We start from the raw sequence: 124,490 nt of genomic DNA, 5'->3' as shown, positions 1-124,490 counted from the left end.
GCTGGTTTCGCTCGGTGGATAGAGCATTGCCCTGCGGATTGAAGGGTCCCAGGTTCTATTGGAGTCAAGGGCACATGCCCGGGTTGTAGGCTCCATCCCCAGTAGGGGGCGTGCAGGAGGCAACCAATCAATGATTCTTTATCATCATTGATGTTTCTATATCTCTCCCTTCCTCTCTGAAATCAATAATATATATATATTAGAAATTAGAAATTCGTGCAAGGGCCTTGCCCCCCCGCCCCCCCCCCCACTCCACAGGGCCAGAGGCCTCTGCTGCGGCGCCCCCCCTCCCCCGCTTTGGCTTTGTCCGGAAGGACCTCCGGTTTAATTAGCATATTATGCCATATATATATATATATATATATATATATATATATATATGTGTGTGTGTGTGTGTGTGTGTGTGTGTACACACATATATATATTTTTTTATTTTTTTAAGATGGAGGGGAGGGCAGTGGGTGGGCAGAGGCTTGCCTTCCTTGCTCGATGTATTTTATTTTGAAGTCCGGTTGAGCTCTTCTGCGAAACTGATATCCTCCGTGTCGGAGACCTGGAGCGGGCATAGGAAGGGTGGCGCCGTGGTTTCATCGAGGACTGGTTGGAGGGAGGGTTCATGGCCCAGAAACAGGAGACTTTGGGGAAATATTGGAGGAGAAGGTGAGGTCCCGTGCGCTGGCTGATTGTTGTACCACTTGGTCACCTGCATGTAAGGCTTTCTCCATCCCAAAGAATGGGTGCCCACAGGTCCCCAGAGATGACTCATGCAAACTCTTCCATTTTACATATGAGACGCGCCCGAGGGGCAACCTCGTACTGAGACAGTGCTGAGATCCAAGGCCAAGTTCACTCTGTCTAGGCCTGCTCTTTCCCTAGGTTCGCGCCGCGGCTGTGACCCAGAGGAGGAACCCCCCGGGGCTGTGCGGATCACGTCCCAGCTGCGGCGGGCGGCGCGGCCGGGCTGGGCCCAGACACCCACGAAACCTGCGCCGCAGGACACGGCTCACTGGCGGGTCTCGGGAAGAAGCGATCTCCATAACCGAAGGTGGCCCGGCCCTCCGCCCCCACCCAGCGCTCAGGCCGCCGAGCTTCCTGCCAGGTCCCTTCGTCAACCCAGGCTTTCCCGAGTGGTCTTTGCAGACCAGAACCCTGGCAGCCTGGCCCTTCCGTTGCTGGAAAGGGAGGCAATGACCCTTCCCTTAAATTCCCTCGGTTTGTGCAGACAGGATCCAGGCCAAAAGACGTTGTGCGCGTTTTAAAATTTGTATTACATTCTCTCACAGCGGCTGAGACCAGTGTGTCCTGTCAGCGAGCAAGTGTGGGGGAGCGGGATATTTATATTTCCTGTGCAGGTCAGAGTGACCGGTCAGAGCAGGTGCCAGGTGACAGCGGGAGGCTGGGTGTAGGCAGTCCACTGCAAACTGGGAGAGGCGGCTTACTGGAAACTGGAAGCCATTCGTCATGTCTTGCAAAATCTGAAATGAAAATAATGGGAAAATCGCGAAATCCCCAAGCAGTGGGTAATGGAAAAGTACTGAGCGCAGGGGAAAGGTAGAGAATATGGCTAACATCCCCCCGCCCCCGCCAGAGAATGGCAAACTGTTGGTGAAATACTATGTTTTTGTTTTTATTTTTTATTTTGTATTTATTTGTTTTGAATCTTTTTCCATATCCCTTCTTTCTCTGTCCTTCGACATGGAAGAACAGGAAGGTCATAAGGGAAAACCTGCCCCACACACTCTTCCTTGACGGGCCTGCGACGCGATCTCTGGATAATCCACGGACAAAAAATAGGTCAGCCGAGGGAGCCGGCCTGCAAGCCGCGCGGGAGTGTGGATCTCTCTCTCCCCTTGGGAAGCTTTCCCCACCCCCACCCCACCCGCCTCGAGCTGGCCGCCTCCCCTTCCCAGTTGGAGGCCGCCTCTTTTGTGAACTAATGACTGTAATTATTACCTCCCAGAGCTCTTTTGTTATCTCCAACCCCAAGCCCAGTAAGGGGGGTGGGGTGTGGGCTCTTTTGTGAAATGCGTCTGTATAAAGCAAATTGCCGTCTAGGCGGGACGGCGTTAAGAAAGGACAAATCAGATCCCGAGTGCTTCTGAAGTAGGGTGTTACATTAAACATGCACATACTACCCTTGGATTCAAAGTACTCCGGAGCTGCGGATTTAATGGAGCAGAATTTCAAGCCACCGTGTTCTAAAAATCCGTGAAATCCAGGTGTGATTTCTACCTTCCTCATGTTTTAATCCTCTTCGTCCTTCGGGGATTTTTGTGTGTGTGTTAAATGCTCGTTTTAAAGAACTTTCTGTTTTCGACCAATCGTCCATAGTAGAAAAGTTCTGCCACCCCAGCCTGCTGGCTTGAAGGGAAACATTTGCAGGATTTGGTGTGAATTTAAACAAAGAACCGGGGTCTCGGGCGCGGATTTGCACGGCTGAAGCGAGAACCTCGAAGCCGCCCTTCGCCCCAGAAGGCGGAACCACCACATTATGACACCCCCCAAGTTGTGAGTGACCTGGCTTCACTGGAGCGTTGGAGCCGGAAGCCACAATGAGGTGCCACAATGAGGCCTGCGTTGGCGCGCACCTCGCGCCCGCAGCCTGGTGCAGGCTACTGAGCACAGCCCGCTCTGCGCCCTTCCCTGCGCCCACTACCAGAGTGGGCCCGGCGGCCGTGGGACCGATGGCAGGGCTCCTTCGGGATCGGGCACGTGGCAAGAAGACAAAGCTTAGTAGAGACAACTGACCAGGCTTCCTCGTGCCTCGTGACACTGGAGTTGAATTTGCAGGCGGCCATGCTAGCCCCACGATGCCCTTTCTCAGGCTGGGTCGAGGGGTGGTGCCCGAGACGAGGATCCGTGGATCTCTGCTTTGGCAGCAGCTTTGGTGACTTGGTTAGGAGGTCAGAGAAAGAGAGGTTGGAACACAATGGAAATGAGAAGCGTTTGCCCAAGGGGAGCAGTACGCCAGGAATGAACGCCTCTGCGGGAGGCCGAAGGCAGCCCTTTCCCACCCCGTTCGTCCTCCTCACCCCTCTCTCCACCAGCTTGGTGTGCGGGAGGGTCGCTAGATGGTTAAAGGAAAGCAATGCGAACTCGGCGGGCTTTGAATTCTCAGGGCGCCCTCCCTTTGTTTAACAGCTTTTAGAGAAAGGAGGAAATTGTAAGAGAGGAGAGACTTTAACTTCCTCAGAAGAGGAGAAACCCCTTTTCCACAGGCCACAGATATAGCCAATTACTCCTTCTTCTCCCCCCATCCTCCCCCCCTCCCCCCCACACACATTCTATCCGAGAGATTCTCAGAGGGAGAGGTGGTCATTGGTTTGAGGCCCGCTCAAAAGAGGGCCCAGCAGGAGATGCCTTCTTTCCGCCTCCGATTTGGAAAGCTCAGATTGTACAGGAGTTTCTGTGCACGCCTCCCACGCACCCACCGATTTCTGTCACATGTAAGAAACGGCCCTTCCGCGCCTCCAAGGTCACAAATGACCCGATCCCATCCCCCATCAACTGTCAATCCAGCCAATCCTAGCTGCTCTCCCTCTCTGCTCTTCCTCACACCCCTTCCAAGAAGTTCCCATTTGTTTTATTTTTTCTCCAGCCCGAGGTCCTCGGTGATAGACTACGGTAGACTCCAGCAAGGGTTTTAATTGCCTCAATTGGCAGTCTTTCTCCCCATCCATCAGTCAGAAGCTGGACGGTGGGTGGGTCGGGCGACAGCGCGCTCAAAAGCCCAGGACTGGGCGCCGCCGGGGATCTCGCGGCTCAGTAGGCAGGCATTAGGCGCTACTAAGAAGCTGAAATGAGCCCATTAACGCGTAGGCGCCCTTCCCCCACCATCCACTCACGGAGCTCCAGAACCGATCGGGATTCTGGCTCTGTCGCTAGGCTCTCGAGGTCACAGCGACCCTAGCACTCACTTAAAGGAAGGCGGGGCGGGAACCGCGTCCCCTCCTCCGCAGCGGGAGCCAGACCTCAAACAAAACGCTAATCCCAGAAATGGTAAAACTGCTTCCCGCCACGCTTCCCACCTCGCCAAAGTCTCTCTGGTCCAGCCGCGTTAGCACCCTGGACAGCGCACCCGGGCAGGGAGGCGAAGCCGGCTCCCTCCGCCTTGCCCTCTTCGGGAGCTCGCCTGCACACCTCCCACCCACTCACTCCGACTCCAGCTCCTGAGCACTGTCAGTCTCATCCTGATTCAGCGCACTCCCGCCGCCCGCTCATCCATCCGTTTCGGGTTCCCTCGCCTTCAAAATCACTCAGTCGCTCTGCGCTTTCCCCTCTCCTGGCTCTGAGAACCCTCCCGTCCCCTACCCTACTTAACATTCTAGGCTTTCAGAGCGTGGCCGCCACCTCTCAAAGCCCTAACTCCAACACACACACACACACACACACACACACACACACACACACACACACACGCCCACGCAGACACGCACGTTTCCTGTCCCTAAGTGAAACCTACCCGCGGCCGCGCGGGTCCCCGCGCGTTGCCCTCCTCTTTTCACACACACGCACACACACGCACGCGCGCGCAGGACCCAGCCGAGGGCAGCTCGCCCACACTTCGCACTCGGAGGCGATCTGCTCCAGTCTCGCAGCGCCGATGGCATCTCCCGGCTCCAGCTTTTGGTCTTTCGGGTCTGAAGATGGCTCCGGGGATCCCGAGAACCCCGGCACAGGTAGGAAAATCAGGACCTGCAGCAGGCGAGCTTTGAGGGTGGACTGGGGTTTGCGGAGCTAGGGAAGAGGAAGGAGGTTTTCCACCTGCAATAGGAAACTTCAGCGGCTTCGTCCTCCTCTCGGGGTAGGTTCCTGGTGGCCCGAGAGACCAAAACCCCGCAGGTCCTTATCCCCTAAGAAGACGCCCCAAGAATCCTGGGTCCGCTCCGCCGAAGTCAGGGCGAGCCTTCTCATCAGAAGCGTTTCCTCGACCCTCAATTCTTCAGGCCTGGGACACTGCCACCATCTTGGTGTTTGGATCCTGGAGAGGGGCAGAGTTGCAGTGGGGAAAGGGTAAATTGGAAAGGGGAGAGAATTATTGGTTTGAAAGGAGAGCCTGCGAGGAAAGGGACAAGCTCGGTGTCTAGGAAAACTCTCCCGAGCGAGGCAGGAAGGGGAAGGAGTTTGCCTGAGCCGACTGGCCCCTAGAAGCCGCGGTGTGGGCTTCACCTTGGGGAAAGAATCAGAAAACTGAGGGCCGGGCGGGATCGCCAGACTCCCGCTCACTTCCCGCACCTGCCCGCGGTGCCAAACCCGGGGCGGCCCCTTCCTAGACGCCAGGTTTATTGACACTGTTTACAAAGAACGAAATTTAGCGCGTCCGTCTGTCTGCTCTTCTCTTTCTGCCTCGCCGACCTCGTGCCTGTCTTTCCTTACAGCGAGAGCCTGGTGTCAGGTGGCCCAGAAGTTCACTGGAGGCATCGGAAACAAGCTGTGCGGTGAGTGCGGGTACCCCGGGGCGGGAGGCGAACAGGGCTGGGCGGCTCGGGGGCCCGGCGCAAAGCCACCTTCTCAGCTCTGCATCCTCAGCAGCGGAGTCGGGGTTACTCGGTGCGGGATGGGCGAGGGCGAAGGAGCAGGGCCCAGAAGGCGGCTGACCGAAATCCGCGCTCGGTGTCTTTGCCCAGCTCTGCTCTACGGAGACGCCGAGAAGCCAACGGAGAGTGGCGGCAGCGAGCCCCCGCGGGCCACCTCCCGGAAGGCCGCTTGTACTTGCAACCAGAAGCCCTGCAGCTGTCCCAAAGCGGATGTCAACTATGCATTTCTACACGCAACAGGTAAAGGCGCCTCGCTGGGCCCCTGGAGCCAGTGCCCGAGGCTCTGCCCGTGCGCAATCCGGCGCCGCGAGCCCGACCCCCGGCTTCCAGGTGGAGGGCGGAGGATGACTTTAGGAGAAGCTTCAGCTGAAAGTGAGACACGCAGAGCCTGCCCCGGGTCCGAGACCCGACCCCAGCCTCTGCGCGGTGCGGGGCGCCCGCGTTGGAAGGGGCTGCGGTGGCCGAGGTGTCCTCGCGCGGGGAGCTCCTGGTCGGCTTCTTGGTGCTGGTGAGGCCTCGGGAGGGACTCGGTTTCCAGGTCAGAAGTGCAAAGACTTTTTGTCTTTAGATCGCAAGAATAATTTGTAGCTGCGATTTCACAGGAGAACGATTCTATTCACGTGAGAACTGCAAGCGGTTTTGCTCCCTTGCATTTACATACCTAGTCATCCAAACAAGCGCGCGTGACACACACACACACACACACACACACACACACACACACACACACACACTGACCTCGGAAACAGCGGGCCTTCCTACTGGGTCCGAGTTCCTAACTTCGCATGTTCCGCTTTGCCTGGTTTGCTCAAAGGCGTTGGTTCCTCAAACACTTCTGACGTGGACAATTTCCATAATCGTGTCGGATGATTTACTGAGAAATAATGTTTCCGAAGAACCCCTGTGAAGAGGCACACTCTGTTTTAAAAAGAAAGCAATGAAGTTTAGAATTGAAATGCAAGAATTCATTTGGAGTGCGGGGTGGGGAGAAATACTAATTTCTCTCATTCTTTCCTCTTTGAAAAGTGCCTCCCTTTGAAAGAAAATGCTCTGCGTTTCCAGAAGAATTTTTTAAACATACAATTGCCAGTTCATAGAGAAATTTCTGGATCAGATCTTGCCTGGGTATTTTCATAGTAAATTAAAATGTGGCATGTTGATGACAGTATTCTGGACATATTGGGTTAAATAATATACTATATTATTAAAATTAATTTTACCTTTTAAAAAAGAAAATAAAATGTGGCATTTTGATTTCATTCCTTAGACCTGCTGCCAGCCTGTGATGGAGAAAGACCCACCTTGGCATTCCTGCAGGATGTTATGGATATTTTGCTTCAGTATGTGGTGAAAAGTTTTGATAGATCAACCAAAGTGATTGATTTCCATTACCCTAATGAGCTTCTTCAAGAATATAATTGGGAATTGGCAGACCAACCACAAAATTTGGAGGAAATTTTGATGCATTGCCAAACAACTCTAAAATATGCAATTAAAACAGGTATTGTCCCATCAGAAATAATAAAGCTCTTTTTTCTTTCACAATCTTTATTTTTTCTATAAAATATTTTCTGTTTTTTGGAGTTACTGATATTTTCAAATTTACAAAAATTTTCGTAATTTAAAAGATAGACATTATTAGAATGATCCTAATCAAAAGCACCCTTTACTATTAGTGTTAATGATTCTGAAGTTGATAATGTCAAAACATTATCTAATTATAAATTGTCATATTTTACATTGCACATATTTGGTCAAAGAGATTAACCACCAATATAGAAACAAGCATTTGTCAGCAGAGGCCAGTAGCAGTGACCCAAAATGCAGAGAGGAAAAAAAGGGAGGAATATGAAATGAATGCTCAAAAAATATGGTCTAAACAAAAGCCCAAATGCTAATGTAGTGCTGGTAATTACTTTGGCATAGGAAGGGTGAGGATTTGGACAAACCATCCTATGTAATTATTGATCCAGAGGGATAATATTTTGGCATTGTCTCAAATGGCCAACACTTTAGATTTGAACTCCAGTTTGTCTCTATTTTCAAAGAAATGTACACAAAAGAAAACACAATTCAAACTATCTTAACAATTTAGCCATATTATACAAAATGTGCACTTCATAGTCACTCTGTATATAAGATAAGGGGGGGGTGGATTGGGATGAGGGAAATCAGATATCCTTAGGAGCAAATTTATTGCTTTTTCACAGTACTCTTCACCCTCTATCCATTTTATAGTGCCAGGTGTACCATTTGTTTGGGTGCTTCTAAGTTTTAATTTTGTCTACACAAAATCAGCTATTCATCTCCCAGGTCACGATTACCCCTTTCTTTTCTACATCATCTCTAATCATCCTGATACTTCATTAGAGCAATAAAAATGACTGAATTTTCAGGGGGAAAGAGAGAACTTGTGGATCTAAATTGATTTGTGGCTAATTGATTTGGAGCTAAATTTTATCCATATCATTCTAATCAACAACAAACATTTTAAGAATATCTGCTGTGTGATTTTAGCTCTTTGTGTGTGTGAGTGTGCATGTGTATGTGTGTGTGGTGTGGGGGGGGTGTTCTTTGTACATTCTTTAAACCAACAGAGAAGAAAGGTATGCATAGAAGAAACCTTAGGAAATTAATTTACTGAATCATTGGTATGCACTTTTGTGAGACTATAGACTTAGGACTAGATATATAGGGAAAGGAATTTAGTTTGGTGATTTCTATCAAATTCCATCTGTGCAGTATGATTTTGAAGGCTTATTGGATATCATTCTCAGTTATGTTCATAGAGAATCCACATGATTTATATACTAGGCATCAAAGATGTTTCTTTCTCCCAGCTTTTCATGGAGCTGTAAGTACAAACCTGAACAATGCTTTTAATTCATTTTTTGTTTAACCCATTCCCTTAACTTAATATTTAAATGTTAATAGTAAAATGCTACCTAATTTTTTTTTTTTTTTTTGCTACCAAACCAAAAAGAATCTATACAAATGTTTCACATCTTTGTCCTTAAAATCTGGTGGTGTCTGAAATACAATTTAAAGACAAGATAATGGGAAATGCAAGTCAATGAAAGTAACTCTGTCTGTCAATGTTCCATTTAGTGTCAGGAAAACATGGATCAATTCAATTCTTTGATTTTTACCATAATGTTTTTACATCTTTTGGGCAAGTATAGCTCTCATGTGTGTTATTTAAAGTTCAGGAAAAAATATGATTGATTAAGTTGGATTTTTAAGCAAGGCATATTGATATTAATTCAATATCAATATTATTCATAACATATATAGTCTTCCCCCTTACCCTCAAATAGCATTTCAAAGAATTAACAACAGTCATCTTCTCTATAGCATAAACTCCTATAACCTTGTTAGTTATAGGAGTTTATGCTATAACTTGACAAGATAGGAGTTTATGCTATAACTTGACAAAAAGTATTATTTAGGGTCTGTAAAGTAGTTACTACCCTGCTACATTAAGCATTTTAATGCTTCTCAGGAGATTGTTTTTTTTAAATGCATCTTATCACCTGCTTTCTATTGAGAGCCATTAACCTAAATTTCCACTTGGGATTCAAGCTTTGAGTGGAGTGAGGGGCAGTGGGGAAATAATGCCTTCATGTTTTGATAAAATTACCTCTGTAAGAAATATTAGGACCTAAAACTGCCCAAAATGATAAGAATCCTGGAATAATTAGCATTTGTGGGGGTCCTTAGATTTGGTGGTGGTGGTGGTGGTGGTGGTGGTTGGGTGATGGAAGGGTTAAATGTTGTCTTGAATCTTTTAACTAAACCATCAGTCAAAGGAATTGAATGGTTAGTAAGTGAGACTTCCTTCAGTGCATGTTACCAGTACAAAGAGAACAGTTTGGACGACTTTAGGCCCCGCCCCAACTGATTCTAGACAAGCAGTCTGTGCATCCTTCCTGTCTCATTTGCTAATCTGTGGGGAGCATTCTAGAGCCTGGAGCAGCTCTAATCTCACCTTTCAAACTCACTGTATCACTGGCTGCTCAGGCTATCCTGGCCACCTGATTCCTGGCGTAGAGCCTGGCAACACAGGGCCCGGTGGGGGCAGCAGCAGCAGCAGCAGCAGCAGCAGCTGGATGCCAGGGCTGCCAGGACAGCTCGCAAGCTCCAAGGCAGGTCTCTCACTCTTCTTCTCTCAGAGAGCCCTGCCTGGATTACCTGCAGCTTGTAGGGGTCATTTGAAGGGAGCAAAATAATATTTCTGCAGAATATTTCTGCAGAAATCAAAAGGTCATGTTGTTCTGATCTGTCAAACTATCTCCCTCTATATTTTCACATCATTATCAGTAAATGAAAATTTTGAGGGAAAAGAGATTCAGGGAAAATGGGCAACCAAGGCCAAAAAGAAATACAGAAGGGAGTATTTTGAAGTATCAACTTTGTTCCCACCATTTCCCAAAGGCAGTCATCAGGGGCGACTGGTCTTCTGACATTCTGGACCACAACACAAGCCTTGGAATCCCTCTTAATTTTATGCCAAGGTTTTCATGCCAAAATTTCCATAGAGTTAAATAGTGTGTGCTAGCAAACACCAGGTTCCTGGAGAAAATGTCTATGAATTGGTATGGTGGATGAACAGATAGATTTGCTAATCCTTATTAATTTCCTCGCTTTAAAGAAATGGCTTAAAGAAAAGGAAATGCAGGGGCACCAGGTGGGAGCAGAGGACTGTGGTTTCAGCTGCTGTGAGCTCTAATGAAATGGGGAGTCAATGAGGCAGAGAGGAGTGGAGGGTTGTTTCAGAGGGCAGTGGTGGAACCCAAAGAAAGCATTTTCACTTTCCATGGATGCACAAACTGACAGGGTCAGCATCACAGGGCCTGGAAAAGAGCAAAAAAAGATAGAGGGGCACTGTGCAAGGCCAAAGGGAGGTAAAACAATGGTGGAGGTGGGGTAGAGAGCTGCACAAAACCCAATCTCTTTCAAATGTGCTCTTTTCTTTCCTGGCTCCTATCTTTTCTCAGCATCTAATTGTCTAGCCACATGCCGGCGGCTGATAAGAAAGCACTCCAGTCCTAGAGATAGCATCCCTGCTTTCGGCATTGCCTTTTTAAATCGTGTTTTGCCCATGCTGGCATGAGAGACTATCACATCCCCAGGCTTCAGACAGGTGTCCAGTAAGTGGCAGGTGCCTTTTTATCAGATGCTATTTCCATAACTGTTCATCTTCCAAAATTTTTGCTGCTAAGCAAATCACAGATTTATAGATAGGTTTTATAGGGCAAGACACAGAAGTGGAATTCTAATGAGATACTTACCATCACATTTAAAATAATGGCCTCAGGAGTATTTGGATGTCAACCCCCTTTAGAGAGTCTATGAGAAACCCAGAAATTAATTAGATAAGCCTTGCTAATGGACTGATCGGTCCATTGACTATATCTTCATGTATCTTGTTGACAAGACAGTGATGTGACTGTATTCCTCTTTATTTTAAATCACAGCTATGAATGAGTTCTGTTGTTTATAATTAAATATTTGGACAGAAAAGAATTGACAAGAATTAGGTTTCTCCATGCCATCTTTAGACAATCATCACCTTTTGAATCAAGGGAAAATCATTCAACAGAATGTCCTATTTTCTCATTTTTGCCTTGTCTTTTGTAATCATCAGCCATTTGTCACTGATATTCATTATGAATGTTGGCATGGCTGGCGGATGTCATGGTATTACTGATTCCAGAACAGCTTCAACAAAAAAAGGATTTTTAGTAGCACCAGTGTAAACAAGAAAAGTCTGTCTTTGAATAGCTTTGGATTGCACAAGCACTATAGTTTACAAATCTACTGAAAAAAGGCTACATTTTTCCACTTTGCAGACCACATTTGTTATTTTAATAGAAAATATTTAAGGACCATATTTAGAAATACCAAAAATCCAAAATTATCTCTCTTGTTAGAGGAAATGTTCCTTTGGGGTGTGTGTGCATGCATGCATATTGGGCTTCTGAATATGGATTTCCTACTTCTATAGGATCTTTCAAGGTTCTTTAGGAAGAGAAATTGTGTGTTTGAGAGGCATTAATTTTCATTGGATGCAGTCCTGATTCTGGGCATCCATTTTATTCAGGGCATCCCAGATATTTCAATCAACTCTCCACTGGACTGGATATGGTTGGATTAGCAGCAGACTGGCTGACATCAACAGCAAACACTAACATGTAAGTAGGTAAATGTGTTTTTGTGTAATCAAGGATAATTACTAGTGAAGTTTAATAGTCTTTATTCTACTTCTCATGTGAAAATCTCTTTTATTAAGTAGCCCCTAAATAGTGATACGGATGTCAGACATACATTGCTGTTCACTCTAACTTAATAGAATATAGTGTTGATATAACTTTCATGCAAAGTTATACAACATTTTTTAAACACAAAAAGAGACCTTTTTGAATTTTGGATTTATAATAATGTATACTGTAAAAGACAAATGAGATTAGATGTTATCTTCTAAATAGTGTTACTCAGCAATGTTCTTTATTTATTCAGTACTAGAGGCCCGGTGCACAGATTCCAGCACCAGTGGAGTCCCTCTGCTTGGCCTGCATGGATCCAGCTAAAACTGGCAGTCTGACATCCCCCAGGGGTTCTGGATTGTAAGAGGTGCAGGACAGGCCGAAGGACCCCACTGGTGCACTAATCTGTGCACTGGGTCTCTAGTATGCATATAAGTTCTACGGTTAATCTCCTCCTTCCCTCTCCCCTACCCCCTTCCCTCTGAGATTCATCAGTCTGTTCCATGTTTCCATGCCTGTGCATTGAGTGTCTGCCCCCTGGTAGTCAGTGTATGTCATAGCTACCAGTCGAACAATTAAATGGTCACTTAGGCTGTTATATATATAGATGATAAATGACCATTGTGCACTAAACCAATAATTGAAGCTCTTAACTTCATGAACATAGAAAAATGAGCAAACCTTTTAGAAGACATATTTTTTTCTCTACTTCATGTATAATCATAACATTTGTGAATGCAGGGTTTGAAAAAAGGAAATAGTTCTGTAGATACTATAGTGGTGAGTTATTTATTTGAGTTACATAAATAAAATGTGGCCATTACTGCATTTCAGGTTCACCTATGAAATTGCTCCAGTATTTGTGCTTTTGGAATATGTCACCCTAAAGAAAATGAGAGAAATCATTGGCTGGCCAGGTGGCTCTGGCGATGGGATATTTTCTCCTGGTATATGATATTTCAACTTTTCTTTGTGTTTCTTTCTTCTGGTATGCAATGCCCTATTATGAACCTGGGAAATCTTAAATACCATGTTTGTATTTCTGCTTAAGTTCAATAGTCTGTATATTGATAAAAAGAATGAGTGTCATTAAGTACACTTAACCATTGGCCATGCCTCTAAGCCAGTGGTCGGCAAACTCATTAGTCAACAGAGCCGCGGTTTGCCGACCACTGCTCTAAGCCAACTATCCGATGCTTGAACATTAGTTATTTGTGTTCAAAAAGAGCATAAACAAATATTATATTTACTCAGGACTTCTATTGGGCTCCCACACACAGGATGTATGCATCATGTGGAACAAAAGAATAAAGATGCCTAATAAGAGAATTCACTCTCTGATGCTCTTCCCAGAATTAGAGAAAGGAAAAAGGCAGCCTCGTTTAATAAAGCATTCTCTGTTTGAGAATGCATGACAGGCAGATACTTAATAGATCCCAAGAACCCTGTTCCTCTCAAGCAACAAGCAGAGAAGCTGATTTACACTAATTTCAAGGAGGGTGGAGAGTGCCAACGAGGCAGTTTGTTAGAACTAAAGGAGAGGGTGACGATTTCTTCAGGAATTTTCTCCTTCCTTCTCTTCTTTATCAAGCCATTCAATCTCTCTCATCCTGCCTTTTATCACCCTCCATTGCATTCTAAGCTCCAGTTATTTACACCTCTTTCAGCCAAGAGAATCAACCTGAAACAAAGGCCTGCGCTTGCTTCCCAGTGTGTGTGTGTGTGTTTGGTGCCCGCGTGTGTGTGACCTTGGTTTGATGCAGAGAAGAAACAGAAGTTAGGAGGGCAGTGGGAAAAAAGAGTCAATGACCCATGGAAAAGAAACCCGGTGTGCAGATCATCAACTAATCAGTGCAAGAAGGAGGTCATCATAATGGGTGGGCGCCCCCCCAGAGGAGCCAGCTCCACGCCTGCCATTGTGCCAGGCCTAGCAAAGGCCACATTGTGATCTCTCCCCAGCAAATCTACAAAGACAAGGGGATAATGAGGGAGGAAGAAAATAAAAAACAGATGAAAAAAATGATAAATGAGCAACAGTAGGCTTAAAATCAAGCAGCTTTACCTATAAGCTCAGATCTGCTATTTTATTTTATGTTTTTAAAGCTATAGCACTTTTTTTTTTTCAGGTGCTGAAGGAAAACCTGTTAGTTAAATTGTAGGGAAAATTAGCCTTTTCTTTATAAGTCATTGAATGCCAGCTGTGAAGAATTTTTAGCTAGCTTTTATTTGTAGAAAAGTTAGTACTTAGGTTTTTTCTATGGGAAACCATCCCCTATTGAGGGAACTTCGTCATCACTGCCTGGAACTGATGCTCTTAAGTTCTTAAGGCTCTTAAGGCTTAAGGTATTTTTCATGAGCAATTAGATAGGGTTCAGAGATCAATATCACTTCTACCTTTATTCTTTCTCCTATTATAAGGTTAGTTGCATGATTGAGTTGTCCCTGAGGGAGCCAAGAGCATCCCAGGATCTATTTTAATGGTTCTCAGGAAGACAGAGTGAACATGTGCTAACAGCTGCTCATGTGGACCCTAAAAAGTTGACTAAAGGGGCTTGAGACAGGCCTAATTTACCTGGCTGGTCTTGAAACCCACCTGTCCCAGAGAAAGCATTGTCTCTGGCAGTCGTGCTAAGCCAGATATAGACTTAGGGCTTCCCCAACACCCTCACCAATGACACCAAATGATCAAGAAAAGGGATTAGACAAGACTTAATCTTGATCCTGGGGCTCCTCCCTTGGCCCCAAAGACCTAAAATAGAAGCCATTGATGTCATGTTACAATGTAATGTAGACATTGCAAAGTAGGGAGGGTACAGAAGAAAAGCCACTGGCAACCTGTTTCTTCTCTTCTCTCTGTAGACATTACAGAGGAAAGGTTGATAGCATCCTGAGTCACTAATACATGTCTTTCTAGGTAGCAGTCAGCCTTATTCCTGCAGTAAAGGGTCTTACAATTTAAGGGGCGAGGAAAGGGGGAAATCACACATATTACCTGCCTGAGATCTGAAAGTCCTGTTGTCTGGGACTAAACATGAAGAGTTAGGTCTGTGGCTGAATATATAGCTCAGCTGTTTGCCTTATGCCTCCATCTATAATGTCCAGAGGCTTCGTGTTTCACGGAAAGTCCTTTGGGACTTCTAGAAGAAATCCACTTATGTTATGTCACCTGTGCCTGACAACCAGAGACCCGAGCACTTGTCACTGCTCAACAAGTCATGAAGGACTGAGGGGGAAAGGGGAAAGGCTTGGCTTACTCACACACCTTCCCTATCTATAGGGTTTTCAGAATGATTCAGGGCTTGCTTTTGCATCCTTTCTCTTGAAGATTCATGGGCAATAAGAGCATGCAGGACTCGTGCATCTGTCCTCCTACCTGTACTGCACAATGCAGTCTGCTCTGTGCAGAGGCCCAGAAGCCTTTTCATTCCTCTCCGGGATGCTGAACATGACAGAGAATGACTGAGGTGCAAACAGAAGAGTGGGAAGCGGAGCTAGAAGCCCCTTGGACAAGTGTCCTGTGAAAAGAACTTTCTTTTTTTAAAAAAAATATATTTTATTGATTTTTTTACAGAGAAGAAGGGAGAGGGATGGAGAGGTAGAAACATCAATGAGGGAGAAACATCGATCAGCTGCCTCCTGCACACCCCCTACTGGGGATGTGCCTGCAACCAAGGTACATGCCCTTGACTGAAATTGAACCTGGGACTCTTCAGTCCGCAGGGCCGACTCTCTATTTGTTTTCCGCTCTCCTTTCTCCGTGGCCTGTCTGAGAAGAATGAGGGCAGCAGTTCTCAATGGGAGAATTTTGCCCCCAGTGTTTTCCCTCAGGGGACACTTGGCAATGTCTGGAGACATTTTTTGGTTGTCACTTTGGGGGAGCACAGTGCTGCTGGCATCCGGTGGATAGAGCCAGGGATACTGCTAAACACCATGCAATGTACAGGACAGGCCCCCATAAGTAATTATCCAGCCAAAACTATCATTACGCACCAGAATTAAGAAACCATAGCTAGAGTGCAAGTTTCTTTAAAAGCTGCTCCATTTTCCAACAGCATCCTACACAGTCAGACTTTTAGAAAGGGTGTCTGCTCAGAGCAGGTCTGACCTAGATTCTGCTTGTCCCATGTCTCTGGGGCCCAGAAGTAGGAATCGTCCTCAATTTGACTGATGACAAAGCCAGGATCTTGTTGACTGCTGTGTGTCAGGCTGCCTGCTTGTGTCAGAGCCCAGGGCTCATGGGGCAAAGATCGTGCCCTGTGTAGGCCATTCAACTAAATACAGAGAGCTCTTTTGCTCTTCAGCCATGTGAAGGGAAGGGAACTCAAAGTACTCACATAATGATAGGGCTTGGGCGTGCCCCCCTTTGGGTGAGGGAGAGATAGTACCTTTGCTCTGCCTCATGATCTTGATCTCACAGTTTCCATGCCCGCATATTTATTTTCATGCAGAAGAATCTGTCTTTTTTTCTGGATAGCAAAAATCCTAACCTTTCCAACCATCCTGGGGAAAAGTTCACTCTTCTTTGTACATCAGATAAAACTCTACTAATTTATTAGATACAAATTTTATTGTATGAAATTCTTGACAGTCTGAGGATGACACAGAAAAATAATTCAATATGAACTTAAAATTCCCTTAGTTGCATGTCATCCCATAACTATAAAATACGATTTTGTAAACTATTACAATTATATTTAATAATATCTTTAAGAAGGAAGAACAATTTAGGGGAAATTAACAAATGAGTATGATGAGATGGGCTTGGATGTATATTCTCATTCTGTAAGAATTGTTGATTAACAGCAACTGATTTGTAGCAGTTCAAGTGCAAGGCATTTGTATGAGCTGAAATGAAAAGAAATGTCTTCTACATGAGGATATAAGTAAGATTTTCCTAGCCTCATGCAGAATGACTGCACTCACAAGCTGGGAAAGAAGGTGACAGTTTCTTAGTTCTTAAATTCTGCTTCAAAGAACAGAATCAATTGCAGTTCCTCTTAGTGACAGAGATGGGTGTGGAGGGAGAACATCTGTCCCATGGTTGGGCCCAATGCTCCTTCTCTGAATCCTCTTAGCTAGTTAGTGCCTGAGTCTGAGTATTCAGTTCAAGGATAGCCAATAAAAAGTTCTTCTCCTGTGTCCAAGGAGGACTCTGGGTCACTGGAAATAGGAATGTGGCTTGCATGTGAAATGATGTTGATAATGACTAGAAAAGGTAACTATGTGTTGCTGTGCACCTTAGGTGGCGCCATATCTAACATGTATGCCATGCTGATTGCACGCTTTAAGATGTTCCCAGAAGTCAAGGAGAAAGGGATGGCCGCTGTTCCCAGGCTCATTGCCTTCACGTCTGAGCATGTACGTGTTTCTGTTCTTTCCAAGTTTAAGGTTCTATTTTGTTAAGCCTGGGTTTATAAAATGATATTTAGAAATGCTTTATCCCCAGAGGTTCTCTTTCCAAAAGATACTTTTTGGAAAAGAATTAGGGGAGAGAAGAGCTGAGTGGTACAATGGGTTGAATTTCTCTTTGAAATTCAGGAAAACTCAAAGAGAAATCAGGATGTTTTACCTGCAGTTCCTACACTTCACTTTTTAGTAATAATGTTGTGTGTTGGGGAAGGGTAGGAGGAGAGAAAGAAGACTGACTATGAACTCATTTGGACTATGGATATTACTGCACCTACATAACTCTAAAGTAACCTGTTGATATAGTCTTTGTGTTTAAAACTTCTGACCAGATAGCCTACCCTCATGGTACCTTGAACCACTTTAATGTTAACTTAACCAGAGGTTCTATCACTGTAGAGAAATGGCATAGTGATCTGTCATATCTGATCTCTCAGCCAAGCACAGGCTCCTACCTACCACCAGGCTGCTGGCCAGGCAGGATGCTGGGAGCTTGGGATTCCCATCTTGAATTCCAGGAAGTAGTATTTCATATTCCTTCCAGGGCCTTCAAAGAGCTAATGCCACCAAGGTATTGCATCAACTGCCCTTCCTGTTCACGTAAATTGAATTATCAGCTCTGCTAGGCTGCCTGCTTCCTCTCACATACCTAAGACTGCTCCATCACAACCTTTCCTCAAAGTAGCCCAAGGTCTGGAAAACAACTGCCTCAAAGATCAAGTAGCCCTTTGATGGTAGGGAAAATGGAAAATGGGGAGGGCAGAGAGGGGTTTATAGGGAAACTAGAAGTTCCTGAAAGAGACGTCAGGCAGGAGAAGCAGGGAATCATAGTGGGGCCTCAGCTCTGCTACAGAACTTTTCTTTTTATGTTTTAAGGGGTGTGTGTGTGTGTGTGTGTGTGTGTGTGTGTGTGTGTGTGTGTTATAACAAGGAAATAAAGGGCAAGTACAGGTTGGAAGCCAGTGAGTACAATTCATAACCACAGCAGTAGCCATAGAATCAAGAGAAACTGATTTATGTTAACAAATTATCTTTAGCCATTGTTTTTAGTCATGTTTACCATAAACATAGGCTTAAGACAACATGACTTCATTGGAGGTCAGAATGGAATGTGGGTGAGCAGGGCTGGGTTCCTTCTGGAGGTGGCAGGGGAGCACCTGTTTCCTCTGCTCGCTCTGACTTCTGTTTCTGTCACCACACCTCCTTCTCTGGTTCTGACCCTCCCATCCGCTCTTTCCCTTGTTAGGACCCTTATGATTCCTTGGGTCTACCCAGATAACCCAGGTAATCTCCCATCTCAAGACCCTTAACTTAATCACATTTGAAAGATCCCTTTTGCCATGTAAGGCAACATATTCCCAGGTTTCAGGAATTGGGATATGGACATCCTTGGGGAGGAAGACATTGTTCATTCAACTAGGCCTATTTCCCCCATCATCAGTTAATTTTCATTTCTCAGCTTTTCCAAAGGTAGAAAAACCCGGTGCAATATTTTCTAATTACTGTTTCCCTGCAGTGGATTTGGACCCCTACATAGGTAAATGTTACTATATTCTCAGTCTCAAAAATCCCAGATGATATATTGGGTATCTTTTTCTTTTGGTTTCTGTGCCGATTACACAACCTGAAATGAGGTTGATTAACCAACAAGCTGCCCTATGCCCTCTGGTTTCTGAATCAGTTTCTTGAGCTCAAGCTTCATGCAAATTGGCTTAACCTTACCCGGAAAGCTTGGGTTATATAGCCTGGGAATGATTTTGCTATGCCTCATTTTCCTGATATCGCAAACTTGGAGTCTAATTCTTCATTTCTAAGGAAAGAAAGGTAATTCAGTACTACAACAACCATTTGATTCTCCCTTCTCTTTTTGGGATCTCTATCCACTCACATAATTATGAAATAACATTTGAATTATAAACCTGCCCAAAAAAACCAACTGGTTCTAACTGAAGGCTTATTTTTGACAAACGAACTGTTTTTCTGATGTATAACACCTTATATCTGGTAACTATTTGACTGTTTCCAACACACTTCCAATTACATTAGCTCATTTGATTCTCACAACAATCTTGTGCAACAGACAGAACAGAGATTATTATCAGTATTTTACAAATGGAGAGGCTGCAGTTAGCTACATAGACAGAGATAGGATTAAATGGGTTTCCTGAATCGCAGACCAGTGAGGTCCCTGCCTCGACTACCAATGTAGAAACCAGATTAAAAGTTTCAGCAACAAAGTTTTATACACCACAGTTCATCAACTGATTTAACATTTTCTACCTTCCCAAATCAAATTTCTACCAAGAGATTTTTCTTAATGTGAAGGTGATGGTACATTGTTACCTCCCCCAAAGAAAACACCTCCTCATTATCTCATAGGGCTGAGCTGGAGGGGGTTTTACAAATTTATTGAAAGTACTCCTGTGTCTCCTTGAACAGTTGATCCAAATCATTCTGGACAGGTGAGACAATAATTTGGTCAAAGCCAAGGAAGGGTAAGATGGGGGAGGGTGGAGGTAGTCCAATTCAACAAATATTTATTAACTATATGCTACAATAAAATTTTTCCCTCATACAGCTTATGTTTTATTAGGGTATTGACAATGGGTAAACTAATAAATATTTAATGCCACATGGTGACAAGAGAATGGGGTGGTAGTGGGCTATTCTACAAGATGGTCATAAAGGTCTCTGTAAAAATGAAACATAGCAGAGACCTACCTCGAATGAGGGAGGGAGCTATATACATAGCTGAGGAAGGATTTTTCAAGAAATGAAACAAAATACAAAGGCGTAGAGGCAGAACAAATTGAGTAAGCTCACAGAAAACCAGAAAAGCCAGTAGAGAGAGTGTGAGGTGGGGAGGTGGGACACAATGTAGGGAAGGGTTGGGGGTAAAGTTAGCTAGGTACTGAGAGCTGTCTTTACATATATATATTATTGACTTCAGAGAGGAAGGGAGAGGGAGAGAGATGGAAACATCGATGATGAGAGAGAATTATTGATTGGCTGCCTCTTGCATGCCCCCCACTGGAGATCCAGCCCGCAACTGGGGCATGTGCCCTGACTGGGAATGCAACTGTGACCTGCCTGGTTCATAGGTTGACACTCAACCACTGAGCCATGCTGGCTGGGCATGAGTGCTGTCTTAATAATCTTTGTGTTCCCTGAGCCCAGAGGAGGATTTCCCTGAAGCCCTGTTGTCCACTAGGCACTGAATCTGAGTCTCAGTTAAATATCTGGATGTGACTAACAATGGCTTGAAAGAATTAATGCAACTTTCCAAACTGCTTATCTAAATTGTAAAGAGGAAGAGAAACCAGCATGTCAAAATACTGACCTGGTTTCTTTCAGAACTTTCCACCATTCTCCTTACTCTCCCACCATCCCTAAAGACAGGTAAGACTTACTGCACCAGGGCTGCATACAATGATGGAGCTCATGCCTGTGGGCTCTCATCCTCATTCATTCTCACTTTGGACAATCTCAACACACTCAAACCCTGCTTACTTTTCACTTACAATTATTTCATAACTATAAAATCCCATACTTATTTGCACATTTTAAATGTCAACTGAAACATATATCCTGTGTCTAGATTAATTAATGCTATTTTATTAAAAGATACCAGTAAATTAATCTTTATTTAGTATAAATTAAAAACATATAGGTTTTAACATCTATTACCCTTGAATTGAAATATGATTTTGTTCTAAATAAGCACTAGATTTATCAGGGGGCCTATTGTTATTTTTTCCAAAATCAGGGAGGCGGGGGGCCAGAGGGGTATTCATTAGCTCATTCCCCAGCTATTCCATTGATGAACTGATTATAACAACAGTCTTGATGATCTGAGGGACACAACTGAATCCTTATAGCTTCCAATTTTTGTTCTGCTTTCTGAAGCCACCCAGAGCAGTCAGGCTATTCCTCTACTCGTGCTTTGGCATAGCCCTTCAGATATAAAGGCCGCACATATGCCACATGTCCCTCTTTATCTCTGCTTATGACCAAGTGTTCTCTGAGACGTCTCTAGATACTTGGTTTCCAGGCTCCTCAGCATCCAGGTTGCTGTTGTGTTCTGGGTCCTCAACAAGTGGTTCCAAACGATGTGGTGCTAAGGATTACAAATGATTCTCCATCAGCACAGAGAGATGGGCCATTTAAGCTGGCTTCACTGTTTCTTCCTCATTAGGCAGTGTCTTTTTTTTTTTTTGTCTCTCAAGTCCCTTCCTCTTTATGGGTCCCTTGCTATTTGTGGACAACATCTAGCTATTTCCCTGCTCCCTTTCCTGAAATATAAACGCGTTCGGTATCTAATTTTCTTTTTCATGCCTCATATCACCTTTGTTCCCCATCTTCAAGCTTTCTATTTGGGCATGTGTTTGTCTTTAAGTGTGTGGTATTTGGTACAGTGATCAATTATCCTGGTTAATTGCTCCTCATTTGAGGATCCTTACCCTTTCTCATTAAATACCAGATGAGACGACTTCCTCTCATTGACCAGGTGCATCAGATCTCTTACTTATCCCCAATTTGCCACTAGGCAGTTTAGTGCTTACAAGCTCATTCGCTGAGGGGCCTAATTTAAGGCTTGTGTTTGCTCACTGGGGCAGCTGTTTCCTCTGTTCTGTGCCCTCCTGGCAGGGAGACTTAGTGCTGTTTCGCCCTTTCCTGGATGGCTTAGGGATCTGCTAAGCAAGAGAGACCACTATGTTTTTAGTGAGGGAGACATGCATCTTTACAAACCCAATTAAGCTTTCTCTCCTAGTTCCCAGGTATCTTGGTAACAAATGTCCACTTTGTCTTTTCGAGGTTGTAAAATGAGGCTAATGGCCCTTTCTCATTACTTCTCGGTGACACTGGGCTTTTAAAACGTCTCTGTTCAGTGCCCTGTTAACTGGTTTGCATTATTTGCTACTGTTTTACATGTGATTTCCTCCTGTTTATGAGACACACCCCTAGAAGTATAGCAGTTCCTATGCTGCATATTTAAGAATTCAAATAAGTCAAAAGTGGGCCTTTGAAAAGAGAGCCCACTCAGGAACCGTAACTTAAAATTCCAGCCAGCAGCCCTTTGGAGATGTAAATTGAGGCATTGGCTCCCCTCTTGGACAGCTTAATGATCTGTAGTTAATAGTAGGAGGCTGCTGAGCAGATGCAGTACAGCTGGGCTTAGGTTAGCCTCTCAGCTTTCCGCATTGCACAGTGCTACAGTCATTAAAAAAAAAAAAAAAAGATTCAGCTTCCTATCCGGAATCAATAACCAAGACCACAAAGATGTGGCAGTGCCTTGTCAGTGTGGCCTTTTCCACGCAGCGTTCTGCCCAAGCCAGGAACCAATGCCTCCTTCCGGAGCCCAGCCCCGGCTGGGCCGTCACCTGCACAACAAATAGCCCCTCCAACAATTCTGGGACCTAAAGTGCTGAATTTAAAGCCAATCACTCCTCTTACTTGATGCACACAATTTCACTGAACTTTGAGAGAAACTTGAGTGTGATCTCTTGGTAGCAAAATATAAGTTTGGGAGCCATACATACACAGTTGCTGGAGGCAGTCGATGTGCTCTTACCCCTTGTATATAAATTGGCTTGGATTACTGTGTGTTTACAATTTCCAGGGTCTTAGTATTTCACTTAAAGTCCAAGTGAACTCAACAACAATAGCAACAAACAAACAAGCAAACAAACAAAACATCTATTCAAGAGTTGTCAAAGGACTTGTATAGACATTTCTTCAAAGAAGATGTACAAATGGCCAATAAGCACATGAAAATATGCTCAGTATCACTAATAACTGGGGAAATGCAAAGCAAATCCATAATGAGGTATCACTCCACACCATTAGAATGACTATTCTCACAACAAACAAAAAAACACACAAAATAATTGTTGACAGGATGTGTAGACACTGGAACCATTGGAGCAATGCTGGTGGGAGTGGAAAATGGTACAGCTGATGTGGAAAGCAGTATGAGACAATTCCTCAAAAATAGAATTACCACATGATCCAGCAATTCACTTCTGAGTATACTCCAAAGAATTTAAAAGTATGGCTCAAAGAGAAATCTGCACACCCATGCTCATACTACATTATCCATAAGGACAAAAGGTAGTAGCCATCCAAATGTCCATGGACGGATGAATGGAAAACAAAATGTGATGTATATATACAATGAATATGATTTAGCATTGAAAATGAGGGGAATTCTGATATAAGCTACGACATGGATGAATCGTGAAGACCTTATGCTCCGTGAAACAAGCCACTCACAAAGGATAAATAGCCCATGGTTCCGCTTACATGAGGTTCCTAGGATAGCCAGATTCATAGAGACCGAAAGTAGAATGGTGGTCTCCAAGGCTGTGGAGAGCGGGGAATGAGGAGCTGTTGTTTCATGGGTACAGAGTTTCTGTTTTGCAAGATGGAAAGAGTTCTGGAGAAGGATGGTAGTGTTGGGTGCACAACAACATTAATGTACTTAAGGCCACTGAATTGTGCATTTCTAAATGGTGAAGATGGTCAATTTTATGTTATCTAGATTTCACTACAATTTTTTAAGCCCAAGTGAAGGATGCCTTCTTCTCTCAGCAATCCAGGCTTTGGAGGGACAGGTTAGAAATAGGAGAAATGAAAAAAAAAATAGCTAAGGGATTGGATTTTAACTTTTTATGCAACTAATTACTAATATGCTCTTTTTACAGAGTCATTTTTCTCTCAAGAAGGGAGCTGCAGCCTTGGGTATTGGAACAGACAGCGTGATTCTAATTAAGTGTGATGAGAGGTGAGCATGAATATGCAACGCTTTTTGGTTAGGAATTTGCAAATTCCACACATATGTATACCTCTTAGTCTGAAAACAGGTGATGACCATAGGGGCAGAAAACCTGCCTCCATCCTGGCCACCGCCATTCACTTTCTTTTTCACACAGGCTCTTGCCTGGAGTTGTGGGATGGTGTCCCTCCATGCCATGGAGCCTTCCATGGCCCTTGACTGAATCAGAACGTTTGTTAAATCTATCAAAAAATTCTGCACCAAGATGGTGCACAAGGACATTCATCAACACCAACAACTTGATCACTGATTTATGGTGATGTCATCATTCTAGGCACCCTGGATGGTGTGCACTTGATTGAATAATTACAGAAGTGGGGGTGGGGGGCATTTTAGCCAGTAGGGAATAAATAACGTCTCAGCAACTCATCAGCTTTATACTGGAGCCAAAGACGAATCCATGTTTTAATTGACACCCATACCTTCATAGGCACGCTGTGAATAGGTGGGAGGGAGGGGAGGAAGGGAAAGAAAGATTAAATAGCATTTTCAAGATATTCATGTAAATTATCATTGGCCTGGCCCTAGCTGGTTTGGCTCGGTGGATAAGAGTTTTGGCCTGCGTACTGAAGGGTCCCAGGTTTGGTTCTGGTCAAGGGCACATGCCTAGGTTGTGGGATTGATCCCCAGTGGGGGGTGTGCAGGAGGCAGCCTATCGATGAGTCTCTCTCATCATTGATGTTTCTATCTCTCTATCCCTCTCCCTTCCTCTCTAAAATCAATAAAAATATATTTTAAAAAATTATCATTGGCCTGTAGCTTGGAACCTATAAAAAATAAATTAATCACTTATTTATTGGTATGAATTTATGGGACACACATTTATGATTGTCCACCATACCACTAAGCTCTAGAAAAAGATGAGGCATAATCCCAGTGCCCTGACAGAATATGATCTAAGTGGAGAGATGGAGAGACATTGATATGGTTGAATTGTGTGGCCCAGAGTACACATTGTATACATTGGTAAGGTTGAAAGGCTTCATGCAGCAGTGAGGGCTTGAGCTGGATTTTAAAAATTGGAGATGAGTTGGAAACGAGGGTGGGAGGGCGACAAGAACAGAAGATTGAGTACCACCAGCAAAGCCACAGAAGCAGCAATGAGCTTGTGGGGCTCCAGGAGGGGAAGGGGACAGCCATAGCAAACATGTCTGGCCATATGGGATTTTGAAAACTCAAAAAACCAAACTGATTAACAGCCATATCTCCCTCTGGAAGATAAAATTACAATAGCCTGCCATGTTCTTGTTCACACCTTTGTATATTGTCAGAATTTGTTTGCAAGGAGTGCACATTACCTCTACAGTGAGAAAAAAACAGTGATGTTTTATTTTTTATTTTTGGGGATAAAAAGCTAAACTTAGCATTTGAACTTGATGAGGCTGGAGACCAGGTAACTTGCAAGTATTTTTATCTGTGAAGGGCATGAGTGAAACACCCTCAGGGAGCAAGGAAGAGGAGAGACTGGTCAGTGACTCTAGCAGTAAGATGGGCGTGAAATGATAGAGGAATGGAGTGAGGTCAACACATTCTGAAAAAGGAACTGCTTTATACTTTTAATGCTGCCAGTGTTCCTCACTATCAGGTACTTGAGGAGAAAATTGGCACAGACACAAAATTTGCTAACTGGGGATAAAGATTTAAATAACAAAACATTTCCTTAATCTGTAGCCAAACAGTTATAAGTAATGAGCCTGGAATCCAGGGAAGAATTGTCTGACAGGCCATGTTTTTTTCAATCTAGTCAGTTTTCCTTCTTAGCTTAATTTTTAGGTGCGTTTTTAAAAATATATATATATTTTTTTTATTGATTTCACAGAGGAAGGGAGAGGGAATAAGAGATAGAAACATCAATGATGAGAGAGAATTATTGATCAGCTGCCTCCTGCACGCCCCCTACTGGGGATCAAGCCCACAACCTAGGCATGTGCCCTTGACCGGAATCAAACCTGGGACACTTCAGTCCACAGGCCAATTCTATCCACTGAGCCAAACCAGCTATGGCTTCGTAGGTGCTCTTGAGTTGAATCCCAGTGGGAGGATAGATGATCTGGGAGAACAGAGGGGGCTCTTGACTCCACTCCTTATGGCACCAATATTGCTTCTACTGTGAAAATCAGGCTGTGACCATGGAAATAGCCTTGGAAGGAGTCCACTAAGCCTGCCCGTCAGGTATTTATAAGAGCAAAAGGCTGACCTGAGGACATCTGACTGTCTGGAGGCAGCATCATGCTCCATAGAGAAGTGCAGGGCTACTAGTAGAAGAAGGAAAAGCGAAGTGTTGCAGGGAAAGAAACCACTGACAGGGCAGCTGGGACAGAGGCCAAAGGTATCTGTCATTCACCACCAGTAGGGCCAAGGGGCTTTGTCTCCTTCTGCTCAGGGGCCTTGTGAGATGAGGAGGGGAGGAACGGAGCAACACAGGAGAAAGAAGAAAGAGAAAAGGAAAGAGGAAAAAAAGCATATGAAATAAAATGTGGGAGAAATAAGGACTAGAAGAAAAATCTTGTGGTGCCTGTATGAAGCGAAGCAAGAAAGAAGGAAGTAGAGGGAAATGGGAGTGGCAGCAGAAAACATTTTTAACATTTAAAAAGCAATATATGCTCACTTTAAAAAACGTAGAAAATAGCAGGGAAAAATCATAATTCTCCCACCCAAAGATTGTACTACATTGCTGTCTCAACCTTTGAGTCTCTTTTTAAGCATAGAGGTTTATTCTTTTTTCCCCTCTCTTTTGAATAATATTTACATTTGTGATCATGTTTCTTTTTCTAACTAAACATGATAACATAAATATATTTCTACATTATTACAAATACAACACACTTTACATAATTTTTGAGGTGTGGCTGTGGGAAAACATGATGGTATGCTGTTTAAATAAATCTCCACTCCAGCACTAGCCGGGACAAATGCCTGTTTCCCCAGCTAAGGAAAGGAGAAAGTAATGGCACCTGCTTCAGAGGGTTGTTGTGCAGATTACATGCATTGACAAATGTAAAATGCTAAAAATGACAGCTAAAACAGAGCAAGCACAAAATATTAGTCCCCTACTGTTTATTTCCCCATTTCTGGTGTTGCTCTTGTAAACAACCTTTACATCCTTCAGGGAACATTCTTACGTGCCCAGGGCTTCTCCATCTGTGGTTATTTCTTTGTATAATTGCTAACCTAAACTCTATGAACATTCATAAGGAAAGTGACACATCAGGCCATATCACCTTTCAACAGGTTTCATGAATTTACTCCTAGCAGTATTGTATGAGAACATTTTGGAAAAGAAAATTAAAGCTATGTTGGTAGCTACAGATAGTCTTTGATTCTAATAATTCACACCATCTGTATAGCATGAGTTTAAGATTGAGAGCCTGGTCTTGATGGATTAAGTAAAATTTTCATGTTTGGAGCCAGGAACCAGGAGGAGGCCTTGAGCAGTCATCTGCAGCCACAGTTCCCACTGGAATATGCTCAAACCCTCCTGGTGGCCATGTTGTTCTTATTATCTATCAAGTCCCCTTGAAAATCAGGCGTGCAGTTCAGAAATCACCTGAGACTGACAAACTTTCTCCTAATGTACTTTACAAAGTTCATCCAGACTTTGCAAAACATGAACCTGGACCTGCTCTCTAAGGCTTTTCCTTCTTACAGTTACTTTTTCTGACTCTGCTCATCAGTCTATCGGTGACTGGGTGACAGATTTTGTCTTGTTCTGCAGATAGTTGACTTAGTAAGAAGCTCACAATTGAAGGCAAATATCCTAGTGAAAGATGAGAATAATCTGTGACCTTCTAAAAAGCTCATAGCCACATGTAGAAACACATCCCAAGAGATACTATCCCTTAATTAGCAATTAAAGGGGCTCAATTTGGTGACCCATTTAAAGTGAAACATGATTTTCAGTTAAAACAGTTCTTAGACAGGTATAGTAAATCATTTGTTTGAAATAGGTTCTCTAAGAGTTGCAAATAAAAAAACATTTTAATGTTATTATGTATACTGTAAAAGGTAAAATAAGATAGGGTAATGGAAAGCCTCAGTTTCCCATGCTTTACATTTTAATGGAAGTATCATAAGTAAAAAGAGTATTATATTTTGTAAAAATTAATTATTAAGTTCAAAAGAGGAAAGTGTGTTAAATGAATCCTTAATTTCCTAAGTTTTAATTTAAGAGTTCCCTTTCCTTGTCAGCAAAAAGTTGAATATTCCCAGTGATGGGATTACTGAACTTTTATTCAAGTGTCATTGGGTCTGATATTTGCAAAATTTGAATTAGTGGAATCTAAAATATGATGCAATGATGTGCTTAAGGATAGAGAAGAAAATATGAATTAGTATCTAGAGGAAAATAAGTATTTGTAGAAGAATTGAGTGATATTTCAGAATTGGATTAGGCCACTAACCAAAAAGGTAATTTCCAGAAGTTCAGACAGGGGATGAGGAGAGAAAACTTCTATTTTATAGATGATAATTTGGAAGAATAGGGAGTTGCCCTCTGATGGAAGTGAGAGCCCTGTGGGCTACTTCTTCTGGCTGTAGGCAGGGGCCTTGGTTAGGAACACAGTGGGAGACAAGATAGACATAGACACAGACTCTGCAAAACTTAGTCTGGTGTGCAGAAGGCAGACTTTGAAACAAGAAGAGGCCCTGGCGAGCTCTAAGCCATGGATGTGAGAGAAGTTGGCTTGTCCCAGGAGGGGAAGTGGTCAGAATCTGATAGCTCAACAATAGGATAGCGATAGCTCAGGTTTTACAGTTGATCGATGGCATGTGTTAATAGAAACTTGATTTTTCATCCAGTTATTATCTGATGTATACACCTATGCATACAAAATGTCAAGAAACTTTTTCCTTTTGTTTTGAACAGGTTTTCTTCAAAATGTGTAATGGGATGAATAGTGAGCTCAAATTGAAACTTTAAATCGTATGTGTACATGAGAATGTAGGATTTATATGCATCTTTTATTGGAGAAAGAGTTTCTTCAGAAGACCACAGAATTCTTAGTGTTGGCTAGCATAGTGGTTTACATTGGAAACAGAGCTTTGCTTCCTGTTGCTTAACAGATTTGAGATCTTGCCAAAAGCTGGAGTGAAAGTGGCAGTTTTTACTTTGTCTGGTTTGTAACCGGATAGAATTTTCTTCCCTTACCAGGACTAACTAATAAAGCATGTTCAGAAATAAAGAAGAAGAAAAATACAGATCTTTACCAAAGGGCGCAAAAAAAAAAAAAAATTGGGGTCCTAACTGTACCATGAGCTGGTTAGTTCATGGGTCACTCTCCTCAGAGTCACCACAAACACTAAGTGTGGCAATCAAAGGCAATGGTCTCTTTATGGATTACTACTGATTCATCAGGAGGTGCCAATAGGGAGTCTTTGAATATTTGTCAGCCTGCACCATCTCCTGTACATTACTTATTTTGAAAACATTATTTATTGACAGTCCAGACTCCTACTTGTCAGGGTCAGTTTGCTGAGATCTTGCTAAAATTAAAATGTTTTCCGAATAGTTATTCAAGCCAGTTTCAACACTGTCAGAATCAATAATGGCAAAATATTTCTCTGCATAATTTTTTAACAGTTTGGTAGCACAGACCTGGGAAAACTCTCTGTTTGCCCATGCATGCTGAATGCTAGTAACTGCCTTGGGTAGGTATCTGCCTTCCATCTGACTGTACCTGTGCCAGATGTAACTGCAAAGTAGTTCTTCTGCCATTCACCCGGGTGCATAGTCCAAGAACCCGAGGCCTGCATTTTAGAGATTCAAGTCTGAGGTTTAAGTCAGGTCTCCAAGAAAAAGTAGATGGATGACCTTAAACAAGCCTCCAGTTTTATCTGGAGCCTCCCAAAAGTGTGCATACCGATGTGTGCCTGCCTGTATTTTCCTTCTTATAGATTAGTTTCAGTTTACTCACTTATAGTTTCAGATATTAATTATCATCTTACCTCCACGCCATTCTTTGCATTCTTGCAACACATCCTATTTAGTTCCATGTTAATCCTTCATTTCCTTCTGGATTATATTTTCTAATATTATATTTGAGATTTTTGTAGCTATACTCTAAGATGTATCTATAGATTTGGGGGGCTATATTTGACAGATTTTGCTTTCACAGTTAGCTAATTTCAGGAAATAAATTCAAAGCTTTCCATTGTCTTCTCTATAAAAGCTAAAAGAGCATCATCTGCCAATAATAGACTTGTTAATATTCACTACCAGAACATCAGGGCCTGGCATTTTGAGGAACAATTTTTTGGAAACTTTTTCCCACTTATTATTTGTTTTTGTTTTCAAATTTTCTGTATATTCTTGAATCAATTCTTTTAATTTACATGTTCCTGGGGGAAATTATCTATTTCCCCAAATTTTAAGATTAGCCTAAGGTGCTCCATAGAATTCTCTTATAATATTAAATACACACACACAGCTTCCTACCCAATCTATACATGCACCCATGTAGCTGAATGTAGCAGAAATTCGTGCACAGGTAGGGTCCCTAGGCCTGGCCAGCGATCAGGGCCAATCAGGGCCTTCAGGCTGCCAGCTGGGGCCTTCCTTCATTCCATGCCTCCCCCTGGTGGTCAGCACAGGTCATAGCAAGCGAGCAAACTCCCAGTCTCCCAAACTCCTGAAGAGACATTTTGCATATTAGCCTTTTATATATATAGATATCCATACCTCCTTTCTCATTTCAAATGTTACATTTTCTCTCTTTTCTTTAATTGGACTAGTCATATAATTGTATATTCATTGATCTTTTCAGTGTTCCATCTTTTGAATTTAAATGTATTTATAGTTTCTAATTCATTAAAACATTCATTCTTTCTGCCTACATTGTTGTTGGATTAAATATTCAGTTTAGTTGCCTTTATTCTTTGTTATTTAATTACAGAAGCATTTCAGGCTATTCATTTTCCTCTGAGGATGATTTAGGATGCCTCTCATATTTTTATCTGTTGTATTCCCATATCATTAATTTTTAAGGTTCTGTAATGGCAGTTTTTATTTTCTCCTGGTTACAAAGTTATTTACAGTAGCCAAGCATGGTTTCTTACATGATAAATTGGACAATTTATCATAATCCTTTTCTTCTCTCTACCAAAAAGTTCACAGAAGAGGGATGTTAGTTTGAGGACTAGGAGAAGTGATGAGAGATTGTCAGCACACCTTCTAGCACACACAGACATTTCCCCTTATTGATAGAGCAATGTGTTTTAGTAGGAGTTATATGTTTTCCTTATTTTACTAATCAGTGCTAATAGCAATAAGAATTGGGACCAAGGAACTACTCAATTTAAGGGGCTTCCAAACAATCATAGTGAAAATGTTACCTACATCATTACAATTCTAGAACTCAACCTGAACAGTCTCATGTTAATCAAGGTAATAGGTATTTTTGTTTAAACCCCATAAATGCTTCGAAAAGACAGTTGTTGTATAGTGCTAAGAACTTGGGTTATGACGTCACACAGCTCTTAAGTTAAACACCTGCCTCCCACCACCTGTGTGACATCCTGCAAGTCACATGAGGCTAGTACTATTACTGTTACTAATGAGATTATCTAACATGTATTGAGTGGGTGCTATATGGTAGGCAGAGTTTTATACTTAGTGCCCTATAGTGTTTTATATTTACTATTTCATTGGGTCCTCATGTAAACCTTGTGAGGCAGGTGAGTACAAGGAAGAACTAAGGGCTTCAAGTACACACAATTAGCATAAGGTCTGGAGCAGGAGCCCAGTTATTCTGTCTCCACATTTCAAATGTTTAGCCACATTCAGCTGCTTCTCGGAGCCTTATCTAAAGCATAGTGCAGTGACTCTTCCTAAAACTGGTAAGTCATTATCACTGCTGTTGTGTTGCTATTAACAGTGATTGTAACATTAGTCACTTTCTAACAGGAAGGACTCACACATCCTTTCTTCTTTGCGCTGGTGTCTCTGTGAACAGAGCCAAGCTCTCCTCACTTAGGAAAGGCTGGTAGAATTACTACAAGTTCAGCAGGTCAATGAGCAGGTCACCAATGACTCAAGCACCCCTTATGTGCCCATTTGAATGCCTGCCTGGAGGTACACACTCTCCAGGAACGTGCTTCTTTAGGTAGGATCAGTAGCTTTCTCCTTCAGAGCCATGAATCTGAGTCAAAAATCCACACATGATGTAATCCATGTTTTTTGCCCTTCCCACAAGAAGATTTTTCCTGCTGGCAGCTCTAGCTGGCATTGTGGGATTTTCCCCAGGCAACTTTATGCAGTTGGCTGACCCTATAGCATCATGTGAATTTTCAAAGGCTACTGTTAATTGGGAATTTAATGCAAAACAACAACATTCAAAGCAGTAGTCTGATTCAAGAGGCATCACTTCAATGTTTCTTTCTTAAACACCAACAACTAACAGAGAGCAGCATTACAAAGAGTCAGTCACCACTTACCTGTGAGCCTAAAGGTTGAATGTGTAAACATTAAAGAAATACTTTAGAACAGACAGAGGATGTGACAGCTGCCATCCAAAGCTCCCCTGCACCAAGAGATGCTGGGCTGGAAAAGCCAGGACTGGCCAGACAGCTCCTAATCCTCAGAAGAGCCTGCTGGTCATCACCCAACGTACTCACCCACAGCACCCGGACAGGCAGGGCCGCATAGGGCCACATTGGGGAGCTCCTTCTGCTCAATGGCCTAAGCCATGCTGGCTCAAAACCATGGGTCACATGAAAGTACTTGGCGAGTATGTTATCCAGTTATTGAAGTGCCTACCAGGTTAAATGTTCCATTTCTAAAACAATATTTCTTGGAGCTAGGTCTACTTGCTTCAGCATCACCCTGGGTGCTTATTAGAAATGCAAATTCTTTTGCATGTTTGTCTACTAATTACGTTATTATGTATCTCCCTTATTGGCATGTAAGCCCTGGAGTGTAGAAACTGGTCTGTTTACCCTGGTCCCCAGTGTTTAGCGCATTGTAAGTGCTCAATAAATACTTGTGGGATTCATCAATTCCTGGGTCTTATAACTGACTGACTGAATCAAAATCCCTAACAGCGGGGCCAAAGAATCTGCATTTTAAAGGCACACACAGCCCTAACCAGTTTAGAATAGAGTGTTGGCCCCTGAACTGAAGGGTCCCGTGCTCCATTCTGGTCAGGGGCACATACCTCAGTTGCAGGCTCCATCTCTGCTCTGGTTGGGGTGCGTGTGGGAGGCAATCGGTCGATGTGTCTCTCTTACATCGATATGGTGGTTTTTTTTTCCTCTCTCTCTCCCTCCCTTCCACACTCGCTAAAAATCAATGGAAAAATATCCTCAGATGAGAATTAACAAAAATAAATATTAAAAATAAATAAAGGTGCACACAGGTGATTTTTATGTGCACTAAAATTTAAGAACCATTGTTCTAAAGTCAGCCAATTCTAAGATAAATGGAAAGATGAAAATTTTTGTCTCCAGAGGCCCCCACACTAGCTGTCTGGTCAAAGAATAAAGTAAACATAGTAATATCATCCTTGAGTTAAACTTTTGCATTCTAGTCACACACCTCCAACGAATGTTGAGCTGCCACCTGCAGTGTGCCAGGCTCTGGGTTCTGAAGTGGACAAAACAAATATGGGAGTGGAAGACAGAGTGCCTTTATTTTGCTTAATAATAGCCCCAACGTGTAAGAGTAGTAATGTTGACAATTCAGATACCAAAGAGAAGCCATAAAGTGCTTTCTTTAAGTGGAAAGGTGAATACAGACAATAAGCTGTTTTCAGAGAGAGAGAGACCACATTTACTTAACTTTTATTGCAGTATATTGCTTAATTGTTCTATGTTATTATTAGTTGTTTATCTCTTACTGTGCCTAATTTATAAATTAAGCTCTCTCATAGGCATGTATGTATAAGAAGAAAACATAGTATATATAGTGTTTGGTTCTATCCACCGGAGGTCTTGGAATGCATCCCCATGGCTAAAGGGGGCATATTGCATTTGACAAGCCTGCCCCTTCCTGCTGCCCCACAGCTCACTGATACAGAAATGAAACAACTGTATGTTCATCACTGCTTTCCTGGAAGACTTGAATGACACCTCTGATCCATAAAATTCAAATATTATCTTAAAGGGTTTATCTTATCCTGAAAGACTCCAATCTTCCCAAATAGGTTCCCTATATGTTTGGCCCTTCGAGTTTGTGCCGGAAGCTGCTCATTTTATTTCTAGTGACAACCAGCCTTTTATCAGCTTTTGATCTTGGGCAGTCACATTGCCTCTCTTGGACTGTTTTTTCATTTGTAAAAGGAGACAATTAAACTAGAATCAGGTTTGAGCTCCTTCCAATTCTAATGTGCTCTAATCTGTGACACCTTACTGCCTAAACTTATCAGAACCACATAGCAGTGATTAGATGAGGAGATAGCGATTGTCAAGCTAGTCCACCTCAAACTCTGCAAGGCAGACAGGTGATTGGTTTTAGTAGACCAGGTAAAATTTGGGATTTGTAAACAATTTCTGGGAATTCTCTCAATTTTCACATACTACAAAGGCAATACAGTACATGTAATGTGCTTAGAACTTTATATAAAAGATAAATATCTGCATTTCCTCTGAAAGGTGAACATTTTGCTTATAGCAGGGCTGAAGTGAGGTGTTCTGGCAGTCTGGCTAGGAGAGGTGAAAATCACTCCTTTGAGGTTGTTCCCAGGCTAAGCTGTGAAGTGAAGAGAGAAACACAGGGAGTGAGATGCCCTCCCCACCTTTGCACTCCCTCTGTCCCTCCTCCTGTCCCCGTTGCACAGAAGTTCCCCAAAGGTGGCTGCTCTGAGTTGGAGTGGACCCTTTGTACCAAATGCACATTCAATGCCTTTGTTCGCTACCCCCCTGACTGACTAATCACTGTTAACTTGTCCATAACCATCACCAGGTAATTGCCTTTTAACTGCTTTTCTTTGGCAAACAGCTTCACATAAATCAGTGGTTCTCAATGCCTTCAGGCCTAATGTCTGCTTTATATTCCAACTATTTGCAACACCTCCTTTATTAGCCTGAAATGAAAATTGTAGAACATATAACTTACCTGCTCACTATATAATGCACAAATTATGTTTTTAAATGGAGAAATGGTAGCACAATAACAATAAAATAACATTTCAATATGCAAAACCTTAGGCATGATCACACTAGGAGATGTAATGAAGCAGCCCAATTCTTGTGCTGTATCTGGAGTCACAGGGACAGCCACGGATGGGCTATTGAGCTAGTGACAAATACTGATACCCCACTTGCTGCTCACTAAATGCTAGCAGCATCCTCTCATCATTTATTGCTACAACCTCCTCATCATAATTTATTTCTCCAAATTGCTTTAAAAACACACACACCTAGATCAAGGACCTTGCTGTGAAAAGTTTATCCGGTCTAGCAACCTCAAGAGAGCTGTGTTGGTTGAAAGAATATTTCACTCCTCCGGTGCTCTGTACCTACTCTGTCTGCCCTTTGCCTGTGCTTCCCCAAACATCTTAGATAGGAATGTCACAATAAATAACAACAGTCCCAACAACAAAAGCTAACATTTATTGAATGCATCCCATATGTCAAGCACTTTTAAAATACTTGGCATTTATTAACTCATTAAATCCTCATAACTCTATGAGTGATATTATTACCGCTATGTTAGGGTTAGTAATAATAATACACACAGGGAAATTAAGAAACTTGACTAAGATCACACATCTAGCTACATCTGGCTTCTAGGAGAAATCAACTCCTCTGGTTGTTATAATAGTGGGGTTTTATAGCAAGCAAAGCACTATTTGTGTTTTTATTTTAGGAAAGAAGCATTGTGGGGATGAAAGGATGTTTTCTTCCAATTCCTGTTTGAAATTTGAGTTCTTGGCCTGCTTCATGATTTTAGCACTTACTATGTAATTAGGTAGCTTTTTGGCTTAATATTTCATTCAAAGGCTTCAGAATGGATTTTCTTGTCATGGTATTTTGTCTGTATGTGAAGTTGCAGGTCCATTCATTAGAAGATTTGAAATACAAGCCTTTTTCTGCACTCTCCCTCCATTGCCAAATGTCTTGCTCCAAAGCAGCCTTGTTTTAATGGAATTAAGGGGATAACCTAAAAAGCAGGGTTTGTGCCGAGTGCACAGTGGTAGGAGGAAGTCCCCGGAACTTGCCAGAAATTGTAGTCTTGCATCATTCAGGGAGGAAATGCATTTCTTTCTGAAAAGAGATGAGAGTTGTTTAAACTGATTATTATTATCAACGGTTTAGGGCTGGATTTTTACCCTCATGTTGCTGCTTGTCAAAGACAAAAAAGTAAATTATTCAAAGCAAATCTGTACAGTAATCTATTTTTCCTTTCAGAGGAAAAATGATCCCATCTGACCTTGAAAGAAGGATCCTTGAAGCCAAACAAAAAGTAAGTTTTTGTAGGGAGCTTTATCTAGCCCATAACAAGCCAAGGGTACAAATTTGTAGTCCTATCCAGTGGAGAACACACTTTGGTTTTATTTTTTAAAAGAGGACCCAGACCTCAACCTCCCAGCTTTAATGAGAATATGGAATTTTGCATCTACTCATTACTTATTTCTCTGGGTTGTAGGTTATTTTCTAAAGGTCTAAGTTGCTGAATAGATAACATCCACAATAATATTGTAGGAGTTTCCAAAGCATTTGTCTTCTTGTGTGAAGAGGCTTGGCATCAAGCAGACACATTTGAAAGATCAGAAAGTGGAAAATATCAGAATGCTAATGCAGCGTGTCAATTACTGCTGTGAGGTTATTGGAAAGGGGCCATTTTTTCTTGCCTGTACACATACTGGTATGCCTGGCTCTCCAAACGCCTTCTTTTTCAGAAACCATTTAGAACTCTTTTTAGAAGTAACAAGTTCTAGAGACCTGCTACAGATTCCCACAAAGCTCTGGAAAGTCATGTACATCCCTGGATGGTTCGCAAGCCAGAGAGCTTATTTCTAGAATTCTCTTAATTTAATGTCCACTGAATATAACCTACAGCTCCTAGTTCAACACTGTAACACCTTTTGGTTATTATGAACTCAGGAATAATTATTTCTATTTATATGCCCCCCCCCCCCCCATAAATTGGCAGCAGGAGGTTTCCCTTGTTCTTGTACTAGAACTTCTTGTAATGTAAATCACAGATTAGGCCTTTGCTGCCACCTACAGACTGACTCTGTAACATCATGTTGTAGCATGTGGAGTAACATGTTCATCTATTTGAGTCATTCTTCTGCCGTCCTTCAGCAGCCATCTCTTATTTCAATCACTTTCATTTAGCCAGGGCCAGACTGAGAACTACTAACACGCATAAAAGCCAGGGGTTATTGTTTAGCTCCACATGAATCCTCTTCTCTAAGACTTTAAATAAGTTACCTGAGGATTTTCCAAGTTACCTGAGGATTTTCCAAATAGGAGTAATGAGCTGATTGGAGTTCCTTCTCATTGTTCTCTTTTCTGCTTATTTATTAAATTCCGAGGTCCTTTTATGAACAAGAAAGACTGGAAATTAAGCAAAGGGTAGGAGGAAAGGCCAGAAAACCTCCCTAGAAAATATAAATTACTGTGAGCACCACAAAGCATATTCCCCTCTGGGTCCAGTGTAGCCTCTTCTGAGAATCAGAATGTCTTCTGTTCTGGAGGAATGGCCTGGAGAACTCCAGTCCTGGAGCGTGAACATTGTTCCTACCAGGCTCTGAGGTTTCAATGGCCTTTCTGATGGCTCCAAAATTGCACCTGTATGAGAGGGGGGATTTCTTTGCTTTTGCCGGCTATTTTAAAGAATCTTTGAACCCCTGTTTTACATGTCTTGGGGCTTTCTCATTTGCATAGGGATTTGTCCCTTTCCTTGTGAGTGCCACAGCTGGGACCACCGTGTATGGAGCATTTGATCCCCTCTTAGCTGTCGCTGACATTTGCAAAAAGTATAAAATCTGGATGCATGTGGATGTAAGTATCCCATACGCCTGCCACTAAAATGTCCTTGCGCATTTTCACCTGGGGCCCTCTCTCTCTCTCTCTCTCTCTCTCTCTCTCTCTCTCTCTCTCACCTTATTTTCAAATGGAGATAGTTCAGCTTTTAATAACTGCAACGACAAAATAGCTCACAATTGACAAAATATACAAATTCACTGGAAGCAGTCTGAGGTTGATTATGCCTTAATGTTCCCGACATGATAATATTCTTATTTCTTTGGCCAGTACCTGAGCTGAGCACTTAGTTCTTAATCCATTGAGCCACAATGTCCTTTGTACACACACACACACACACAGCACACACATGCAGAGCTTACTGCCCTGCAAGAACGCTCAAATGGATAAACAGGAATTGCATTTATATAGGAAACCCAAAGGCTCAAAAAACTCAAATCAAGTATTTGTATATACTGAGTGGAAAGCAGACTTGACAGCTTGCTAAGAAATATCTGCCACCACATTTCCAATTTCTTAGCTTGATCAGCTAAGAAGATAAACTAGATGCGAGAATTTTGACTCTAGGTTTAGTCACACTAAAAAAAATGCCCACGAAAAGATTTTCAGATGAAAAACGGTCAATTTTTAGAAGGACAAATTGCAGGGATTTACATTTAGGCCAGTATTTTTTAAAATGTGGCTCAAGATTAGCTGCTATCTGCAAACTGTTAATGATCCAGGATGAGATAAGGAGTTGGTGTCAAAATATCGCTAAGCACAGTATTTGGTAAAGCTGACATTTTTATTATTATTATTATTGTGTGGTTTTCTCAGTGAAGGAAGCATAAGCTGATTCTCGTGCAAGAATGTTGGTGAGTAGCACTGACTTTAGGCCATCCTGGCTTTATGATAAGTATTCAGAGCAAATTATTTCCCCTCTCTTTAGGAACAGAAAACATTCAAAGGCTAAGCTAGATAAATTTCTATTATCCCAGAGGTATAGTCTGCATAGTAATTACCAAACTTCTTTTCCTTCCCTGAATCACAATGTGGTTGTGCATTAGGCTACCAGAGACCCCTTTGTTTTTACACGTGAAGACATTGAGAAAAGGTTGAACAACTTGAGTACCTTCGGTGACCTGGTTTCGGAACTGGGAGTCTGTTAAACCTTGCTAGCCGATTCAGGAAGACAATTACCCTGACTGCTTTAAAAATAGCAATGTCCGTGTGTCCTAAGCTAGCGATGCTGTGGTCTCTCTTTTAGGATTATAATTACAACAGAGCTGGGAGGTCTTTTAACCAATTGTATTAGCTTTCTTTGAAACATATCAAGTTTACTACTTCTTCTCTTTAATTTTTATACATTCTACAATTAAGCTAAAGAATCTTTAAAAATTACACATTTGGAAAATTGGGTAATTTTTGAAAGTGTAATAGAACTGAAATTACAACAAAGCAGGGGGAGCAATTATACCCTAACAGTGGCGTTTTTTTTTTTCCTTTAAAATAATCCGAGGAATATTTTTTACCCACAAAGGTTAATATCTTCCAATGAATCTCTATCTTGACATCCTATTTTTAAAGATTACTCTACCAATTCAAATCTTAAAACTTGAGAAAAAAATTTAAGGGCCATGTTCTAATTGCTCAATTAATTGACTGGTACAAATCTCTCCTGCTTGCTTTTTTGGTGGTAGGTTTTTTGTTTGTTTGTTTTGCTTTTGACAGAGAAATTAGTTTATCCAAAATTACACAGCAGTGAAATTAGATTGTGAAGCCGCGTCCTCCCTCTGGATTCATTCGGAATTGACAAAAGAGTTTTCCTTGAAACTTGGAAGATGTTTAAAGGGTCCACAGCCCATGTTCTCGACTCTACACTGTATAAGTAATAGGTTTTTCTCTCTCTGAGATGAGGAGTTTCACTAGGACTGAGTGCTGGTGATGGGCTGTGGGGAGAATCTGTCTCTTTCTCTTGCAGACTGAGGTAAGGTGGCCCCAATGTGGCTCCTTACCCCATATAAATGCGGGATGGAGTCTGAGACCTTAGAATAGCCCCTAATTTAAACTTCAAAAATCTAGTGCTAGAAGGTGGCCAACCCCTAAGTTGCCTGGGGTCAAGGAGACGCTCACTGTTCTGAAAGACACCAAACTATAGAAATTTAAGCAATGAAAAACTTCTACCTTTTTCCTTGTATGATCTTCCTTTTTCAGGCCGCTTGGGGTGGGGGATTGCTGATGTCCCAAAAACACAAGTGGAAACTGAGCGGCGTGGAGAGGTACACACATTTTTCTTGTTCACAATGTTAAGTGTGAAAGCTAAATGTTGAAAGCAAGTTACACGCGGTTTCTAAGAGCTGTGGTATACAGGTGAGCTCATTCTGTGCAGTCCTTGTGTGCCTTGCCCTGTGTGGTCATATATGTCTAAACACTGTGTGTAATCAACAGAAAGAAACCAGAGCCCATATCTAATGACGCAGGGGGAATATCTCTCAGACACACAGATTCCCAACTGGGGCCCACGGTTCACCAGAGAAATCAGGAATGACCTTCCTAGGATCTCTGAACCAACCACCAAAATTGTTTAAAACTTTCCTAGGGAGATTTATGGCTTTTGGGTTCCATAAAGAATAACATCCACTGCTTTAAAGAAACCAGTAAATAATTTAGCAAAGCAAACAAACACCTTGTAATTTATGACGTGTTTGGGCTTCAATGGCCACTTTGCTTAAAGTGGAATATGCTTTTATTCCCATGATATTTTTTTTTTCTGATATAACTCTGAGGGATGCTGCAAAGCACCTTAATTCAGAAACTAAGCAGTAAGTCATTGAGAAAAAGCTATAAAACACAGAAGAGGTATTATTTGATTAGTGTAAAGCATATTTGGATCCATAGCAAAAAGGAAACAAAAATCATAGAATGGAAAACCAGCCTTGGGCTCTGTGTTGTGGAGCAAGTGTGAGTGAACGACCACTGGAGTCCAGACCAAATTAAAATTTAGGGAGCCTTTAATAGCCGGCCGGGGACTGCTCTGCCTTTCTCCACGCAGGGAGTCCAGAGAGCAGCCCCGACCCTTTGTGCAGGACCACTTTAAAGCACATTAACCACATCCTGTTTTTGCAGAGCAAGTAACCCAAGACAAAACAGTTTTTCCTAAGCAACGTCAGGATCATGCCATTGACAACCATGTCATTTACAGGGTCATCCTGATCTTCAGAAAGCTGACAGTGTTCTATCTTGCAAGGCCTACGTGCTGGGAAGGGACCATGAGACTGTATCTCAAGGCTTGGCCAGGTGTCAGCACTGACAACTCTGTCTGGGGCATAGTCCACGGCCTCTCTGGAATGGTAGTAGTAAGCATGCTCAAAAATTCCCACTCTCCAACACTCTGGACCACGTGCAGAGGGAGCTCAGAGTTCCCTGTTCTCCCATCATGACACCGCAGGTCAACTGCAGTGGTGAGCTCTGACACTCCAGGCAACTGAGCAGGCCTGAATTCACTAGAGGCTGCCAAATTCCCAGCGTGCCCTGTCAAGTAGCCAGATGCCACCCAGGAAAAGCTTTCCACTGGCTCTGCCCCCAGACAGCTTGGCACAATTTCTGTTCCAGGATGAGGAGACAGGCTGATGGCACTCGGGAGCATCTGTCAGCACTGGTCCTGCAGAGCAGCCAGGCCAGACCAATACCTAGGGAATCTAGGAGTAGAAAGAGGAGTGGGGTTGCTGAGGCAGAGTCAGGGGCACCCTGCCTACGTAGTGAAGAGAAGAATGGGGAGACTCGAGATAGACCAGCAGGGTCGCTGTCCTGAGTTGCCACCCTTGCTCTGATTGTAGGTGCCTGTGGGTGTGGGTGGATGAGGACAGGCCCGTGCCTTCCTACAATGTGCCACTTTTAGTCTCTGCTTCTGGTCCTTCAGGGCTCTCACAGGCCTCATTCCTTTTGTCATGAAGATCTGCTCAAAACCCAAAGCTTTAGGAGGAGGCAATGAACAAAAGGGAACAATTGGGGAGGTGCCTGTTTAAATGATTAGAACAGGAATTAAATTCATGTGATTTCGACAGAAGTGCCCTGTACACAGTACCTTCTCTTTTCTGAGTTTCTTTGTGTGACCGGCACAAAAAGTGAGCATCTGTTATTCTACCTTTAATGCCACCTGGGACTCTAAGTGCTAAAAGCAATGCAGCATCCTACGCTAAATTACCTTCCCTGAGCCTGGGAAAAACACACCCACACACCTTTGCACTAAAGACTGTTATTTGAGAGGAAAGCTTAAAACACTCACAATGGAACAGAGTCCTCTGCCACGGCTGCAGTTCTTGTAACTGTATTGTAATGAACTCTACTCAGTGGAACAGCCAGACATGAAGTCCTAAAAACAAGGGACTGATGGTGTTTTGCTTTGATCAGAATCCCTTCAGTTCCCTCCATTTATCTGAGATGATCCAGCTTGCTGAGTTATCATCAGCCAAAAGCACACTTTTGATGGTGAATAAGGTTGCAGGGCCCATGGAAACCCCTGGGCCTAATGTGCATGGGCACAAATTTAAGGAAAGAAATTGGCCTCACTTGGAGTATCATGTTTTCCCAAGCATTAGGACTCACGCTAAAGTGGAGGAAATCGATAGTTGATTTTTGTCCCCAAATCCAGAGGTTTCCTCGTGCTCACAGGGGTCCCAGCTGCTGTCCTCAGCACAGAATGGTACAAGCTCCCAGAGCCCTGCCTGGCATCCCCTTCAAGAACCAACCCAATCCTCAGAAAGCAGTCTTCTTCCTCGCTAGCACTGTGCAGATGGCTAGAGATGGTGTCACTGAGAGTGCGTGCCAAGAACCCCAAGGCTCCAAAGTCTGTTTCTGTGCACTGTAAACAAACCACTTTTTTTTTAAAAAAAAATACACCTCCATTGACTTCAGAGAGGAAGGGAGAGGGAGAGAGCAATAGAAAGATCAATGTTGAGAGAGAATCACTGATCAGCTGCCTCTCGCACGCCCCCCTACTGGAGATTGAGCCCACAACCCGGGAATGTGCCCTGAACCATGACCTCCTGGTTCATAGGTTGAAGCTCAACCACTGAGCCAAGCCAGCTAGGTGTAAACTGACTTTAACCCTCTCCCAGCAGGCTGCTGCGCACTTACATGAATCCACTGCTGTTGTCTGCTCTCAAGGCTCTCTGGCCTAGCTGAAAGTTCCGGCGCAACTTTGCCCTGTTACCAGTTTTGCCCTCACTTCCCTCCAAAAGTCAGAGGTTCCAAAATTCAACTCACTAGTTGCAGAACCTCCGCCATATGCAAGCCTCGCACTAGGCTCCATGAGAGCACAAGGATGAATATGATAGGAAGTCTGTCTTCAGGGGGCTGAGACTCCATCAGGGAAGACTGACAATCAACAATGGATTAAAATTCAAGGCAGAGAAAGTAAAGGCCCAACACACAGACAAGTGAGCTGTGTGGAGGGAACAGGAAGGAAAGATTCCTCCTGAACAGGGGTGGGCATGGGAGCTTTATCAGGCAGAAATGGAAGAAGTACAGCAAGATGATGAGCAGGGACTTGCAGGCTTGAAAGGGTCCTTGGAGAAAGTTCAGATGAGTTTGCTTGGAGACTGTGATGGAGTCCTGGCAGTGCCTAGGAAGCTGGTAGAGTGTCTGCAAGTCCTGTCCAGTGTGCCTGCCCACAGAGCCAAGTCAGGCTCAACCCCTGAGCCTCTATTACGCACGGAAAGCATTAGATTTCTTGGACTGGGAAGAAAGCAGTTGAACCCAGGAGGTGGGGAAAGATAACTGCAAGGGGCGCTGTCAGGGGACCAGGAAGAAGAGAATGAAACCAAAGTCTCACAGGTTTGGGAGCTGGATGCCTGGGAGGAAAATGGAGCAGGGAACAAGGCATGGACGATTAAAGGAGAAAGATGAGGTCTGGAAGGATGGGAGGAGCCAGTGAATGAGTTCCTTTGGGGTCTGCTGAGTTTGAGGTGCAAATGAGGGCACCTGGCTACGTCTGAAAACAGCCCTAGGGGACTCAGTTCTCTAAACTTGTGAAAAGTCACAGAGGCCACTTGTCGGAATCCAAGAGCAGAACATTTTGAAATAAACCCAAGGGTGTTTTTTATAAATTGCCAACATTTCTCCAATAAATTAAGGCTGCATCATTGAATCACTCTGCTCAGTTTTTTGCTGTCTTTATGAGGCAGCCCCTCTGGAACAGAGCAGGACAGTGACAAGTAGCTGTGGACTTGGGTACCTCCTAGTCTAAAAAGACGCATTGGCCACTGCATAAACACCTACAGTCAGAGAAATGGAGAACAGCTGTTTTCTTTTCCATTAGAGTCATTACTGACGGCTGAGTTTTCTCAGGAAGAGGTATATAGCTGTCCAATATTATAGAATGGCAGCATCTATGTACCCACTGTTACAAGCTCATAAATAATAAAACTGAAATCAATAGCAAAAGCCAACCTTATTTAATGCTTATGGTATGTCAGAGACAGTTCTAAGCACTTTACTGTACTATTATTCTATTTACAGACAAGGAAATCTAGGCATAGAGAGATTGACTAACTTGCTCAAGATCACATAGCTAGGAAGTGATAGAACCTATATGCAAATACAGATTGTCTCCCAAGCTGGCTCCCTTAACCACTGTTACCTACTGCTTAGAGCCCAGGTTCCTTGATTCTGGTCCTGAAGTCATTTAGCCCTCTTTCCAGGGGTAGTATCCATCTGGCCATGAACTGCCTATGCTTCTTGCCTCAATTCCAGCCAAGAAGAAGAGCTGTACTATTCACTGATCAGATAAGATCCCCAGGCCAGTAAGTGTTCTCTCTGACTGGCCACAGAGCCTGCCATTCATCCAATAGATGAGCCAGATCTTTCCCAGCTTCTCATTTCTCCTCAAGGTTTTTGCACTTCAGGGGCTGGGTGCAGGGTGAGCCCAAGTCTGTTGTTCAGCCAGGAGGGCAGCGCTCACAGCAGCTGTCATAGATGGTACTGCTACTCTCCTCCTTCTGCGAGTCTCTTTATACCAAGGTCACATGCAGCTTCTCAGAAGTTGTGCACAGGGACTGACTTGCCTGATAAGCATAGAAAGTGAGCAGTAGGAACTCACTGAGGGACAACTGCTTTTCCTGGGAACTGGAGGAGTGCCGGGGGTCTTATCCAGTGTCTAGAAGGGTTAAAGAATCTGGAGAAGGGCTGTGGTAAATTAATAAAGAGTCTAGAGACGAAACATAATTTTGGAAGGCATTTTGGGGAGCCAGAGGAGACTTAGCTAAAGAAAAGCAAGTCCTCCTGTCTCTCTGAACCCAGAGCTTTTTATTTACACAAATTGCCCTGAAGCAGATATACATATCAAAGGGTAAGATTTGGTATACAGTAAGATTATCAGATTTGGGAGAAACTGCCTTCAGCTGTTCAGGTGTTTGGCCAGCAGGAGGCAATAACATGTAGATTGAAATGCCCTCAGCTGTCTGGCAGCAAGTAATCATTTATGCATCCTTTTCAGGTTTGGGGAAATGCCCTCAGCTGTTTCCAACAGGCAATAACATGTGATTCAGCCCTGCTGAATTCCCAACTTCCATCAACCTTTTGATGAAACTTCTTGCATTTATGACATGCTGGAATCAGCTTCTGGCAGAGGAGGAGGGGTTTGGAGCAGTAAAGTTGAAGTGAGGGAGAGAAATTGAATGAAGTCCAAGAAAGATACAGAGACTTGATCCAGGCCTTAAAGAATAAGTAAAATTTAGCCAAGTGAGGCAAAGGGAGGTGCCATTCAAAGAGAAGAAATCAAATTAAGAGACCTTGGACCAGGAGCGCAGAATTTTCTGAGAAAAAAAAAATAGTCTGGTGTGATGGAAATGGGTACAAGAAAGTGAAAGGACAAGATCGAACACATTAGATGCCATGCAGGTATCATAACCATACCCTGTCACTTGAATTTGGGCTGGAGGCAAAAGGAAGTTGTCAATAATTTAGAAAGAGGAGAGGGCCATAAACAGCTAAGAGGTAACTATGGAGCTGGGTGGAGGATAAAATGGAAACCGAGAGTCAGTTAAGATACGATTGCTGTATCTAGATTAAAATAATAATAACAATTGTTATTATTAAAGGAATCTGAAACAGGACTATGGCTTAGACTTTTCAAACAGGATAAATCCCTGAGCTGAGAATCACTAATACTGATGATGGAAGAGCATTGTATTTCTCCAGTGTGTTGAAACCAAGTTGATTGAAAGCTGCTGTTGGAGCTGTAGTGTGTCTCACTTGCAGTCTGGAAGGATAACTGGATTCAAGGAGAAATGGAAGCAGGGATGAATTAGAAGCTAGTATGAAATGACACATTTGAGAAATTTGGTGATCAGTTGAATCAGAAGGAGAAACTGGGTTGGGAAAAGGTCAAAATTCAGCAGTGGAAAGAGCCATGGCTCTGAACTCCAGGCCACCACTCTGTCAGGAGCAGGGACAGGGGAGACCTGCACCATGGCAGCTCCTTCACTTGCCTGCTGCTCTGCTCCTTGGTAGCCAAAAGGGGGCCCCTGGACTGGATAATTCCAGTCATTTGAAGGGGTTCTCAGACCACCTTTGAAGTCAAATGAATGCCTCCATGGAAAAGAGAAAAGGATATAGATCTTCTGGTTCTTTTGCAAACTTAGTGTCTTCCTGGCATCTGAAAAACAGTGCCAAGAACCCCGAAGCTCTGTTTCCCAGGCACAGGGGAGCAGTCTGAGCTTGTCATGATGCCACCTCTTAACACGACTTGTTTTCCTTAGGGCCAACTCTGTGACATGGAATCCACACAAGATGATGGGCGTCCCTTTGCAGTGCTCCGCTCTCCTGGTTAGGGAAGAGGTACGTCATTCTGACTGGTAGCCCAGTCCATCTATGGGGTTTCATAAAGTAAATGTGTGCAGTGACAGAATCAGAACATAGATGATTTTACAGGCTGGAACAGTGAGTTAGATCCAAAAAGGGGAATTGTTAATGAGGATAATTGTAAGATCTGCTCTTATGCCCTAGGATAGTCTGGTTACAGTTTGACTAGACAAGACAGTCATGTGTTACACGTGGCTAAATTGTTCTACTTGTGAAAAAGCCTAGGACATCAGGTTGTAATCTGTGGGGTTAATAATGGGTCAAGAGGATTACTGTTCACAAAGCATTAATGGGATGAAAGAGTGAAGATTCAGGATGAGGGAGGTGGTAGTCCTCCACGTCTTTTGGTTAAAACACACCTGGCAGGGTTTGCTTATGTTTGTGCCAAATGGTATATGGGAACCTATCAAGCTAGAGCTTGAATAGTAGAGAACACTTGGTAAGCATGTAAAAGAAGGGTTTGAAAGAACTAAGGATGTTTAAAGGAAGGAAGGAAGGAAGGAAGGAAGGAAGGAAGGAAGGAAGGAAGGAAGGAAGGAAGGAAGGAAGGGTCTGAGAAGATAGCCTGTGTTTAAATTACTCTCACATGGAAGAGATTTTGTTTTTCTCTTGAGGTTTCAGGGAACTGGATTAGTAACACTGCTTGGTACAGATTTGGTGGCAAAATTAGAATACACCATGATTTTACATCTGAGTTGGGGGGTCAATAAAAGGAATGCTTTTCTGAAAATTAAACTGCCCAAAAAGTAATGAATGCTTTATGTAAAAATAAATGCCTCATCAGGGGAGGTGATTGAATGAAGTTGGACAATCACTTATTAGTAAGAGGATAGAAAGGATACCCTCATTGGGAAGGAATAGATTCATAGCTCCAGGATTCCTTCCAAATCTATGATGCTGTGACAGCATTACCTTTACTGGGAACCAAGGAATGATGCCATTCTACATATTCTGCGGTGAGAGAATTCTTAGTCTTCAAAAAGCTTGTGATGCATTGGGTTAAAGAGTTAAAAACAAGTTTAATTATTTCTGGGCATATCAGAGCCTTTAATATGTAAATATCTGAAAATAAGGGATTTATGATATAGAATTTCCTACACTTACTTGACCATGGGAATCTCTTTGACAGTAACTAGTTTATAGCACAACACCTATTTATGTATTTATCATAGTTTGGGACATAATAGTTTATAACTTTGTAATGGCCCAGAACCAGGATACTATCTGACTAAGGCCCTTTATGTGAAAAACAACATCACTTCTACTTATCCTTTTACACAAGGAGACTAGTGCTCTCTGACCTTTTAGAGGTCATTTGCTCTGAGTGACCTTTCCTATCCCATGAGAAGCTGGTCTGATCCATCTACCATTCCACACTCTGGGATGGCTCCCTTAGGACTGATGGAACCTTTATGCAAGCTTGTAGGGCAGAGGAAGGTTGGTGCCAAGTTTCTGTGACCATGAAACAAAACAGAACCACCTGAAGCAATTTTTTACTTTGTTGGTCAAGTGAATTTTCATTTTCAAACTTGATGTCTTTCTACTGCCCTATTTCAATTATATTGTGTAATTTCCTTTAGTCTCAAAAAATAAAAATAATTTAGTCCACTAAATATGAAGCTTAAACCACAAGGGTGAGCTCTAGTTAAGATCTTAGCTGAAATACATTTTGTTTTAGTTTGCATAATTTTTTAAAAGGGTTCTCACTACTAACTTCTACTAAATGATCACATTTTTGTCTTTTCTCTGGTCATGAGTCACAAGAGAGAAAAAATGCCAAATCTTCTATAAAATCACAGTTACGCTGTGGATGATGCAAGAGTCAAGGGATTCCTGTGGCTCATGACAAACTGAAACGTGGTGGGGTTTCTAATGAGGAGACGGTCAGTGCTATCTTAGTCAGAGAGCATGATTCATTCATCATCCTTTAGAAAAGTTCAATCACTTTGCCACCCATTTTCCATAGTAAGCTTATGGTCCCAAGGAGCTTTAATGGTCATCTACAGTGAGACTTCCCGCTATAACTCCCATACACAACTGAATATGAAAATACAGTACAGACACACTAACCACTCTTGAGAGCATGACATGACATTTGACATATTGGTTAAGAAATCTCAGAGTGATAATGTCTTTATTTCTTTTTGATTCCAGCATATAAAAATGATAGCAGTGAACTATCTTAAAAGCTATGGTTTCCAAAGAGAACTCAACCTTAACACCTAAATGATAAAGTACTTGAACTAATAGGAATGAAACTACAGAAGAACCACACTAATAATATTTTGCAGAACCAAAGAGTTCCCAAAATATTATACTTGCAACAAAGTCAGAATATCAGGATGTTCTCCCAAAGTATGAACATTACACTCTGATTGTGATTTTTTTTAATGCCTTCTCTGATTAAACTCTGGTAACATCTGACCCTGAGCCATTTATCCCACAGAGTTGACTTAGCACAGCCCGTCCTGTCCAGACATTGGTCCCACTATTTTCCATTTGATTCTTACTGGTTTTTTTCTCTAGGACAGTCAAGGTATCTCTCCTTTATTTTTCCTTAATAATTTCCATCACAGAGTTACTCTAATAGAATACCGAGAAAGTCAATACAGTTTCCTAAGTTTTCTCTCCTCTTTTAGGGATTGATGCAGAGTTGCAACCAGATGCACGCCTCCTACCTCTTCCAGCAAGATAAACACTACGACCTGTCCTATGACACTGGAGACAAGGCCTTGCAGTGCGGCCGCCACGTTGATGTCTTTAAGTTATGGCTGATGTGGAGAGCAAAGGTGAGCATGTGTAGATCTGCTGAGTGTCTACTAAAAACACAAACTGAATCTTAGTGTGATGTGTTAATAATTGATTTACAAATTGAAAAGCACTTACCCAAGAGTAAGTTTCCTTTTTTAAAAAAATATATACTGTTTAATTTCAGAGAGGAAGGGAGAGGGAGAGAGAGAGAGATAGAAACATCAATGATGAGAGAGAATCATTGATTGGCTGCCACACTGGAAATTGAGCCCACAACCCAGGCAGGTGCCCTGATCCATGACCTCCTGGTTCATGGGTTGATAATGAACCACTGAGCCATACTGGCCAAGAAGATTAAGTTTCTTTAAAGCTATATCTACATATCTGCATTCTACAATGGGTAAGAATATACTAAAATCCATTATATTTTTTTCTTTTAAGCCAGTTTGCTCTGAATGTTCATTTATCTAGAAAACAAATCCATGTTGCTTTGTATGGCACAAATCTGATATTTAAGAAGTGTTTTGTTGTTGTTTTCTCTCAACTCTTGGCTTTTACCCCTGGTCGATCACTGTGCACATTAACTGAATCTAAAAGTATATGTTTGGAGAACAAAAAAGGAAAAGGAAAAACCCATCATGATCGCTTATTTTTGACATTTTAAAGGGGTAACCTCTAGTTACAAGTCTTTTTTAAAAACTACAGAAGTACGGTTTCTCCTTTGTATGATTTTTTGGTTGACTTCAGAATTTAACTGTGGATGATGACTCCTCTCTCAGAAACACAAACTCTGTATCTAGTGATGTGCAGTACTGGCTGGACCTATCTGTAGCCTTCTCAGGGCATTGTGTATGTTTAAGTGTAAGCAGCTGGAAAAACCGAAGATTTTTTTTTTTTTCATTTTGACCAGACTCTTAACTTAAATGTCACAAATCAGTGACTTTGCATCTGGTCTCATTTATCTCCCACAGGAGGCAATGCCTAGAGCCAGCTGGACATGCTAGAAAAGCCCAACTGCTAAAAGGGTACATGAGGAAAACTTGACAAAGGAAATGGGAAGGGAAGCAATAGGAAGGAAGTCATCATGCCCAGATGTCCTATATAGATGGGAAAGGTCCCACAGATTTGGCTCTAAGCTTTCTAAGCAGCCAACACAAACATGAGATAGGTTCAATCCCATCGGAACAAGCAGATAACTAGGTCAGTGGGGGTGAGACATGCCAGGATTAGACCACAGAATGGGCTCTTTCTTGGAACTGTGTAAAGAGGTCTGAACCATCTCCACACCCACGAGTCCCTTATGCTTGTTTATAAAATTTTCAAAGTAAAATGAATTGCCGTAAACATTTAAGAGCGGAGGATGGCTAACTAAGAAAAAGAGGGAGCTTGAGAGTCAAACAATATAGTCCATCATGATTTTATAGGCTGTTCTTTAAATCCACCCTGGGAAAAAAGGCAGGTGAAATAGAAAGAAGCTTCATGCAGAAATAACACTCAGATGGTCTCCTGGGATGGCTGGACAGCATGCTCTGCAGGCAAACCTCCATAATACTATTTACCCCAGCTGAATGTTCTCTATGTGTTGCTAAGCATTGAGTAGCTACCTGGCATGAGGCCCCAGGTTAGTTTTTATCCCATTAAGGTAGTGTGATGGGTGAGCTGGGCAGGGAACCTTTTCCTCTTTTGAAAGTAGAAAGCCTGACAAGGACACATGCCTAGTCCTCATCACCCAAGATGAGACTCATTCAGTTGGCAATGACACTTTCATTTGAGAAAAACAAATAAATCAAGAATATGAATTATTGGTGTATTCTCAAGCTATCAAAAGGAGTGGGCTTTTCGTTTCATCAATTGGTGGGAATTACAAAATATCAGCCAGTAAGTTGAGGTAAGCTTGATCTCTAAATATTGTTCAGTACCATCCTTTGTGTCTCCTTTCCCGTGGCATTTTTATTAAGATGATGATCATCAGCCACGTTTACACAGAAACGTTTCTCTCATGCTTCATCAGTTCCTGCTGCCCCTCTTCCATCTGAAGCTTCCTCACCAGCATGGTGCAGCCGCTTGGTGCTTAGAGAAATAACTTGGAGGACATCAGGTGTGAATTAAACAGCAGGAATAAATGAAGCCTGAAATGAAGGCAAAGGATCCAGTTTCTAAAGTGCTGAAATGAAGGCACCAGGAGGGGGTGGGGGTAGGGAGGAAAAGAGGAAAAAGAACAATCCCAGCAGCCACATAACTTATGAACACATGATCTCTTAATTCTTTGTGTAAAACCTTAAGCATCTAGACAATTTGGCTTTCAACTAAAAAAAAAAAAAAAAAAAAAAAAAGCTGCATTTTTTTTGCAAAGTGAATTGATAATAATTATTAAAGTAATAAGTGTAGTCCTACACTCTGAATCAGAGGTGAGGATAATTGCCTTCTCACATCATAAACTGTCTAGTAATGCCAGCCACGGAAGGGGAGGTTATTTCTCCCAAGAAGATCCAGGAAAGAGTGAGCCACAATCTTCTCTCTGACATGCCCTCTTGCTCTCAGGAATGAGGATACAATCCGAAAGATCAATAATCATTAAACCCTCTGTTATGTGATACGCCTGAAGAATGCAATGTTTCAAGTGAATCCACATTTTCTCCCAAGATAAGCTACTTGAAAGATAGCATCCTATGTATAAATTTCTATTCCTTAATCTCTTAATGACTAATGTAACTAAGTGCACTGATGACAGCCATCACATTAGGTCCAAGATTACTTGATTAGACCAAATTTATTTTTTAAAAAGCCTCCTGATGTAGGATGCTGGGAGGTGCTCTAGACTGCTTCGTGGTACGTGTGTTTAGCAAGGGCACTGTGCCTGCCCTCAACTCTATTCTAATTGAGTAGAACTTTCATTTTGTCTGATGATTATTTTCCTTCTTGACAGATTTCTTCAGTGGTGAAAACTTGGTGGTAGAAAAAAATTGTTTAAAATAGTCCCCCTTTTTTGGCCTGCAGGGATGGTTTAATAAGTAACTAAGGAGTTTTCACAGTAAATCTCTGTGTCTGTATTTTTATGCCAATTGACAGGTTCCATTTTTTATATAAATATATTTTTTATTGATTTCAGAGAGGAAGGGAGAGGGAATGAGAGATAGAAACATCCATGATGAGAGAGAATCATTGATCGGCTGCCTCCTGCATGCCCCACACCGTGGATCAAGCCTGCAGCCCTGGCATGTCCCCTGACCAGAAGTCAAACCATGACCTCCTGGTTCATAGGTCGATGCTCAATCACTGAGCCACACCAGCTGGGCTTGGTGGGTTTCCTTTTAGTTTTCTGTGATTGGCCTCCCTAATTTCAACATGGATAACAAGTGGATTGGCAAATGGCTGAGGACTTCCACCCCCTTTGCAATACAATCAAACTCACTTTCAGAGCATTCATGTTATCTTATTATGCCTCTGTGTGGGAAATCACATGGGCACCGCTATTCCCACATGACCAGAGAGATTAGCCAAAGTCATACACTGGACAAGATCAGAGTCATGCTGGTCCTGCCATATCCTGGATCAGGTGTGTGCAAATTTAAATTCAGCTCTAGCCCGGTCCAAAGGATCCAGTTTAAAGAACAACTAACCTCTCTCCCTCCTACCTAGGGTCCATCCCAAGTGGACCTAAACTTCTAGGTCAGTCTAAACCACTCCTAATTTCCTTGGCACCCACAGACTCATGGAGTAGATAGCGTGGGTGTTAGTGTGAGCATTCAGGTGTCAGCCCAGTCCTTCCTTGGGCTCATCAGGAACCACTCATCCTCCTTAAATCAATCAGCTAGGGCAGCAATCTCCAGAGAAATAGATTGCTAAACCCATGAGATTTTTTAAATGCAGCTTATTCTTAAATATGTGTCATATACTAAATGTCACTGCCCATGCTGGGTCCCTCTTTTAGCTAGAATGACGGGATTGTGTGTAAACAGGAAAGTGGGTTCATTTTGTCTCCATTACAATTGCTCCCTCTAGTTTCCATGTTGGATTAGTCATTGGTGGGCCAGTTCTAAGAGCTCCTGGAATGAGTGTGAGCTGCTTTTCTAAGCTTTCCATTAGCATGCCACAAGCATTGAAGGCAAGCCATTTTGAAAAGCCTTTCCCTAGTGTGGCCTGACGTCAGTTAAACAGTCCCGGTCCAAGGCAGCTGGGCTGTTTTTCCTAAGTCCAGATCCTGGGCTTCTGGAGCTGAAAGCTGTAAGGCCTCTGTGACCTTGTTGGCCCATTACACACACATCAGCCATTGATCCCCAAAGGAGAAATCTAATAAGCTTTGCAACGTGACAGGCTAGCAAAGCATCTGCGTGCCCCTAAGATTCATTCATTCATTCATGCATTCCACAAATATTCACTGAGACTTTTCCTGTTTGTTCTACGATGGGGTACATTTTGTGAACAAAAGTGGGATCTGGAAATGACAAATTTACATGATGGGCAGGGCCTAAGCAGGCCTCCGGTGTGGGGATGGGGATGGTCTCTAATGATGCTTCTTATCCACAGGAAGCGAAGAGCCCAGCCCTCCTTTCATTAATGTCTTCCATAATTACCCCTATGAATGCAGACACAAATTTTCCCCTTGAGTAATCAAAATAATTGCCTGGGGAATGGAGGCCCTGGGAAGAAAAGGAGTCTCTGGGGAGAGCAGTAATGCCAGACGGGAAGGGAACAAAAACACCTGAGGGGGAGAACAGTAAAGGAGAAAGAATTGCCAGAAAAGCTTCCTGAAACACTCTCTTCTGTTAAGGAAGACACGGAGGTGGCAGGAAGACCATCTGTCTCGAGGGATCACTTGTCCCATAGCTCAGTCTGGGTGCTCACCACTTTTCTCGGCCTGCCTGAGGCTCTCTTCTTCTCTCACTCAGGGAACTGCTGGGTTTGAAGCACATATTGACAAGTGCTTGGAGCTGGCAGAGTATTTATACAATATCATAAAAAACCGAGAAGGATATGAAATGGTGTTTGATGGAAAGGTATGTCTTCTGAATTTGTACAATCCCAAAATGTTTAGTCAATTGCCATTCTTGTGCCTGATATATATTTTTTATGTCAATAATGTACTATCCAGGTAAGTGTATCATTACAAAGGAGAAGCAGGGATGAGGGGGCAGCTCTTCTGAGCTGGAGTAAAAATCAAACACACACAAAAAAATAACGGCAATAAGAGATATTTGTAATACTATCAACAATAAAAATATATTAATAAAAAAATTAAAAAGTAACTGAATGTGAAAGTCAGGCACTTCAAAGGTGATTACGGATTTAAAAGTAGGAATTGTATTTAGAAGTAGGTTAAAAATGTCCTTGGGATTTTCAAAATTGCCAGTTTGTGCTGAGTGTGAATCTTACTTTCCTCTATGTAGCCTCAGCATACAAATGTCTGCTTCTGGTATGTTCCTCCAAGTTTGCGTGTCCTGGAAGACAACGAAGAGAGAATGAGCCGCCTCTCAAAAGTAAGTGATACAAGCTCCTCTGATATGGCCGTTGTTGGTACATTGGGGCTTTCCCATGTATACTTTCATGACATGTTCATAGGTCTTTAGGAGAAATCCATCCTTAAGCTTGGTGCATAGACCCCCACCCCTCTGTGGGCTCCTGCAGAGCCAGGGCATGCAATGCTGGTATATCCAGACTTTTAACAACTGTATTTGCTGGCATTGACTGACCTGCCAAGTGAAACTGGTGCTCAGTTACAAGCACAGAAAAGACTTCGGGCAACAGAAATAATTGGAAAATAAAGCTGCTGCTGATCCTCCTGAGATGTCAAGGTCAAGGCTGCCCTATGGGGCCATTAGAGCTGTGGTGACTCCCAGAAGGTAACAGAGCAGGGAGCAGTAATAAGGACCACTGGGTAGTGTGTGGTGTGTCCCAGGCTCAACTTGATCTAGCATGACATCATGTCTCTCTCACGGCCACTTACTTTGGGAAGCATTGTTGTCTCTTTTCTCCACTGATGGGGAACCTAAAACACAGGGAGAAAAAGTCACTTTCCCAAAATCACACCCAAGTCTGACCCCAGAGCCTGAGAGCTTGTGCTATAAATTATACTGTGGCCAGTAAACCCCCTTTCTCTTATTCTCTCCTGCTCCCATCACTACACACAAGTGAAATCTGGGTTATTATGCCTACCAAAGAGAGCCTTACGGGGTAGGGCGGGTAAATGCAGGGGTCCATCTCCCACAGTGTTGGAGGAATGGGAAACTAGGGATGAGCCTGTATATTTGGATCTTCAAGGGTGGATGGGTTGGCTGGTTGGCTGGCTGTTTGCTTGGTTGATTAGTTGGTTAGTTTTCTATTTTCCACAAAGGAGAAGACCTCCTCCAGTCACTGCCCAGAGCAAGGCAGGCCCTCCCCTCCCATCCCACCCTCACTAAGGTGGCTGGGCTGCCTCACTGACCTTCCGGAACACCTTATTTCCTTCTGTGTTAAATGAAGAACAGGGTTTTATGTGGGGTTTAAAACCTCCAGAAAAGCTTATAAATGTTAACAGCTGCCCTTAGAGACCCAGGCAGAAGAAAACTTACACATAGTTGAGGTTCCTAAATCAAGACTTCCAGTTAGAGCTTTGGTTCACATCCATGCCTACACATTAGTGTTGTTCCCAAGCTTTATAAAATACTGGTGACCAACTCTTACCCCAAGATTTTCATCCAATTTGTTTTGAATGGGCTTGGGGATAGTTCTAAAAGTTCTCCAGGTGATTTCAATGTAAAACCCAGGCTGAGAGGCAGTGACCTAGAGGAACAATGAAGAAAGCTTCTAGAGCAGTGGTTCTCAACCTTTCTAATGCCGCGACCCTTTAATACAGTTCCTCATGTTGTGGTGACCCCCAACCATAAAATTATTTTTGTTGCTACTTCATAACTGTAATTTTGCTACTGTAATGAATCGTAATGTAAATATCTGTGTTTTCAGATGATCTTAGGCGACCCACAGGTTGAGAACCGCTGCTGTAGAGCGGTTTTAAGTAGCAAAATTACAGTTATGAAGTAGCAACGAAAATGATTTTATGGTTGGGGGTCACCACAACATGAGGAACTGTATTAAAGAGTCGCGGCATTAGAAAAGTTGAGAACCACTGTTCTAGAGCATGGGTGTGTGTGTCTGGGGTAGAGGGATGGTAGCCATGTTTGCAGGTTTAGAGAAGTTGGTTCATTGCAGGAAATCAAGCCAAGGGCATAATGGAGTAAGGATGGTCATATTGGAGAAAATTATAGGTTCTGGCAAAAATAAAAAATGGCCTGCTACTGTTTGAGAGGAAAGAATTCATTTTTTTCTGGAACTTTTATGATGGCTTCTCCATGGTATATATTATCTTAACAATAACTAATTTTATTTGACAAGTTAGTTAGAAATTAGATATTTCCATTTTCATTGGCTTTTGCTCCTTTAATTCTCTGACCAGGCAGAAAATGCATAGAGTAGTTTGGCTTATTCCATTTGTTAAATTGATAAATTATTGCTGGGCTGAGGGATGGATCAAGATGGGAATACAAAACAAAAAGGATTTTTCATCATTTTCTGAGCAAAAGTCAACTCTGAGTTCCCCAGTTAGATAAAACTTTCTTCAAATACCTCTTAGATTTAGCACATCACATAAACTGCAATGGAATGGAAATTATTTCTTGAGAACAGCCATTAGAATATTAGTAAGTTACTTTTATGCTGTAGATAAGTTAAATTTGAAAGTCTCCTGGGATTGCAAAATGAATTCTCCTAATTTCCCCCTATGCTTTGACTCCATTTTCCTAACTCTAATAAAGAGAATTCAGCAATGCAGAATTGGAAATCAAAATAGAACCACAAATATCAAGGTTAAATTTCTTTTATGTCAGTAATTTTTCAGAGTTTCAGAAAAGTTTTTCATTAAGTACAAAGCACTTAAACTATAATGTTCAGGGACCAGTAAAATTGTCACACACACACACACACACACACACACACACACACACACACACACGATCCCAGAAGGAAAAGAGCTGAGGCAGAGTAAATCATCTGCACTGTCCAATGTAGTAGTAATAGCCATATGTGGCTAATCAAATTTAAATCAATTAAAAATAATTTCAGCCAGAACTTTACTTCTTCAGTCATACTAGCCACATGTCAGGTGCTCAATTTGTGACTAGTGCTTATTATTTCCAATGATTCAGATAGAGAATATCTCCATCATTACAGAATGTTCTTTTGGTCAGTGCTGATAAAGATCCCAAATGGGGAGAAATATGGAGTCTTCAATGTGGTATATGGCAAACAAAAAAATTAAATTAGCCTTGGCCAGTGTTTCTCAGTGGTTAAAGCATCTACCCATGGCCTGATGGGTCAAGGGTTCAATTCCCAGTCAAGGGCATGTACCTGGGTTGCAGGTTCAATCCTTGGCCCTAATGGGTGTGTGTGGAAGGCAACCAATCGTTGTGTCTCTCACATTGATATTTCTCTCTCTCCATCCCTTTTACTCACTCTCTTTAAAAATAAATGGAAAAGGGTAAGAGACTAACCAAAGGGTGTGTGCATGCATATAAGCATAACCAAAGGACACAGACAGTAGGGGAGTGGGGACATGTGCTGAGGGGAGCGGCCTGGGAGAGGTCAATGGGGGAAAAAGGAGACATATGTAATACTTTCAATGATAAAGAATTTAAATTTTAAAAAAATGAAAAAAATATCCTTGGGTGAGGATTAACAATAATAAAAAAAATTAAGTTAAATTATGTGGCTAAGCATAAAATAGGCACTAAAAAGTGTTGAGCTAAAGTGCTATTTGAATCTTTCAGAATAGGGAAGGGAAACAACATGTAGGAAACCTACTAGTGAACCATAGACCTTTTCTCAGGCCACATGCTGGCTTGGGGATAATTATCTAGGTAACAACTGGTTATTACCAAAACAGGCATACATCACAGTTTCATGAGGGAGGTAAAGATGAGAATCTGGTGGGTGCATTTCCTGCTGCCCAGTCAGGACTATGACTGTGCAGGTAGCTCATTGTCATGGAGGCAGAGTGAGCATGAGGGCCTAGGGTGCTATGGAGACATGATCACTTGCCTTAAGGGACAGCACACAGACTCCAAATGCAGGAAGTTATCAGATAAGAATCCAAAGGCTGCATATTGATCATCACTTGTGTTTCTAGTTCTTCTTTATCATCATTATCTTCTTATATTTTAATTTTCATTATATTTGATCATTATCTGCATCTCTTCTATCAGCTTCTATAGTCCTACTAGAGGCCCAGCACACAAAATCATGTGTGGGTAGGGTCCCTAGGTCTAACCTGCAATCAGGGCCATCTTCTGCCCACTTGCCAGTCCCCAGTCATGCCCTGCCGCCACCCACCTCGGTTTTCTGTGGTTCCCCATTCGCCATCCTGCAATCAGAGACTGCGGGCTGGGGAGGAGGGACTGAGAGGTGGTCAATGCACCTCATAGCAACTGGTCAAGCAGTCGTTCTGGTCGTTACACCGTTATGGTCACTGGGCTTTTATTATATAGGACTAGAGGCCCAGTGCATGAAATTTGTGCATGGAGGGGAGGGTGTCCCTCAGCCCAGCCTGCACCCTCTCCAATCTGGGACCCCTCGGACATCCCTCTCACAATCCGGTACTGCTGGCTCCTAACCACTCACCTGCCTGCCTGCCTGATTGCCCCTAACCACTTCTGCCTGCCAGCCTGATGGCCCCCAACTGCCCTCCCCTGCTGGCCTGGTCACCCCCAACTGCCCTTCCCTACAGACCTCGTCGCCCCAACTACTCTCCCTACAGAACTGCCAACTGCCCTCCCCTGCCAGCCCGATTGCCCACAACTGCCCTCTCCTGTTGGCCATCTTGTGACGGCCATTTTGTGGTGGCCATCTTGTGACAACATGGGACAGCCATCTTGTGATGACGTGAGGGTGTCTCACAAGGGCGCAAGGGCCTCCTAGGCTTTTATTAGTATAGATACTGATTGGCATACTTTCAAAAGGTCAACTATGGAATTAAGAGTAAATTTGTAAAGAAGTATTTGACCTCATATTTGTTGTGACTCTTCTGTTATTAAATGTAATGGGGAGATTTAAGCATTATAAACTGTCTTATTTATGATTATTCTGCTATTTCATTTTTCAAAATTTTCACTCATACTTCCAAGATTTAAAAACAAAAAGGTTTTGTAACACACAGTGAAAAATATATTTCGTAATGCTTTAATCTGAACTCTTTTTGGAGGAACAAAAAATGTGTTCAGATTATGAAAGAGTCCTCTGGTTATTGTTTTCTAAAGGACTGGAAAACCTAATGGCACAAAGGAGAAAATAATACCCTAAAACTTTTAAGGCAGCTCCAAAGAGCTCTTGCTGATTAGGCCCTTAGTGAATTCTTCAACATGCAGTCCTCTCTTTTTTAACTGACTTTCTTAATTCAGCAAACCCAAAAATGTTACACACACATTCTAGAGATAAGTGAAAGCTCTATATAGTCATCAGAATAGTCAGAATTTTATTTTCCTTCTTGCAATTAGTGATTATGTAATGAAGTAAATGTTCCATGTTCCTGCTAATTTTAGTTCATCAGCATTTTCTGGAAACAACTAAAAGTCACATGTATTTAGACAGCTGTGATTTCTGCCATCCCAGCTAGCTTCAGGAACTGGAGGGACTCAATCTTACTTAATGCCAAAATCTGGGAGGATGGCTGTTACCATTAATCTTTTAACATTTGATTTGCATTTATCTGAAAAGTTAGAGGTGGTTGTTCTTAATAATTAGTTTCATTCCTATATGTTTTTCTTGTTTTTCCCATGGAAACTAAATCAGGGTTTAATTCACTAAATATGGTCATTGTTTTATCAGTTCTAAAGAGCAAATGTAATTGTTGCACAGATAAAACTAAGGAACAGTTATGTGATTTTTTTAAAGTTCCTACAGATACATGGACTTGGAATTCCTTTTTTTAAAAAAATCATTTCTTTTTATTCCTTTTTCATTCTCATGACATTATGCTTTTATGGGATTTTTTTCTTTTTTTTTTATAGCACTCCCAACATGCAAAATAGAACCCTTTCATTTTTAGATTTAAAAATATTTAAGCAAAATATGTAAAAAATCATTCAATTCTTTGTATAGAGAAGAAATTTTGAAATGAGTTCAAATGATAATGCACATTTTATTTTATATTTTACATATTATATATTTAATAGTGTTTTTCTTTTCTTTTCTTTATTGATTAAGGTATTACATATGTGTCCTTATTCCCCATTGGCCCCCACCCACCCCTGCTCATTCTCTTCCTAGGAGCTCATTGACTTGCTCTGCCTCCTAGAACAAAGTGGTAAATTTCATGTCCTTAGGCTAGAATATTCTAGACGATCCATTTTCAGAACTTAATCCCAGACTTGAAATATTAAATTCTTATATTTACTAGAGGCCCGGTGGATGAAATTCGTGCATGGGGCAAGGGGTGTCCCTCAGCCCGGCCTGCACACTCTCCAATCTGGGACCCCTCAGGGGACATCCCTCTCACAATCTGGGACTGCTGCCTCCTAACCACTCCCCTGCCTGCCTGCCTGATTGCCCCTAACTGCTTCTGCCTGCCAGCCTAATTGCCCCTTAACTGCTCCCCTGCTGGCCTGTTCACCCCCAGTTGTCCTCCCCTGCTGGCCATCTTGTGGCAGCCATCTTGTGATGATATGAGGGTGGCCATCTGTGGTGGCCATCTTGTGGTGGCATCTTGTGATGACATCAGGCGAGGGCATGGCACGAGGGCGTGATCCCACCTAGGCTTTTATTATATAGAATTCCCTTGGATGAGCCCAATGCTCTGGATATAGTCTTAATCCTTTGAGTTGAAAGAAGGATCAACCCAACAGAACAGAAATATCCCTCTTTATATTTCCTCCCCATGGAATAAGGAAGGGACTTAAGAATTTGTTAATATTGAATCAGAAAACTCATGCTGGAACCATCCTCCACATTTTTAGATGAGGAAATTAGGTTTAGGAAGTGAAGGTGAAATGAAGGTGAAGGTGCAGTTTGTCTTTGGTAATGAAGGATAGCAGCGTTTGCCACCCCAAAATATATCTTTTGAGATATTGGTTATTTTAAGCTGGTTATTAAGAAACAAACAATTCAGAAATAACCTTTGACCATCCCCCTTTACCTGCCTAAAGGAATTTAGATAGAGAACCTGCTCCAGGAAGGGAAATATTATCACAGATAACTATAGTTTAATATAAACTAAGTGCAATAGACAGGAAAGAACCTAGCATGGACCCTTTGATCAAAGACTTCTCTGTATCTTATTGTTAAATATGGCCCAGCAAACATTTATTTACCAAACTTTTGCTTTTTCATCTCCATGAAAATTGCCTTACTGTCCCAAATCACAACCCACCTCCTCTTTTCCTTAGCTCAAGATGGCATATAAGCCCTTAACTGTCCAATCTGTCCATGGTTCTCATTCTTATGGCACCTGTAAAATAATGTTTGGACATTTTCTCCTGTTAAACTGTGTCCATTAAATTTGATTATTAATCCATCTAGAAGAATTTAGAAGGTGGGAGGAAAATTTTTTTTATACCCCCAGTTTCTAAAAAATCACAAGGTCTGATGGGAACTACATTGATTTTGTGCATTGAGTACTTTGAAGATGAAAACCTCATTGTAAACCAATGATTATTTATGTGTTGGCATTGAAAAGTGATATGTTCCTAACAGCTTTCCATTGGAATCTAACTATCCTTCATTTCAGATAAATGATCCCCATTTGTTAACTAAGTTGTTGACTATGTATATCCAAATGAGTCTACAGTGTTCCTATCACCTACCACTCCTGGTTACACGTTTACAGCAATAAATTTAAAAGATCAGATGTTATATTTACAGACTCCAATGATAACACGTCATTGGACAGACCATACATACAGTTAGACATAATTTAAATGTATGCCTTTATAGTCAATAAGGGACTCCTCAATAGGCACCCAGTACCACCATAAACAAAAGAAGTGGAAGTCACTGTGCTTGCCAGTGAAGTACAGAGATAAAATGTATTTTCTCATAAGAGGACAATTGGAAATTAGAATATAGTCATAACCTATAGGTAAGGATCATATAGTGATGAATTAAAAGAGAGAAGATGTTAGTGGACTAGAGGAATCAGGAAGGCGTTCATAGCAGTTGTAGGACTGTGGTGTAGCCTTAGAGTGTGTGTTGAATGTGAACTGCAAGACAAAAGAGATTCTAAGCAAAGAGAACAAGTGTGACAGAACAAGTATGAAGGGATAAAAATATGTGTGGTACACTCCAAGGGTATTACATAGGTAGCTCGTGTCAGAGTTGAAGGTTTATTTTGGTGAGCACTAAGAGATGAGTCCTCAGAGCTGGGTGACAGGCCTTTATATTGAATGAAGAGTTTGACTTTAATTTCATACACAATAGAGGACAGCTGGCACTGTAGTCATCAGTCTAGCATACATGTGGACAAACCTCAGCTGTGGTCGACTTCTGTAATGTTAAGTCCTTATTGGTTCAGCCTTTTGCCTCAGCTGATTCTCCATCATTATTAAGGAACATATTTCAAAATATCTTATAAATTAAGGTAATGCAAAAGGTGAATGAAAAGGAGCTAGGAAGCTTTAGGCGCAGGGGTCCTCAAACTACATGGGGCCCGCCGAGGACATTTATCTGGCCCGCCGGGTGCCGCTGCCTGTCCTGCTTAGCAGCCAACTCATCCCGGGCCTGCAGTGCACATAGGAATTTGTTCATAGTTTTTTTTTTAAACTATAGTCCGGCCCTCCAACGGTCTGAGGGACAGTGAACTGGCCCCCTGTTTAAAAAGTTTGAGGACCCCTGCTTAGGGTCTCAAGAAAAAAATTGCTGTAGAGTCTCAAAAGTCTTCTGATTTTCATACATCACTTGATATTGAGGCTTACCTCTTGGAAACCATTCTCTGAACAATGTTTTATTTCCAATGTTTCTACATTTATTGAGGAGGGGGAAATACCCTCTCTCAAATGTTGTACTACTAAACTATTTAGCCTTGGACCAACAGCAGATTCTTCTCATTCTCCCAAAACACTGACTAGAAAGTCAAGAAAAAGGTGGCAAGTACTTAATAGCCTACTGATATGTGGAATAGCAAGCTGTGACTCTCCTCTCAGGTGCTTGTCTCACAAAATTTGAAGAATAAATTCACAGACTAAAGGATTTTAAGCAAAACTGTGGAAGTTTTTTTAAAATTAATCTTTATTGTTGAGATTATTACAGATGTCCCTCTTTTTTCCTCCCATAGCTCCCCTCTACCTGGTTCCCACCCCACCCCAGGCCCTCACCACCCTATTGTCCATGTCCATAAGTAATGCATACATGCCTATAAGATCTTTGTCTAATCTCTTCCTGCACCCCTCCACACCCCCTTCCCTCTGAGAATTGTCAGTCTGTTCCATTTCCATGCTCCTGATTCTATTCCATTCACCCGTTATTCTGTTCATCAGATTTTTTATTCATTTGATTTTTAGATTCACTTGTTGATAGATATGCATTTGTTGTCACTTTGTTGTTCATAATTTTTATCTTTACCTTTTTCTTCTTCTTCTTCCACTTCTTAAAGAATACCCTTCAGCATTTCATATAATACTAGTTTGGTGGTGATGAAGTCCTTTAGCTTTCTCTTGTCTGTGAAGTTCTTTATCTGACCTTCATATGATAGCTTTGCTGGGTAGAGTATTCTTGGTTGTAGGTTCTTGCTATTCATCACTGAATATTTCTTACCACTCCCTTCTGGCCTGTATAGTTTCTGTTGAGAAATCAGCTGACAGTCGTATGGGCACTCCCTTGTAGGTAACTAACTGGTTTTTTTTTTGCTGCTTTTAGGGTTCTCTCTTTGTCTTTTGCTCTTGGCATTTTAATTATGATGTGTCTTGGTGTGGTCCTCTTTGGATTCCTCTTGTTTGGGGTTCTCTGTACTTCCTGGACTTGTAAGTCTATTTCTTTCACCAGGGAGGGGAAGTTTTCTGTTATTATTTCTTCAAATAGGTTTTCAGTATCTTGCTCTCTCTCTTCTTCTGGCACCCCCATAATTCGTATGTTGGTACACTTGAAGTTGTCCCAGAGGCCTTTACACTATCTTCATATTTTTGGATTCTGTTTTCTTTTTGTTCTTCTGGTTGGGTGTTTTTTGCTTCCTCGTATTTCAAATCATTGATTTGATTCTCGGGATCTTCTAATCTACTGATGAATACCTGTATATTATTCTTTATTTCAGTCAGTGTATGCTTAATTTCTGATTGGTCCTTTTCCAATTTTTGGCATTCTCACTAAGATCTTGAAAGTATCACTAAGTTCCTCGGTGGTTTCTAGACAATTCTTGAGTAACCTTATAACTGTGGTTTGAACTTTATATCCAGTAGTTTACTTTCTTCCATTTCTTTCATTTGTCTCCATATTTTGACTGCTTCCTTGTGTTTGTTTCTATGATTTGGGTAGCTGCTAAGTCTCCTTGAGTTGATAGAGTGGCCTTGTGTAGTAGGTGTCTTATAGGGCCCAGTGGCTCAGCCTCCCCAATCACCTGAGGTAGACACTCTTGGTGCACCCCTTTGTGGGCTGTGTGCACAGTTTTGTTGTAGTTGAGCCTTGATTGCTGTTGGTGTCACTGGGAGGAATTGACCTCCAGGCCAATTTGTTGTGAGGACCAGCTGCAACTACAGTGGGAGAACTGCTGTGCAGGAGACACCCTTATGGACTTGCTTCAGTGGGGCTTTGGTGCTCACTGAATCCGCCCCTTGAGTGTGTCACTTATGGATGTGAAGAGTTGTAATCTGGTATGGTCTCACACTGACCACTGGTACACTGGCTCTTGGGTTTCCAGGGAGGTGCAAAGTCAGTCACTTCCTGGGGCCATCCAGCAGGAGCTACAGAGAGATCTACAGATTCCTCCTCTTTGTATTGGGTTTGAAAGTGCCCAGATGAAGCCCAGCTGTAAAGCAAGGCAGGCTGGTGCTGGTACCGGTTTGGGGGCCTTTTATTGATAGGTTTGGGGCTCCCTGACCCAGCTGCAGCTTATTTGACAGGTTTTACCCTGAGAAAGGACAGGCCATTCATATGCAAAAGCCACTGCACACAGCTTGGGTGGGGTTGTAAATTGGATAGGGTTGGTGTTTCAGGGGATCACCAGGGTGGAGCAAACAGAAATGGCTGCCAGTCAGCCCTGCCCTGTGGAGGTGCCAGCATGCGAACAATGACCACTATGAGCACCTCTGTCTGGAAGAAAGCTGACTCCGCATTCCTGCCCCAATGCCAGACAGTCTAGTTTCTCCCCATTTGTGTCTGGGTCCCCCAGAGCCTCTCCCAGCACTGGAGCTCAGAGGAAGTGGGAGCTTGTAAATTCGGTTCATGGTGCCAGCCTTTTAAGAGGAGCCGCTGGGTCTCCAGCAGCCTGTGTGTCACTCAGCCCCAATCCGCACTGGTTTTTACAGTCTGTAGTTCTTACTGCCCGTAGGGACTTCTTTCTCCAGCTCTGGAACCCTGGGCTGGGGGGCTGCTGTGGGGCTTGGGCCCCTTGCTCCTCTGGATGGCCTCCGCAGAGGCAAGGTCTCTCCTGATTACAAAAGCAGCACACCCAGGTGCCAGACCAGCCTGTTCCGTGCCTCCATACCTCCTACCATTCTCAATGTGCTTTCTTCTTTACCTCTCTATTTGTAGTACTTCCACTCAGCTAGCATTACCGAAGTTCTGGATGATAGTTGTTCTGTACTTTAGTTGTAATTTTGATGTGGTTGTGGGAGGCAGTGAGTACAGGCTCTTACCTATGCCGCCATCTTGGTTCTGGAAGTTTATTTTAAGCATATACAGACTCCCCCTGGGGCAGGGCCTCCAAATGGGAACTCCACAGGGGAGGGATCCCCAAAATGGGAAAGCCCTGCTCTCTCTAAAATGGGAAAAACCTAGTCCTGTGAGTCTCTTTGTCTATAGGTATATAAATGCGGGAAGCTTCTTTGTCTCTTCATGTCACTTCCTAATCGGACCCTTTCTTATTTTATGTCCCCCATGTTTTCCTAATTGGCCACTTCCCCTCCACCCCCAGCCCCTTATTCCTGCATGGTATTAGTTTCATAATTTCAAAGCTCACCTGGTGCCCCCCTCTTCTTCTTCCCATTATCTTGTTAGATTCTTATAAGCAATCTGGCAGCTTGGAGCTGTCTCTGCCTGTCACATATGCATTCCTCTCCCATGGATCCGCCTTCCCTAAAACCCACCTCTCCTATCTCTAAAATCCTTTCACTACCATTTATTATTCCTCTGATCATCTTTAAGATCTAAATATACAGATGCTCCAGTCCTCCAATCCCAAGGAAGCTTGGAGGCAATTCCTTCAAGGAAAAACAAATATGGTTCTAATTGTTTAGTTAAAAGTTGAAAATGCTACTTGATAGCAGATTATTTGACCACGGGGAGAGCCCCCAGGAGAAACAGTCACCATATTGGTCTGGTCTCTCACACAGGTGGCTCCAGTGATTAAAGCCAGAATGATGGAGTATGGGACCACAATGGTCAGCTACCAGCCCTTGGGAGACAAGGTCAATTTCTTCCGCATGGTCATTTCAAATCCCGCAGCAACTCACCAAGACATTGATTTCCTGATTGAAGAAATAGAACGCCTTGGACAAGATTTATAATAAACTAACTCACTAAGTTGTTTCAATTCTCTAGGTAGACAATTAAGTTATCACAACCTGTGTGAATGTATTTGTAGTCTGTTCCAAAGTAAATCTATTTCTATATTGTGATGTCAAAGTAGAAGTTCAGTGAAAAACAACAACATTGCTCCTTTAAAAAACCCTTTCTTAAGTTAGAATACCTCTCTAATAATTAGTGACAAAGGCTGTGTTCTAATCAATAAGGAAAAGCTTAGAATTGTTATAAGTACTTCCCTTACTTTTAATTGAGTATGCAAATCAAATGTTATTTTCACTTAACAGTAGTAGGATTGAATAGTGCCAAATTGCCCCTGAATCATAAAAGGTTCTTTGGGGTGCAGTAAAAAGGATAAAGTAAATATAAAATGTATGTTGACAATAAAAACTCTTGCCTTTTTCATAGTATTAGAAAAAAATTTCTAATTTACCTATAGCGACATTTCAGGTGTATTTAAATACATATAATTTTACAAAAGTAAAATATATATATTAAAAAGAAATCCTATTTTGTAACATATAGATTTTTATTTTATATGGGTTATACAAACTGCAGGGGCATATATAAAAACTAAGCCAGATTTTTTTTTCTTTTCATGGAGGCACAATAAAACACTTAGTAGTTATTTTGAAACATAGGCCCACAAAATTCTTAAGAAAGGTATGATGCCTTCTTTCTATTCATGTTATGGCTTATCACATCTCTAAAGTCAGTATTACAAAACAAACACAAAAGAATACTGCAAGTCCCTTAATACAATTGATCAGATAAACAATAAGATTCCCTTCCCACTTAAAAATGTTTTCCACTCAGTTGACCTTTTGCAGATCTGTTCAGTGATCATGACAAGCCAAGCTTCATCTTAGACTAAATTAGGGTAATCGTCTCTATTCTACTTTCCAGTTCACCCCGTTTTAAACAGAAGGTTGATGCTGGTTCTTATGGCATCTTCCCAAACCATATTCTTTTATTAGGTCATTTGGATTAATTAGAGAAAAATAAAATCTAATCAGCCTGGGTGAAGAAGAACAAAGCACACTCCAGAATGTGGTGAGCCCAGGAACTTAAAGCCAACCATGGGAGAAGGGATGTCTACTTGAGAATGATGGTGTCAGCCTGGACGCCGCTTTGCCACTGTCCAAGAAGGAGTCCTTTACCACCTGAGTGATTGCTTAGTTTCTTTTCCAACCATCTCTACCCACGAAACTCTCCCCTGCCATGTGCCCCATCATTGGGATCCCAAATAATTATTTTCAACTCCATGGGTAGCTATTTTTTGTCCCTCTGGTGAAAATAGCTCCTCATCTGGGATTGTGAGACAGCACCTTAAGACCTTCTTTTCTCTATCTCCCATCAAGATCCAACATGCCCAGCTTATGCAAAGATTAAGGTTCTTAGAATTTAAAACAATATTTGAAAGCATTCTCTGCCCCTGCAAACGTGTTGGAGAGACATGAGCTAACAAGAGGTCCCACAGAGAGTTCTGGGCCTGCTGATTCTCAGATGCTGAGTGCTGGCAGAGGGGACTGCGGACTCATATGTGAGGCTGCAGACACAAATTTAGAAACATTTCTCCTTTCTCTATGGACCAGAAATCGCTTTTACCAACAGGTGACTTTCCCCACCCCTTGCTCCTTCCAGGTCCTTCCCCAAGTTTGCTGGGAGCTCAACCATGTGTAGTGAAACCCCTACCAGCCATAGCCCAGGGAAGGAGGTAAATAGAAGACTAATAGGTCCCGGCAGTTTAATAAATATTCTTTAAAGTAGGTCTGTCACCCACTCAGGTGGGAGGGAGTGAGGAAGGGAGGTTGTTTTGAACATTAGCCAAAATTCCCAGTGCCAAAGGCTTAGGTGGAACCATTCTTTACAAATTTTAGAAAAGTTTGGTTATAGCTTTGATCAGAATTAACATGACCATTTTCATTTATACAGCAATATTGTGATTATTTTTAAATACTTGAAACAAGTGTGGTATGTCTTAATCTGAGACATATAAATCAGATTGAATTCATGTATTATCACAAGGCTGTGAGGAAAGAAAAGGAATCAGTTGTGTATGTAACTGTGTTGCCTTTATTGTATTGATAGTACTGTTTTGTCACCTCAGATTGTGGTTGTGTGCTTTAGATATGAACTTTACAGTGCTGCAAATCAACATGTGTTGCTGTAAAAGCTTGTACAATATATTATTGACATGTCTTTTTTTCTGTGTGGTAGCTGTATCAATATTCTGAGAACTGCATTCGCACTGTTCCCGTAATCTCTCTTTCCCCCTCTCTGCTAAACTATACGCCCTCCACATCAGCTCTAATACAGAACATGCCCTTGGCTAAGCACCCCACTGAGAATCTCCTTTGACAATTGTGATTTCACAAAAAGCAAGGTGAGTGCTACTTTATCTCCGAGAAAGGAGGAAACCAATATGCAATGTCACATGCTGCCAAAATTGCAGGTATTGTCCCTACTGGGGTTTGGAGTAGGTCCTACTCCCCAGAATAAGGACAAAGAAAGCACAAGTGTAAATATAGGGCAGGACAGGGAGTGAAGGACCCTAAAAGTGGAGATCACCTTGCATGTGCTGTCCTGTTCCCAAATGCTAAGTACAAACACTGTGTATTTACTAGCTACGTGTGCCAAATAGTGTTCCCAAATGGTGTTTCTGCAAGACATCGCTATCTCCCCAGCATTATTCTGTTACTAAAAGAAAAAGAGAAAAAATATAAACATGTGGCAACCTGTTCTTACCAAACATAAACTTGTGTATGATCTAAGTATTTTATGTGTCGTCTTCTCTAAACCCAAATAAATGTGTGAGTGTGGACACAGCTCAGGCTTTGTATTGTTATTTCTGACCTTGCCATGTTGTGAAGCTAAGTTTTAGTGAGTTGCCTGAATAAAAGGCCCTTCACCTGTCACAGCGCTCCATGTGTCTCTGGGTCTTTGTTGGGAAAAAGAGCTCTTACCTCTGCAGTTGCCCCCACTGTAGCTTCTGAAGCACATTGCTTACCACTCTGGTTTCTCTTTCAGTCAGATCCAATCTTTTTAAATATTTTTTTTATGGAAAGTTTTGTGTACATTCACAAGTGGAGAAAACAGTATAATAGATTCCTTCCCATGAAGGCCTCCCCCAGCTTCAACATTTGCTGATTCAGAGTCTGAATCTCATTTCATCTATTCCCCCCATCTCATATCCTCCCCAGCCCAAATTATTTTTATATGAATCTGTAAAAGAGGATTCCTTAAATAAAAAAGGCCTCGATACCATTATCACAACTAAAACTGTAATAATAAAATTTCCATAATAATTTCAAATATTCAGTGAGTGTTCTCCTTCCCCTGATTCTATAACAAATGCCCGGCCTGTGGCCTGGGAGACCCACTGAGGCCCACACACTTTTCAGGGCAGCTGGGACACATGTGAATCAGGCACGCAATACAACACTGTATATACATGGGCTATCGAGGTGCGAGCAGGTTAAAAACTAGAAAGCCATGGAAGTGAAATGGTGGAGTATATTCTGATATGCCTTGCCAGGGACTTGTGTGGCCAAATAAATACAATCAGATTTAGTCTATGTTATGAGTGCTCTAATGCCATGGGGAGGAGGTATCCTAAAGGACTGGGCTTGGTGGCCTGGAAACCGAAGCTCCTGCCAGGAGAAGTAGGATCCGTGCGCCCACGTTTTCATCCTTCCCATGAGGCAGCTACTGGAGCAGCTGCAGGAGTCAGACTGCCCGGCCTCAGGTGCCAGCTCTGCTAATTATCTGCTCTGTGACCCTCGGCAAATCACTTAACCTCTCTGAACCTCCGTGAGCTCATCTGTTAAGTGAGGACAAAAACAGCACTTACACAAGGGTGACAGTGAAGATTGAAAGAAGAAAACCCAATGCCTGCCACATAGTGGATGCTCAGCATGTGGTAGTTTTACTTGTATTCTGGGCCGCTGCCTGGAAGAGCCAGGCCTCAGACGCAAGCCCTGCATCCCCCCTAACTCATCTAGACAAGATTGGGCTGAACACAGAGAGCATGTGACCGCAGCCCCTCCCCGTAGAAAACCAGGGTATGAATTATCCCTGAGGACAGCAGGCTGGTGGTTGAGGCAGCCTCGGTCACAGCCTTGGCCTCAGCTTTAATAGAGAAGGGGAGAGACTCAGAAAGGCTGGGCAGGATAGCGGAGTGAATGGGAAGAGCGAGAGGAAGTAAGCGGTTTTAGTTGGGATGAATTATCCAGTACCTGTTCTCAACTCCTTCCCCGGGGGCACACCCTTGCCCCAGACAGGCAGCCATCAGAGTTAGAAACGAATGACATAGGACATCAGCTTTGGCTTCATTGGAACTACCAATGTTCTCACTCACCTAAGGCTGACAGCTTCCATTCACACAGTGAGACCCAATCATTGGGGCACACCAGAGAAGGAAGAGTGACTTGGTCTCCCCCAAGCCATTAAAGAGTTTCCAATGTCTCAAAAAGCAAGTAGCAAGATGCACTAAATGTTCTAAATTGAGGGTCATCCCTTCCCAGCACCTGCAGCCCTTAGTCCTGGCAAGGCAGCACGTGCTGGATAAACACAAACAAACCACAGTTTAAGTGGCTGCACAGACCCTTCTCTTCTTGGAATCCTGCTTCCCATTTTGGAGAAAACATCTGTGGTCTCTATTAGAGTGTCAGCACTGAGGCTTCTGGCTCAGGAAAGCTAATTAAAAGTGTATTACAGCTGACAAGAAAAGCACTTTCCAGAGGATTTCATCTTATTTAAACATGATAACTTGGAAAATTCCAAGAAAATTCTATTATGCAAACTTGACCAGAGGAGAGCTTCAAAGTTTCTTTCAATTTAGATTTTAGACAGTCAAAAGGAAATCTTGTTGCTAAAACTTTTGCTTTCCCTGTATTTCCTTATATGTCTGTTTTATGATTGTGGAGATCAAGAGAGTAAAGAAGAGGAATTTTCTTGCCCTAGCCATTTTTGCTCAGTGGATAGAGTGTCAACCTGTGGACTGAAGGGTCTCGAGTTCAATTCCAGTCAAGGGTACATGCCAAGGTTGCAGGCTAGATCCCCAGTAGAGGGAGAAAGAAGGCAGCTGATCAATGATTCTCTCTCATCATTGATGTTTCTCTCTCCCTCCCCCTTCCTTTCCGAAATCAATAAAAATATTTTTTTTAAAAAGAATAGGAATTTTCTTTATATTGATTTTTGTTTAAATTGTCACCTATGGGTGCATACATTCCCTCTGTCCTGTGGAGACACATTCCAGAGGGAGCACCATTGGGCTTCTCCACAGTTGGCTGAGCCCAGGCTGGTCTATGTTCAGGAAAGAGCAGATGGGTCCAATTCTTACTAAGCAGCCAAGAGGTAAAGGAAGAATTTCTTCTTTTTAAAGTGGAAAAAACAAAGCATTTGCTCACATCACTTTTTTAGAAGGGTGGATGGCATTTGAGGTAGAAGATCTATTGAGAATTAACTGTCTAAAGTTAGCCCTGGGTGGGAAATTGAATTCTAACATTGACTGATTCTCTCTGCTCCCGTCATTATGAGCTATAATAATAATTATTATTATAAGAGCTGATTTAGTTTAGAAATAAATTCAATGCATGAAGGACCCCAACCCAGTGACACTATTCATCCAACAGCTATAGCAACATTCAGTGATACTCCGTGTGGAAACGGGAAAGGGAGGAACCGGCAAAGGCCTGGCCTAATTCCTTTCCCTAATGCTCACCTTCAGCCTGAGGCAGCTATTGTGTAATGTCAGAAGCCCTTCAATAATTCCTGGACTAATGACAAACTTCCTACTCCATAGTATATTGTCTCTTCTCTTTACAGTTCTGAATGTCGTTTCCTCGTCTGCCAACTTGGCTTAGTGGTACTTATTACAGAAGGTTGTAAGGATTCAATGAAAAAACCCCTCTAAGGCCCTTGGCAATAGTAGTGACTATTCCTTTCTTTCCCCAGCTCTGTCCTGTGACTGCCCTGCCTTCCTGGTGTTAAAATCACCTCCCGATGGCTGGCTGCTGGGGAGTCAACCTACCCACACCCTCACTAGGAATGTGATCGCTGCTCTGGGTAGCTTTTTATATAAATTAAAGGGGTTTTGTTTGTTGGTTTGTTGCTTAAACAAAACATCAATGGAGACCATGCACTTCTGCAGAGTCATGGGCTTGAGCACACTGGGAGCAGGCTTATTCTGGTAAATGCATTTATAAGGACGGTATTAGATTCTATTAAGACTGGGCCCCACAAGGGCAGGCTAGATAATCACCTATTAGCTGGTGAGCAGCAGCCACCTGAGCAGACGACCCCCGGTTGAGAGATGCCACAGCAGCTACCTTTGCTGCAAAGAGATGATTGGTGGGGGCTATGGAAGGCCTTGGCACACAGGAAACAGTGCCAACAAGGCTGCATATCCCACACTCCACACCATGAGACGGGCACTTAGGAAGAATCCTATTCTCCCTTCATTCACTCTCCCACAGGCTGGGGGAAGCTGCTCTCCCTGCCTCCCCCAGGACCCTTCACAGCAGCACACTGGAGCATCCCTGCCAGCTAAGAACAGCGCTAGGTTCTGTCTGACACAGGAACCATAATTATCTCATCCTCCTGTGCCCAATGGAGGGATTCCTCTAAGAAAGAATGAAAAAGACTTTAGTCATTCCCTTCTGAGGTTAAATAACACAGTTTGCTTCAGAAATGGGGGAACCATAGGAGCCCCTAATGACATATATACATTCATATATATATATTAGAGGCCTGGTGCACGAAATTCATGCACTCAGGGGGGTATCCCTCAGCCCGGATTTCGAGAGGGCACAGGCCAGGCTGAGGGACCCCACCAGTGCAGGATCAGGACTGGGGAGATATGCGGGAGATTGCCCAGCCAGGGAGGGACCACGGGAGGGCTCCAGGGCATGTCTGGCCCATCCCACTCAGTCCCGATCTGTCAGACCCCAGCAGCAAGCTAATCTACCAGTTGTCCCCTGGTGGTCAATGCATATCATAGCGAGCAGTTAAGCTGCCTTAATATATCATTAACACTAGAGGCCCGGCGCATGAAATTCGTGCATGGGGGTGTGTAGTGAGCCCCTTTCACGTCCTGCGTGGTTCAGGGTTCAGATTCAGCGTTCAGGCTCTGGAGGAGGCCACACACAAATGAAAGAGACTAGAAAATATTAATTTGGAAATATTGGGGGCCAGGCGGGAGCCCAACTCAAGGGGAAGGACTCCGCTTTGCTCCGGCCTAGCGATCCCTTTTATTAAGACTATGGGATCCACCCATAGCTCTAGGCAGGCAATTCCAGTAATTCCAATCAGCAAGGATTTACATAACATTAAAAGGTGGAGGTTGCTTTAGCTACCATTGTCTCAACTAGACAGTGGGTGGTTGGCTCTGACCTTTCAGAGCTTCAAGGTTGACCAGCCTTCCGGATTCCTTGTCCACACCTCTCTGCTAGTGAGGGCAATGGGTGGCTTCCAACAGGGGAGGTTCCCTCATCCCAGCCTGCACCCTCTCCAATCCAGGACCCCTCAGGGGATGTCCGACTGCAATGTCTCACAATCCAGGATGGCTAGCTCCTAACTGCACACCTCTCTGCCTGACTGATTGCCCCTAATTGCCCCCCCTCCCAGCCTGATCACCCCTAACCGCCTCTGCCTGCTGGCCTGTTCACCCCCCAACTGCTCCCCTGCCGGCCTGGTCACCCCCCAACTGCCCCCCTGCCAATCTGGCCGCTCCCAACTGCTTCCCTGCCAGCCTGGTCGCCCCATGCAACCTGCTTTCAGTCATTTGGTCATCCCTCACTAACCCCCCTGCCGACCTGGTCACCCCACACAGCCTGCTGTTCAGTCATTTGGTTGTTCCTCACTAACCCCCGTCGGCCTGGTTGCCCCACGCAGCCTGCTGTTCAGTCGTTTGTTTGTTCCTCACTAACTCCCCTGCCAGCCTTGTCGCCCCACACTGTGTGCTGTTCAGTCATTTGGTCGTCCCTCACTAACCCCCCTGCCAGCCTTGTCACCCCATGCAGCCTACTGTTCAGTCATTTGGTCGTCCCTCACTAACCCCCCTACTGGCCTGGTTTCCCCCCAACTGCCCCCTGCCAGCCAGCCTTGTTGTCCCACAATTGCCCCCTTGCCAACCTGCCTGGCTGCCCCCCAACTGCCCCCCTGCTGCCCTGCTCACCCCTAACCACCTCTGCCTTGGCCCTGCCACCATGGCTTTGTCCGGAAGGACATCCGGTCTCCTGGTCTCCTGGTCTTCTGGTCTCCTGGTCTAATTAGCTTATTACCCTTTTTTAGTATAAATATTATGCTTTGATTGATTGAATGGCCGACTGGATGACCAGACACTTATCATATTCGGCTTTTATTATATAGGCTATTTCCTGTGCTCATACCTCCACTTTCCTTCTCCAGCCGCCTGCCTTCCTGGAGTCATGGCCTCGCCACTGAAAGAGTAAGGCAGCATAGCCCTGGACGGTTTGCTCAGGGGTGAGAGCATCAGCCCATGGACTGAAGGGTTCCAGGTTCCATTCCAGTCAAGGGCACATGCCTTGGTTGCAGTCTCCATCCCCGATCCAGGGTCAGGGTGCATGCAAGGACAGCCAATGGATGTGTCTCTCTCACATAGATGTTTCCCTCTATCTCACCCCCTCTTTTCCACTCTCTCTAAAGACCAATGGAAAAATATCTTTGGAGTGAGGATTAACAAAACAAACAAAAAAAGAGTAAATCAGCATAGACATGGAGTCTTTGTGATGTGTTAGCTGCAGGCAGACAAAGATGAAAGATCATAGTCTCTCTCAGGTTTCAGGAAGTTCCCAGCATGGCAGGAGAGACAGGACTAGGATGCCTCCTTAGGAGGTCAGAGAAGGCTGGGTCTTGAAGGACACTTTCCAGAAGGACAAGAGGGAGAAAGGCATTCTGGGGCTTGTGTAGAGTGTGACAGGCATGGGAGGCTCCCCTTGAGCTTCCCTCAAAGAGAGCGCAGCCCACAGCCTGCACAGTGGCTGGGAGAGCCTGCAGTGTGGCCACCAAGGAGCTCTGGTCAGAAAGAGAACTAAATGCACATTGTTGGCTAACACACATGAAAAGAATCAAACCTAAGAGTCATTGTTCTGGAAGCAGCTATGAGAAAAGGGAGTGGTCTGGAGGGTGGGAGACAAATATGCATTTAATTAGGGTGGAAGGTTTCTCCTGGAAGCTCCTGCAGCCACAGCAGAGCCAGGCCGGTCCTGGGAGAGAGCTGTCAGCCCCTCCATTCTGCCGATGCTTGAAGGCTGGATCAGAACCATGCAGAATGCACAAGGGTCAGGGAACAGCTATAAATTTATTTGCTGCTATAAATTATTGTTAGTAAAGATGACCTGTAGCATAATCGGTCCCCCAATTGTTTATGAATTATCCGAAAAAGATAAAGCCATCCTTTAATCCACCTATTAAATAAAATAAAGCATTGGTGGTAAATTCATTTTCTTGCCTTTAATAAAATGGGACAATGCTTATTCTGCCTCTATAGAAACCCAGTTAACTGAAATATCATACTTCTCAATCAGTAGATTAAAATGGTCTTGATTATACTAAACATGTATGTTAAATACATTTCATCATACAGGCAACTCATACATGAACAAAACGTATTTTCAAATCTGTCAAAATTGGGATGAAATGAAACATGACACTCTTATTTTAGGATCAAACACTTAGAGGAGGAACTTGGACAAAAATATGTTGTAGGAACATCAGACAGAAAACTCCCTTGAGAAAGGGCCTCGCCTGTGTCTGCCACAATTCATCTGGGAAAAGCTGGGAATATTTACACACCTTAATGAAATAGGAAATTTTAGAGATGAAAAAGGCAGATTTAGGGAATTTTTAAAATTAAAGGTATTTATGGAAGAAATACAGGGCTACATAGCTACAAAGGTTACATTTCCATAAGACAAGGAAGAAGGGAGCAGCAGAAGTTACATTTCCATAAGCAGGGGGGGCAGTTGGGGCGATCATGCAGGCAGGCAGGTGAGCAGTTAGGAGCCAGTGTTCCCAGATTGTGAGAGGGATGTCCGACTGCCGGTTTAGGTCCAATCCCGGCAGTCAGACATCCCCCGAGGGGTCCTGAATTGGAGAGGGTGTAGGCTGGGCTGAGGGTCCCCCCCCCCGCACGAATTTCATGCACCAGGCCTCTAGTATATAATAAAAGCCTAATATGCTAAGTGTTCGACTGTTTGACCAGTCACTATGACGCGCACTGACCACCAGGGGGCAGGCCCTCCGACCGGTAGGTTAGGTTGCTGCTGGGGTCCTGCTGATCAGGACTGGGCGAGATGGGCTGGATATGCCCTGGAGCCCTTCCGCGGTCTCTCCCCAGCCCTGATCATGCACCAGTGGGGTCCCTCGGCCTGGCCTGCGCCCTCTCGCAATCCCCGACCCCTTGGGGGATGTTGGAGAGCTGGTTTCGGCCCTATCCCAACAGGCCAGGCAGAGGGACCCTACTGGTGCATGATTCCGTGCACCAGGCCTCTAGTACTTCACATAAAAATGCTGCACTTGGAATACATGGCTACATTTTCTAAGAATTTAAAGAGGGGAGGATAAACTGACAGGGTTGGACTTTAATCACTCAGCCCATCCCAGTGGACTTACTTTACACAATGACCTTACTTTACCTAAAATGAAAAACTGAAATATTTGGGCTGCACATAAAACCAAACCAGTAGACATTTCAGGGAGATATGAACCCAACATTGAACTAGATGCCTAAATGCCTAAGTGTTCCTTTCCAATACTTTTCACCCCTTAGCCTTTCCTCCACCCCATAAACAGCTTATAAAAATTCCACATCCACCTGTAATAGTCCCAATAGCTCCCCACACACTCACCACCCTTCAATGTGTGATGAAGTCGCCTGGAGCTGACCTTTTCATCAGCATCTTTGTAGCTTATATCTGGCACCTACTTGATGCTCAGACACCAGTACCGATATTATTATCTCAGAGAACATGTTCTGGCATCTAGTATCGTACTGTCACCTCCACAGTTACAACCTGTGAAAATGGTAGTGCCAGGAAGCAGCAGTATCTTCCTCAAGGAATGCATATTGTGTTTCCTCTGTTTTCCACGTGCCTTTTAGTTCAGACAGCAGCTACACTTGCATTATTCCCCTCCAATGTTCACTTGAAAGAATGGGCTCACTTAGCGGTTTCTGATCATCCATTCTAAGGAAAGCTATGTGTTCTAGATCCTCACTTTTATTTTCTTCTGCTGCTTGCACACTGCAGGACACAAGGAACTCACTGAGCAGGTACTCTCCCGCAATAACCAGCAGTTCTGTGATCTGTCATCATCATAAAGTTCCTTCACCTCGGTTTCTAAGGACATGCAGAAATAATTATTTGGTATTATTGCCATTTTCTCATCTTTCATTTCTAATTCTCTAATGTGGTTCTTGGAAGGCAAATCTTTTGTCATTTATCTATTCTTCATATATAACTACACCCCTCGATTTCCTTTCACAAGCAGAGAGTGGAACTGAGCACAGTTAAATCAAAAGAAACTGTACTTTGATCCATGTTGTCAGCATACTGATGAATGCCATCCCTGAGGCTGGAAAATCATAATTAATAGTTCTTTTAAAAAATAAAATGATCTCCCATCTGGAGTGGCTTGGTGGTTGAGCGCTGACCTGTGAACCAAGATGTCATGGTTCGATTCCTGGTCAGGGCACATGCCTGGGTTGCAGGCTCAATTCCATGTGGAGTGTGCAGGAACATCATCATTGATGCTTCTATATCTCTCTCTCCTCTCTCTTCCTCTCTGAAATCAATAAAACTATATTTTTAAAAAATAAAATGATCTGCAATCCCTAAATACTATATATGAAGCATTATATTACTTCCCAGTGTTCAAGTCTGCAATGGGCAACCCATTGCTTCCATGAGGTTCTACTATAAGAACACCTTCCAGTCATTTACAATTAGGAAAAAATATGTACACTCATACAGGGTTGGAGTGGAGAGAGACAAAGATTGAGAGAGAGAGAGTGAGAATGAACGAGTGAGTCAATGAATAAATATATTGGACTCCACAAACCACCCAGCCATAACCATCTTCTTAATCAATCATAGGAGTGTCTTTTCATTTTATAAAAAGATTAATAAAATAATGGAAAATTGTTTTCTCATCTTATATTTGTAAACCTAGTAGAATTCAGAAGTTTCTTAGAAAACAGACCAGTAACCGCCATCCAGTTTGCAGCTAGAAAGTTGAAATATTGGAGCTGCTGGTGGAGAATGGGATGCCCAGCACAGAAGAAATCATCACATACTGGCAGAGGGGGCACATGGGATGTGGTTAGGAGCAATACCACATGATCCATGGCTACCGAAAAGGGGAGCACAATGTGGTCAGAAAGGCCTCGAACTCCTCCTCGACATAGGAAACTGATTTGTACAAAGATCTAAGCCCAAGTGAGGTGGATACTTCAATGTTTATTCACATGCTTTGTTTTCCCTTTGAAGTATCAAAGTTGTCCAAATTTAATATTTCTGCTAATGTTACTGTACATGCCTAAACAAAGGAGAAGAAGGGGGGCTTTAAAAAAAAACAGGAAAAGAGAAAAATTAAAAAATCATCAAATTAGTCATCTTAGCTCCAAATGGAACGAAATTAAAAAGAACAAAACTGGTTTCTAATAGGGTACCAACCAAAATCCAAGTATTGCTCTCTGCTCCCTACCCTAGCTCCCACTCTACACACCAATAAATGAGAAACACAGCTAAAGCCCAACGTGTTATGTTCTGCTTAAGAAATGGGCCTGACCCCAGGCTCTACAGCTGGCCACTTCTGTCCAGTGGGACACTGTGCACAGAGATGCTTTCAGCTATAGTAGGATTCCGCATGGCTGGTGGGGGTAGGAGAGGATTTTCAGAATCTTCTTGTGGCTCCTCTGTAGGCACTGCAAAGATGGCTGGTGAGGGTTCCCTTTTCTTCACATCCTCATCAGTGCTTGTTGTTTGTTGATTTATTGATGGTAGCTTTTCTGACAGGTGTGGTTTTAATTTGCATTTCACTCATGATTAGGGATGTTGAGCATCTTTTCATATGTCTATTGCCCATCTGTATATCTTCTTTGGAGAAGTGTCTATTCAGGTTTTCTGCCCATTTTTAATTGGAATATTTGATTTTTTGGTGTCAAATTTTATAAATTATCTATGCATTTTGGATATTAACTCTTATCATATGTATCTTTGATGAATATATTCTCCCATACAGTGTGTTGTCTTTTAATTATGTTGATGGTTTCCTTTGCTATGCAAAAACTCTTTAGTTTGATATAGTCCCATTTGTTTATTTTTTCTTTTGTTTTCCTTGCCAAAGGAGATATATCGGAAAAGAATATTTCTATGACAAATGTCCAATATTTTACTGCTTATGTTTTCTTCTATGATTCTTATGGTTTCAAGTCCAACATTTAAGTCTTTAATCCATTTTGAGTTTATTCTTGCGTGTAGTGTAAGAAGGCAGTCTGGTTTCATTTTTTGCGCGTATGTGTCCAATTTTTCCAGCACCATTTATTAAATAGACTATCATTGTTCCATTGTTATCTTTTTGCCTCTTTTGTCAAGTGTTAATTGACTATAAGGATGTAGACTTATTTCTGGGTTCTCTCTTCTGTTCCACTGAACTATATGTCTGTTTTATGCCAGTACCATGCTGTTTTGATTACTATGGCCTTGTAGTATATTTTGGTATCAGGTAGAGTAATTCCACCAATTTTATTCTTCTTTCTCAATAGGGGCCTGGTATAGGGAAGGGAAAGAGATACTTGGGTTTTGGTTTGTACCCTATTCAGGGTCTCTTGTGGTTCCATATAAATTTTTGGAATATATGTTCTAGTTCTGTGAAATACACCATTGGTATCTTTTTTTTTTTTTCAAATTTTTATTAAGGTATTATATGTGTACATTTCTTACCATTACCCCCCCCCACCCCACTCCCATACATGCCCTCACCCCCCAATGTTTTGCATCCGTTGGTTACTCTTATATGCATGTATACAAGTCCTTCGGTTGATCTCTTATTTCCCCCACCTCTCCCTAACCTTACCGCTGTAATTAGACAGCATATATATGTTCTAGTTCTGTGAAATACACCATTGGTATCTTGATAGGAATTTCATTGACTCTGTAGATTGCTTTGGGTAGTATGGACATTTTAATGATATTAGTTTTTCCTATCCATGAACACAGTATATGCTTCCCTTTATTTGTATCTTCCTCTATTTTTTCAGCATTTTATAATTTTCTGAATTCAAGTCTTTTACAATCTTAGCTAAATTTATTCCTAGGCATTTTATTCTTTTTGAAGCAATTGTGAATGGGGTTGTTTTTATAGTTTCCCTTTCTGATAGTTCTTTATTGGTGTATAAAAATGCAACTGATTTCTGGGTATTTATTTTGTAACCTATTATGTTACTGATTTCATTTACCAGATCTAGTAGTTTTTCTAGTAATTTTTATGGTTCTCTTTATACAATATTATGCCATCTGCAAATATGACAGTTTTACTTCTTTCTCTCCAATTTGGATGCCTTTTATTTCTTCTTCTTGTCTGATTTCTGTGGCTAGGACTTCCAGTACTATATTGAATAAGAGTAGTGAAAGTTGACATCCCTGTTTTTTTCCTGATCTTAACTGGGATGCTTGTAGCTTTTCCCCATTGAGTATGATGTTGGCTCTGGGTTTGTCATATATGGCCATGATTACATTGAGGTATGTTCTCTCTATTCGCTGAGAGTTTTTACCATAAATAGGTGCTAGATTTTATCCAATGCTTTTTCTGCATCTATTGATATGGTCATGAGGTTGTTATCCTTCAATTTGTTTATGTGGTGTATCACGTTTATTGTTCTGTGGATATTTTACCAACCTTCCATTCCCGAGATAAATCCCACTTGATCTTGGTGTATGATATTTTAAATGTATTGCTGGATTCAGTTTGATAATATTTTGTTGAGGATTTTAGCATCTATGTTCATCAGGGATATTGCCTATAATTTTTATTCTTTGTGCTGTCTTTATCTAGTTTTGGAATTAGTGTAATGTGGTCCTTGTAAAATGAGCATGAAAATCTTCTCTCCTCTTGAATTTTTGGTATAGTTTGACAAAGATAGGCATTAGTTCTTTGAATGTTTGGTAAAATTAACCTGAAAAGCCATCTAATCCTGGGATTTTGTTTGTGGGGAGTTATTTTTGTTACTGTATCAGTTTCACTAGTTTTAATCTGTCTATTCAGATTCTCTGTTTCTTCCTGATTCTCTGTTTCTTCCTGATTAGTGCTAATAGGAAAGTTGTATGCTTATAGGAATTTATCCATTTCTTCCAGATTGTCTAATTTGTTGGCATATAATTGTTCATAGTATTTTCTTACAATCTTTTGTATTTCTTTGGTGTCAGTTGTTACTTCTCTTTTGTTTCTGATTTTATTTGTGTCCTCTCTCCTTATTTCTTGGTGAGTGATGAGTCTGATTAAAGGTTGTCAATCTTGTTTATCTTTTTAAAGAACTGGCTCTTGGTTTCATTGACATTTTGTGTTGAATTTTTTAGACTCTATTTCATTTATTTCTGCTCTGATCTTTATTATTTTCTTTCTTCTATTCACTCTGATGGGTAATATCGCCCATCTCTCAGTCTTTCCCTGAAAGAGGTTTATTGGGATACTTCCAAAGCTTCTGCTGAGGGTCAGCCTCTAATTTAGCTAGCTCTGGGGACCAGAATAAAAGACTAGAAAAGCCAGAGGATACTTCTCTTGCCTTCTCCCTCTAACTCACTCCAAGTCACCAGTATCCTCCTAGAAGTTTGCACAACATCTGGAACCCCAGGTTTTTTTAGCAGCCAACTAAGGGAAAATCCTCCCAGATCACCTGGCTCTAAAACTCAACAGGAATTGCACTTGAGTCCCATAGGACTGTAGCAAACAAACAGTTCTTAATGGGTCCAGGGTCACCACCTTGAAGCTATACCCCCCGACACAGATGGAGCTGGCAAAATGCCCATCTCTAAGTTTCTCCCTGGGAGGAACTTAACTACATACTTTCCCAGCTGCTGCTTGAGGGACCAGCTTCTAATCATCCTGCACCTCAGTGATGACTGTAATCTTCCCCCTTTGGGACACTGATGTAATGATACAGCTCCTAGCTACATCTTCACCATTATTTTGTATCATCACACTGTATGATCCTGCCATATTCAATTCTATAAGTCCTTGAACAAGCAATTTTGTTTAAATTAATATGGCTATCTCTCTCCAAATGCCTCTCGGGACCCCTTCACCTAAAGGTGTTCTTTCAGGACTAATTTCAGATTGTTAGTACTTCTGGAAAGCCTCTGATTTCATAGGTATAATATTCCAGAACGTACTGCAGAAACTTTCTTCTTTGAAATAATTTGAAAACTCTATTACTTACTTCCCCAAAGTCCCACATCAATGAGTCAATAACTCAGTGGCTATCCCTCCAATAACCCCTTTAATCTGATTATATCTGTATTCCTTCATTTTTTTTTCTACCTATCTCTTCAGCTGGTTCAAAATTAGTGGATAGGTAGCAGAGAAATCATCAGAAGCCAGGTGTTAAGGAAAAATGTCCTTACCCTACTCAGCAGGTGAAGAGATGGTTCAGAACCAAGGACAGGGGCACCCAAACTTACTTGTCCCATTCATATGCTTTTAGTCATGCCATGATTGTGTTCCTTAGGCTAAGAGCTCCCCCTTGTTGCTGAATTTATCTCAGTCATAGCTGTCATCTTATATTGAAATTATTTGTTTCTTATTTATCATCCCTACCACACTTAAGGGTACCCTCCTTAGCCTTACTTAGTACAATTCCTGGGACTTAGTAGACTCAGTAAGTTATACATGAACTAATAAATGAATCAATGACTCAATAAATAAACAAATACATTTCAGGAAAAGAAACAGTAAAGTCTTAGGACACACTTAGAAAAAACAAGTATGCAAGGATTCAAAAATCATATATTTGTTATTAGTCCTTCAGACATCAGTTCTCAACCCTGGCTGTTCATCAGAATGATCTGTAGAGATTATTAAAAATGCAAAATCCGAGTTGCCTCAGAAAGGTAGAATATGAATCCTGAGCGTGGGGGTGTGGCATGTGTAAGGGAGTGGGGGACAGGTGATATCTAAGGACATGAAATAATTATTCTATATATAGCTTTAAGTGCTGCTATCCTAAAGGGGGAATTAGGCATTTTGGAGGGGAGGAAGCTCCAGCTGTGTTTCTATGAGCGACAGGCAGGACCCAATCTTTTCAGCGAGGTTAAAGGGAAATCAAGAGAAAGTATGTCTTTATGCTGACATCTGCTAATCTCCTACTCCTGCTGGTAAAGTTATTCTTTCTGGTCCTCCCCTTCCTATCTGCAACCTACAGGTACACAGTCCTCAGAACCACTTTGTTTCCCAGGTGGTGCCAGTAGCACAGGGCAGGTCCATCCTGCTTCAACTAGGGAAGCAAAGAAATGCCCAAACCAGCACGGTGGACATGAGAGAAAATCTCTTTGGGCTTTTGATTTCCTTTCCTTTATTAAACTTCACCTTTCAGGCTATCTGTAGAACTTGCTGCAAAAAGTTCTTATCAAAATGTGAGTGCTAAACATGTTTCATTAAAATTTGAAACCTCCTATAAGTAATTTGAGCTGCCAAGCATGTTTCAATTATTTCAATTAAGGCAATCTGTTGTCTTTTTATTTTTGTCCAGAAACTGTAAATTTTAACTTTAAACACTTATATAAAGGGAATTCTGCCAGATTTTCCACAGATCTGAAGGCATTTATTAACTGGACTTCATTATTCAACTCAACTCAGAAAAATCATTCCTGGGTCTCTAATTGTGCTCATCATTATAACAGTTGACCCAGTCCTTTCCTTAGGTAGCTTATGGTCTGATTAAAGTATACAGGGCTGGCCTCAAATGATGTGAATGGAGACTTCACCCATCCTCTTCATCACTCTTCTGCAAAACCTAGGAGCCTCATGACTTTTATGACATAACTATGCTGTCCAAGAACAATTTACTTGACAAATCTACAAGGCAGCTTCATTTTTTAATTGAATTTTAAAACCTTGACTTATTAACTCTGTTATTTAAAACTTGTGTTTTAATATTTCTAAATTCCATATTAATATGGTATGAGAATTGTTTCTTTGTAGGAGAATATTCAAACTCTAAAAATTATAATCAGTTTTAAAAGATAACATTTGGCCCTACCCGGTTTGGCTCAGTGGGTAGAGTGTCACCCACAGACTGAAGGGTCTCCAGTTCCATTCCAGTCAAGGGCACATACCTCAGTTGCACACTTGATCCCTGGACCCAGTTGGGGTGTATGCTGGAGAAAACCAACAATTGTCTTTCTCACATTGATGTTTCTCTTCCCGTCTCTCCCCCTCCCTTCCACTCTCTCTAAAAATCAATGGAAAAATATCCTCAGATGAGGATTAACAACAACAAGAAAGATAATATTTGATGAAAGGTTGAACTCTTCAGTGTATTTGAAACCATTTAGAAATATATAAAAACTAGAGGCACGGTGCACGAAATTTGTGCACAGGGGAGGGGGGTGTCCCTCAGCCCAGCCTGCACCCTCTCCAATCTGGGACCCCTCGAGGGATGTCCGACTGCCCGTTTTAGGGGATCGGGCTTAAACGGGCAGTCAAACATCCCTCTCACAATCCAGGACTGCTGGCTCCCAACTGCTCGCCTGCCTGCCTTCCTGATTGCCCCTAACCGCTTCTGCCTGCCAGGCTGATCACCCCCTAACCACTCCCTTGCCAGCCTGATTGATGCCTAACTGCTCCCCTGCTAGCCTGTTTTCCCCTAACTGCCCTCCCCTGCAGGCCTGTGTCCCTCCCAACTGCCTTTCCCTGCAGGCCTGGTCGCCCCCAACTTCCCTCCTCTGCCAGCTTGGTCACCCCTAACTGCCCTCCCCTGCAGGCTTGATCGCCCCCAACTGCCCTCCCTTGCAGACCTGGTCCCTCCCAACTGTCCTCCCTTGCTGGCCATCTTGTGGTGGCCATCTTGTGTCCACATGGGGGCAGGATCTTTGACCACATAGGGGCAGCCATCTTGTGTGTTGGAGTGATGGTCAATCTGCATATTACTCTTTTATTAGGATAGAGGCCTGGTGCACGGGTGGGGGCTGGCTGGCTTGCCCTGAAGGGTGTCCTGGATCAGGGTGGGGATTCCCTTGGGCTGTGGAGCGGCCTGGGCAAGGGGCCTGTGGTGGTTTGCAGGCCAGCCACGCCCCCCGATGACCCAAGCGGAGGCCCTGGTATCTGGGATTTATTTATCTTCTATAATTGAAACTTTGTAGCCTGGAGTGGAGCCAAGCCTTCTGCTTGCTCCATGGCTGCAGCCATTTCTGTTGGGATTTATTTATCTTCTATAATTGAAACTTTGTAGCCTTAAGCGGAGGCCAAGGCAGGCCAGGGCTGCAGAAGCTTGGCTTCCTCCATCGCCGGGGGCAACCCTAGCCTCCTGCTCTCTCCAGCTCCATGGCTGCCACCATTTTTGTTGGAATTTATTTATCTTCTATAATTGAAACTTTGTAGCCTTAAGCGGAGGCCAAGGCAGGCCAGGGCTGCAGAAGCTTGGCTTCCTCCATCGCCGGGGGTAACCCTAGCCTCCTGCTCTCTCCAGCTCCATGGCTGCCACCATTTTTGTTGGAATTTATTTATCTTCTATAATTGAAACTTTGTAGCCTTGAGTGGAGGCCTGGGCCGGCCAGGGTGTGTGGAAAGCTTGGCTTCCTCCATCGCCAGGGAAACCCAAGCCTCCTGCTTTCTCCGTGGCCGCAGCCATCTTGGTTGTGTTAATTTGCATACTTGGCTGGTGGGCGTGGCTTGTGGGTGTAACGAAGTCATGGTTAATTTGCATATTACTCTTTTATTAGATAGGATTACTACAGTACCTGCCACATGGCTTCTGTCTCCTGGTCTGTCAAAATAGAAGTGTTAGAAGAAAGAGATAGTGTTAAAGATACAATGAAAATGAGGAAATTATTAAAATCACTACAGATGAACATAAACTTTATAACTAAATACTCTTATGTGAATTGTCATACAGAGAAAGCTATTTAAAGCATGATTCAAAATTGTCTATTAATTTATGTTCTTAGAAGCTAAAAATGTAAGATACTACAAGCGTTGTGCATTTAAGAAATGTTTTGAAGAGTTCCAGTCAAGATGGCAGTGTAGGTAATCACCATACTTAGAACATCCAACAACTACATCAAAATTACAACTAAACTGCCTGAAACCTAGTTGAACAGAAGTTCTATCACTAAGGTTGTACAGAAGAAGCCTCATTGACACTGGTAGGAGGGTTGAAGACACAAAATGGCCTTGTCCCACACCCCCGTGTGATGAGTAAAAATCAGGAGGGATATCTTGCCTGCAGTGGTCTCCCCTAAGAAGTGAGGGATCCCAGCCTCACACCAGGCCTACTAGCTCAGGGTTCCAATATCAGGAAGAGAAGTCCCCAAACCTCTGGCTGTGAAAACCATCAGGGATTGTGGCTAAGTGAGATAGAGAGCTGCTGGAGTCACAGACAGTTCCTCTTAAAAGGCCCATGCAAAGACTTACTCAGACTTACTCTCTGAGCTCCAGCACTGGGGCACCAGGCATACACAAGGAGGAACTGAGTTGTCTGGCATCAGGGCAAGAGCTGGAGGGGAAGTTTTCTGCCAGAAAAAAAAAAAGTGCTAACAAAGGCCATTGTTCCTTTGCTGAGCCCTTCCCACACAGAGCCTGCAGGTGAGCCCCATAACTGAGTCAACCTGGCTAACACTGTTTGCTCCATTTGATTCCCTGGCACCCAGCCTCACCAAACTTGTGGGCCCAGCCAAGCTGTTTCTAGAGACTTTTCTATACAAATGCGCTGTCTTGGCTCATGCTTCAAACATTTCTAAAATTTCTCAAACAAGCAGCATCTGGCCTAGCAAGCCCCATACATCTTGCTAAGTGGGCTCAGGCCTGGTTCTAGCAACAGTCAGCCTCATTTTAGAGCTTGGCCTCTCCTGGGCAGGGCATAGGCAGTGGCTCACCTTGTACCTCCTGGGAGGCCCCAGAGGCTAGTGAACATGGTGGTGAGCTTCAGATCATGCCAGATTACAACCCAACCACCTCCACATGCAATGCACTCAAAGGGAAGAATTGGCAGGCACCAAACTCTCACTGAAGCAGGTCCTGCTCTGTGGGATCAACCCCTGCCCAGCAGATCCTAAGCTATAATTGCAGCCAGTCTTCACAGCCAATTGGCCTGGGGTAAGTCCCTCCCAGTGACTTGCCAACAACAATCAAGACTTAACTACAACAGGACAGTGCACACTGCCCACACACAGGGTGCACACCAGCTCAGTGACTGGGGAGGCTGCACCACTAGGTCCTATAGGAAACCTACTACATTAGGCCACTATACCAAGATCTAATACATGTAAACACCCACAAGAAAGCAGCCAAAATGAGAAGACAAAGAAAGAGATCCCAAATGAAAGAACAGGAGAAGTCTTCAGAAAAAAAAGAACTAAATGAAAGAGAGTTAAGTAGATACAGAATTAAAAGCAATTATTTAAAGGATGTTCAAAGAACTTAGTGAGAAATTCAACAGCATAAAAAAGGATATGCAAAGCTAAAACAACAACAAAAAACAGTCAGAAATGAAGACTACATTTATTAAAATGAAGAATTACAAGGAATCAACAGTAGAATAGATGAAGCCAAGATTCAAACCAGCGATTTGGAATATAAGGAAGCAGAAAGCAATCAGAACAGCAAAAAGAAAAGAATTTAAAAAATGAAGAGTTTAAGATGTGCTGGGACAACTTCAAGTGGTCATGATGTGATCAACCTTCACATCATGGGGTGCCTCAAGGAGAAGACAGAGGAAGGAAGTAAAAACCTATGTGAAAAAATAATACAGAAAACTTCCCTGATATGGTGAAGGAAGTGGACATACAAGTGAAATAACTGCAGAGAGCCCCAAACAAGATGAACCCAAAGAGGCCTACACCAGGACACATCATAATCAAAATGCCAAAGCCTAAAGACAAAGAGAGAATCTTAAAAGCAGCAATAGAAAACAGCTCTCATAAGACTATCAGCCAATTTATCAACAAAAACTTGGCAGATCAGAAGGGACTGGCCACAAAATACCCAACGTTATGAAAAACAAGGACCTACAACCAAGATTATTTTGACCAGCAAAGCTATCATTTAGAATTGAAAGACATAAAAGAGATTCCCAGACAAGATAAAGCTAAAGGAGCTCATCACCACCAAACCAGCATTCCAAGAAAAGTTAAAGCATATTCTTTAAGAAGAAGAAGGGGATGGGAGGATAAAAACATGAATAATATAATGACAATAAGTACATATCTATCAACAATTGCTTTAAATGAAAATGGATTAAATGCTCCAATCAAAAGACATATGGTGACTGAATGGATAACAAAACAAGACCTTTACTTATGATGTCTACAAGAGACTCATTTCAGATTGAAATACTAGGTGTACCGGATAATAATGCAGATTTTCAATACATGGAATTACACATATCTTGATATATATGCGATTTGATATGTATGCTATTTTGTTGTATTGACAACAAGCTTCAAAAGTTCATATGTCAAATTTTCTGAAGGTGTTAATATCACAGGTATTTTTACGCTTAAAAATGTTGAATTTCATGCCAAAAAAAAAGAGCATTTGTGGAAAGTTTTAATTCATTACTTTATTTTCAAGAAAAGTGCTGCTGAAAGTTATTGTATACTTTGTGAAGCTTATGGTGAACATGCTCCATCTCAAGATACTTGTGAACACTGGTTTAAATGCTTTAAAAGTGATGATTTCGATATGAAAGACAAAGAACATCCAGGTCAATTTGAACCACGCTTTGATCGTAAAACAACCAGGATGAGTCAGAAGACATGGCAAAGTAATTTTGCTTCATGATAACGCACCATCATACACTTCAAAACCAGTTAAAGACACTTTAAAAGATCTTGCCTGGGAAGTATTAACTAACTCGCCATATTCACCAGACCTTTCTCCTTCAGATTACCACTTGTTCTGATAGATGGCACGCGCACTTTCTGAGCAGCACTTCAAGAAGTGGAAAATTGGGTCTCTGAATAGTTTGCCTCAAAACAAGAAAAGTTCTATTGGGACGGTATTGACAAATTACCTGAAAGATGGGGGAAATGTGTAGCTAGCAATGGACATTACTTTGAATAAAGCCCTTTTGATGTTTCTCTTGAAATTATCATGTTTTCTTTGATTACAAAATCCGCATTATTAACCGGTACGCCTAGTAAACACACAGATTTAAAGTAAAGGGATGGAAAAAGATAGTTCATGAATAGGCTTTAAAACAAAGGCTATCTAGCAAAAGACAAAGAAGGACCCAGCACTGCCACTTGTGGGTATTTATCCAAATAAATGTAAAAGGCTATATTGAAAAGACATAAGCATCCATATGTTCATTGAAGCATTATTTACAATAGCCAAATAAGGAAGCAACCTAAGTGTCCATGAATAGATGAATGGATAAAGAAGTGGTACATGGAATATGACTCAGCCATAATAAGGAATGAAATCTTCATATTACTCTGGGTGAAATAGGTCAGACAGGGACAAATGCCATTTGATTTCACTTATATGTGGAACCTAAAGAACAAAATAAATGAGCAAGCAGAACAGAAACAGACTCATAGAAACAGAGAACATTTTGAGGGTTGCCAGTATGGGGTGGCAGGGAGGAGATGAGGGATGGGTAAAAAAACAATTGAAGAGATTCAGAAGTACAAATTAGTAGTTACAGAATAGTCCCAGGGATGTAAAGTGCAACATGGGGAATGTAGTCAATAATCCTACATAATAAAAGCCTAAGTGACCATTCAACCGTTCCACTGTTCAGCCAATCAACTGGTAGCTATGATGCGCACTGACCACCAGGGGGCAGATGCTCCAACCAGTATGTTAGCTTGCTGCTGGGGTCCAGCCAATCAGGACTGGGCGAAACAGGCCCAACACGCCCTGGAGCCCTCCCATGGTCCCTCCCCAACCCTGATCGTACACCGGTGGGGTCCCTCGGCCTGGTCTGTGCCCTCTTGCAATCTGGGACCCTGCAGGGGATGTCCGCAAGCTAGGCTGAGGGACCCCACCAGTGCAAGAATCCGTGCACTGGGCCTCTAGTATTGTAATAACTATTTATGTATGGTGTCAGATGGGTACTAGATTTATTCGGTGATCATTTCATAAGTTATACAAATGTCTAAAAATGTGGTTGTACACCTGAAACAAACAATATTGTACATCAACTGTAATTTACAATTTTTAAATTAAGAAAAACAAAATAGGATCTTTGTAATAGCTTTATTAAGATGTAATTCATATACCCTATATTACATCACTAAAGTATACAATTTTTTTTAATAAATCTTTATTGTTCAGATTATTACAGGTGTTCCTCTTTTTTTTCCCCCATAGCTCCCCTCCACCTGATCCCCCACCCCACCCCACCCCATGCCCTTACCCCCCACCACTACCTTCATCCATAGCTGTAAGATTTTTGTCCAATCTCTTCCCACATCCCTCACACCCCCTTCCCCCTGAGAATTGTCAGTCCACTCCCTTTCTATGTCCCTGATTCTATTATATTCACCAGTCCATTCTGCTCTTCAGATTTTTTATTCACTTGATTTTTAGATTCACTTGTTGGTAGGTATGTATTTGATGTCATTTTATTGTTCATAATTTTTATCTTTACCTTTTTCTTCTTCTTCCTCTTCTTAAAGAATACCTTTCAGCATTTCATGTAATCCTGGTTTGGTGGTGATGAACTCCTTTAGCTTTTTCTTGTCTGTGAAGCTCTTTAGCTGACCTTCAACTCTGAATGATAGCTTTGTTGGGTAATCTTGGTTGTAGGTTCTTGCTGTTCATCACTTTGAATATTTCTTGCCACTCCCTTCTGGCCTGTATAGTTTCTGTTGAGAAATCAGCTGAAAGTCGTATGGGTACTCCCTTGTAGGTAACTAGCCGTTTTTCTCTTGCTGCTTTCAAGATTCTCTCTTTGTCTTTTGCCCTTGGCATTTTAATTATGATGTGTCTTGGTGTGGTCCTCTTTGGATTCCTCTTGTATGGGGTTCTGTGCGCTTCCTGGACTTGTAAGTCTATTTCTTTCACCAGGTAGGGAAAGTTTTCTGTCATTATTTCTTCTAATAGGTTTTCAATATTTTGCTCTCTCTCTTCTTCTGGCACCCCAAAAATTCAGATGTTGGTACGCTTAAAGTTGTCCCAGAGGCTCCTTACACTATCTTCATATTTTTGGATTCTTTTTTCTTTTTGTTTTTCTGGTTGGGTGTTTTTTGTTTCCTCATATTTCAGATCTTTGGTTTGATTCTTGGGGTCCTTTGATCTACAGTTGAATTTCTGTATATTCTTTATTGCAGACAGTGTATGCTTAATTTCTGACTGGTCCTTTTCCATTTTTTTGGCATTCTCTTTAAGGTCCTTGAAGGTCTCACTAAGCTCCTCGGAGGTCTCATCAAGTTTCTAAGCGGTTTTTAGAAGATTCTTGAGTAACCTTATAAATGTGGTTCTGAACTCTATGTCATCCAGTAGTTTGCTTTCCTCCATTTCTTTCATTCGTGACATGTTTCTTTGTCTCTGCTTCCCTGTGTTGATGGAGTGGCTTTGTGTGGTAGGTGACCTAGAGGGGCCAGTAGCTCAGCCTCCCCAATCACCTGAGGTGGACGCTCTTGGTACACCCATTTGTGGGCTGAGTGCAAAGTCTTGGTGTAGTTAAGCCTTGATTGCTGTTGGTACACTGGGAGAAATTGACCTCCAGGCCAATTGGCTGTGAGGACCCGCTGTGTCTATAATGGAAGAACTGCTGCGCTGGAGACATGCTTATGGAGCAGGACTTGTTTCAGTGGGGCTTTGGTGCTCACTGAGTCTGCCTCTTGAATGTGTCACTAATGGATGTGAGGAGTTGAAATCTGGTGTCTCACACTGACCACTAGGTACACTGGCTTCTGGATCTCCAATGGGGTGCAGGTCAGCTACTGTCTGAGGCCACCCAGCAGGCGCTACAGCGAGAACTACAGTTTTCTCCTCTTTGCTTGGGGTTTGGAGGTTTTGTAGCTGTCTGACCTGGGCTGCAAGTTTGCTAGATTAAGCTGTGATAAGGCAGGCCATTCATATGCTAAAGCCGCTGCTTGGAGCTTGGGTGGGTTTGTAGGTTGTGCGGGGCAGGGTCTCAGGGCGTCACTAGGCTAGAGCATGGCAAACAGCAATGGCTGCCAGTTAGCCGGCTCTGCGTCTCTGACCGCGTCCCCGTGTCCCGTGCCCCAGCGCAGTAAACAATTATTCCTGCGCGCAGCCCTGCAAGCAAGCCACCCTCACTTTCCGACCCAATGGCAGACAATCCAGCTTCTCCCCGTAGGAGTTTGGGTACCCTGTGTCTCCCCAGAAACTGGAGTTCGGAGTAATCAGGAGCTTGTCTCCCTGTGGGTTGAAAAAAGCAGTGCTCCCAGTCGCCTGCCGCCAGCCGGATACACACGCCTCCGTACCTCAGCTTTTCAGCGCTTGTGCACCTCTCAATGCTCTTTTCTCTTTCCTTCTAGTTGTAGAACTTTCACTCAGCCAGCTTTCCCATGGTTCTGGGTGATAGATGTTTTGTCTTTTAGTTGTAGTTTTGAAATTGTTGTGCAAGGCAGCAGTTTAGGTGTTTACCTATACCGCCATCTTGGATCCTCTAAAGTATACAATTTTTAACAAGTTTTTTCTCTTGTATTGTGTTCCAAAGACCAATGTGGCCACACATCTCATCCTCCAATTCATTATGACATGTTAGTAATTAAAACCAAGCTAGTAATTTCACCTACATCTGCCTGACTCCTAGATTCTAATATCAGAAGGGAAAGAGGGCAGTCATTTGCCACCTACCCCACCACAGCTCCAACAAGAAAGATGACTACACAACACTTACAGAAATGTTTCTTCTTCCTTGATTTTATAATGATGCACATTGTCTAAAACAACCCCCATATAAAGAGGGGGGAAAGTTACATTTTAGAAAAAATTATAATGAAGCCAATATCAACCAAAGCACAACAAATACAAGTATGTTCATTCATTCAACACTAATTCATTGATAGGTTACCATTAAATTATATCTGAGATTATAGGATGGAAAGTAATGTTGCATTCTCTCTCTGAGACCAATTTGATAAACATATTCAAAGCACACACATACACATTTTCAAATTTAATATATTTTCAATAACTGTTGATAGTTTTAAGTTAAATTTTGATATCATTCTTATTTTAAATGTTATAGAAATAAATGTAATATAAAATGTAATAAAATCAAGTACATGTGCCCATTTAAAGCATTGCAGTTCATTATCCAACTGTGACTAGATTAATGTGCAAAAGGAAATACAGTTTGTAAATATTAAAAACATGTATTTCGCTGCAAAAAAATGAGGAAAAATTTATTGACCAAGGAGCTAAAAAGTTAAGTAAAGAGAAAAAGAATAGGGACAAGTTGAACAAATATCTGTATCCTTCAAAAGATAAAATGACTATGGGACAATTGTCTAAGTAAGCAAAGTGAAGTGAGGTTATGAGCAATTACATAGAGCAATATAAAAACAAGTTGATTAAACTCATCTCTGCCTTATGAGAAACTAGCATAACTACTGTGATAGTTTGAATAGAGTTAAAATTCCGAGTAGAAAGGCACTGCCTTGGTGATGTAAACATGACACCTGTGTTTAGTCACGAAGATACCTGACTCAACATTCTGTTGAGACGCAATGTTCTGTCTGCCATGTACAAAGTTAAAGGCTTAGGAACAGTAACTATTTTAGCTTTCATGTATTTGTATACAGAGTGGCTAAACTATTGAATACACATTTGAGAAATGAAAAAACTTAAATAAATCATTAGAATTCTAATATTTTATGAAAGTGTCACAAATGGACCAACAGTCTAAAATCAATCAATGTAAAATTGAGTCTCCCTATTTAACACAGATTTAAAGAGCAATGATTGAGGAACTGTCATGCCATGAATTGTGTTAGAAACACAAATACTGAAAAAACACTTGAACATAAAATATTTTGAAACCAGAGAAATTTCATCTGTTAAAAATTTTCCTGGAATAAGTTTTCAGTTATTAGTAAAATATTTTATGTACAAGAAAATCTAACTAGTCCCCGGCAGGGTGGCTCCGTTGGTTAGAGCGTCATCCCGTACACCAAAAGGCTGCAGCTTCCATTACCAGCAGGGCACATAACTAGGCTGCTGATTCGATCAATTGTTAGGAAGCAACTGATGCATGTTTCTCTCTCACATCGATGTTTATCTCTCTCTCTCTCAAAAACAATTACAACAAAAATAGTCTTGGATGAGGATTAAAGAAAAAAATGAAGAAAATCTTACTAGTGATATTTCTGTCCTAATTTTATCTTTTGTATTTTATAATATCATTAAATAAAACTGAAATTACTTCTGATGTATAGAATAAATATCCCAGAATTAAACTAGAATGTAAATACTAAAGGTAAAAATCATCAAAACAGACACGCAGTCATCTATACCACTAAATGGAATCAAGTGGGCAAAGCTTACCTTCATGTTATGGTAAGAGAAGCAACACATTTAAATATTCTGAAAGTGGAGAAAACTGAAAGCACCAATTAGTGATACTTTATTATAATTATTGTGCTTAAAGTTGGAAAAGCAAGGTAGGAACAGTCCAAAATGTTAAAACCTTGCCAATGAAGGGGATTGAAAAACAAATTCAATATTAAGGCGTTTTTAACATTTTACTCTCCAGAATCACAGCTTAAGAATCTGTAGAAATGTGTTGTTCTGTAATGGCCTATCCCAGAACCCACCCCATTCTTTCATTTTAGACAGCATGTTCGCACCTCTCATAGTATTACTTTATGTTCTCCTCGTGGCGATAATTAAATTCCCAGCAGCTCTAGAAGGCACCTTCTGTCTGTAAGTCTCAGACTCTGTAAACAACAGCTGTATAACAAGTCTTTCCAGCCGTTCTGCAGGATTTGTGACGATCTCTGTATCTGGATAGAGTGGCGTTTTTTTACTCTCTAGTAAGTCTAGCATGATTTGGCCAACCAATATCCCACATGGAAATTATTCATACCTTGGAACCGATATTAAGTTTAAACTATTTTTTTTTCAAATTATCTAGAAATACTAAAAACAAAAACACTTTCTTTCCAAAAGATTAAAGAAAAAATTTTTTACAAGTATCTTCTCTTGCATTGCTTCTGCAGCTACACACTCTTTCATCTTCATCTTCTGAAATGAGACATTATCTGATTTTCCTGGTGAGAACTAACAAGAACTAAAAAAACTGAAAGCACCAATTAGTGATACTTTATTGTAATTACTGTGCTTAAAGTTGGAAAAACAAGGTAGGTTTGCCTCACGCTTACCAATTTACAGAAGTATTTGCCATTCATTTTCTTTTTGTACCCAGTAGTCCAGTTGCACAACTTTGAAGCACTTAGACCATATTTGCCCAAAAGGTGGTCTAAAAATCCTCAGCTTTGCTCTTCTATGATGTGTTCTGATGAAGCCAAATGGAAAACCAAGGTTGAAGCCTCATTTAGCCCAGGCCTATGCTGTTTTTCTCTGCATTAAGACCGTAAAAGCACCATCAAAACCGTAAGCCAACATACACTGATTGAAATGGGTATTTTAGTGAGTGACAGCATCATGGTGAAGTGAGACCTCCTTTGTATGTCCCCTGAAATCTACAACTAGTCGGACATCCAGAACCCAACAAAGGTTCCTGTGCGCCACACACTAAAAGGCCCACGGGCCAGTACTTGCGCAGGTGGGTGTATTGGAATGTGTAGGCGAGGCAGCATGAGAGGGGGGTAGAGGGGACAACAGGGACAGACCCATCACTGCAGCAAGGCTGACCCTACAGGCCCAGCAAACACAGAAGCAGGGGTTGAGTCAGGGTGCAGCTCCCACACCACAAACCAGTGCAGGGCCACTGCCAGCAGCATTCCTCTCTCCCACCCCCCAATCCAGATCCCTCCCCAGTTGCAGCTGTGCTCACACCATCACAGACCAGCAGCAGCAGCAGCAAAACAAAATGTCCAGCCTCCAGGCCACAGTACCTTGCTGCCAGTGGCCATGGGAATGAGGTAGCAGCTCAGTGGGCTCACACACTGGCTCCCCTCAACTGGCCACATCCCCTGCCAGGGGGGTGGTGCCATGAGACCCAGGCAAACCCGATCCAGCACCAGAACCCCCTACCCTGGTCACCCCACGTCCACTCCCATGTCCAAGGCAAAGCCTCCTACACCTCTACTCACAAGCATCCCCCTCCCCAAGCTTCAGTAGCACAGGTAAGAGAAAACAAAAACTGCGCTATACTACCATCTACTGGATAACAAAAGAAAGACCTCAAATTATCAACCTGCTGAATTGTGGAAAGGAAAATGTTCCTAAATAAGAAAAGTGTTCACCACTTCAAATGTGCCAGCAGAGGAACAACCCATCAAGCAGCATGGACCACCAAGGTAACAATTACACAGGAAGACAATGACAATTCTCCATAAAGGAATTCAAAATAACGGATGATTGTGATATGAAGGAGAGAGAAATCAAAACAGCAGTCATGAAGAAACTCAACGAGATACAAGAAGGCAGTTCAATGAGCTCAGAAATAAAATTAATGAATAAAAGAAGTACTTTACCAAAGAGATGAAAACTATAAAAAGAACAAAACTAATTATGGAACTAAAAAGCTCCATGAATGAGATAATGAGTGGATATATTAATAACTGATACACAATGAAAACTAGTTGCTATGTCAAGATGGCCTGACACTGCCATCTTAGTCGTCAGTCATTCAAGGGCTGGCAAGATACAACTTCATTTAAAAATGCAAATATATAAAATAAAAATTCAAATATTTCCTTCATTTCATTATTTAAAAAATGTACAACTGCTCAGCAAGACATTTTAGAAAATGTACAACTGCTCAGTAAGACATTTTATAAAAACTGAAATAAAAATGCTGTAAGTAAAGTAGCAATTAAGAATGTTCTCTACATAAGAAGATGACAAAAATTTTCACGTAAAAACAGAAATTAATCAGGTTAGTATTACAAGTTTATTTAATTCATAAGAACAGATTCTCAGAGTAGGAATCACCAAGTTTTCTATGGCATGCAGAACTGGCCTTGTATTGGTAGTGCTCAGTCATCTGTTTTGTTGTTTCTACAAGAAGGAGAACTTCGGTGCTGACCTCTGCAAGCTGCTTCTAAGCCCTGTGAAGATTGTAAACAACAGATGCTTAGTATTTTATTTTTCCCTAAGTGACGTGCATTTTTTTAAGTAGCCACAATAGTAAATGGAATTTCCCATTAAATAGCATTTTAACAATGAAAATGTGTCAGAGCAGACCTACTCTATTCAGGTATAGGCTCTAAAAAGTACTTATGTTTCCAGGCAGTGGGGAGAGGGGGTCCCAGCTAAGTAACCCAAAGTAGGGAGGCTATCAGTGATGCAGACGGCTTATCAGGTAATACTTGCTGCCTCTGGAAGGGCTGTACTTACAAGACCCTTGAAGATGCCCTTGGACATATTTAGTAGCCACTTTAGAGATTTAAAAAAAAAAAATCCCTCAAAGACATTGCCAAGCATTTGCCTTCACCACCTTGTACAATATACTCATTACCTTGGAGGTATTAATCATTTGACACCAAGGCATAATTTAGAGCAACAGCCTCTAAAGAAGAATAAGACAGCCTGGCTGGTGATCAAATGACCGAAAACAGCTCCAGAGGCCATTGCTTATAACATTGTTACCAAGGCGTTGGAGGTGGGAACTGCCCTTTCTGTCTTCCCCACACCCTCCTCCTGCAGATCACATTATCTTTAGCCACTTTGTCAATTATACTGCCCCTCACCCCTATGTTAATCTTTGCCTATTTAACATGTATGTATGGCTCTATGTAGAGTAGAAAAACTATAAAGGGTAGTTTATCTAAAGGCGCCATCTGTTGATAGTAACAAAGATCACAATCAAGAAAGTAAATTTACCAAGTACCAGATTGTGTTGGAGTAACTTAACCCATTGTATTTAAGTTGTTATCCTAAATGTTTCTATTTAGGGGAATTCTGACAAGCGATTTTAAAATAATATTGATAAATTTTAGAGCTTCAAGGCATGCAGCCTAAAGATCAGGTTAACTACATGAAGATATTAAAGGAGGGGGGCGGGGAACTAAAGGCACCTAAAACCAAAAAAGGAGGAGAGATGAAACTGTCTTGGAAGAACATTTGAAAGTAAGTTTATTTACTAACATCGTTTGCCAAAGTTATACTATTTAGTTAGCTTTCACTCCCTACTAATCTCATGAACCTGGCACAGTAGTAATTATGTTTTAAGTTTAGAGGCTAATTAATGAGTTAAATTTATTTTCTCAGATTCTGCATTTGACTTATAAAGTTCATTTCTTTTCCAATAATTTTCTGGGTTCCAATTCTTCTTGGTAAAGTCGCACATATTTTTCCTATTCTCTTTTTGCTGTCATCTTGAGAAGTTTGCAAAAAGAGGAGTTCTGAGTTCCAAATAACTTCTTATTGAAGCATTATGCATACATATTAACTTCTCTGAGGTTTCTTGAGATGCTTTGTGTCTACAGCAAATAAAAAGGATACATTTTTAAAGTAAGTATAACCTGAACAGTTATAATTGTTTTCTTTAGTTTTGAGTCAAAGACTCAGAGATCAGCTTTAAGTGTGAAAAAAAGCTGACATTTAAAATATTTATCATCAGTGTCCACTGAATTAAATCTGAGTTATAAAATTAATTATTCTTCTATTAGTACTCATGTAATCTGATAATTCAAAGAATGATAGAATCAGTTTAAACATTTTAAAGTAGAATGATATAACATAATTCAAGAATATGGAACAATTTTTAAATCACATTTTCCCCTTTTCTTTCAAATAGTCTTGTTTAACATCAATTGGTCTTAAAAATAAAATGATCCTTTACTAAGAATCATTTGGAAAGATCAATTCAGTGATAATAATGATGGAAACTAAATACTAAAAAGGAAAAACAAATGCCACCTTCCTTCCAGAAATCTATAAAATAAATTGCTATTAAAGGAAGTAGAGAAAAGGCAAAAACACTGTATTTATCCAAAATGTAATTTGCAGTGAAGTGAATTAAAGCACATTAAATCAATAAATTAACCTATAAAAATAAATCAAGTTGTGTCACTTTGTCTGCTATATCCTTTATAGTTTCTTCAATCTTTATTTTATACTTTTCTCCCACACAGCCTTCTGCCATATGCATTTTCATATCTGTTCTGAGGTTTACTGCTCTTTGTTTCCACTTCTCTGTTTTAGCCTTTAGTTCTTCACGTCTCTTTAGAAGTGCTTTCACTGATAACTGCTGTTGAGGTGTCTTTCCTTCATCCAGACGTACACATTTTGAAGATGCTGGTTGCAGTTTTGCTATAACTCATCATTCTGCATGAATAAAAGAATATAGTTTCATTATGAAGGTGTGGACACCAGTATGAAATTTTTAAATGAGTTCAGTTACAATAAAATGTTATCTGTACAGTGGTAGAGTCTTCAAATGTGGAACCTTGAATTATTCAGAATTAAAACCCAAGTTAAAACGACCAGGAGTCACAAAAATATGTGTTCTGTTGTTGTCTTTGCCACACAATGTCTGCACTTGACTTTATACTCCTTTTCCTATGACTGTTTCATGTCTTTCCTCCACAAAGTGACTACATGTTGCCCTTAGTTGCAAGTCTCTTACCTCTTCCCCCATCTTAACCTTTCATAATCTTTAAAAAAGTTTTAGGGATATCATATTGTGGTATTCAGAACTGTCACCAAATGCTTCCCAAGATAAGACTTTCAAAATGAAACGAATTAATTAATCTTATGAATATGGATTCTAATGCCATAGGTCTTTTACTGAACCAGAAACATTTTATGCTAATTTGCTTTGCATTCCAAGAAGAAATGATTCCCTGGATTACAGAGAAATTAAAACTCTTACTGTCAAAGTTTAGCAACATAAGCCCTACATTTTTTAGAATCAAAAAAGTGGAAGTGGGAGGCTTAATTCAATAATGCTATCTTGAAATTCTTTGTTACTTCCCACAAAATAAGGGAATATACTAAACAAAACAACATCATCATCAACAATAACAAGCTTGCTGGAATGTCAGTGATAATGGTGACTGCCGTGTGACTGCTCTGTCTGGTGCCATCTGACTCTCTCCCCAGGGAAGCTCACCCTGGGAACCCAGCCACCGTGTTGTGAAGAAGGAAGCAGCCCAGGCCACGTGGTCATTCCTCATACAGGGGTCCAGCTGACACTGCCCCAGCGAATGTCCCAGCCAAAAGCCCGCTGCTCCTGACAAACCCGTGAACGAACAAGAGTTTAGAAGATTCCACTTCCCAGCTTCAGGTCATCCCAGATGGTGGCAAGTGAGAAAGGAATGAGCCAGACTCACTGCAGATTTGTGAACAAGTAAATGCTGCTTTAAGACACAAGGTTTGGAGGTGGTTATTAAGCAGCAATAAGTAACTGGCACAGTTACTGACATTAAGAATAGAGTTCTGGTTTTCAAAATGGCAGCCAAATAGGCAGATATGTCCTGCACCTTCTCATGGAGCAGATAGAAGTGGTGGAAACTGATCATTGTCTCACTAATTAGAAAGATATGGACAGGGAACTAGGAAGGCTGGTCAACAACCTTCATTGCTCTGAAAGGTCAGAGCTAGTTCGCTCACTAATTAGTTGAAACATTGTTAGCTGAAGCAGCCTCCACCTCTGTTTCTCCTATGTAAATTTCTGTTATTGGAATTTCCTGCCTAAAGGTTATGGGCGTATCCCATAGTCTCAATAAAAGGGATAGCAAGGCCAGAGCAGGGTGTAGTCCTCCCACTAGAGGTGGGCTCCCGCCTGGCCCCCAATATTCCCAAATTAATACTTTTCTAGTCTTTTTTCATTTGTGTGCAGCCTTCTCCAGAACCCGAACCCTGAACCGGAACCCTGAACCACGCGGGATGTGAAAGGGGTTCCCACATAGAAGGAACAACTAAATCGAATAACATCCACCCAGAATTGACGAATTAAACAGCTAATGAGATAATCCATGGCTGGAAATGACAGAGGATGTTGGAAGCCGCCCATTGCCCTCACTAGCAGAGAGGTGTGGACAAGGAACCCAGAAGGCTGGTCAATCTTGAAGCTCTGAAAGGTCAGAGCCAACTACCCACTGTCTAGTTGAGACCAAGGTAGCTAAAGCAACTTCCACCTTCTAGTTTTATGTAAATCCTTGCTGATTGGCTATTATTGGAATTGCCTGCCTAAGGGCTATGGGTGTATCCCATAGTCTTAATAAAAGGGATCGCTAGGCTGGAGCAAAGCGGAGTCCTTCTGCTTGAGTTGGGCTCCCTCCTGGCCCCAATATTTCCAAATTAATATTTTCTAGTCTCTTTCATTTGTGTGCGGCCTCCTCCAGAGCCCGAACCCTGAACCTGAACCCTGAACCACGCGGGACTTGGAGGGGACACTCACAAGAGGACACCTGGAGAATGGTAGGATCCAGGATCTGGGCTGGAGAGAAAGACTCGCAACCATCGGGATGAGAGGGTCAGAAAGAACCTGTGCTGCACCAAGTCCATGTCCCTTTGGGACATGCATAACATTCAACTGTGGCGGGGGGTCCACAGGACGGCTGGCAGCCGGGGAATCTCGATCTAAGTCCACAGCCGTGAGAAGCTGCACCCAGAAGCAGCCTGAAGAACTGCCTGAGCTGCCTGGTACCAGCGGGGAGAGAAACTCGCAGTGGCGTGGTTGTTTTGCCTTTATATTTTCCTTGCTTTTTACTCACTAAACCCAGTTCATAGGACCTTTCAATTACAAACACTCACTGAGGCTGTGGTGCAGGTGAAGGTGCAGTGTTGTGGAGGCTGGGGAGAGGCTGTGGAGAGGAGCAGGGTAGGGAAAGGTGACCAGGAATCTGGCACTGGCACATTCGGGACCCTCCAACCCTAAGCAGCCATTTATCTCCTGAAGAGCCAGCCCCTCCCAGCACCCGCAGGGCAACTAGTGCAGCCGCACCCAGCCTCGAGCTATGCAGAGGAAACAAAGACTCTGCATAGCCCCAGGGAGCCCTTGGGAACTGGGTTGAGGTACTGTTTTGTCCCGGAAACCAATACAGCAACACCCCCACCAAAAGTCCATATCAGAAATAGAGGTTTGTGTAAATAAGAATGAAAGCAGGCAGATAAAGTAGGCAGATTGGCCCTGCCTGCCTGCAACCAAGGCTGTGGAGACAGACACAGAGGAGTGGTGGATCACTGGGAACTTCCACATGGTGCTGACTACCTAACAGGAAACTGAGAAGTGGCAGACAGAACAAGAGAGAGGAGTCTTAAACCAGCCCCCATGGGACATTAAAACTGGGCTGAAATGAATGACACTTCAGTTTTTTTACTTTTTATCTTTTACTTAAAATCTTTTTTTTGCTTTATTATTCTTTAACCTTCTGTTTTTGTATTATTTTTCTTCATTCCATTTTTATTTATTTTTTATTTTTTATCATTATTTTATCTTATTTTTTTTCCACCCTTTTCTTCCTCACTTCTCCCTTTTTCATCCTGTTTCTCTTCTCCTATCCCTGCTATAATTTTTCTCTCTCCTTTCTTTTTACCTCTTGTTAAAAATTGATCTTCTTTATCTGCTTTATTGACATGTTATTATTATTGTAGTCTCTGTTGGCTTACTCATATATCTAATTTCCTCTCCCCTGCTTCAAGTCCATGCACCCTTCTCTTCTCTTTCTTCCTTAGTCAATTTTTTTATGCTTTTGTTTTTCCTCTCCTCTCTTGCTCTCTTCTTCTCCTAATGGCTTAGTTAGTTACACTCACTAAACTCAATCCTATCTGCTCTTTCCTCTATTCCCCTTTGCCAAAAATAGATGAATATCTATCTAATAAAAGAGTGATATGCAAATTAACCATCACTCTGCTACACTCACAAGCCATGCCCACCAGCCAATCAGGAGCGAATATGCAAATTAACCCAACCAAGATGTTTGCGGCCACGGAGAGAGTAGGAGGCTTGGGTTTCCCCAGCAATGGAGGAAGCCAAGCTTTCCGCACACCCTGGCCGCCCCAGGCCTCCACTCAAGGCTACAAAGTTTCAATTATAGAAGATAAATAAATCCCAGATACCAGGGTCTCCACTTGGGTTGCTGGGGGGCGTAGCCAGCCTGCAAACCACCACAGGTCCCTCGCCCAGGCTGCCCCACGCCCCAAGGGAACCCACACCCTGATCTGGGACACCCTTCAGGGCAAACCAGCCAGCCCCCACCTGTGCACCAGGCCTCTATCCTATCTAATAAAACAGTAATATGCAAATTGACTGTCACTCCAACACACAAGATGGCTGCCCCTATGTGGTCAAAGATCCTGCCCCCATGTGGACACAAGATGGCCACCACAAGATGGCCAGCGGGGAAGGGCAGTTGGGAGGGACCAGGCCTGCAAGGGAGGGAAGTTGTGGGTGATCAGGCCAGCAGGGGAGGGCAGTTGGGAGGGACCAGGCTTGCAAGGGAGGGCAGTTGGGGACAATCAAGCCTGCAGGGGAAGGCAGTTAAGGGTGACCAGGCCGGCAGAGGAGGGAAGTTGGGGGCAACTGGGCCTGCAGGGGATAGCAATTGGGGGGGACCAGGACTGCAGGGGAGGGCAGTTAGGGGTGACCAGGCCTGCAGGGGAGGGCAGTTAGGGGCAAACAGGCTGGCAGGGGAGTAGTTAGGCATCAATCAGGATGGCAGGGAAGTGGTTAGGGGGTGATCAGGCTGGCAGGCAAAAGCGGTTAGATGCCAAAATCCTCAACAAAATTCTAGCAAATCGGATCCAGCATTTCATTAGAAAGATCATACACCATGACCAAATAGGATTTATCCTGGGGATGCAAGCCTGGTATAATATCCGCAAATCAATAAACGTGATACATCACATAAACAAATTGATAGATAAAAATCATATAGTCATATCAATTGATGCAGAAAAAGCATTTGACAAAATCCAACACCCTTTCTTGATAAAAACCCTCAGCAAAATGGGAATAGAGGGATCATACCTCAACATAATAAAAACCATATATGACAAACCTACAGCCAACATCATACTCAATGGGCAAAAACTAAAACCATTTCACCTAAGAACAGGAATGAGACAGGGATGCCCATATTCACCACTCCTGTTTGACATAGTTCTGGAAGTGATAGCCATAGCCATCAGACAAGAAGAAATAAAAGGCATCTTTCTTGGAAAAGAAAACGTAAAACTGTCATTATTTGCAGATGACATGATACTGTACATAGAAAACCCTAAAGAGTCCATCAAAAAATTATTAGACTTAATAAATGAATTCAGCAATGTAGCAGGATACAAAATTAATGCCAAGAAATCTATAGCATTTTTATACACTAATAGTGAACTTACAGAAAGAGAGATTTAAAAAAATCCCATTTATCATCACATCAAAAAAATTAAGATACTTAAGAATAAACTTAACTAAGGAGGTAAAAGACCTATAGTAGGAAAACTATAGGACACTGAGGAAAAAAAAAACGATAGAGGAAGACATAAACAGATGGAAGAACATACTATGTTCATGGATTGGTAGAATCAACATCATTAAAATGTCCATACTAACCAAAGCAATCTATAGGTTCAATGCACTCCCCATTAAAACACCAATGGCATTATTTCACAGACCTAGAATGAACTCTCCAAAAATTCATCTAGAATACTAGTAAAAAAAAAAAAAAAAGACCCTGAATAGCTGCAGCAATCCTCAGAAAGAAGAACAAAGTAGGAGGGATCTCAATACCAGATATCAAGCTGTATTACAAAGCCACTGTTCTCCGATAAGGGTTTAATCTCCAAAATTTACAGGGAACTCATACAACTTAACAAAAGGAAGATAAACAATCCAATAAAAAAATGGACAAAGGGCCTATATAAACACTTTTTGAAAGAGGACCTAAAGAAGGCCAAGAGACATATGAAAATATGCTAAAAGTCACTAATCATCTGAGAGATGCAAATCGAAACAACAATGAGGTACCATCTCACACCTGTCAGAATGGCTGTCATCAACAAATCAACAAACCAAACGACAAGTGCTGGAGAGGATGTGGAGAAAAAGGAACCCCCTTCACTGCTGGTGGGAATGCAGACTGGTACAGCCACTGTGGCAAAGAGTATGGAGTTTCCGCAAAAAATTAAAAATGGAACTCCCATTTGAACCAGTAATCCCACTTCTAGGAATATATCCCAATAAATCAGAAACACCCATCAGAAAGGATATATGCACCCCTATGTTCGTAGCAGTACAATTTACAATAGCTAAGATTTGGAAACAGCCTAAGTGCCCATCAGCAGATGAATGGATTAAAGACCTGTGTTACATCTACACAATGGAATACTATGATGCTATAAAAAAAGCAGGAACTTTTGCCATTTGCAACAGTATGGATGGACCTGGAGAGCATTATGCTAAGCTAAATAACCCAGTCAAAGAAAGATAAATATCACATGATCTTACTCATTTATGGAATATAATGAACAACATAAACTGATGAACAAAAATAGATCAGAGACAGAGAAACACTAAACAGACTGTAAAACCTCAGAGGAAAGGCATGTAGGGTGCGGAGTGGGGGGCAAGAGATCAACCAAAGGACTTGTATGCATGTATATTAGCATAACCAATGGAAACAGACACTGAGGCAGTGAGGGCTTGTCCTGGGGGGTGGGAGCGGCCAGAGAGGGGTCGTTGGGGGGTGGGGGGAGGGGAAAGGAGACATATGTAATACTTTAAACAATAAAATAAAGTAAAAACAGAGTGCTGACACTAAAAAAGAAACACACAGGTTGGGAGTGCCTTTGAACTGCAGGTGGGTGGAACCTGACATAATGTAGAGAAGCATGAGAATAAAAACCAAAAGGGCCTCTGAGAAATGGTGAGTGGAGGCCTGATGGCCCCTGAGGAGGCTGACAGCAAGGGCTTCTGGAAAAGTGAACACAATGACACTGAAACGAGGGTGACAGGGATTCTTGCTAGGAAGCCAGTGAAAGTGAAATCGATGAGAAAGATAAGCTAAAGAAAGACAATCCTATATAATAAAAGCCTAATATGCAAAACAACAAAACTAAAGAATGGTCAGCAGGGGGTGGGGCCAGCAAGCAGGCCAGCCAAGGTGGATGCCAGCAGGCAAAGGGAGGGGATGGTGATCAAGATTGGGGGAGGTGGCAACCAGCGGCGGCGGAGGGGCGATTGGGGGGCAGGGCTGGCTGCTCACCGGCGGGTGCTGTCCCCTGATTGGCCCACCAGTCACCTCCCACAGAAGGGAGCCAGACTGCAGCTTAGGCCCCTGAGGGCTCCCGGACTGCAAGAGGGTGCAGGCCAGGCTGAGGTACCCTCCCCGCTTCCCCCAGTGCATGAATTTTCGTGTACCGGGCCTCTAGTTAAATATAAAAGAAACAGGACTTAAGGATTTTAAATATCCATTTCCCATTTATAGCTTCTCCCACAGGTCCAATTGTCATATAATCCTATATAATAAAAGCCTAATATGCAAATTGTCCCCTCAGGTGGTCATTTGACCAAGAGTTTGATTGGGAGACCAGGAGTTCGACTGCTGGCTATGACATGGGGCTTCAACCTCTTGCTGGCTACCTGAGGGCGGAGGTGATGGGGATGGAGTGCAGTGAGAATTCGAGGTTCCGCTGAGCTTGCTCTCACTCCCCCTGCTACCCTCCGCCGGGACACCAGGGCTCACACATGTGGTGTCTTCGGGGTGAGCCGGGCCGCAGCCGCTGGGACCACAGGGACAGGGTCAGGCTTCCCATGGGTTTGTGCAGGAGCCGGTCTGCGGGGCCAGCTGGAAGAGCTCACGCTGCCCACCCGGTTTCCATGCGACACCACTGGGCAGCCCAGAGGCCCACACTGAGCCTGGGCCCATGGCGTCCAGCCATGCTCACTGAATCTCCACGTGGGGACTCATGCACCGTGAATCAGGCGGAGGGGGGTGCACAGGTGCCTGAGGATCCAGGTGCTGCTCAGGGCCCAGAGATCAGCTGGGACCTGCCCTTCCATCCCAGACACTTGCTCTTCGATTGCCAGCCAGGCCTAGGGACTGTACCTGTGCACAACTTCGTGCACCGGGCCTCTTGTATTAAAATAAAGAAATGGCTCTGGGCTAACATCAAATCCAGGGTGTCCAGGAAGACATGGTCTAAGGATGAAGCCAAGACTTATAAAACCCTTGAGACCTCAGAAACATTTACATGGTGCCTCAAAGGATTTTCGGAATGTAAGAGTTTTAAAGGCACTGTCCTACAACACCTCCAGGAAGCTCAAGGTGAAGAGCTTACCTGAAAACAAGTTATGAGGTGGCTTTTCTAATGCCATGAACTGCAATATTACTTAGTAGAAAACAAAACCTCTTGACTTCTATGAAGAATGATGCATAATTCTCAACTTTCCTAAGGGTAAATATTTAAAAAACGGTACAAATGGCAGAATAAAAGCCAGGGTTTAAGATACAAGTACACTATAAATATAATACAATTATAATAAATTAACACAATGAAATACATAAGAAAGCTGCCATGAAAAGTAGTATCCTAAAACACTTTATATTATTTAACCAGCTATAGTTTAACTGATGGCAGCTTAAATTTCATACATACTTGATTTCTGCTTTGATCTAGTTTGTTCTTGAAATCTTGTTTCTTATCTTCTAAATGCATACGATGACGTGATTCAATCTCCAGAAAAACCTCTATTGTAGATAGTTTCTTTTTTATATTAGCCAGTTCTTGTTGAAATTGTCTCACAACGGCCTAGTAAGATATTTCTGTTACTGATTTTATAAATCACATTATTATTAAATTATGTTAATAATACATAACTTCACATAAAGGATGGGGCAAAAGGTTTACAGTTGTGAGTACGTGAAACACAAAGTTTATTCCTGTATTGTTATTGACTAATTATTGTATTATTCTCCATACAAACAACTATAAAAAGTATAAACCTACTTTTGCCCCACCCTGGATATATCTTGTTAGAGTCATATATTATTATCATAATGTTATGACAATAAGCTATGACTGGAAAAATATCACCAGCTACATCAATTCACCTTCTTTTCCTCATATAGACATGTTCCTGTTTGCTTAAACAGGTTAAAGTCACAGAAAATGTAACCTTCCTGCCTAATCAGACAGCTGATTAAGCCCCAATCTCATCCCCCTCCCCCATAAATCTCAAACCTATACAGCCTACTGACATCTCAAAGAGAAATGGACATGTAGGTGGATCAAGTGGTAATAAATTCAATATTATGGAAATTTTTCTCGTTTTATCTATTTTTTTTAACCAGAGGTTTCAATTAATTTCAGAGTTCCTCACACATTCAATCCCCTGTCCAAATCCTTCCAATAGGTTCCTAACTTAGAAGAAAAGTGAAGTCATTCCAATGTCCTTCAAGGCCCTAGCTAACTAAGCCTTCACCTCCCTCCCTGCTACACATAAACCCTGACACCCCTCACTAATCTGAAATGGAGATCCAATGCCAAGTTAATGAATCACAGAGAGCTGCATTTCTTTCTATCTTAGACAAACTTATTTCCAAATGATAGTAATTAGGCCTCAAAATGAGAAACATGAGCACATAATTTGTAAAAATATTCAAAGAAAATTTTAAATAGTAGTAGAAAGATTAAATCAAGTATAGGTTTGCTAAAACTCGTCACATTTGTCCCAGACTTATGATTTAATGAAAAGTAGATGCTTTTAAAAGAGTTGAGAGGTCATATGAATATATTACTCGAGACTGAAATATTTCCAAATTTAATTCAAATTGGCATGAATAAAAATAACATTATACCAACTAAAATGTATAAGAAGCTATTGAAGGAAAGGTAGTATATGATACAGCATCTACATTTCAGTTCATCTGGGAAATCTGAACTTGGCTGTCAAATTAATCTACTTAATTGAATCTTAATTTCAAAATACTCATTTTAAGTAGAACATTTCCATTTACCTACTTCCTAATGATTTTAAATTTGGTGACAAAGATTAAAATTATTATTCTATTAGTATAAGACTAAATTATTAATATAAATTTATATCTATTAATAATCTAAAACGTAACCTCTTAAAATTTACTCAAAACAAAGCACCTCTCAGATTTAATGTTCATCTACTAGATACAATGTCTGCTTTAAAGGTGATAGAGCAAACACATTTATAAACTGAAGATTTTAAAAAATATATTTTTTAATTGATTTCAGAGAAGAAGGGAGAGGGAGAGAGAGAGATAGAAGCATCAATGATGAGAGAGAATTATTGATTGACTGTCCCCTGCACACCCCAACTGGGGACTGAGCCTGCAACCGGGCATGTGCCCTTGACCAGAATTGAACCTGGAACCAGTCAGTCCTCAGGCCAATGCTCTATACACTGAGCCAAACCAGCTAGGGCCATAAACTCTATATTTTTAATATTCAACTAGATTCAACATTTAGCCATCATCAAATGATACTTTGAATTTTCTCTTAGGAAATTTGAAAAATATTTATTTGTCTGGATACTTACATCTCTTTCTGCATTATCATTTTCATACTGATATATTCTTTCTTTAAAATGATGCCATTCGTTGATTAACTCATTAATACTTTCCTTCAGCTTAAGAATTTGCTTTACACTTTCAGCTTTAAATATACTTATTTTATCCTGAATCTGATCTTGGATGGTAATTGCTGTGTTTTCTTCCCTGTCAGCTTTGCTGTGAGCCTGATCCAGTTGCTGGTGAAGCAGCATATTTTCACCCTGTAGGCGAGATAGCTTCTCCTGTAAGGACTCCTGCTTCCCAATGTCTTTATCCACTTTGCCTTGTTCCTCTTGATACATGTGTTCAGTTTCCTCCTTTTGACACTGTTTTTGACTGAGGTCTCTTTCTAAAACAAATGTCCTTTCTTTGAGAGCATCTCTTGTGCGATGAAGCTCAATTTCTAAGTTATTGCTTTTACTTTCCATTTTAGAAATTTGTTGAGAAAGAATCTCATTGTTATGTTTTAGGTTAGACATATCAAAATTCATTTTGTCCCATAAACAAAACCATTCATCTCTTGCTCTCTGGAAAGCAAGTTGTAGGTCTCTTTTTGATGTCTGACAATACTCATGATCCTGTACAGCGGTAGCCAGTCTAGACCCATATGATTCAACTTCTGCTTCCAGTCTTCCTCTGTTTTGTTGTTCATTCTCCAGTTTAGAGTTTAGCATTATAAGCTCAGCTCTCAGAACTTCAAGCTGCACATTGTGTTGAAATACTACTGTTTCTCTTACTGTGTTTTGAAGATGGTCATTCTTTTCTTTGACAATTGCAATGTCCTCAAAATATTTTTTTCCCATTTCCTGGGTCTGATTTTTTACTGTGTCTATTTCCAATCTTAGCTTGGCAATTTCATCCCACAACATGCGATTTTCATGCAATAGACTTTTTTCTTTGTCAGAACTCTCAGAAACCTAAGTAACACAAAGGAGACTTTTAGCTAAAACATTGAAATGACATGTCATGATAGCCTCTGAAACTAAAGAATAACCTATGTTTACAATAAAAAGTTGCAATAAGTGGATATTCCACTGGAAAAAAATAGAGTTGGATCCAAACCTCTAACTTTATACAAGCATAAATTCTCCAAAGTTCATAAATGTAATATAATATGATGAATTTTTTTAAGTGAAAAAAAAATCACAACAGAATTTTAAGAGTCTCAGAATTAGAAAGGATTTTTCTAAATTATCACAAGCCCAGAAGGCATTTAAGTAAAAGACTAATAACTCTACACTTACAAATTGATATTATACTCTGAACATATAGCTACCCTGCCGTAAGAGTATTAACCATGCATATATTAGGACAAACTAAATTTCCTAAAATTCTTTTTCCACCAATATTATCCCATAGGTATTCCACTTTTCTAATTCTTTCATAGTCAGTTATAAAAACTACTTCTACTAATAACCGATAATCAAGCATTTTCGTAAGCCCTACTACATCCATCAATGAACTCATTTAGTTATTGCAATCTGTAATGGAGGGGTTAAAAAGGTAAGCAAGTTCAGGATTTTCCCCAGGTTTTCAGACTCCACAATTTGTGCTCTTGCACCAATCCATAGTTCTTCTCCAGTGTGGATATAGAAACACAAAATAAGCCTATGTTTCAAAAAACAAATGGTGAATAAGATAAAATTTACAGAGCTCTTTTTAGAAAACCATGAGATTATTTGTTGCTTCAATAACTTTTATTTCTTGTTCGTGATGTTTAAAGTAGTATTAAATGTGAAATGGGGGGGGGGGGAATACACTAAAATACTTACCAATAAATTATCACTAAATATATATATTATGGCTTGCATTCTCTTCAGAAGTCCCTTGTATTAAAATGGGATACTACTTAGAACAAATTGTTACTTTTCTCAAAAGTAGAAGAATGACATCTAAAATGTGATCTCTGGACCTGCTATACTTTCCTTTATACCATCACTGGAAGTGAAAACTAACCTCTATATTAATATATCAAGGAAATGAAATCACTGCCAAAATCTGGAACATCTGTTGTTAGTAGCAATACCTTTGAGATCATGGACAACACATCAATTCTTATGGAAAATATTAAAAGCCTTCTCTTTGGATGAGGCCATTGTGAATGTCACTACTTGAGACAAATGGATTTGAATTAACAATATCATTTTATCCAATGGACCCCAAAAGCCATCTCTCTCTCTCTTTCTCTCTCTCTCTTTCTTCACATACTGGTACATTTGAAAATGACTAAATAATCTACCTCAGAATTCATTTTCTTATGAGCTATTTCTATCACCTTTGGTTTGCAATCTTGTAATATTCTGGCATTCTGTTCTGGAGAAGGTTGCCTCTGAGTGTAATATTGCTCTTCTACAACCTAGGGACAAATTTAATTTAGTTTTTGGTTTCATTCCATTAAAAAAAGTTCAAAGCTTAAGAGCAGTACCTTAAACAAACTGTGAAAAGGAAGTAGCCTGTTTAACCACAAGGATCTTTCCTTTCCATGAAAAACTAAAATTGTGATAGCTACATTTGTCATAGAGCAAAAATACAGTATTCTGAAATAAGATTTCTTTATGAATATTTGACTAGTTCCAAGGCAATTTAGCCTGTACATTTTTTAAGAGCCAGAATTAACATTTATGTTAATGGGTAGGCTCAATTTATTTTCCATTTCTTCATTTAGAAAACATTCACAAGCTGCCGGAAGCCAATTCCAGCATGTCATAATTGCAAGAGTTTCATAGAAAGGTTGATGGACTTGGCGACTCAACAAGGGCTGAGTCACATATGTTATCGCCAGTTGGGAATGGCTGAAGGCATTTCCCTGAACCTGAAAAAGATGCATTAAATTGATTGTTTGCTGCCAGACAGCTCAGGGCATCTTATTCTACATGTTATTGTGTCCTATTGGCAAAACACCTGAAAAGCCACAGGCAATTCCCCAATCTGACAATGCTTCTGTAGGAGAAACCCTATACTTTGATGTATATATCTCCACCTTGCCTTAGGACAGTGGTCAGCAAACTGTGGCTCGTGAGCCACATGCGGCTCTTTGGCCCCTTGAGTGTGGCCCTTCCACAAAATACCACGGCCTGGGCGAGTCTATTTTGAACAAGTGGTGTTAGACGAAGTTTAAGTTTAAAAAATTTGGCTCTCAAAAGAAATTTCAATCGTTGTACTGTTGATATTTGGCTCTGTTGACTAATGAGTTTGCCGACCACTGCCTTAGGACAAATCCTATATAATAAAGAGGTAATATACAAATTGACTGTCACTCCAACACACAAGATGGCTGCCCCCATGTGGACACAAGATGGTGGCCACAAGATGGCCAGCAGGGGAGGGCAGTTTGGGGGGACCAGGACTGCAGGGGTGGGCAGTTAGGGGCGACCAGGCCATCAGGGGAGGGCAGTTAGGGGCAACCAGGCTGGCAAGGGAGGGCAGTTATGGGTGACTGGGCCAGCAGGGGAGGGCAGTTAGGGGTGAACAGGCTGGCAGGAGAGGGCAGTTGGGGGTGACCAGGCCAGCAGGGAAGGGCAGTTGGGGGCACCAGGCCTGCAGGGGAGGACAGTTAGGGGCAATCGGGATGGCAGGGGAGGGCAGTTAGGGGCGACCAGGTTGGCAAGTAGGTAAGTTAGGGATGACCAGGCCAGCAGTGGAGGGCAGTTGGGAGGGACCAGGCCTGCAGGGGAGGATAGTTAAGGGCGACCAGGTCTGCAGGGGAGGGCAGTTTGGGGTGACCAGGCCAGCAGGGGTGGGCAGTTGGGGGCAATTGGGCTGGCAGGGGAATAGTTAGGCATCAATCAGGTTGGCAGGGGAGTGGTTAGGGGGTGATCAAGCTGGCAGGCAGAAGCGGTTAGGGGCAATCAGGCAGGCAGGCAGGTGAGCAGTTGGGAGCCAGCAGTCTCAGATTGGAGAGGGTGCAGTCTGGGCTTAGGGACACCCCCCCACCCCCCCCCACCTCCCCATGCATGAATTTCATTCACCAGGCCTCTAGTTGTGTTAATAAAAAGCAAGGGGTCCTGAGACAAGGAGAACTTGGTTTCTTTAGCCAGGATGCCCCTCCCCCCCCAATATGCCTTTCAAAATTATGTTTTGGCTCTGGACTCTTAATTAATTTATGCACAGCCCCTTCTCCAGATTCCAGAACCCTTCTAGATGCCGGATCAAGACCACCGGCGTTAAATAACGCCCAATGTCTGGCATTAATTGGTGCCTGAAATATGGACAATTTGGAGATGAAGTATTTGCCTGAGTGGATAAATCAGCACTAGTGATGGTGGTAAGATTAACTGTGCATAGAGCCTATGTCAGGTTTGGAAGCCCGCGGATCTGCATGTGAGTAGGTGATACTTTTTGTTTAAGTCAGATTATAATGGGGAAGAATTTGGTTAAAAGGCAAAATTATAAACAAATTGGAATATCAAAAGGTACTTTTTTAAAAAAATGTGGTTTCTTGTTCAAATTAAAATCCTAATTCGTATTTAGAATAAAAAATCTGTGATAAATAAAACCCCGCTGCCGTGTATCGGCCTCTTGTGCGGAGATTCAAAGGTGGATGGAGAAGGCAGAGCTATCAGCTCTCCTGCAAAAAGACTACTTTATGCTTTGTTTAAAAAGTATAGAAGAACTCGTTGGGAAAAGCAAAATTTGGCAAACATCACCTTAAGTGCTAGTTATTACTTTGTAAAGCAAAATAGGAAAACATTTAAAATCTGTCTTTATCTATTAAGCATGCCTTTAATTGGGAAAAGAAACTCGGTTGAATCAAACCAATCAGGATGTGGGGGAAGGGAGACACATGGTGATCCTGTAATATGGACGCCCACTCCCCGAGTATGCTAATTTAAAGTCTCCTTCTCGCCATGAAAAGTTTTAAAGATGGCGGATTTGCCCCAGGGAAAAAAAGATACAAACTGGTTCTAGCAACAAGATTGATATTTCCATAATAAAAGAGTGGTTTTTAAAATGCTAATGAGCCGTGTTCAAAAGTTAACTTTAAGGCCACCAAGAAAATCAGTAAATTGTCTCTGTTACTAAAATTTGCCAAAGAAAATGCCTTAAAATAATTATAATTGTATTTGAATCTCAAAATTGTTGAAACATAGGTAAATAATATATTAATTGTAAAAATCTAAGTAGCCCAGGTAAAGACTGGCTATGCCCTTTGTTAATTAGGAAGGGGATAGTTGCCCTTCCCCCAGCAGAACAAGCAGCTAAGCCAAAGTTTCCCCACCAGCAGCAATCTTTTAAGGAAGGAATGTGACAATTTTGCATTTGAATACCTACAAGTTTGCTTCTCAACTTCCCGTGGAGAAAAAAAAATATGGTGGGTTTAAAGTGAAGCAGCTAGGCCCTTGCCAAACCTGTTTTGTCAGCCTCAAACATGGTTTTCCAGAGCTGCTGTCAACTTAAAAGTAAAGTTTACTAAATCAAATGATAAAAACTTGTTCATTAATCTAAATTTGCCTCAGGAAAAATCTAGAGGACAGAATTAAATCTATTAATTGATTGTCTTGTACTTTTGAAATTTATTCTTAAAAATATCAAGGTGTTATTAATATAAAGAACTGCTAAATATTTGACTTGCCAGCTCTAAAAGTTTAAGGTTCAAATTAATTTGGGAGAAATTATATAATTGTGGTAATTAAATGCCTATAGCAGTGGTTGGCAAACTCATTAGTCAACAGAGCCAAATATCAACAGTACAACGATTGAAATTTCTTTTGAGAGCTAAATTTTAAAAACTTAAACTTCTTCTAACGCCACTTCTTCAAAATAGACTCGCCCAGGCCGTGGTATTTTGTGGAAGAGCCACACTCAAGGGGCCAAAGAGCCGCATGTGGCTCACGAACCGCAGTTTACCAACCATGGGCCTATAGTATAGAAATTTATTATTGATAAAATTTTGTGTTTTCTCTGGAAAAATTAATAATTCAAAATATGTTATAGTCCATGTAGTAAAATTTCAACATGTATCTAATTAAAAAAGAGGATTAATTCTGTGATCCCAACCAAAATTTTTAATACAAAAACCAGTTTAAATTTAATTGATATCCTAAGATAATTATAAAAAGTATATAATCTTTAAAATCATATATATATATATATATATATATATATATATATATATGATCGTCTTTCCAAGTTATATTACAAGGCATTAACCAAGTGATGATTTTTGGAAAACTCGAAGGGCCTGGAGTGATTAAAAGAAGTTGCTCTCCTTTCTTAAAGGAAATATTTTTTAATTTAGACAATCAAATATACTTGAGATCACATGGAAAACTTTATAAAATAAAATTTAATAACTATATTTTACTTATATACATATATTTTAAATGTTATGAAGGTTTTGGCCTCTAAAGAGGGCAAAATAAAGTAGTTTAAATATTTCTTAAAATCCAACAGCAGAATTTTAAGACGGAATTTTAATAACAAAAGCCTCTACCTGCCTATATTTTAATTAGGCTGGAGGTGGGGCAGCATTTGTGCCTTGTGAATCAGACATATAAGTTTACTAAATTTGTTTGCTTTGCTTTTTCAATAAAGATGCCTACTTTAATTACTTAATTAGCTTTTTATTTTTTTATTTTTTTTTTTATTATTTTTTTTTAATATATTTTATTGGTATTTCACAGAGAGGAAGGAAGAGGGATAGAGAGCTAGAAACATCGATGAGAGAGAAACATCGATCAGCTGCCTCCTGCACACCTCCTACTGAGGATGTGCCCGCAACCAAGGTACATGCCCTTGACCGGAATCGAACCCGGGACCTTTCAGTCCGCAGGCCGACGCTCTATCCACTGAGCCAAACCGGTTTCGGCTTAATTAGCTTTTTAAAATATAATCAAGGTCTCATATAAATTTAGTTATATGAGAAGCCAATATCTTTGTAAGCAACTTAATCTAGTAAAGTCTAGATTATTGAAGGCTTCTCATAATCCCTCTGTCTATGCAAATAAGCCAAAGGGAATATTCTTTAAAAATATAATTCTAAGCTTAATAAAAAGGAGAAATTTTAAAATTTTGAAATCTCTTCCACTAATATTTACAGGGCAAACTAAAGATTGTTATTAAAGAACCAAATCTGACAATAAATAGTAGTCAACATAATGTAAGGAGAGTCATTGCAATACAGCTATTCAGCTACATGATTCACTATCCAAGCAGCAGCCCTGTAGGTTCCTTGGTGTCAAAAAGAAAGACTAAAACTTTTAAGAGGAAGTCTAAAAGCTGGCCTGGAAATTATTCTGGGAGGAAATAAAAAGATATTTCCTTCAAATGTCTGGAAAACTGTAATTAAAAGTATATATATTAGGCCTCATAAACAAAAGTAAATAATTTGTGTTTTTGCCTCCCAGAATAGCTAATGTAAAAATTACTCAAAGACTAACAGCAGAAATTTAATTAATGTCATTTACTGTCCATAACCTAGGACAAGAAAAGTTTAAAAAAACACTTTATTTCAGATTGATTTAAATTGGCTAATTGATATAAATGAGTATTTAAGAAAACTTAATTGTATTGGAAAAAAACCTATTCTTAAAGCATTAACTAATTTTTTACTAATGGTTCATCTCATAGTAAAATTGCTTAACATGCAATGAATCCAAAGCAGTCGTATTTCTATACAGAAAAATTAAAAGTTATCAAGACTGCATTATAAAATTTCCAAAAGCCTCCTAATAATATTTAAATCAAAAAAGGGGAGATAGTGGGAAAATGTCCTGTAAGAAAATTACATCAAGCCTTAATTGCTTTAAATTTTTTACTTTGAAAATTAATTTTCATTTGTAATGCTGATAGCAAGACACCCATGAAAACACACATGCTGTCAAAATAAGCAAAAAAACAAACAAACAAAAAAAAAAAAACACCATTTGGGCAAAAAATGAAAAAGGATGCCTACTCTAATTTATAGAAAAGATTCCTTTATTAACCTTTGGTCGAGAATATGTTTGTATATTTCCAGAAAACTCCTCCAAGCCCATGTGAATTCCTGCAACAATGAATCCCAGAGAGGAACTGACCAGACTGTTCCAGCCACAGAAATAGCAGTGGCCCCCAAGACAAGAGGAGAAACAGTCCAGAAATGAACATGGTGAAGATGCCTTGCCATACTAGCAGTCAGCAGCTGTGCATCACTGCAGGTTGCCCAGGACCAAACCAGAGAAGGTTGGACCTGCATTGCCACTGTTTGTCCACCATCCAGAACTAGCATATCATTGTTGGCATGTATACATAAAAAACTGTTGGACATTAAAATTGGGACTCAAAGAACTGTTGGCCCAGAAAGAAACTTACTACAGACTGATTCCTTTAATGCCTAACAGCAATTTAAAGAGACTTGATAGAACTCTGTTCTTTCCATTGAATTTAAAATTCTTTAAACATACATTCTTGTTAACTTTAAAAAATCAAAAAGGGTGAGATGCCAGAAGCCAATTCCAGCATGTCATAATTGCAAGAGTTTCATTGAAAGGTTGATGGAACTTGGGGACTCAACAAGGGCTGAGTCACATATGTTAACACACACACACACACACACACACACAGTGGGGAATGGCTGAAGGCATTCCCCCAAACCTGAAAAGGATGCATTAAATTGATTGCTTGCTGCCAGACAGCTCAGGGCATCTTAATCTACATGTTATTGCATCCTGTTGGCCAAACACCTGAACAGCCGCAGGCAATTCCCCAATCTGACAATGCTTCTGTAGGAGAAACCCTACCCTTTGATTTGTATATCTCTACCTTGCCTTAGGACAAATTGTGTTAATAAAAAGCAAGGGGTCCTGAGACAAGGAGAACTTGGTTTCTTTAGCCAGGCTCCTCTGCCCACCGCCCCCCTCCCCATATGCCCTTGAAAATTATGTTTTGTCTCTGGACTCTTATTTAATTTATGCACATCCCCTTCTCCAGATTCCAGAACCCTTCTAGATGCCAGAACAAGACCACCAGCATTAAATGATGCTCAACGTCCCTCATTAACAAGCATCTATTAGATGCCAAGGATAGTAATAAATTAATAATAATTTAAATCATAAATGTTACAATTCACATATAGAATGAGGACATTTTTTTATTTGTTTTAAATGTAATAATATATATTAAATGACTGGGATATAAATATTGATGAAGTACTGTTAGAAATAAGAGATTTTTCCCAAAGATAAATTTACCTCCTTCTCTCTTATAATCTCCAGTGTCATGTCTTGTGTTCTAATGGTGGTTTTAAGTTGTGGCTTCATTTCAACTTCTTTAATAGAGTGCTCTTCTTTCTTTATTAACTGCACCCTATTTTTTTTACATAGCAGACCAGCTTTTCGTCTTTTTTCTTTTTCTTCTCTTAAGGAAAATCTGCAGTTAAATATAACCAAAGATGTGATCAATGTAAGATAAACTGTTATATTGTAAGATGACTTATGTAAGCCTCATGCTAACCACAAAGTAAAAACGTCCAGCAGATTCACATAAGATAAAGAGCAGGAATCAAGCCACACTATGGAAAATCTTCAATTCACAAAGGAAGGCAGCAAGAGAGGAAGAATGGAACAATGGAACTACAAAACAGCCAGAAAACAACTAGATAGGATTAGTAGGTTGTTATCTGCCAATAGTTACTTTGTAAATGGATTGACTTCTCCAATCAAAAGGCATAGGATGACTTGGCATGGTAAACACACAATGCAGTGTATAGATGATGTGTTGTAGAATGTGCACCTGAAACCTGTATAATTTTGTTAACCAGAGACACCTCAATAAATTCATTAAAAGAAAAAAAGTAGAGAATGTCTTGATGGGTTAGAATAAGACCTAACTATATGCTGCCTACAAGAGACTCAATTCATTCATTTTCTTAATTTTTTTAATCCTTACCTGAGGATATGGTCGTTGGTCTTAGAAAGAGGGGAATGGAATGAGAGACAAACAGACAGACAGACAGACAGACAGACAGACAGACAGACAGAGAAACATCAGTGTGAGAGAGAACATCTATTGGTTGCCTCCTATACATACCCAAACCAGAGATCAAACCCACAACCTAGGTATGTGCCTTGACTGGGAATCAAACTAATAAACTTTTAGTATAAGGGATGGTGCTCCAACCAACTGAGCCACACAGGCCAGGACTCAATTCATTCTTAAAGACACTAAAGGCTCAGTGTGAAGAGATGGGAATGTTAAACTGGAACCAAACATTAGACCAAAGGATATAACAAATATCTAGAGAGCAGTCATACATTTTTTATCACCACCTCAAAGAGATAGCTGCACTCCCATGTTCATTGCAGCCTTATTCACAATAGCCAAGATGTACAAACTAAGTGTTCACCAATAAATGAACAGATAAGAGGATGTGGTATGTATGCATGTATGTATGTTTTTATGTATGTGTGAGTGTATTAAGTATGTGAATGTACATGTATATGTGTGTTTATATAGTAAATGTGTGTACACACATATATATGTATACACACACACACACACACACACACTCTCACACACACATATACAGTGGAATTTTGCCAGGGAAAATAGGAAGAAGAAAATCCTACTGCTAGGGGCAGAAATAGAATAGTAGAGACTAGCTATAGTTATAACAAATATTAATCATGCTCTGTTAACCATGATTGTTTTGTTCTGATTAAAGAAAACATATTCTCATCTGGCTGGGAGTTCCTCCCAGGCCCCTTGGACTTGGGAGTTAACCTGGAAATGTGGTCTGTCCTCTTTAACTGCCTATTATCATGGAAAGATTAACAACCTTGTTGATGAAACAATGGAGTCCCAGCCTTCACTGGTGTAATCTGTAACCATTATACCCATTTTATTCCTTTTGCCTACTTCCCATGCCTGTAATATCCATTTGTGTTGCATTTGCATGATACCCATTCTTATTTCTTTTGCCTACTTCCTCATGTAATCTTTGTCTTTCTACCCCATATAAGCAGCTGGCGTATGGTGTGGAGGTTCAGAACAGATTTTCTTGGATGACCTGCTACTCTTTCATATTGCCAGAATTACTTAAATAAATGTCATATATGTTCATATAGGATTCAACCCTATCTGATGTACAGCATGGTGATTATAGTGAACAATACAGTATTATATACTTGAAAGTTGCTAAGGGAGTAGATCTAAATGTTCTCACCACAAAGAAAGAATTGGTAACTATGCGATGTAATGGAAATGTGAACAAAGAATCCTGAGGTAATCATTTAACAACATAAAAGTGTTTCAAATAAACACACTGTATCCCTTCAAAATATAAAATGTTACATGTCAATTATAGCTCAATAAAACTGGAAAATTTAGAAAAAAATAAAATACCTGCATGTCATATACATAGTTAGAAAATGGCAATAATCCAATTAGTTATGGTTTTCTTTGAAAATGAAATTATTTGGTAACTTTTGCATCTAATCCTATCTAATAAAAGAGTAATATGCAGATTGACCATCACTCCAACACACAAGATGGCTGCCCCCATGTGGTCAAAGATCCTGCCCCCATGTGGACACAAGATGGACACCACAAGATGGCCAGCAAGAGAGGGCAGTTGGGAGGGACCAGGCCTGCAAGGGAGGGCAGTTGGGGGCTATCAAGCCTTCAGGGGAGGGCAGTTAGGGGTGACCAAGCCAGCAGAGGAGGAAAGTTGGGGGTGACCAGGCCTGCAGGGAAAGGCAGTTGGGAGGGACCCAGGCCTGCAGGGAAGGGCAGTTGGGGGGGACCAGGCCTGCAGGGGAGGGCAGTTGGAGGTGACAAGGCCTGCAGGGAAGGGCAGTTAGGGGTGACCAGGCCAGCAGGAGAGGGCAGTTGGGGGCGACCAGGCCTGCATGGGAGGACAGTTAGGGCAATCGGGCCGGCAGGGGATTAGTTAGGTGTCGATCAGGCTGGCAGGGGAGTGGCTAGGGGCTGATCAGGCTGGCAGGCAGAAACGGTTAGGGGCAATCAGGCAGGCAGCCAGGCAGGTGAGCAGTTTGGAGCCAGCAGTCCTAGTGGATATATAAAATACATATAATGACCTATCATATGTTTTATATACATAATAATATATAATTAATGTCCTTAGAATCTGTATGTGTGTGTATATTCAAGTCATGTTTTCCTGTAGGATCTAGTTCTGGAAGTGGAGCTATTGGGATAAAGGAATGACATACTTGAAATTTAAAAACTAGCTCAATTACCCTTGAAAAGGATGTGCCAATTTCATGTACCAGTAGGGGCACGGGAGTGCCTTTTCCTCCCATGTGCCAATTATGGTTGTTATTTTTTTAAATAAAATATTTATCATTTAAATTCAAAAAACAGTATCTCATTGTTTGTTGATTTACATTTTTCTGATTACCAGGCAAGGATCAATCTCCCTAGTAAAAATATAAAATTCATTAATCATGAATATTTGCTCAGATTGGAATTTGTTTTATAGGAAAAGAATAATGACCTATTATTAAATACTGCTGTAGGCTTACCTATCAGAATCTTCACTCTCCATAATTGGAAGCTGCTGCTTATCAGTTTGTTCATCTTTGCTTTTCTGACTCCATCCATCACTGTCATCAGCAGCAGCATTATACATGTTTCCTGACACTCTCCTTTTACTGCTTTTCTGCTTCTTTTTTTCTTCTTCAACCTTTGATGAAAGTTTGATATTAAGGATATTGTTACTACCTTATTCATTAAGAAGACTGTGTTTTCATTAATTTTAACATTTGGCTTTTACTTTAATTGCTATGACTTTAACCAATAAAAATATTTTATGTGTTTAATTTTATCATTACAGGTCATTGAAGTTGTTGAAAAGGCTGCTTCATTTCTCTTTCAGTAAATAAGCAGAATTTTCCAAGATTTTTAAAAGAGCTGTCTTAATTTTGTGCTCTTATTCACATCACATCCACTCTTTGCTACCTAACATTCCCCTTACCCACCCCCTCCCCATTTATCTAGCAGAGACAGAGAAATAAAAGGACAAAGATGCAAAATGTGTCCTCTTCTGTCTTTCCCTCCTGGGTCTTGCATTACCCACCAGATTTAGAGGATGTGAAAATGTGTGTCAGTAACAAATAGGAAGCTTTCCTCTTTCTGCACGAAGCTATTCCTTCCCTCATTGCATTTTTTTTTTCTTTTTTCCTCATTGCCTTTTACAATTCTTTTTTTCTTTAAGATCTTTGCAGGTATCAAAAACGTGGTGGAATTCATAAAATATATGAACCACAGTTTACCACAACACTGGAGCAGAATGAAACCAATTGTTGGTTAATGTACAATTCTGGAAAATGAGTAATACAATCACTATAAAATCTTATAGCTAGAGGATATACAAGTAGTTATCTACTTACTTTAGCCCCATAGTTACTAATAATGGAAATAAAACCAAGGTTAAATGACCTGTCCAAACTTGGTAAGGATGCAATTCCTACCATTTTATGGCACCAAA

At 41.7% G+C, this 124,490-nt stretch overlaps 1 protein-coding gene across 1 annotated transcript; it reads left to right on the top strand.

Moving 5' to 3' along the window:
* Positions 1–3,974: 3,974 nt before the first annotated feature.
* Positions 3,975–70,078, top strand: GAD2 (glutamate decarboxylase 2). Its single transcript, XM_080667422.1, has 16 exons — positions 3,975–4,679; positions 5,379–5,438; positions 5,628–5,777; positions 6,805–7,038; positions 11,641–11,731; positions 12,638–12,750; positions 17,046–17,161; positions 23,914–23,993; positions 36,387–36,441; positions 37,872–37,988; positions 40,164–40,228; positions 46,709–46,787; positions 49,451–49,600; positions 54,452–54,559; positions 54,950–55,039; positions 67,061–70,078. Exons 1-16 carry the CDS (start codon positions 4,604–4,606, stop codon positions 67,232–67,234), a joined length of 1,758 nt encoding a protein of 585 aa, XP_080523548.1. The 5' UTR covers positions 3,975–4,603; the 3' UTR covers positions 67,235–70,078.
* The last annotated feature ends 54,412 nt before the right edge of the window (positions 70,079–124,490 follow it).

Source organism: Plecotus auritus, assembly GCF_963455305.1.
Source record: "Plecotus auritus genome assembly, chromosome: 1".
Classification (NCBI taxonomy): domain Eukaryota; kingdom Metazoa; phylum Chordata; class Mammalia; order Chiroptera; family Vespertilionidae; genus Plecotus; species Plecotus auritus.
This window is presented reverse-complemented; position numbering and strand designations above follow the sequence as displayed.

Bases quoted from the DNA above. Each gene is read 5' to 3' on its own strand.
- GAD2 (XM_080667422.1), top strand. From the start codon at position 4,604: ATGGCATCTCCCGGCTCCAGCTTTTGGTCTTTCGGGTCTGAAGATGGC. The intron at 12,751-17,045 runs GTATATGATATT...TGTGCACCTTAG, and splicing joins CGATGGGATATTTTCTCCTG to GTGGCGCCATATCTAACATG. The intron at 36,442-37,871 runs GTAAGTTTTTGT...TCATTTGCATAG, and splicing joins TCCTTGAAGCCAAACAAAAA to GGATTTGTCCCTTTCCTTGT.